This window comes from Ochotona curzoniae, unplaced genomic scaffold (assembly GCF_017591425.1).
Source record: "Ochotona curzoniae isolate NIBS_2020 unplaced genomic scaffold, NIBS_Ocur_1.0 scaffold_2476, whole genome shotgun sequence".
Lineage (NCBI taxonomy): Eukaryota > Metazoa > Chordata > Mammalia > Lagomorpha > Ochotonidae > Ochotona > Ochotona curzoniae.
In genome coordinates this window covers 13867102-14005294 of record NW_024467095.1, presented here as the reverse complement: position 1 = coordinate 14005294, position 138193 = coordinate 13867102, and the positions used below count along the sequence as shown (strand labels likewise).

Genomic DNA, 138193 nt, shown 5'->3' with positions numbered 1-138193 from the left:
TTTCTCCTAAGAAGATGATATTAGGTGCAAGAAAAGTGACTTGGCCATTGGAGAGTGTACAAATCCCAGGTGCAAAATAGCCATTATTCTGGTTCGTGTGTGTGTGTGTGTGTGTGTGTGTGTGTGTGTGTGTGTGTGTGTTTGAAAGGAACATGAAAATAACCATACTTGAGTGGCCTGAAATGTATGACCTTGGCAGCCAAGAAGAAAAGAGTATCACAAAAATTCCTACAGGCATAAATCCCATCAACAGAACTGAATAATATGTTACCAACAATTCTGAAACCAATAGCAGATAAGGAGAAAGCAGAACCCAAAGCTGAAGAAGGTAGACACACCCCAGCTCTGCCCAGAAGTGCAAAGCACCTTCATGCAGAAACTAAGAAGATATAGCAGTTACAAGTGGGGTTTTTTTTAAAGATTTATTTATTTACTGGAAACTCAGATATATAGAGAGGAGGAGAGACAGAGAGGAAGATCTTCTGTCCAATGATTCACTCCCCAAGTGAGCGCAACAGCCAATGCTATCCCGATCCTAAGCCAGGATCCAGGAATTTCTTCCGGGTATCCCACACGGGTGTAGGGGCCCAAGGCTTTGGGCTGTCCTCGACTGCTTTCCCAGGCCACAAGCAGGGAGCTGGATGGGAAGTGGAGCTGCCGGGATTTTAAATTGTATTACATTTTGCAGTAGTAGTCCTTTCTAGTTGTCCTTCATGGTAACCCCGAGTGGCATACAGCAGCTCTGCCTTCTTGAGGCTCTCTTGCAGCATATTCAAGAAACCTCACTTTGTCCTCTGCATTTTATTCCCCTAGTGGATTATTTAGCCAAACAGACACAAACCATCAAACTGATGGCTTCCACAACATATACCACATTAAAGAGTCTCAATAAAGCAAGCAGTTGTTTTCTCAGCAGAAATCCTGGGATGGCACACTGAAAATGTGAAGGAAAAAGCTTCAAGCCAAGAATACTTTGGAAGACAAAAATGTTATTCAAAAATGAGGGGAAAATAAAAACTTTCCCAGACATGCAAAAGCTAAATTCCTGCCTTACAGAAATTGCTAAAGGAAAGTTCTTTAAGCTGAAATGAAAGCTCACAAATTAAGAACATAAACATACAAAGGGCCCCACACAAGGACTCTGTGGCTAAACCCTCTCCTTTCAGGTGTCATGGTCCCATATGGGAGCCAGTTTGTATCCCAGCTTCTCCACTTCCTATTCAGCTCCCTGCTTGTGGCCTGGGAAAGCAATTGAGGACAAGCCCAAAGTCTTCAAACCCTGCGCCCGCGTGAGAGAACTGGAAGAGGCTCCTGGCTCCTGGCTTCAGATCAGCTGTTGCAGCCACTTGGGGAGTGACTCAAAAGAAGGAAGATCTTTCTCCATCTCTCTTTCTTTCTGTAAATGTGGTCTGCATTTCCAATTTAAAAATAAATATAAATACAGATTTTTTAAAAGCACATGGTTAATTTATTGATTTCTCTTAGTTTATCAATTAAATATTTGGTCCATTTAGGAATCTATCATGTGTAAGGTCCAAGATGTGGGTCCAACCACATTTTGTTAGAACTTCCCAATTGCTCCAATAATATTTATTAAATAAACCACTTTATTCAGATTTTAAAAAGCAACTTACTTAAGTATTTGCAGTGTCAATCATTTAACTCCATATTACATGATTCAAGCTCTGTTTTTTGAGGTTTCACATGCCGCTAATATCACTGGCTCATCTATGAGAGACAAGGATTTGGTTTACATTTATCATCTCTTTCTCCCCTCCTCCAATGTGTGATAATTCTGTCATGTTTAGCTCCTCTGCTGAGTTCTGTTGTCACTTTAAATAACTTGCTTACGCCGCTATTTCTTATTGCAACAACTCTAGTCAGTATCTCAGATTAAGTTAAATGAATTGGCCTGAGGGTGTCTGTGTACTTTGCCTTCCTATGAAAAGAATGAAAACTCAACCTAGCACACAAACAAACTGAAACTTAATGTAGGAGTCTCATCTTCTGAACAGTGCTGGGTCTTGGTCAATCATTAGCAGCGAATATTCAACCAATAAGAGGCAGTCAACCAATCAGACCATGTCCAAACAAGGCACACATCTGGCTCTAACCTACCAAGCTATTTCTATGCTGAAATTCCCAGTTCAGCCTATAAATACTCACTGCCCAGAAAGGAGTTCTCCAAATATTTTCCAGCCCTGAGTACTGCTTAAATAATGAATCATTCTGCATTGTGTTAAATTTAATTTGCTAAAGCTTTTCTTCAAACAGGATACCCTGTGCTGGCATCTCATATGCACCGCAGTTCAAGACATGACTGCTCCACTTTTGGCCCAATTCCCTGCTGATGCACCTGGGAAAACAGCTGAGGATGGCTCAAGTCCTTCGGTCCTTGTATACACATAAGAGAACTGGATGAAACTCCTGTCTCCCGATTCCATGCTGGTGCCAGTTCATGTGCCAGCTGCCCCAGGTCCCATCCAGCTTCCTGCTTGCATCCTGGGAAACCAGCAGAGGATGGCCCAAAGTTTTGGGACCCTACACCCATGTGGAAGATCTGGAAGGAGCTCCAGGCTCCTAGCTTCAGATCAGTTTAGCTCCAGTTGTTGTGGCCACTTGGGGAGTGAACCAGCAAAAGGAGGATCTTTTTCTATCTCTCCTTCTCTCTGTATATCTGACTTTCCAATTAAAAGAAAAAAAAAATCCTGCTGTGGATTTCTGGAAGCTGTACCTCTGTGTGTTTCCTTTTCAGTTAAATCTGGGTCTATACTTAACACCCATTACTCACTCAAATCAATACATGAGCTTTTGTTCAATGCCTCAAAACTCAATCTTTTTGTACGTTATTGTAACTATTCTATTTATTATCATTCATTGTGGTTAATCTCTTAATTTCATTTCTCATTGATAAATAACTCCATCATAGCTATGTACCCTTAGGCGAAAAATACTACGTTCTCATGTATGATTCAGTGTTCTGAGATTTCAGGCATCCCATGGGATCTTGGAAAAGAAACCCCAGGAAAAGTGGGAACAGCTGCATTTTTAAATACCAACATGTTGCAGGCATTGTGATAATCTCTTGAGAAAGAGAACCCTAGAAATACGTGGTTTGGAAGCAAATCACTCAGCTCCCACCCCAAGTAGTTCATGGAACTAAGAAGTCACGGTCACAACCAGCAACAATTATTGCAGTCTTTTTAATCTCCACAACTCCTTAAGAGGTCGGTGGACAAAATTAAAAAAAAAAAATTTTTTTAAGAGGTAGGTGGACTGTATCACTGTGTCTCCCATTTGCAGGACAGAGTCCAGGGGATGGCCAAAAGAGCACAGCTACGGAGCTGTGGGTCTAGATGCCCTCCGTGACACAGGCTCGGCTTTACAACAGGTCAGCGAGCCTGCTGATAGGTTCCCTTTTGCTCCCGCCCCAGGTGAGCGGCCGTCTACACAGCGGTGGAGAACAGGAGGTTGGCCCTGCCCTCCGCTCCTCCCCTTACGCCTCAACCCCGCCGCCGAGCTCGGCCCTGGGCAGTTTCTAGCGCTCGAGGCTGCGCAGTCCACGCCGTGGGCGGTACAACCAGGCAGGCTGGGAAGCGGGGCGGGTCTCGCCCGGCTCCCGAGAGAGAAAGGACACACGCTTGGTGTTTTGGACCTGTGTACCGTGATCTTGGCTGTGGTCTTGACCCGCCGGAAACTGCAACATGAAACCCCTGCCGCGCACCCTGGAACTCTTCTACGACGTGCTGTCCCCCTACTGCTGGCTGGGCTTCGAGGTGACAGAGGAAGCTGCTGGGGCAAGGCTTGGAGGGAGAGGGCACTGGGACAGATGACTCCCCCAATTTGAGGTGCTGCCAGCAAATTATAACCGCAGGGTGCACCCCAGCCCTGAAGATGGCTTTGCATTGTTGTGCAGTAGATTCCCTGATCTGAAGATAAGCCCTTATATAGTAATTTCACAAGCGGGTTTAAAAATAAGCTAGAGGACCCCAAGGAACTGAGGAGTCCACGACCACCTCTTGTTTTCACTGTCAACAATGGGGTGTAAGATGCAAACGGGACTGGAAAACGTCCACTGGGGCCAAGATCCTGGAGTCCCTTTCTAGCAGTGGACAGAAGGTTGCGTTTCTAGTCAGAACCCAGCTCAGCACCTAGCCACTCTGCCTCATTGGCTGCCGACAACAGCTCTTCAATTCTTGCATCTTACACACGGGCTCTTCTCGCTCCTTGCTCTGCTAGGTCCTGTGCCGGTATCAGCACATCTGGAACGTCAAGCTGCAGTTGCGGCCCAGCCTTATTGCAGGGATCATGAGAGAAAGCGGTAGGCAGGGAGAAGGCTTTGGGGCGGGGGAGGGCTGGCAGTGGGGTGAGCTCAGCTTCCCAGGGGAGCCCTTCTCAGCCAGCCTTTTGTGGACACCTGCAGTTAGGCAGTTGTCCTCTGAGACACAGATAATGTCCTCCAAGCCTGGTGCCTTTAGGTCATCTGTCACCATTGCTAATTGTCCACTGCCAGGAAACAGGCCTCCAGCTATGATTCCAAGGAAAGCGCAATACTTGAGAAGTGATGTGAAGCTCCAGGGACAGCATTTCCAGGTTCCCATCCAATTCCCAAAGGATTTCTTCGGTGTGATACTTGAAAAAGGTGAAGAGGGAGCGGGGGAAGTGGACTGGGAATCAAGTTGAGAGCAAAGAAGTCTGAAATGGAAGTATAGGAAACTTACAGTGGGATGAGAATGTAATAGGGAGGTGGAGCAGGGCAAACCAATCGTGAGAAGTCATGGGCAGCTGAGCCTGGGAGACGCCGAAACCAAGAAGAGTTGTTTGTCACCAAATTAGAGGAAGAGCCTCCACTGATTATCCCTGCCCCACAGGAAGTGTGTCTGCCATGAGATTCCTCACTGCTGTGAACATGGAATGTCCGGAGATGTTGGAGAAAGTGTCTAGAGAGCTATGGATACGCATCTGGGCACGCGTGAGGGCCGGGCTATGGGTCCACTGGGTTTGCAGGGGTCTGGATGATCTTTGTCCCTTGCCAATACACTTCCAGAAAGCACGGTCCTGCCCTTGCCTGTTATGCCAAGCCATGTGTGCTACTCCTTTCCTGAAGTCTGCTCTTCTTCCAGGATGAAGATACTGTGCAGCTCCAGAGCATCCAGGCTGTGAGTGTCTTGTCCATTCCCTTCCTGCTGTTACAGGGAGTTGATTTGGAGAAAGAAAACCCTCAAATATATTTTATTTTTCATAGCAGAGTTCAGAGATATTTGAAAAGCAAGAATATCGCTGGTTAGTAACAAATTATAGAAAAAATTAAAACTTGAAAGAACAATTCATGATTGAAAAGCAAGGTTGAAAAGGGCCAATGGATGAGTAGCGCATTTTAATACGTCAGGGGGAAACACGGTAACCAAAACCTCAGAAGGGAAGAGATGGACTTATGAATATCCTACACTCAAAAAAAAAAAAAAAACCACCACTAACACAAGCAGATAGGAAAACAGGAGACATTAAAAAAATAAAGGCGAGATTAAAATAAAAACAAGGGCCGAGCATAGTGATTCAATTACCTAATTCTTGCAAGTGCCAGAGTCCCCTATAGGCATCGATTCATAGCCCAGCGGTTCCACTTTCCATCCAGCTCCCTGCTGCTTGTTGCCTGGGAAAGCAGTGGAGGTTGGCCCAAAGTCTTGGGAATCTGCAGTCACATGGGGGACCCAGAAGGAGTTTCTAGCTCTTGACTTCGGGTCAGTTCAGCTCCAGCCACTGCAATCATTTGCGGATAGAACCAGCAAATGCAATGTCTTTCTCTTTCTCTCTCCTCTCCATAAACCTACCTTTCAAACAAAATAAATAAATCTTTTAAAACAAAACAAAAAGAGATACCTGATGCCAGAAAGATGCAGAAGATAAGAAAGAACATATGGAAGGAGCTGTGAATATTGACCTGTCCACCAGCCAAAGACAGCAGTCTAAAATCTGCCTTTTTCTTTAGGTCTAAGTCAGACAGTGTTTTGCAATATTCCTATTCCAGTTTATAGAAAATAGTTGTGGCATACTCAATTTAAGTGTAAAATATGAAATAATAGCTAAGTGTACAAAAACTATCCACCATATACTTTAGTGTCTACATTCCTGCAAACAATGTGTGTTTTTACTTACTATCTGACAATCATTGACCTTCCTACTTTTCATGCTTTGACTACAGTTCTTGTGCATGGCCTTATTATGACCTTGCATTTGTTTTTCCGACAATTCCAATAACCCATAGTTGGAACATCTGGTCTGGGATAGGATTCTCTCATTCACTCAAGTCAAGTAGCTAGGTTATTAGCATGGACAGCTTGGCTGTGTAGGACCACTCAAGGTCCACAAGCTCTGTTTGCTCTAGCTGCATGTTAGTATCATCTGGAGGATGCAGGTGCTGCCCCCACAAAAATCCTGATGTAATATTTTTAGAGGAAGAAAGCACAGTGGGATTTTTAAAAACCGCTCCAAGAGATTCTCATGGCCAGGCAAGACTGAGAACTTTTGAGCCTCAGGTTAGCAACAACTCCTAACAGTAAGAAGTCCCAGGATGTTGCCTGGAATTAGAGCAGGAGAGATCCAGAATTCTGAAAACAGGAAGCCAAATGCCCCAGACATGAATTCTAGGAGCCTGGATTCTACCATTGGCTCTGCACAAGACAGGCTCTGCTGTACCTCTGAACAAGGAATGTGTCCCCTCCCACTGTAGCCTCCTGTGTCATGAAGGGAAGACATCAGGCTAAGCTGGTCCCCAAGATGCCCCAGTAGTGTATGTAGTGACAGGGTACCCTCCCTCTGCTCTTTCCATTCCATCTTGAGATCTGGAACAAAGGAACAAACCCTCACTCGCAAGTACACAAAACGATTGCGGGCGCACATGGGTGTAGAAGATGGGAACCCTAGAGTTCTCTGGAGTTTGCAGCCCCCTCCACACTGACAGCCTTGTCCTCCTCCCACCTCCCCGCAGGCTGCAGAGAAGGCTGGTATGTCTGCAGAAGACGCCCGAGCACTGCTCGAGAAGATCTCCACACCACAGGTGAAGAACCAACTCAGGGAGACTACGGAGGCAGCCTGCAAGTATGGGGTGAGCAGCTCTTGGTGTTTCTTCCAAACCCACAGCCCAAACATGGACTGAGTGGGTTCCCTGCTGCTGTTCAAAAGCCCCCTACCCATCCTGAGTCTCCTAAGTCTCCCAGATGACCTTGTCTTCTCCCCTGGTAAGAAAGGGAAGGAGACAGATGGTGAAGGAAAGCATAAAGCACCTGAGACTTAGAAACACAAGTCATGCCTCAATGTATTATGGAATCTGTTGTCAGACACCTCTGTGTGCTTTGCTTCTGCACGCCTACCAAGTGTTCTCAGGAAGCCTTCCACCCCAGCCCTGTAACACCTGCTCCATCATCTTCCTCCCTGAACTTTAACTGCTTCCTCCAGGCCTTTGGACTGCCCATCGTCGTGGCGCACATAGATGGCAAGACACACATGCTATTTGGCTCTGACCGCATGGAGCTTCTGGCTCACTTACTGGGTATGTTAAATATTCCATAGTGAGCTACCTGTGATCCCATCCTTAGCCTTGTTATTTCATTTGATCTAAAGTGGGAAGAACAATAAAAAGGGAGCATGGCCATCCCAACAGCACAGCCTTGTACAGACAGTGCTTCTGAATGGTGAGTGGGGAGGCCACATAGCCCTCAAGCCCAGCCAAGAAAAGGAGGGTTTCTTGCCCTTTCCACCAAGCAGGGCTCTTCCTGGAAAACCCATTGTTCCCTGTGGGCCCGTGTGCTGCCCTCAACTCAGTTAAGAACCATGTGTGGACATGTGTTAATTTCTTGTTCCAGGAGAGAAGTGGATGGGCCCTGCGCCCCCAGCTCTGAGTGCCAGACTTTGAGACTGCCTGATGGACGCTCCCTTTCATTCAAAAGAGCAGACAGAGTGCTGAATTCCTCCTGCACTGCACCACTGAGATTGGGTCTTCTGTTTGACAGAGGTATCGCGCTTGGCCCTCTACACTTTTTGAATCTCTATGCACACCCAAGGGTGCCAGAGATTTTCTCTACCATTAGTCTGTTTCTGTCTCTGTGCCTCAAGTATCTTTGAAGTGCATCAAATTCTGCTTTGCCAAGGAATAAATCTAATACTGTTTGCTAAAGCATTTGCAAATCTATGTGTGCCATGTTGTTCTTTAGTGCTCTTGTTGGTGCATCGTATCCTGGTCCCTCTAAGGGCTAAGAGACAAAAAGTATTTTCTGTCCCCCTATATAGTCCAACCCCAACTGGTCTTGAAGAACCTAGGGGAGGTAGCAGGATATGCTGCCCTGATCTCTCTGTACAAAGACAAGAAACAAAGTCCAATCAATCTGTAACTGAACAGTTTGCCATTTACTGTCTCTGAGATAGAGCTCAGCGGGGGAGGTCAGTAGGAGACCCACAGTGTCATCGAGCATGTGCTCAGAGTGTTAACATGGGCCAGGCATTCAGAACACATCAGTGCAGGGCAATGCAGGGAGAGAGCTGGACCTGCTTGCCTGGAGAGATTGCTCACCCCGTCTCCTCCCATAATTCACATCCTCAGAGCAGCTCAATACTTTTTTCCTGGACCTTACACAACCGGTGTGTCTTCCAACATACCTGTGACTTCACTGTTCCCTCGTTCTTCTATCTGAGGTCCCTGCTTTTGTCTATGTGTCCTTTGTACTTTAATCAGACTCCTCAGAGTCAACACCATTTGAGCTTGGGAATACTCCTTGATAAGAAAGTGATAACACACAAGGACACCTGTTGGGAAGCAGGTGCACAGCCTCAGATGGTGCTGTGGAGCCGAGGAAGGAGCCAAGGGCCCCTTAGCCTGCGCCGTTTCTGGTCTTTCTGATCTCATGCTCCAGTTTCCCTTTTACTTCCCAACTACTCTGTCTTCATGATCTTCATCTTCATTGTCTTATTCTATGATTTCATTTTTCCATGATGCAGATACATCTTTTATTTTTTAAAAAATATTTATTTCTTTTTATTGGGAAGGTAGATTTACAGAGAAGGGGTGAGACAATGATCCTCCATCCACTGGTTCACTCCCTAAGTAGCCTCAATGGCTGGAGCTGAGTTGATCTGAAGCCAGGAGCCAGGAGCCTCCACTGGGTCTCCCGTGCAGGTACAGGGTCCCAAAGCTTTGGGCCATCCTCCACTGCCTTCACAGGCCACAAGCAGGGAGCTGGATGAAAAATGGAGCAGCCAGGACACAAGCCATTACCCACATGGGATCCCCAGCAGATGCAAGGTGAGGATTTACCTATCACACCAGATTCGATGTAGAATCATCTTTACCTGCTTAAAGTTTATCTTCTTTTATTCAAAGAAGTTTTGTGACATGCATGAAGATGATACCAAAGTTTGTGGAAAATGCAACTAAAGTGTAGTTTATTGCAGGCAGTGCTGTGGCACAGCAGGTAACACTGCCATATCAGCACTGGTTGGAGTCCCAGTCTCCACTTTCTTACTTTCAGTTCTATGCTACTATGTCTGTGAAAGCAGTGAAAGGTGCAAGGTCTTTGGGCCCCTGCAAACACTTGGGAGACCCGCATAAACTCAGCCTTGGGACCCTACACCCTTGTGGGAGACCCGGAAGAGACTTTGGGCTCCTGGGTTCAGATAGGCTCAGCTCTAGCCATTGAGGTTGTCTGGAGAGTGAATCATCAGACTGAAGATCTTCCTCTCTGTATATCTGACTTTCCAATAAAAATAAATAAATCTAAAAAAAAAAAAAGACACGTGCATTTACATACTGAAGTTTCAGCTCAAGTCCCTGCTACCCCACACCTCCTATCCACCTTCCTATTTACGTGCCTGGGAGGGTGCAAACCACGGCCCAGGTACTGAGTTCCTGCCATCCAAGTGGGAGGCCCAGCTGATACACACATTGGTGAGCTTGGTGTAAACATTCCACATCAAATATACATATCATACATCACAGCCCATAAATATATGTAATTACAATGTCAATTAAAAATTAAGAATATAGGGCCTGGCAGCACAGTAGCCTGGTGGCTGAAGTCCTCACCTTACATATGCCAGGATCCCATATGGGTGCCTGTTCTAATCCCAGTGGTCCCACTTCCCATCCAGCTCTTGTGGCCTGGGAAAGCAGATGAGGATGGCTGAAAGCCTTGGGATTCTGCACCCATGTAAGAAACCTGGAAGAGGCTCTGAGCTCCTGGCTTTGGGTCACTTAGCTCTGGACATTGCGGCCACTTGCAGAGTGAATTAATGTACAGAAGACTTTCCTCTCTGTCTCTCCCCTTCTCTATATAGCTCACTTTACAATAAAAATAAATAAATCTTTAAAGTATACATATATACATTAAAATGGTTGGATATTTCTTTATAGTACATCCTATTGTATAAGGAAACCATATTTACAGTATAAATTCTTTAAAATGCTGAGCTAAATGATGTGTGTGTCTACAAAACATACATATTGCTAAACTGCCCTCTGGAGGTTGTACAAATTTACACTCCCAATGATTATGCAAGAGAATTACCTACCATGAACCTCTGCCACGTCTGAGTCATTGAACTTTCCGATCTTTGCCACCACGACAGATCACAGAAAGAATAAAACAAAGCCACAGTGTGGTTTTAACTACCAACTTCTCTACATACAAGAACATATTTTTAAATACTTGAGAATTATCTATATGTACATTTCTGTCAATATTTAATTCATACTACTGGCATTCTTTCACTTGGATTCTGTTCTTTCAACGTTTCAATTTTTAGCTCTTTCTACATCAACCTGCCCCAACCCTGGCTGGATGTTGCCACTTGAGGAGTGAAGCAGCTAATCAAGGAGCCTCTCTCTTCTCCCTCTTCTTCTACGCCATCTCTCTTGCTCTCTGTATAACTCTGCCTTTTAAATAGATAAACAACAGTGCCTAGGCAGTCTCAGGAAACCTGGGGACTTGGGCTGGTGAACAGTGGAGCAGAACAGGCCTGGGAACTCCTGCATGCATTTGGATCCCAGGCTGGCAGGTCAGGGACAGCGGAGTGTTACAATCCCTGGCTGGCATGCTGGCATACTGTGCTGGTGGACTGGGCTTGGGGAACTCATTGACATGCTTTAGTCCCAGATGGCTGGATGCAGGATAGGGTCCCAGACTGGCACTTGCACCGGAGCACTGGATCTGGGGTTCCAGGTGCACAGGCAGGGCTTCAGGCCAGCACCTCACTCCACCAGAAGGTCGGACTAGGGAACCCATGTGTTGGCAGGTGCAGGGGTGGTAGATTGATCAGGGAAGGAGTATAGGATGTGTGGGAGACGGGACCACGGAAGGAGTACATTACAGGTGAGGAATGATGTCTGGGAGACTTCTGCCAACAAGGCCACTGTAGTAACAGGCAAGAAAGGGGTCTGAGACCCAGAGGTCTCAAGGAATGAAACTGAAGGATCATTCTGGGTCAGACCAATTTACCCACCCACATGGGATACCAGAGGTGGGATAGTGAGCATCAAACACTGCCCACCATAACACACAAAAGCTAGGGCTGTGGAGCCTACCTGGCAGGGCTGGACCACAATTTCTGCCAATGAATGTCAGAGCAGGGGATGGTCACATTAGGCTCAGCTGTGACACTAACCAGCATGCAAGAGAACCAGGTCTAGGGGCAGATTCTAAGGGGATGATGTGGGTTCAACCCTGTGAGACTGCAATATCTGCTGATTTGCTCAAGAGATGGGGATGGTGATGGACCAAACTAGGTATAACTGTGGAACTCACCAACACTCATGGGTACTGAGATTAGAAACATGCCAGGCTGGTTTACACTGCAGCACCCGTAGGTGCACCCAAGAATTAGGAGCTGGGTAGGCTGAGCTGTAACATCCACCAGGACACACAAAGGCTGAAACTGGAGGGCGGACTATGCCAGATAAAGGCCTAGCACCTGCTGGCACATGTGAGATCTGGGTTTGGGAGTGGGCAAGTGTAGAATTTGGGGAACTCCCCTGGTAAGCCATAGCTTCCATGGCGAGCATGTGAATCAGGGCTGGGTATTGATCAGGCCAGGCAGGCAAGGCTGCTCCACCTGCCAGGAAGTATGTGGATTGGCTCTGGGGCAGCAGACCAGGCAAGGCTGAGCCAAACAGTAGGACACTGGCATGCACAGGAGCTAGGATGTGATGTGGGCCATACTAGACTAGGCTATCATACCCACTGGTTTGCATGAAAGCCAGGGATGAGAACAGACTAGCCAGGAATATGCTGCAGCACCCACCAGGCTGAGTTGGGACTGGGGGCTGAGCAGGAACACCAAAATCAACAATACCTCAGAACTACTGAAACCACTTGTGCAGTCCCCTCAGAATGCACTCCACATCAGGGACCCTGGGATGACACTGAGTGTTCATCCCATAACCCCAGGTACTGATGCAGTTAGGCTGTTGGAAGCAATCCTTCCATCATTCCTTCAGATACAGGTAGAAAAGAAAAATTGTCTCATCCACTTTCCCCCATTCCTCAATCCTTCCCACCCTAAACAGTGGTCCACATAGGCATCCATCCTTTTCAACTAAATAAACACCAAAAACTAAATTTAATTTAAAAATAAGTAAGTAATAAAAAGAGTAAGTGGATTGCGTACTTTTAATATCACTTTTCCCATTGTTAACTATGGTTTAGCACCAACAAACTTCATGTGGAGGTTTGATCCCAAAGTAATTGTGTTGGGAGGCAAGGAAATCTGGAAGCACGAGGATATGGGTAAACGGGAGAGGCACTTTTCACACAACAGCTTGGATAAGTGGATGGCTTCATGGTAAAACCTGGCACCTCTCCACTCTCTGCCTCAGAATAATACCTGCCTGCCTTATAGTAATGCCTGTTCAGCACTTGCATGCACTGGAGCCAAGTAATGCCATCTACCCTACTAGGACGCAGCACAAGGCCCTCCCCAAAGGCAGTCACTGGCCTTCAGCCTCCAGGATTTTGAGCAAACTAAGCTCCCTTTGTTACACATTACCCAGTAGGAACTATTACATAATGAGAAAAGAAACACGACTCACACTGCAGCTGGAGGGCTGCTTCAGTAGCTGTGGCCTTTCCACATTCCACAGTGTGTGTTTTACTCTGTGTGGAAGTATTCTGTCTCTCTTTGCTTACTGGAGACCTGCAGTTCATTTTCTAGTGACTATAAGTAAGAAAAATGCAAAATCCTTACTAATGTATAAATTCAGTAATGTTAAAATAGAAAATTAAGGATCCACTGCAATGTTCCAGTGGCTAAATCCTTGCCTTGCATGCACCAGGACACTACGCAGGCACTACTTCACATTCTGCCTGATCCACTTCCCATTTTAGCTCTCTGCTTGTGGCCTGGGAGAGCACTGGAGGATGGCCCAAAGCTGTGGGACCCTGTACCCACCTGGGTGACCCAGAAAAAGCTCCTGGCTTCAGATCTGCTCAGCTCTAAACACTATAGCTGCTTGGGGAGTGAGCCAGTGAACAGATGTTTATTCTCTCTATAAATCAGCTTTCCAATGGAAAAAAAAAATTAACTCTTTAAAAAAAAAAGAACGAAGTCAAAGAGAAATTTTTTTAAAATGCTATTGCAAGAATGTAACCTAACAGAATACAGTATGACTTTCTTTTTTGTAAACACAAATAGGGTCTACCAATGCTTAAAACTTTCTAAAATTATTGCTGAAGTACAACCTCCCTATGCCTCCAGTGCTCTTTCTTTCACTGTCAAAGACAATCTAAGACTGACACCACGACATTTGGGGCTAAGCCTCTGCCTGCAGCACCAGCTTCTTATAAGGGCAGCAGTGAATGTCCCAGCTGTTCCACTTCCCATCCAGCTCCCTACTTGGGGCCTGGAAAGGAAGCAGAAGATGGTGCAAGTCCTCGGCCCCCTCACCCAGGTGGGCAACTTAGAGAAAACTCCTGGCTTCTGGCTTCAGATCTGCCCAGTTCCAGACATGGATGCCATTTGGGGAGTAAACCAGCAGAATGTAGAATTCTGCCTCTCTTCTCTAGGTAACTGTGTCTTTCAAATGAAAATAAAATGAATCTTTTTAAAAATGCTCCTTTGTTACATCTGTGTTAATGTCTTAAAAAACGAGAGAGCAAGTATACTGTCAAGTATATATCAGGCATTGTGCTAAACACTAAGAAAGGAAACCTAGAAGTTTTTAATTTGGGAACTTCTTATTTTGCTCCAGTCCCAGATGAACTACTAAGTCAGTTACAAAAGGTGACATTGCAGCTCTTCATGTGGTAGCTGGTATTTATCTCCCATTTGCAGCACTAGGAGAGAAACGAGGTTCACAGAGGTCCAGGGGCTTGCCAAGGGCGCACAGCTACCCTGGCTATGCTGCGAGAACAGCACACCTCCTGCAATCCAGGCTCCGCGCGTCAGGACAGGGCTGCAAGCTAGGTAACAGGCTTCCCACTGCTGCACTGTCCAGGGAAGCCTGCAGCTGGCCCCGCCCTCGCCCTCCGCCCACCCCTCTGTCCCTCCCCGCGGCCCTGCCAACCCAGCCCAGTTTTTCCTGACTGCGGCTGCGCAGCAACAATGAGGTCAGTCTCACAGGCAGGGCGGAAGCAGGGGGTGGAACCTGCTGCTCTCTTAGGGAACGTCCTGAAAACGACTCCTTCGGACCTGCTCTAGCTTCGTTTTGACTTTTGGAAAAGCCAAGGCCACTGGAAACGGCATGGGGTCCCTGCCGCGCACCCTGGAACTCTTCTACGACGTGCTGTCCCCCTACTCCTGGCTGGGCTTCGAGGTGACAGAGGAAGCTGCTGGGGCAAGGCCTGGAGGGAGAGGGCACAGGGACAGGCTTTTCCTGAAATTCCTGCCGCTGCTCCCAACTTAGAGCCAGGGAGCACACGCTGACAGTGAAAGTGCTTTACGCTGTTGCGCACGGGAAGCCCGGTTCCCGAGATTCGCCCTTATGTTGCAGCTTCACAAAGTGGTTTGTGAATAAGTCAGGGCAATTCCTAAGAATCTTGAACTCCACAACCACTTGTCTTCACTGTCAACAATGGGGTGTAAGACGTAAAAGGGGCTGGAAAACGTCCACTGGGGCCATGATCCTGGAGTCCCTTTCCAGCAGTGGACAGAAGGTTGCGTTTCTAGTCAGGACACAGCTCAGCACCTAGCCACTCTGTCTCATTGGCTGCCGACAACAGCTCTTCAATTCTTGCATCTTACACACAGGCTCTTCTTGCTCCCTGCTCTGCTAGGTCCTGTGCCGGTATCAGCACATCTGGAACGTCAAGCTGCAGTTGCGGCCCAGCCTCCTTGGAGGAATCATGAAAGACAGCGGTAAGAAGGGAGAAGCCTTTGGGGCAGACAGGCCTGGGGGAGGACCATCTCAGTGGCCCAGGAAAGCCCTCTCTTTGTACTGACACTTGCAGCTAGTCATCTGTCAAGAGCCCAAGACCGGGATAGGGTGGCCCACACCTGTCAGCATGTTGTCTAATTGTCCACTGCCAGGAAACCTGCCTCCACAAATACCCCGCAAATTGCAGTACCTTAGAAGTGACCTTCAGCTCCTGCGGCAGCACTTCCAGGTTCCCATGCAATTCCCGAAGGATTTCTCTGAGATTGTTAGAAAAGGTAAACAGGGTGGGATGCATATTGGGAATCAAATTGAGGGCAGAGAAGTCAGACAGTGAAGTGCAGAGAAAAGGGGCCTGGGAGACTACCTTAAGGGGTAGGTTTGGGAAACCTCAGGATACGGATAGTGTAGGACGAAGGGAAACCGAGGCAGGGAAGAGGACAGATTGATCAGGGAACTTTGGTGAGAGGTCCAGGGGACAGAGTCTGGGAAAATGTCAAAGTAGGGCTGGGGCATTCCTCCAGCAGAACACAGGCAGTGGGTCTTCACACCGAATGGCTTTATTGCACAGGAAGCGTATCTGCCATGCGATTCGTCACTGCCACAAACATGGAACGGCCAGAGATGCTGACAAACGTATCCAGGGAATTGTGGATGCGAGCCTGGTCACGGGTAAAGGCTTAGCCCTGGGACCCATCAGGGGAATGGGTATCTGAGCCTCGCCGGGACTGCTCACACCATGTTCCTGCTGAGTGTGCTCTTCTTCCCAGGATGAAGATATCACACAGCCGCAGAGCATCCTGGCGGTGAGTGTCCCAGCCACACACTCACTGCTGTCACTAGATTTTAGGTCTCTCAATTTTTCCCATGCCACTTTTAGGGGGAAAGAATCCCCACAAATAGACTCGAGAATGCCGCCAAGGAAATCACAGTTATCTTGAAAGAAAGCATGAATGTGTTTGAGACAAGAAAATACTGAAAAGCTGTAACTCACAGAATTCTCAAAAGAATAGTTCATGATTGAAAAGGGAGGTGAAAAACTGAACAATGCATTCGTAGGATTTATCTGATGCAAGAAGATAAGAGAGGTGACAAACAATAGAAGCTGCAGAGGGGGTGAGATGGAGAATTCATGAGTGTCCACAGTCACCAGTCAAATCTCACACCCACATGCAGACTGGAAAGCTGGAGACTTAAAAAAAGAGATAACTGAATGCTGCCAGAAGAGGGCAGAGGCTGAGCCTGAACACATGGAGAGAGCTCTGAATATATACCTGTTTACCTGCTAAGACAGGAGCTTCAAAGGTGGGTTTTCCTTTGGGTTTAAGTCAGGGAGCGCATTATTTTTTTCTCTAGTACGGAAAATTTGAGACATACTGAGTTTCCATATATAAAAGGACAGATCACACAAAAGCTAAATGAACAGAAACTGGCTAACACACCTTCTAGTATCTGTATTCCTGCAAAGTATTTATGTGATATTTTGGCCTGTTTCTTGCTTCCTATTTAACCCATCATTTCCCTGGCTACTTTTAACTTTTTGAAATAAAAGTTCTCCACATCCGTATGGCCTTTCATGCGACCATTCCCTTTGTTTCCCTATAACCATTCCACCTACTCACTGCAGAACATTTGCTCCAGCACACCATCTCTCATTTAGGCAGGCCAGGTCAGTGTCTCATTAAAATGGACAACTTGACTGTGTGGGATCACTCAAGGTCCACGAGCTCTGTTTGCTCTAGCTGTACATTAGCATCAACTGGACAATTTCATTCTCCCCACTGCCCCCTGCCACCTGCCAAGAAATACGGATATAATATTTTTAGGGGAAGACAGCACAGTGGGATTTTCAAAACCGCCACAGGAGATTTTCATGGCCAGGCAAGACTGAGAACTTTTGAGTTAGCAACAACCCCTAACCGAGGCCTCTGTCATTCTCTTGAAGCTGGGCAGGTAGCTGCAGACATGAGCCTCAGTAAGAAGTCCCAGGATGTCGCCTGGAATTAGAGCCTAGCCCTTGATTCACATCAGCAGGAGAGATCCAGAATTCTGAAAACAGGAAGCCAAATGCCCCAGACATGAATTCTAGGAGCCTGCATTCTACCATTGGCTCTGCACAAGACAGGCTCTGCTGTACCTCTGAACAAGGAATGTGTCCCCTCCCACTGTAGCCTCCTGTGTCATGAAGGGAAGACATCAGGCTAAGCTGGTCCCCAAGATGCCCCAGTAGTGTAGGTAGTGACAGGGTACCCTCCCTCTGCTCTTTCCATTCCATCTTGAGATCTGGAACAAAGGAACAAACCCTCATTCGCAAGTACACAAAATGATTGCCAGGCACTCCTGGGTGTAAAAGATGGGAACCCTAGAGTTCTCTGGAGTTTGCAGCCCCCTCCACACTGACAGCCTTGTCCTCCTCCCACCTCCCCGCAGGCTGCAGAGAAGGCTGGTATGTCTGCAGAAGACGCCCGAGCACTGCTCGAGAAGATCTCCACACCACAGGTGAAGAACCAACTCAGGGAGACCACGGAGGCAGCCTGCAAGTATGGGGTGAGCAGCTCTTGGTGTTTCTTCCAAACCCACAGCCCAAACATGGACTGAGTGTGTTCCCTGCTGCTGTTCAAAAGCCCCCTACCCATCCTGAGTCTCCTAAGTCTCCCAGATGACCTTGTCTTCTCCCTTGGTAAAGGAAGGGAAGGAGACAGACGGTGAAGGAAAGCATAAAGCACCTGAGACTTAGAAACACAAGTCATGCCTCAATGTATTATGGAATCTGTTGTCAGACACCTCTGTGTGCTTTGCTTCTGCATGCCTACCAAGTGTTCTCAGGAAGCCTTCCACGCCAGCCCTGTAACACCTGCTCCATCATCTTCCTCCCTGAACTTTAACTGCTTCCTCCAGGCCTTTGGACTGCCCATCGTCGTGGCGCACATAGATGGCAAGACACACATGCTATTTGGCTCTGACCACATGGAGCTTCTGGCTCACTTACTGGGTATGTTAAATATTCCATAGTGAGCTACCTGTGATCCCATCCTTAGCCTTGTTATTTCATTTGATCTAAAGTGGGAAGAACAATAAAAAGGGAGCATGGCCATCCCAACAGCACAGCCTTGTACAGACAGTGCTTCTGAATGTGAGTGGGGAGGCCACATAGCCCTCAAGCCCAGCCAAGAAAAGGAGGGTTTCTTGCCCTTTCCACCAAGCAGGGCTCTTCCTGGAAAACCCATTGTTCCCTGTGGGCCCCTGTGTGCTGCCCTCAACTCAGCTAAGAATCATGTGTGGACATGTGTTAATTTCTTGTTCCAGGAGAGAAATGGATGGGCCCTGCGCCCCCAGCTCTGAATGCCAGACTTTGAGACTGCCTGATGGGAGCTGTCGATCATTCAAAAGAGCAGGCCTGTGCTTAGTCCCTTTTTCACTGCGTTGCCTAGCTGAAAGAATTTAGCCCATGTCCCTGCCAAGGTGTGATCCTCTCCGCCCTCCTGAACGCCAAGAAGGGCATCATTCCAATTGCAGTCTTTATGGGAACTGCATGGTTGTTCTGCAGAGAATTAAAAATAGAGCTACTGTATGATTTACTTTTGAATACTTATGCAAGAGTTGTTAAATCCAGAAGCATGAAAAAGATCTCTGCACTCTTGTGATCATCATAAAATCATAGTTACAACAGGCGAATGGTGGAGATAGCTTAAATGTCTGCCTGTCCATGAATGGTAAAGACAAAATGCATATACTTCTGGCAAGAGTTTCACAATTTGGGGAGGATGTTATAGGTATTGTAGCATAGCAGTTAAACCTGCTTCCTGCCACACTGGTGTCCCATGTGGTCCCCAGTTCACATCTGGGATGCCCTCATCTGATCTAACTCCTACTAATGTGCATGGGTGGCCCCCGAAGATACCTGAAGTTCTTAAGCTCCCTTACCCCAAGCTCCTTCAGTCCTGGAATGAAGCTCCTAGGTCTTGGCTCCAATCTGGACCAGCCCTGACTGATGTGGCCATTTGGGGAGTGAACAAGTCAATGAAAGATATCTCTCTATCTCTCTGTGTAACTCTTCCTTTCAAGTAAATAAAATTATCCTCAAAACAAAGTGTTTTTTTCTGTACCATGATAAAATTATCTTTTAATCTATTTTCCAATTATAAGTTTAATACTCTTCAACCCAACACACTTTTTCATTTGTAACAATATGATGAATCTAGTGACATTATTTTAATTGAAAGATACTGAAATGCATATATCATAAGGTCTCATTTACATGTACCATCTAAAAAAGTAAAACTTAAGGACCAGCACCATGGAATAGTAGCATCACATATGGGTACCAGTTCACATACCAGCTATTCTACTTCTAATCCAGCTCCCTGCAAATGGCCTAGCAAAGCGGGAAGATGACTCAAGTCTTTGGGACCCTGCATCCACATAGGAGATCCAGAGGTGGCTCCTGGCTCCCTGGATAGGCTCAGCTTTGGTTACTATCGTCATGTTAAAAAAGTAGAATTTAACATAAAAAGCATAATGTGATTTAAGCACTGATTTGTGGTAGCAATAAGCAACATACTGACTAAAGCAAGTATTGTTTCTATTAGAAAGAATACATTTGAGAGCTCTGTTGCATATCATTGTGACTATAGTTAATGTCTATTTTTAAATTACCAAAAAATAGCTTTTGAATATTTGTATTATGTAAAGATGACATGTAAATGAGGTTTAGAGTGAAAGTACAAGTTCCACGTGGAAGACAAGATTTGGGAGCCCCTTATTCATCATGTCCTTTCTCCAAGGAGTCAAAGCCCTTCAATCAGCTATTCCTAGGTGCAAGTACAGGTGAGTGACAGAGACCCAAGAGGAAGGAAGGGGTAGAGCAATGCTGGAAAGCTGCTGTCTCACACTGTTAACTCTGCAGAGTCTGAGGAAACCTAAACCACTTGGCTTTGAACAGATAACTCTGCTTATAATCTCAGCCCTTGACGGGCTCTAGCTGGTACCAATCTAGAAAAGACTAGAAAAAGAATGTTTGGAGCAGGAAAAGGGAATTATGGGAGGACCAAAGAGGCATCAGGTTTTGAGTCATTAAATGAGTCTCCACGCATTACCCTTAAATGATATGATATGTATTGACTGCCTGTTCCTTGCGTAATACCGAGATATATGCAAAAGGTATATGAGCCAGCCCTATTCTTCCCTGACTCACTTCCAGTTCCCAGCCTGCCCAGCTCTCCATCTCCCTTGAACACCTGGAGCACTTTGCACCTTGGTCACCCTGTACTTTTCTTCCAAATAGTTGTGTCTGTCTTTCTTTTTGGCATGTGCTTCCTGTCTGCCCTGTTGTTACATACACCTTACAGTATCCCCATAGCAAGCAGAGGGTTAACAGCTTGTTGCATCTAAACTGGGTAACTCACTTCCTCAGAGTGTAAGGAAGCAGGCACTCCTGCAGTGTGAGATGGGGTGTGAATTTTAAGAATCTCTTTGGGCTATTTTGACAGTATCTATCAAAAAGTCACTTGGCCACTGGTTTATGTGAGTGCCGAGTGTGTGCTGGGCAGAATCAGGCTGGACTGCAACACCCATTGGTTCCAGTGGAAGACAAGGCTGGAAACAGAACCGACCCAGCAATTGCAACCACCAGCTGATTGGGGTGATGGGCTGTACCGGACCCTGTACTTGCAAGTACACACAAGAATCTGGACTGGCATCACCTCAGACAAAGTTTCTTTTGGGATCTCCCCAATCGAACTACCAGACTCAGAACCCATGGTCTGCCAAGGAGTGCAAGTGCCAGAGCTGAGCCTCCTCAGAGGCTCAGACAGGGCAGTGGAGAGCATAACCAGCTGTACATGGAGGATATGGCAGTCTATCAGAACCTGCAGAGGACACCTGGCACCACAACAGAGGACAGAACAAATCAATCAACTACCCCAGCCATATGTTGGCAGTGAAAAACTGGGCAAACGGAGACTCTAAGGTGGACTATGTCAATCAGCAATTCTGCAGCGACTTCATTGTGCTTGGAATGGTGAGACTGGCAGCAGTTCATAACTACTGAACTATCAAAACCACTTGAGCAAGACCCTCGGAGCATGCCCCACATCAGGGACCTGGGATGGGTGGGAGACTGGGTGGAGATTCTCTCTTTATCTCCCCCTTTACCCCAGAAACAGGAAAAAAAAACAATGTGGAAATAATAGTCTTACCCACTTTCCTGTAGCCCTAATTAATTATGTAAAGATTGTCAAAAATAAAGGGGAAAAAAAAGCCAACCTTAAAAAAAAAAGTCACTTGGGAGAAACTTTCTTCTTTATATATGCAAATAAGGCTACATACAGCAAAATATTAACTGCAAAATCCTGAATATAACCTACTTGGTTATCAGTTAGAAAATCATCACATGAATAATTGCCCCATAAAATGGAATAACATTAAATATAATCATATAAAGACATTTTAAAGAACATCATTAATGGAAACATATAGCAATATTTGTTTATGAGAATTGGAAGGGATGAGGGAACTTTCTGGATGATAGTAATGCTTTGTGTTCTAATTGGAGTTTGGGGCTACAGCAGTTTTTATCAAAACACACAGAAATGGTCTACTTAAAATGTATGTTTCATTGAAGGAAGCTTGTCTATCAAAAGAGAAAAGTTAACTCTAAAGTACTGAACTGTGATTACTATTCTACAGACTGAAGTATTTAAAAAGAAGTTTGATCCCTCCAGCTGTGAAATGTATCCAAAATTAAGTTATATTGATGTATATAAAGGATAAATGAAAAGGCATTTGATAAGCCAAGTAGAGTATAATATTAAATGTCAAATCTCGGTGATGTTTACATGGGTATTCACTATTAAACTGTTGCTATGCTTTTTAATAATTCATCATAAAATGATCTGTATATGTTGATCCATTCATATTCATAAGGAAGAATCTCCAACTTAACATTGTTAAGTGGCAAAAGCAAAATGTAAAGGCGTATCTATGGCATGTTCCCAAATGCATACTAGCCTACAGGTGTTCTGAATATTCATTGTCTCTCTGGGACAGGGATGAAGATTCATTTATTTTTATTTCAAAGGCAGATTTACAAATGGAAGGAGAGAGAGAGATCTTTTTTCATCCACTCACTCCAGCTGGAGTTTAGCCAATCCAAAGCCAGGATCATCCTCCAGTTCTCCCCTGTGGGTCCAGAGCCTAAGGACGTGAACCAGCCTCCATTGATGTCCAGGGAGCCAGGACATAGATTGGTGTCCATATGGGATGTCGGGGCTACAGGTGGAAGACTAGTATCAAATGACACCACACCAGCCTTCTTTAACTGTTCATTTTTATATTGTGAATGTAGATTATTTGTAAGTGACTAACATATTTTAGTAACCTATACCTTTAATTTTGGTGGGTTTTGTTGTTGTTAATTTCCACACATGGTACCATCTTTCGCAGGGGTGTTTCATCTCTCTACCCACATCCTAAAACCAAGGAAACCAATTTCAAATCTGTTACCTCTCCCAGGCAAATGCCCTAACGAGTTTCGCCTAGCATCATGTAGAAGGCACAAACCAATGCTCCTCTCTTAGTCTAGTGATAAAACACTAAAGGAACTGGCCTTGTCTGTCTTTCTCTGGTTCAAATTCACAGTATACCTCCAGCCACCATTCTGCACCTGGTAATACCTGGCTCACACCCAGCCAGAGCAGCTCCTGGATCCCCACAGGATATCATGAGGCCCACTGAAAGGATAACCTCCTTACAAAAGCATCAACTCTATTGAATGAGCACCCACTGCAGGTGCAGACCGATGTTGTTTTTGGAGATTCACGGATGATTAGTCACTCAAAGCTCAACAGGAAGGCGCTGTAGGAGTGAGTAGCTAAAGGCTGTGCAGATGTAGACAGGAATGCTGTGGTTATCTGCAGAGACAGGCTCTGAGCAACCAGCACAGGAATGGATTTTAAAGAATCAAGAGTAAACCAAGCCAAGAAGCATACCCAGCAGCAACCCTGCAGGGCCGGAGTCCATATCACTCTAGGATAGCAGAGGACAGGCACGGCTCTGCCATACTGTGGATCACTGTGTGCCTAACACTGTGTGGTCTACAGATTAGATAAGCCACAGTCTGCTTACAGTCACTGGAGAGAGTCAGATGGGAAACAACTGAGCCAAATAGGATGCAAACTGCTCAGGGCTGTGACTAACATCCCAGTGCATCCAGAAGGGAGAGGGAAAGGTTAATTCTGGTCCTAAGAACAAAGGTCACTGGGAGTTGGGGCAGTGGGGGACGGGAGGGTTGGTTCTCATTAGGGCACAGTATGGATGGGTGGAGTGAGTAAAACCTGAGGGAAAAATCTAGGTGGGGCAGCAGTACAGGACGTCAGCCTTGGGCAGGTCAGGGAGGAGAAAGACCGGGCAGGAACTGAAGGACAGGGCCAGGAGACAGGGCGGGGCCAATAGGCTCCACCTCCTCCCTTCTGCCCACTCCCCCTACAACCTGCTCTCTGCAGAGTCTGCGACACAGGTGAGTAAGGAACTCCACAGAGGGCAGAAGGGCCATGGAATTGGGGCCGGGATGTGAGTAGGGGATCTGTGACTCCTGGTCTGTGGGGTTCAGAGAAGTCCTGACAGAGGGACAACCTCTGTTTGAGGGGAGGGGCTGCCTCAGGGCTGCTATGTTTTAGAGAAATGCTTCCCTTCCTAGCCTTGTATTCATTCCTGGCAGGAAACTTGAAACCTGAGTTTTGTGAGTTAGGTTCACAGCGAGTGGGGGGAGCCCGGTGGTCCGGGGAACGGCAGAGGGCAGGAGTTACCAGGGCCTCTAGCCTTAGCCACAGACTGCTGTCTGTGAAACTCTTCCTCACACAGCTGTGTCCTGTGTGCATGATCTGTCTCCAGTGAGGGCGTGTACAATCAGAGGACCGTACAGGAAAGGAGCAGACAGACTCAGAAAGGGCCTGTGCTGCTGCGTGCCCTTCTGTCCCCGGCAGGGTCAGGCTGAGGGCCTCTGCCTGAGAGGTAGGAGCCATCATGGAGAAAAGGCAGGGCCCGCCCCATCCCCTGGATTCCAAGGATGCCGGTGTGCACTGAGGTCCCGGCAAGGGCCTTCCCGGGACTGGCTCCTGGACGGTGTCCTAGAGGAATGGAGCCAGAAGGGAAGAAAACAGGAAGAGAGCCCGAGCTGTGATACAAGAAACACACCTGACGGCTGGCAGAGAAAACACCTGGGCTGGCTTTCTGGCCATTCTACATCACTGCTATCTAGAGACAGAAAGAGCTGGCTAGACCTCTGCAGTAATGCAGGTGACTTAGGATGGAAGAACCTGAAAACCAAAGGAAGAGAGTAGTATATTTACCTTGTTAGCAGATGTAGAGGTGATGCCAACTGGTTCAGACACGACAGCTGTGTCTCTTTTTGCAGGAGCCCGGGGAGGGGCCATGGTGCCAAGCCAGTTGTGGGGGAGACTGGAGAAGCCGCTCCTCTTCCTGTGCTGCGCCTCCCTCCTCCTGGGGCTGGCTTTGCTGGGCGTTCGGCCGGACATCGCCCCAGTGGCTTATTTCTTTTTCATCCTGAGCGGCTTATTTTTGTGTGCCTGCCTCCTGTCCTGCTTTCTGGAAGGGGGGTTCCGATCAGTAGAGACAGAGAGCCCAGGGGCCTCAGGCAATGCACGGTGAGTTGAGGGACGCACATCTTGGGCTCATCCCGTGTACTCCTCTATTCCTCCAGGTCATACCATCTACTTGCTTCTGTCACTGGTATCCATGAGAGGTGGGATCAGCGGCTGATGACCTTTTGTGGGTGGCAGGCATGAAAAAGAGGGGAAAAAAAGACTCCTTTCAGGGAGACACCCATGACCTGATTTCTCCTCTCTTAGGGACAATGAAGCCTTTGAGGTGCCGACCTATGAAGAAGCCGTGGTGGGATCACAGCCCCACCCCCAAGAACAGGATCAACCACCCCCTTACAGCAGCATTGAAATCCCCCCAGGACTTGAAGGGGGACAGCCCGGCCACCAAGAGGAGAACAGCAGGGACAGACTGAGAAGGCGAGTGGGCTCGGAGGGATCCATGACGCAGAGAGCTAACCCGGGGAGAACTCCACTCAGTCTCCGGCTCCGGGGAGCACGGGTCGTGTCCACAGCCCCCGATCTGCAGAGCTTGCGGGAACTCCCCAAAACAGAGCCTCTGACTCCACCCCCTGCCTACGAGGTCTGCTTTGGTCCCCCCGAGGACGACAACGTCTTCTATGAAGACAACTGGACACTACCCTAAATGACTCTCCCGGCACCGATCATCTCTCCACAGCAGACCTGCTCACGCACGCAGTCAGCATTTCCTCATGCCTGCTGTGTGTCAGGAACTGTGCTACTGTCTGGACACCGCAAATGGGGACTTGAACCCAGAGGGGTGTGAGGCGACGGTAAGCCCTTCCCGTTTGGGATGAGGAGTTTTCTGGAAACATTCGGTGACCTACCCCTGTGTCCAGTATTTCCACAAGATGGTGAGATGGGGAGGTGATTCAGAGAGAGGAGGAAGTGACATCTGAGTGACAAAATACATTGTTTTTATTGCAGGTGTTTTAGCTCTATTAGATTCCTCGCAAGGTATTACTCTCAGCGTTCCGAAGCTGAGACGGGTTCGATTACTTGCACAAAGGTGCACTGGTAATTAATATAAAAAAAAAAAAACTTGAACTTGTGATTCTGAAGCCTGTTGTGTTTTCAGCACAAGGTAACCTGGAGGTCAGGTCAGCTCTCTCAGTCTATCTTGGGAGAAGCACTGACAGGGGCTGGGAGATTTTATATATAGATACAAGGGGCAGGGTGGGCTAACATGACTGGGAATACTCCACCAAAGTGAATCGAAGCGCTAATGGGCCCACCTTCGGAAGGGTGGTGGCTCAGGTATCACTCGAGCTCCTGCTTAGCGGCCAAAGAACAGTCCCCCATTGGGTCTGAAAGCCATGGAATGAGTGGGGTTTCCAGTTTGACAAAGGATGGAGGTGAGCGATAGAAAAATAATAATAATTTTTAGAGAAGCTCGAGGGGTTAGTATCCAAGGAAACTACTGTCTCTTGACTCATCTCGGTTAAAACTCCCGGGTCACTAATCCCGTTAGCGCATCCCTACTGTTACCTCAGGCCCCTGCCCTGCTTCTTCAGTTCCCAGTAAGGACACCAGGCTTTCCAGGCTGCGGCTGTGCTGCAGGTTTTGCTCATTGGGAGCGATTATCCTATCACTAACCCCACACTGCACGCAGGCCTTCATTGCGCGGGCGTTCTCTCCGTGTTCTCCGCCCTCCGGACTTAAACATTTCAATAAAGCGAGATCTACGACCGTCCTTGCCCGGTGAAGTCATTGCACTAGGCGGAGCAGAACAGGTGGGCGGCACCAGGGGGGAGGAGGGCCATACTTTCCGCGGGAACTTGGAGCCAATCGGACTGGCAGGTCGGACGCGGCCTCGCTCTTTCCCCGCCTCTTCCCTTTCCGCCGAGAGCCTCAATCTCGTCCCATTGGACAGCACGGTCCGACGTCCGCGGGCGCTCGGGGCCGGCTAGGGGCGTAGACGGCCTGGGGTCGGGGAGGATCTGCGCGGTTGTAGGGCGCAGGCGCGGGGTGCGTCTGCGGCCGGGGGAGGGATGCGGAGGACGCGACGGCGATCTGGGGTTTGTTTGGGTTGTGGGTGGTACGTGCACAGCGAGGTAAAAGCGGGAAATGGCGGCGCCGAGCGCGGGGTTCCGGCCCAGCCTGCAGCAAAAGGGGCTAATGGCTGCTGACAGGGGGCGCAGGTAAGTGGGGAAGGGTCTCAGGGGGCGTTGGTGGGGCCCAAGAAAGGAGATTGTGTGTGCCAGGGTGCCCCCAAGGTCGCCCGCTCCCCTCGGAGCCGCTCCAGACAGCCGTGCCTGGGGTTTGGAGGTTCAGCCAAGACACCCCAAACCTCTGCGAGCCTGACCCATTGCGGGGGGCTCGTGCCGGGCCTCCTTGGCCTTGTCATTCATGGGGAAGGATTCCCAGCCTCTTTGTCCAGCCCAGTGGGGCTCTGAGTAAGATAACTACTCCCGCTGCAGCATCTCGCTTTCTGCTTTGCTTAGATCCTCCATCCTTCCTCCCGGGAATGTACCCTCTCTTGCACAGAACCAGTGAGACTCTGCGGTGCTCACCCTCTGTTGCCTTTGGTTTGGAATCACTGCTTTCCCTTGCATGTGATGAGCGGAGAAGTTAACACTGCCCCCGGGGGTGAGGTACTTGGATACGACAAGGAGATTGCAGTGGCTTCCAGTATGACTTCCATGCCCCGAAGTCTTTGTGTCGCGGGCCAGACATCACCCGGGAGAACAAATTTGAATGCCTCCTGGTCCATCCCGGACAGAATAACACGGGACATTGATCCAAGGACCTTGAGAAGGATACAGACCCAAGAATTCAAAATTCTCTTGATGTTCATTTTCTGCATTCCCCCTCCCTCAAATTTTGGATGATTAGACGCTACTGGAAAGTTAAAATGTAAGACACTGTTCCTAGTACCAGTGGAAGGAGCAGGAGTGCAGAGAGATGATTCTTCAGCTTAAATCTAAGCAGCGTTGTTTCAAAATTCAAGTTAGCTGGGAATGAGTTCTGTGTAAGGAAGAGGTTGGGGGCTTTTTAAGGGGTGCTGTGGAAACCAGAAACGTTTTAAGGAGAGAATGCTGCTGGTAAACTGAAGTAGGAATCTGCCCCACCATTGGTGACGTGTGTCTCCGTTAGTGCTTTGATGTGTTTTAAGGTGATTTATAAGTGAGAGTTTTGTTTTTGTAGATGTTGTTGTCCTAGGTAAGTAGGGGTGTTACTTCCTCTATGTTAGGATCCCATTGGCTGTCTTCTTGGGTCTCAGTTCCTCTAAAACCTTGCTTTCCCCCTGCACATCCTTTAATTACTTCCCTAAGCCAGCCCTCCTGGGGATGCATGCTTTTCCTCCCCCATTATAATGTCTGTGAAAATAGGCTTTAACTGTACAAACTGGATCTGTTATATTCCTTTCTCATTTGCTTTAAGCATATGAATGGTTTCAAGTCATATTGGTCCTGTTTATCATTGGCATTTATCTCTTCTAATTCTGTCTTTTGTTTGTTTGTTTATCCATATGTGAAAAAATCTTTGTTATTTTTCCTACCATTTTGCCACAGAAACTTAAAGCTTTTAAGGTATTCATGTAAGTAGGTAAGAGTATGTAGCTTTTTGGTAAGCCTGGCCATTGGCTTGAGTGTCAGTTATTGGATCCAGTGTTCCTTGCTCAAGATGCTGTAAGGTTTTATACATCAATTTCAGTAACTTCTGTGAATAAAGATACTTAAGCTCCACTATGCTTGGTACACCTTTGTTTTTTTTTTTTTTAAGATTTATTTATTTTTATTGGAAAGGCAAATATACAGAGAGAAGGAGAGACAGAGAGGAAGATCTTCCATCCGATCATTCACTCCTCAAATGACTCCGAAGCCAGGAGACAGGAGCTCTTGCGGGTCTCCCACGCAGGTGCAGGATCTCAAAGCTTTGAACCATCCTCGACTGCTTTCCCAGGCCACAAGCACAGAGCTGGATGGGAAGCAGGGCTGCTGGGATTAGAACCTGCATCCATATGGGATCCTTGCACGTTTCAAGGCAAGGACTTTAACCTTCAGGCCGCCACACCAGGCCCACCACTTTGATTTTTAACCAGATTCAATAGAATATAGGTACTCTTGGTATTATTCTTGATTTTCCTACCCATGCCACTCTTGTGCCACAGCTTGTGTTTAATGGCTTTGCCTTCTACCTTCTGCCTGTAGGGTACTGCCAGTGTGTGGCATGCACCCCGACCATCAGGAAACTCTGAAGAGGAATCGAGTGGTGCTGGCCAAGCAGCTGTTGCTGAGTGAGCTGTTGGAACATCTCCTGGAGAAGGACATCATCACACTGGAAATGAGGGAGCTCATCCAGGTACCTGGAAGCAGGAGAGATGATTCAGGATGCTAACTTGATCTTCAGGGTAGGAACAGAACGTGGGGAAGGGCAGGAAGGAGGTGTTGCTTTTCTAGGGAAATGGAAATGCACTTGACAAAATGTGAAATCACTCATAGAGACTTTTGTATACAGAATCCTTTGTAAGACAAGGGTATTATTAGGCCGCTTATGTAAAGAAATAGAATTGTAGCTAGATAATAAATATGACTTCATGTATTATTCTTATATCTTAGGCAAAAGTGGGCAATTTCAGCCAAAATGTGGAACTCCTCAACTTGCTGCCCAAGAGGGGTCCGCAGGCGTTTGATGCCTTCTGTGTGGCGCTGAGGGAGACCAAGCAGGGGCACCTGGAGGATCTGTTGCTCACCACTCTGTCTGGCCTTCAGTGTGCACACCCACCGGTATGGAGCCCCAGAAATGCGTCTTGGGAAGGGTTAATGTGGCTGAGAAGACGTTTGTGAGTGCAGGAGTTGGTGGCCTGGGTTGTGTTTTGTTTGGACTGAGCCCTCTCGCTAGGGTCTGTCATGGTGAGTCCCGATTTCTTCACAGTTGAGCTGTGACTACGACTTGAGTCTTGCCTTTCCCGTGTGTGAGTCCTGCTCCCCTTGCAAACAGCTCCGCCTGTCAACAGGTGAGAATTGTGGGATAAAAGAGACCTTCCTTTTTTTTTTACTTGGTTTTGCCCTGAGATGTTTTATAAGGGGAGTAATTCAGTTAGTTTACACAGGGCCAATTTCCCTTTCGTAATTGATAACACTCTTGATGGTGACTGGCCCTTTGAGCAACTTACACAGGTAGGAAGTTCCTACTCATGACCAGCCTGTCTTCTCTATATAACTGAGGAAAGGCTATATTCAAGGCTACTGGCGTAGCTGAGAAGTTAGAACAGGTCCTTTATGAGACAGCCCAGTTAGCCATTCAGTGGATTGAGCACCCGCTACCTGTGAGCCAAGTGTCGAGGACTCAGTGGTGAGCAAAAGCTAGCAGGTCTCCACTCTCATGGAGCTCACAGATAAGGGAGTAAGACCAGTATTTTATCACAGCCCTAGTTCACAAGGGTGTCTGAAGTGACAGTGGTGTACTGTGATTAATAACTTAGGTTGTATGCTAGTGTTTTTGCTTTCTGTCTACACCACAGATACTGTGGAACACTCCCTAGACAGTAGAGATGGCTCTCCCTGTCTTCACGTGAAGCCTTGCACTCCCGACTTTTATCAGACACACTGCCAGCTGGTGCGTATTAAAAAAGTTGAAATGAGATTTCCTTCTTGGTCATAAATATTTCTTTTCTGCCTTGTTAGTCAGAAAATCTTTGCTGATGAGATGATAACCTTCATCTGTCTGCTGGGGGTTAGCAGTGTCTGTCTAATGGGGGATTCCTAGGTGATGTCACCGCAAAGCTCATGGTCTAACTGGCCTCCCTTCCCCAGGCGTATAGGTTGCAGTCCAGGCCGCGTGGCCTGGCATTGGTGCTGAGCAATGTACGCTTCACTGGAGAGAAAGATCTGGAATTTCGCTCCGGAGGAGATGTGGACCACAATACTTTAACCACCCTCTTCAAGCTTTTGGGCTACGATGTGCACGTTCTACATGATCAGACTGCACAGGTGTGTAAGGCAGGAAAGATTGACACATGCCTGAGAGGGCTGGGCTGCGATTTGGGGTCAGAAGCCTCTGCTGGAATTTACGCTCCTTGTGTCTTCACTCACTCTGTTGTGCCTCTCATCTTGCAATCTAGTAAAAAAAGATGTGGTGTCAGCCGTCTGTTCTGGTGTTGATGCAGTCTCAGGGTAGCTGTGCTTCCGTGGGCAGGAATGGTCCAGGCTTGGGTTCTCACTTTCACATGGTTAGAAACTTGATTCCCAATCCCTCAGTAAATGATGACCTGCTGAGATTTCACCCGACCAGATCAGGAAGGGTATTTATAAGCTAGGACTGCTCTGGACATAGACTTCTTGGTTGGTACTGCTGCTTAAGAGTCTAATTGTTGTTTAAAAGTCTGTTTGCTGATATAATTCTTGCAGATGTTTATCTACTAGGACTACCCCGGCAAATACTATTTTATAGTAGTAATGAACTAATCCATATGTCCCATCATCCTACATACAGGATGCCTGCAAAGACTTAAATTGAGCAATAACTGTCATCTGTATGGTAACTTTGAAATAAACTTGTTATTGAAATATGAATTAGAAACCTGACATGTAATGGATTAAGGAAGTACCATTATTCTAGAGTCAATTGTAGATTTATTGATATACATTTATAAATAGGCTGTTACCAGTTTCAAAATATGAATCCTTAACAGAGTTAGTAATATAGCTTAGTAATTGAGGTTAACAAGGACTAACCCACAGTGTTTTGCTAGAGCCTAGTCCAGAAACAATATCTTTTAAGATATAACATGCGGTTGTATACTTTCCTGTTAACTAAGCTTTCTTTTGGACTGTTAGTGGTGAAATTAAAATTTCAAAGTGGTTTTCCTTCATCTGTTTCAAGTGGCAGAGAGGTCTTTGTTTTATGTTTAGTAGTGTCTGTGATGATTGTTTCTGTTTCCTAGCTGTCCTACTTCTGTGAAAATAATTATATATGTGCTGTACTCTCATTAAGGGCAGTGTCACCCGTAGATACCTGGGTGTTACCCTTTTCATGCTCTTTTTGCCAGCCTGCCAGTAATAGCTCATGCAAAATAAATACAGCCTCGTCTCAAAGCTGTGGCTGAAACACCTGCTTCTATCACCAAGTATTCACATGAGTTACACCCTTCCCAGAGGTCTACTGCACATGTAGGGAACCGAGGGTAGGATATCCACCATGGGTCTTACAGAGGGGCTCCTGTTAGAAGGTCATCTAACAAAGTGTAATGTGTGTATGTTTTCTTAGAGGCTTTGGCCTAGCCATTCTTCACACAAGACACATGTCTTACTTTTCCAGTATGTGTAGTTAATAGGGACCTTACATGCCTGAGAGAAATAAAATACTGACTAGCCAAGTCAGTAATGTATTATCTTTTTTTTTTTTTTTCTGGAGACATTGATTTGATAGCCTGGGCCCAGTTTATGAATGCCATTCCCATTTGTGTGAAACTTTATGCAAATTCACGGGCCCATTAAATTTTAATCCTCTGGGTAGATTGTCCTGTAACCAAATTACACTAGAAATAAACTTTGACTGCTTTATAGAGGGAGACTAAGCTAGCTGCAGGGATTTCTAAAACATGGACTTTGAGTTTATGGTACTTCCAGGGATGCAAAAGTCTTGGGCCCAGCAGAAAAAAAGTGAATTTTTGTGTTTTATGCCCAAGAACCCAACAAGAGTGACAGTGTCTTCCCTAGTAGCCCAGAGGAAGAAATGCTTAGGCAGAAATGGAGCAGGTGAGGCTTGAGCCGGCTGAGGGTACAGGAGCTCCTGCAGGGGAGGGCAGTGGGACAGGCACTGCAGAGAGGGAAGGCCGCGTACAACAGAGATTCATGCGTGTCACAGTGTGGTGCACTGAGTGTCTGCCAGCCCTGTTCATGACAGGATCTCTCCAAAAACTGCTCTCTCACCATTGTTTGTTGAGCAAAGAAACAGAACCAGCAAAATTAGTATCCTTCCTCTTGCCAAACCTTTGGGACATTACAGATAAATGCTGTTTTAAAACAGGAAATAGTACGATTAGTCATAAGAGAACCCTCATCTCTTGACAGTGCTGGAGAGTGCCCTGGTTTTCTCGCTGCCGGAGTTCTGTTTTTTCATTTTCTGTTTGATTAAATTCTCTACTTCTTCATGTTATTAGTTCTGCAGTTACCATTTACCTTATATGGGGAAATGTGACAGATTTTCTTCTACCATGTGTTTTTGTTTTTCTGGCGTCCCAGATAGCTTTGCACAGTCTGGGTCATCCCTGGAAAATGCAGCTCTCCATGCAATATTGCATTAAGTTTCAGAGGGTTCACGGTTTACTCTCACACATCTCCCAACCTCCAGCCAAAACATATCCCGGAGTTAAGAACCCAGCTATTTTTAGAAGTACTGTAATTTTATCAGAAATAAGGCCACAGGTACTATTTTAAGCCACTTGTGGAAAATCCCCCTACTTATTCAGTCTTACTAGGTTCGGGTACAAAATATATGATTGGGTTTTGTTGTTCTCTTTTTACTGACCAAATCTTAGTTGAAAATAACTCATGAGTAAGTGCCCAAGTATGTAGCTTGTATTCTCTTGGAGCAAAGTTCTTTTAACTGTCATTATGATGAATTCTGTTACTGTAAGGTTCACTAGAATAATCACAGGTATTTTTTTTGAAGTTACATATTCTTGAAGCAAATGGTTTTTATCTGTTTATTACCATAAGATTTCCACTTCTATGGTTGCTTCTGTTTGTACAGCTCAATTATCTGCAAGCAGAGGTTTTGCAAGCCCATAGATTAGTAGTTCTCAAGTTTTAACAGATCAGAATCATCCGGAGGCCTTGTACAAACAGTTTGCCAGGGCTTGGGCTTTTATATTAAGTTCCTGGGTGGTTGCTGCTGTAGCTGCTTCAGGGCTCCCATTTTGAGAACCACTGCAGTGTGTTATACAGGTATGCTTTTTGTTTGGGGTTGTGCGTGGTTGATGTCAAAAATTTGTGCTGGAGCCATTCTGCTTAAGTAGGATATTTATCTCCATTATATTTCAGCAGATTCACAATGAAATTATTTTGTTTTCACCTCTATTCATGTCACTTAGGAGAAAAGATCTGGACATCAGAGCTATAGAGGGAAATAATGGGTTTAAAAATTTAGTCCAGATTACGAATTAGGCTCAGTGTACTTTGATGTTTGATAAGCCAAGTACTTAAGATCATGGTATCCTGTATGGCCATTTAGTGCAAGATCAATAACATTCTTTAATTGTACTACAAGGTTCACTAGTAATAATTTTTTTGTGAAAATGACATCATGGCTCCCTATTAGATATGTATACTATGTGCAAGAGGACAGTGTAAGTCCCTTCTATGAAATATCTCTGTCATAAACTTAGAGAATATTTGCTAATAATTGTTTTCCTATAAAAATGGAGCCACGAGGGACTCAGTAACTTGTTCTCTTTTGAACCAGGGTTCAAGCCTAGCTCAGCCTGATCCCAGAGGCCATGTGTGCAGTGATGCTGCACATGCAGCCTGCATCACAGCATGCCGGCCCTGAACAGCGCTGAGACAGACAGCGTCCCTGCCCCTCCGGTAGTGACTTTGCTACCTGCACACAAGTCTTGTGATTCTCTCCTGCCCTGAGGCCGTTGAGCCTGTGTGGCAGAAGAGTGTGTTTTCTTGCAGTGGGATAGCTGCATTGCTTACTCAGTCTTAGCTCCCCTGGTGATCCCCCTGTGCTGTTTATATACAAGAACACTTGGTATAATGAAAGATCTGATTGAGATCAGGGAATGAGTCATAGCCAGTGATTAGTTTCATTAGCTCAGTGACTTGCTTTAATCTAAGAGTTCATAGCCTGTTCTGGTACATCGGTGAACCTGTGGTTAGAACTTTGTGGCTCAGGCCAGGTGCGTTTTTCTGGTGAGCCCGTAGCTTCTCAGAGAGTCTCTGCAGTCTCTTGTCATTGACTTAAGAATATCGAGAAAGCATTTTACCTGCCGGTAGCTTACGGTTTCAGATAGGAACCAAGAGTTTCTGCTTACATTGGTGCTGACTATAACAAACAGTACTGAAAAGTGTCTTGTCTTCTATCTAGGAAATGCGAGAAAAACTTCAGAAGTTTGCACAGTTACCTGCACACCGTGTCACGGACTCCTGTATAGTGGCACTGCTATCGCATGGTGTAGAGGGCGGAATCTATGGTGTGGACGGGAAACTACTTGAGGTGTGTGTAATCCTCCGGAAGCCAGCTGTTGAAATTCACTAGGAGATTTCACCTTCTGCCTGTACCTTCCCATCATGACGGCTCTTAGACTTAGAGGGCTTCTGGAGGCCCTCCTGACTTCTCTCTCTCTTTTAAACGATTTATTTATTTTTATTGTAAAGAAATTTACAGAGAGAAGGAAAGACAGAAATACCCTTTGTCTACTGGTTCACTGCCCAAGTGGCTGCAGTAGACAGAGCTGAGTTGATCCAAAGCTAGGAGAATTTTCCATGTCTCCCACATGGCTGCAGGGTCCCCTATGGCTTTGGGCCATCCTTGACTGTTTTCCCAGGCACCTGGCAGGGAGCTGGAAGGGAAGTGGTGCAGCCGGGACACAAACCAGCACCCGTACAGAATCCTGGCTGTTGTAAGGCGAGGATTTAGCCACTGAGCCATCATGCCAGGCCCAGCCCTCCTAACTTCTTAACCCACCTCTCCGTCATTTCTTTTTGGCAGCTACAAGAGGTTTTTCGGCTCTTTGACAATGCCAACTGCCCAAGTCTGCAGAACAAGCCAAAAATGTTCTTCATCCAAGCCTGCCGTGGAGGTGAGTGTCCTGGCAGGCCAGCACTTGGGCGGTGGCTCCTGGGCAGCCTCCCACCAGCGCTCACTGTCCTGTTTGCTCCTCTCAGGTGCTATTGGACCCCTTGGGCACCTCCTTCTGTTCACTGCTGCCACCGCCTCTCTTGCTCTGTAAGTGTCTCCCGATGCATGGGGTGTGCTGGGACTTGGGCAGCCCTTGGCTCTCAGGCTGGTCAGCTCTCTGTGCACCACCATTTCTTGTTGCCAGGACTCTTGCCAGCATCTACCTTCTTTTCTGACAAACCTGGCTTTTCTGTGCCTATTAACTCTGATGTGCTTTTTTTGTTACTAAATTCCAATCTAGGATCTTCTGTCTTGTCTTCTCTCTCACTTTATCTCTTTTTCTTTTCCCACTTGCACATGCACTTCCACTCTGCTTCTTTCTTTGTCACTCGTGGACCATGCAGGGTAACAGTTCAGAACCTGTTGGCCTTGGACTCTTGCTTCTCATTCCCTTCTCTCTTTCTTGCATGCCATCTGCCCTACCCCTTCCAGAGCTGTGTGACGAGGCTAGGTAGACACACATGGCATACTTCTCACCCTGTAAGAGAAGAGTAGTTAAGAGTTAGACTTGAGAATCAAACTCTGATCTCTACTGTGTAGCAGCTATGTAAAGTTAGAAAAGTTATTGATACTTTTCTACCACAGTTTTCCTTGAGGTAAAGTGTATGTGATCACTATACTTGTTTTTTATCAACTGGCTGTAGTAGTTGACTGGAACTGTGCACTCAAGGGCTACCTTAGCACTGTACCTGGCTCATAGTTAATCCACCCAAAATGCCAGATATAACATGATCCAGATGTAACGTGGGACCTAGAGCTTAGTTTAAAGGACACTACCCTATTGTGTGGCCAGTAGCTAATGCTATTAGCCCCCTAATTTTGATACCTCCCCAGAGTGTATGTTGCTGAGGTCCTATAAGATGACTAGGACTAGAGTGAGAACTGTCAGAAAAGTGAAAGAAAACGTGGCCCCTCCAAGGAGCCTAGTAGTTACTCGGGGCAATAGAGCAGATGTGCTTGAGACTAGTTTAGACGCCTCATGTAAGCAGCGAGGGAACAAGTGGCACCCAGACTGTACCTGTGAAAGAGTACACCTAAGGATAGATTATTGAAAGCGAGGTCCATTGGAAGGGATTTACAGTTAACTTTGGACCTAGAATACTATGACTTATATAGGTGAAAATCTGGTGTCTTTCACGGGAAAGAGGCAGTGTAGCATGTTGGGCACACAAGGACTAAAAAGACACATTTCCCCTTCCCTCCCAAAATGCCCAGATCCAATAGAAGACTGATTACCTATGTAAGTTGAAGTGAAGTGTGGTTGGTCACAGGAAGCAGATCCAGCTGATGACAAGCCTTTAGTCACAGCTGAGGTTTGGGTCAATAGTACAGAGGTGGCTGAACTGTAAATAAGAAAGAATGAGATAGATGTTTCTCCAGGAAGGTCTGTATGGCAGGAAGCTGCACTAAGGGAAGAGGGTGAGGGCAACAACTTTGTTTTTGCTTCATTGCTGTAACCTCAGGCCAAGAGCACTGCCTGACCCACAGTGACACTTGTAGATATCAGATGAATAGGTGAAAGCCTGCCTATTACATCGTGTAGCGGTAAGAGAGAAAACAGATGGAGGGATATTGTGAAGAAAGAACCAGTAACATTAATTAATAGATCTGCTCTGTGAAGGCAAGAGATGAGTGTGACTGTGTGCTGAGGGACATATGTAGGGCTCTAGTCTAAATAAAGATAGCAGTGTTCATTTTCTCCCACTGTAGGGACAGTTTTAGACAGTATTAGATCCAAATGGTGGAAATTGTTGTTTTCTGTAGTAATATTCCGCTGTGTCTCTCCATCTTTTCCAAAAATGAAATCTTTCAAGGGATAACCAGTAGCCAGTTGTTTCTTTGAAGATTTGCACTCACATATTTTCCTGCTGTATTTACTTAATGCATTAACATCTGCAGAAAGCACTGTGCCTTGCCCGAGTTGATCAGCTCTGAGGACAGGAGCTCCGCCTTCAGCAGATCCCTAGGGCTTCAAGTAAAACAGCACCTGGCAGCCTGACAGTTGCCCCATACATCTTTGCTAAATGTCTTTAGACATGGCCTTTCTTGTTGAACTCTTGTGAGTGGAACAGGAATACAGTGAAAGACCATTGTCTCTTCCCTGTGGTCTGATGACCTGGGAGTCCTTCCTGTGTCCATTTTATGTGAGCAACACCCCTGCCCACCCCCGACACGAAACACAATGTCAGAAATAAGAAGCAAGAAGCTGCCCTGGGGTATATAAGGCCTGGCTCAGAATCTGGCGTGTGCTCAGGGTGTGTTTCGAAGATACTGCTAAAACTGGATAACGTACTCCCCCCAATTGATTCCCAATTTTAAGCTTTTCTCTTTTGAAAACTCTCTTAAATCTTGAATGCTTGTTATAGCTCATGAAAATAAACCTTAAATTAAATGTTAAAACATTAAATGATCTTGGAAACAGCTGGTCATGCTTGTTATATGATTTTTTTATTGATACCTAGTTTGAAGTTGTGATTTTATGGTATGTATAATAACCATATCTTTGGCTTATTCACTTTTGTTTCTTGTTTGTGGAATAAAAGTAAATGTTTAGTATTCACTATATACTGCAGTGGAAGCAAGGTGAACTCCAGGTGTATTGTTATGTGAACAAGTGAATCATGAACTCTGCTGTGTTTGATTCTGTTCACAAGATTGGTTTGATTTGGCACTTTGTCTTCCCCAGAACAGGAGGTGCTCCAGCACGTGAGCACCGTGCCTGGCCAATGGCAGGAGAGCAAGCATCCCGGACTAAAGGATGCTTGCTGCAGAGTAATGATCTTTTTTTTTTCCCCTTTTCTTCAATTCACCAAGCGTAGGTTGGGAGACCACGACTGAAAATGGTGCCTTCCAGTCAAGGAACTTATAGGGAACTTGGGCTTTCCTATGACAGACTCAAGAAAGATGGGAAGAAGTAACACCTCTCTCCATTTCTGTCTGCCTTTCTACAGATGAAACCGATCGTGGAGTTGATCAGCAAGACGGAAAGAACCAGGCGGGATCCCCCGGGTGCGAGGAGAGCGATGCTGGGAAAGAGGAACTGCTGAAGATGAGGCTGCCTACTCGCTCAGACATGATCTGTGGCTATGCCTGCCTCAAAGGTACTGTGAAGTCATTCCATTCCTACACTGCTCGACCTGGAATTCTCTGGCTGGTGCTGGGGATGTCTTACTTGGGAAATCAAGTCCAGCCGTAGGGATCCTGCAGGTCCTGTAGACCATGTCTAATGCTGTTCTGCATGCAGGGACTGCAGCCATGCGGAACACCAAGCGAGGTTCCTGGTACATCGAGGCACTTGCTCAGGTGTTCACCGAGAGAGCTTGTGACATGCACGTGGCCGACATGCTGGTTAAGGTAAGTCGGCTCGGGCTGGCTCCGTGAACATGGCCATCTCCACTCTGTTCTCCTTTTTCCTCCTTTCTGCTGTGTTTCTTGTTGACTCTTTACTCTTCCGTGTTGTGTGACTTTGCAAAAAGCACAGGACTCTCAGACTCTGAACCCCCCTGCTTCTGCCGGTGCAGGTGAATGCCCTTATCAAGGAGCGTGAAGGCTATGCCCCGGGCACGGAGTTTCACCGCTGCAAGGAGATGTCCGAGTACTGTAGCACTCTGTGCCGTCACCTCTACCTGTTCCCGGGACACCCTCCCACGTGATGCCTCCTCCCTCGTCCCTGCCAGCTGGAGGTGTGATAGAGCCTTTTGTTCTCCGGGATGCACGGTTTCTGTCTTTCCCCACTCAGGGATTTGGGAATCTCCAGACTTGTTTCCTGTGCCCGTCATCTCCGCCATTGAATATGAGACTTGAGGCCAGCTCCTTTTGTGTGACACGGTTTCCATGTAGGCACACTGACTAGATTGTTTGCCACAGGTGTTTTGGCCACAGTTGAAGAGCCTGGCCAGTGAGTTTATGAAGAGAACATGAAAGAGTTCTTCCATGTTTTTGTTCAGTTCCTGCCCCTAGGGCTTCTGTAGGGAACAGTTCGGGCATTGCTTTTATTCCCTTAGTTCAGGTGCCTCAGAGATCATCTGCTGTCTTTTGTATTTCCAGTAGGCATTTTTGTTTGGCTTTGAAGAGACGAGTGGGATTGGAGACGGCCTCTGCCGTGTGCAGAAACGGCCTGTGTGGAGGAACGGCCTTCGTGCCTCCCCATCCACCCACACACCCTCTTTGCTTCCTGGAGCTCCAGGCACCCAGGCTTTCAGCACAGCCTAGGGTCTGCATCGTCACCACTGGACATCATTGATCTTGGGCCCTACGAAGGCCCAAAGGTCTCTCGCTGATCATCTTTTTGTCTGAGTTTCCGTATTACTAAAAGCAGCCGAGCACCCTGAGCTCTCACCATGTTTTCTTGATCTTTCCTTTGAGCTGTCCAAGGACAGCTGTCAAAGTCTCCCTGTTACTGTTCCCACTTCCACGCAGTCAGCCCGCACCTCGAGTCTGGGCTCCCTCCCTGCTTACCTCCCTGCTTCCTGTCCCTCCCCTTTCCTGTGGTTTTATCCTGCTCACTGCTGCCACCAGGTGTGTCTAAAGTATTCCTTCCCTGGATCATTTGACTGCAAGGAACTGCTGTCTCATTCCTGCATTATGCTTCAGTATTGAACTCCCCTTTGGTTTTATGGAGCCTTGTCTCCCACTTCTCACTATTCCTCTTTCGGTGAGGAACCTAGCTAGAAAACTCTGCTTCTGTGAACTTGCCCGCTTTAAGGCTTTCTTTTTTTATTTCGATTCTGCCCCCTTCCGTCTATTCTCTACATAACAGGCTGGCTTCTTGGCGTTCTGATTTTTTAATTCAAAGCTGATGATGTCACCCTGCCTGCTTGACCCCTTGGCTTCCTATTACACCTCATAAAATCCAAACGACTTAGCCTGGTTTGAGATAAGTTCCTTGCCTTCCCCTTCGGCCTCATTAAACGATGATTTCTGGCTAAGCTCAGCCCCAGTGGCCTCCCCATGGGTTCTCAGCCACGCTGAGTTCCTTCCGGCCTCTGTCCCCGCTCCTGTGAGCCCCCCCCCCATGCCCACCACACTTGTCTTGAGTGGCATCTTTATTTTGTGGAAGGCTTTGCAGGTCCCTTCTCTGTAAATAGTTTTCTCCTGTATTCTTTGTTACTGAATGCTGTTTATTTCCCTCATTGCACTTACTTCATATTATAGTTAATATATTTACCTGCTTTTCTGATTCCCTTTTATCCTCCCTGCTTACGCTGTAAGCTCCTGAGCAAAGAAACTTGGTCTCTCTTTCTTTCCAGTATGTGATCAGTGCCTGGCACTTAACTAGGCCTTGAGTAAATGTTTGTTGAATGAAGAAAGGACATAACCATGCAGCCAGCCCTGCTAGAATTCTACTTTTTGACAAGATTTCCCTTTTGACAATATATACAGGTTGGTTCTTTTCCTCGGGTTATGTTTCTAGCCACTGGTTTTATCTGCAGCTCCTTGAAAACCCATCATGTGTGAGACAACCTCCCTTCTCATCTCCCATGGTGCCTGGCAAAATGCTAGGCCTGCAGCGGTCCAGGTGCTCAGTAAATGCGCCATGAGCCAGGTTACTGGAAGACTTGCTGCCAGGTCCTGCCTCTGGGTCCATAGAGCGTGGAAATATTTGAGTGATTATGACCTTTCCACTTCCCACTGCCAGGTTTTTGTATTGCCCTTGGGTGCCAAATAAATGCTTATATTTGTTACTGAAATGTCTCTTCTGTGTTTGTTTCTGTAACTATTCAATCTTGTGACACCATGTACTTTTGAGCTGAAGGCCCTTGTTTTGTGCCCTCTCTCTCTCTCTCTCTCTCTCTCTCTCTGTCTCTCTCACAGACACACACACATTGGCATGGCTCTGGGATTTCTCATGGTCTGGTGTCATGGGAGAGTTATTAGCAAGCCATGTTGGTGCTGGGTTATTTACATTTTAGTGCGGAGATTGAAATAGGAGGATGAGAGGGCTGGGGTGGAAGAGTTTGTTTTTCACATGGTCCAAAGTAGATTTAAGGTTTTTGTTTTGTTTTTGTTTCTAAGCATGGGCCTAGATTGTAAAGGATGTCAAGGACAGCATGAAGAGATGAGCCTAAGCAGTGGTCTGAGAACTGGGGAATGCCTGGAGAGGCAAGTGTGCAGGTGTATGTGGAAGAGGGAAATTTTGTAGGAATATTTATGTAGGAAACAGCTGATGACAGCAGAACCTGATGAAAGGTGCTGAGAAGTACAAGCTTAGAGGAAATAGCTGTCTAGCAAGAGGACATTTGAGTCGGCCTGAAACATCACCAATAAATAGATGGGAATTTGGTATGGGGCAAAAGGGTATGAAGAATAAACGGGTTGTTTTACAAGGAAAAGGTGGATAGCCTTAAAGAAAAAATTCAGAATCCAGGTGAGGCTGAGAAATCACTGGAGTAGGAATGCTCCTGGGAAGTGTGATGTGTCAGAAGGAGAAAGCAGCGTCTGGTCGAGCTGGATGCCATGTCCTTCCTACCCCCGCCCTTGAATGCGGATGTTGGGATCAGTTTCACAGCTCAGTTCCCTGCCCCCATCCCACATTGCTTATCTCTGCCAGGGGATTCTCTTCTAAAATTAACCCCCTCCCTGAGCTGGGGGCTGCCCTCTGCTGCCCTTCCCTATCCTGTTTGCTCACACGGAGAAAGGGAAAACAGGAAACAAAACAAATGGAAGATCCAACCAAAGCTGCTGTGCAAAGAAAGGGAGGAAGGCATTAATACTGGCTGAAACCAGAGCTGAGTAGAGCTTTCCATTTCATCTTCCTCTCAGTCCCCACAAGGGAGTCATTTGCCCTGTTTTCTCTCTGAAGCGGAAAATGAAGCTCAGACTTTGAATTATCAGAAGAGGCACAAATGCAGCTTACTTAAAGGCATGGATTCTAGAAGTGAGAAGATCCCATTGTACGTACCAGCTCTGCCTTTGTACTTAATGAGCCTCAGTTCCCCTTATCTAAGAGTGAGGAAATTGTTTTCTGCCTTTAAAGTTCCTTATGATGATAAAATATAATGTTACAAGGAAGGATTGGGAGAGGAGCAAGGACTCTGAAAGAATAGAGGGCAAGGCCCCATAAAGAATAGGAAAGACAACTAAGGTGTGCTACAAAGAGAAAGTGTTCAGAAGAAATTGCTGTTACTTTCCTGTAACAACGGGAAGCAGGGACAGCTGGGTTTCTTCTCCCTGCGTTTACAGAGGGAAGTGGTCACCAAAAACATCCTTACAGGGTGTGATAGCTGTATTGCCCAGTAGATTGGGGCGGCTGGTGTAATCCAGAAAGAAAAACCATTCCGAAATTGACTTGGGGACACCAAGGGGCTGTCTCCAACGCTGCCATCCATACTCCCATACAGGTCATTGACCTCATTGTCTTTGTGCAGGCTTATAGCAAATGGCAGTTCTGTACTTTGTGTGTGTGTGTTTGTTTGTGTTTGTTTTTTAAAGATTTGCTTATTTCTCTGAAAGGTAGAGTTACAATAAGCCAGGTAGAACTATCTTACTTCTGGTTCACTTCCCAAATTGCCACGACAGCCAGTGCTGGGCCTGTCTAAAGCCAGGAGCCAATAGTTTCTTCCTGTCACCCACAGGGGTACAGAGGCCCCAACACTTGGATCTTCCTCTGCTACTTTCCCATGCATATTAGCAGGGAAATCTTTGAGACATGAAGCAACTGGGACTCAAACTGTGCCCATATGGGATCCCAGCACTGTAGGCGGTGACTTTTCCACTGTGCCATTGTGCCTGCCCCCAGGTCTATATGTTTTTAAGGAGTAAAGAGCTATTGACTTTTTTTAATGTTTATTTTCATTGACTTGAAAAGCAAAACAGCATATAGATCTTCCATGACCTGGTTTACCCCCAAAATGCTGCAAAGGCCAGGGCAGAGCCAGGCGGAACAGGAAGCCAGGAATGACATCCAGGTCCCCCTCATGAACGACAGGGGCCTACGCGTGAGCCCTCACCTGCTTCTCCCATGATGCTCTAGTAGAAAGCAGGATCAGAAATGAAGTATCCAGGACTCCAACCAGTAGTCTGACTGTGGGGTAGACATAGCCACCTGTTTTACATTGCCTGGTCCAGAATATATTTTAACTATTTAATACCATGAATCCTGGGAAAATACAAGAAGCCTCAGAAAAATGCATGTCACGTGCACATGCATTTATTTCCCACTGTAGGAGCCTTATAGGATCCAGAAGTCCACACTTGACCTTCCAGATTAGAGCAAAAACACTAGACCCAAGGCTTGTTGTGGTGGTGGGGGGGAACATAGTTTAAGTTTTGTTTTCTAGTTGCCTGCAGGACAATAACTGAACCATGCTCTGCGAAGAGCTGAAAACTTTTCTATTCCTGAAGCCCTCCAAAAAATAAAATTTAACACAGGCATTCTACTTCCTCTACTAATAAAACATTCCTTTCATACCAATCCCTTAGTGCCTTCCCTGTTTTCTTCATGTAAGTGGCTGTCATTACAGTCATTACAGAACTTGCAATTCGTGAGTGGACAGTAAGCTTTGAGGTTTGTCAGACTCAGGGTAGAAAAGGTGCTTTGTGATGTATAATTGACAAGTAGAAATTACACATATTTTAAGATGAACAACTTGATATCTTAATATATACCTTGTGAAATGACAACCACAACCAGGCGGACTAATGAATACATCCCTCATCATTTGTGTGTGTGTGTGTGTGTGTGTGTGTTTTGGAAACCATTTGAAGTTTAATGTCTTGGGGCAAATGTCAAAGCCAGCATCTGATACTGAGCTGCTGTTTTGAGTCCTGCTAACTCTGCTTCCCAACCTGCTCCTACCGATGCACCTGAAAAGGTAGTGAAAGATGCCTGAGAGCCTGGGTCCCTGCTACTCATGTGGGAGACAGGAATGCAGTTCTTGGTCCCTGGCTTCTTCCTGGCTCAGCCCAGGCCATTGTGGCCATTAGGAGAGCAAACCAGTGTGTAGAAGAGCTTCCCCTCTCTGTCACTACCTTTGAAATAAATATTTTTTTAAAAAAAATTACCCTCTTATTAAAGATTAAGTATATAATTCAATGTTGCTAACTCTAGGCACTATGTATGTTAGGTACTTAAACTTGCTCACCATGTATAACTTAGACTCTTTAATTTTTTTTTATCAGTTTTATTTTTTATAATGATTATGTGGTAGACCAGGGTGGGAAGGATTGAGGTTTAGAGAAAATTGGGTGTACTCATTGCTTCCAAATTTGCTATTCTTGTTTCTGGAGGAAGGGGAGAAGCAAAGGGGGGAACCATGCATGACTTTTCGCACATCCCAGTACCCAGGGATGAGAAACTTCCACCACATATCCTCCCAGAGCCTCAGTGTGTGCATATTCCAAGGGTTCTCTCCAAGTGGTTTGGATAGATCTGAAATGCTGCCCGTTTCACCAATTGGAGGATGATGTCACCCTCCCAATGTCCATTGGTTCCATTCACCAATATTGCTTTGCTCTAATCGTTCGGGGTAGTCGTCCAGTTAGCTCTGTTCTGCTACAATAGCAAATGAGCTGCCATATTCTCCTTTTACAACAGACGCATCACTTAAATGTTATACCCTTAACCAATATCCCACTGATACCCTCTACCCCACCAACATCACCAGCCAGGTCCTAATAGCCAATAGCCTACTCTCCTATAAATTCAACTGTTTTATTTCCCAGATGTAAGTGAGATCATGCAATGTCTGTCTTTTCATGTCTTGTTTATTTTACTTAGAACAGTGCCCCTCCAGGTCATTCATATTATTGCAGATGGGAGAATTTTTTTTACTTGTTTTAAACAGGTTTAGTTTTACTTGAAAGAGTTACAGGGTGAGTGGAGAGAAAGAGATCTTCCATCAGGTGGATCACTCCTCAAATAGCCCCAATGGTTAAAGCAGGGCCAGTCTGAAGCTGGAAGCCAGGAACTGCTTCTGGATTTCCCATGTGGGTACAGGGACCATCTTTGTGGCTTTCCCAGGCCATTAGCAGGGAGCTGGATTGGAAATCGAGCAGCCAGGACTCGAATCAGTGCCTATTTGGGATGCTGGTGCTGCAGGCAGAGAATTGGGCTATTACGTCACTACACTGGCCCCCAGATCCTCGTAATATTCCATTGTGTCTCTGTACCACATTTTCTTCATCCGTTCATGAGTTGACAGAGGCTTGGATTGTTGTGATTAGTGCTTCTGTGATCATGAAAACAGGTACTTCTTCAACAACTGATTTTTTTCCTTATGCCCAGAAATGGGATTGCTAGGTCATACAATGGTTCTGTTTACATTTTTTAAGGACCTTCTTACCATTTCCATGCATTGCCTGAACCAATTTACATTTCCAGAAGCAGTCCACAAGGGTTCGCCTTTTCTCCACTTCCTTGCCAACACTTACCGGGTGCCTTTTTGAGGGTAGCCATCCTAGCAGGTGAAAAATGATAATCCAAATATGTGGTTTTAATTTTGCTGATTACCAATGCTGAACAGCTAGCAAGGGTGCTTTTAATGATTATAGCAGCTTTCTTCTTGCTTTGGGTAGTCCCACTCAGCCTAGATCAAAATTATACTGTGTGCCAAGAGACCACATATTTGATGTTACTACACCAGTCCCTGAATTTGGATGGTCCGAATACATGCTCCACTTGAGGAAACATCCTAAGCATCTCACCTTGTATCTCTTATTCTATAGTAGGTTTACACAGAAAGAATGTACTTGGAATAAAAAATAAATAAATAAAGATACCAGGTAGAATAGCTTGACCTTGGCCAAAACTTACTTATTGACCTGAAAAGGGAAGCATGGCTGAGAGTACTTCCCCTGTGTGCATGGTTCTCATCGGGAGAAGCACCTCTTCCCACCTCTGCCCTCCCTGTGGCGCTGGCCGACTTCCCCTTTCCTCAGACACCTAACTCACCGTGTGTACATACCCGCAGTCTATGTGGAAGCTCAGTTCTCATAAATCTAGACTGATAGTGTCACTGACACATAGGAGTCTGAGAAAAAAGAGAAATTGCAGAAGCCAAAGGCTCTCCCTGCTGCTTCCCACACCCAGAAATTGACAAGGGTGGGATCAAGGGAACAGGACCAAAGTGTTATTAGCAACCCCTGGCAGACAGAGGGACATGGAGCTGGAGGGGCAAAGTGGAAACAGTATAGAATGGGAGAGCTGGCCAGACGGAAGTCTGTGATCCAGAGGAAGCCTAAGCCTGGAGAGGATACAGAGCTAAGACCAGTCCAGGAGGGGGAGATGGCAGAGAGGCATCGCTTGCTCTCCCAGGTGAGTGACAGCTCCCTTTTTCCAGGCCTTTGATTCACTGCATCCAGCACACAAGACCCCTCGCAGTCCACACACTGAAGAAGACAGGCGGGATTCTGGGAGGACTTCAGGGTAAACAGTTCTACACACAGATTTGCCAGCGTACCAAGCAGTTTTCCATGCTGGGCATGGTGATATTTATAGAGGGCCCAGTGGGGTGGGGCTTCAAGCCTACTAGTGGCTCAGGAGGGGCAAGGCTGCTGGCTTGCAGAGGGATTCCCTGTGAGGCACTCCCTCAGGTTGTCTCTCCAACCCCCACCCTACGCTGCACTCACACCTGCTTCGACCCCAAGCAGATCAGATGTGGCCGTGGGGGGGAGAGGGGTGTCATGTGATGGAGAGGTAGCTATAAATAGCTGGAGGTGGGCATGCTGCCCCAGACGCCTTGGGGACAGGCAGGAGCAGAGGCTTAAGGAACTGCATTGGGGGAAGGACAGGGGCAAGCAGGCCAAGGCCTGGCTAGGACAGGAGGGAGGGAGCATGGAGCCATCCCAGTCACTGCGGCGTGGGGGCGAACAAAGCTGGTGGGGCAGTGCCCCCCAGTACCAGTATATGCCCTTTGAACACTGCACCAGCTACGGACTGCCCTCCGAGAATGGGAGCCTCCAGCACCGGCTCCGAAAGGACACAGGCCTCAGACACAACGTTCATCCCACGCAGGTAAAGCCTGAGGGGAGAGGGGAGTGGTAGGTTAGGTGGGCTCAGTGGTGCCAGGGATTGATAGAAATCAGGAATGAGATGAAAATGGGGAGCAGTGTTGTTGTGGTTGTTGTTTGCAAAGTTAAGGCATGTATGTTCAAAAAATGAAAGCTTTCTAAGATCTGGGGTCACTTGAGTATGCATTTGCCAAGAAACACATGAGCTTTTACATAGTCTTTGATAACAGAATAGCCAAGCCTGGGGAATGGCAGAGCCACACGCGCATGGATAGCTTGTGCTTACGTAACCTGCATGGAGTGATTTGTACAGGAACCACACCACCTGGTGCCGCGAGTGTCGTGTCTCCACACATTCACCCACATACAGATGCCACCAGATTGCTGCCATTCGACCCTTGGCAGAACACCCACACACATGAGGCCTTCTGCAGAAGGCAGGAGAAAGGAGTTGGGAAAGGAGAAAGGACTCACTAAGTTGTTCATCTGTAATCAAAGGCCCACTTGTGTATCAGAAGAGGCAGAGAAATGTAAACAGACTATTAGGTGGCCAGAACAATCAGACACAATCTACCAGGTGTGAGGCACTGGGAAGGTGTAGTGATGGGATCCAGGTGAGAGGAACATGCACACTAGGTCGAGGTGTTCAGGGATACATATGCTCCAGGGGTGGGCATTAGCAAGTTCCTGACATCTAGGAAATGGGGAATAGGGCTGGGCAGAGCTCAAGGAGAGGTGTGAAATTGCCATACAAAAGTACAGGTTATCTTGAGTAAGTGTGCCAGAGGATGGACCATATCCCAAGCGGGAGATACCCAAATGTAAAATCAATTTTGCTCACCAAAAGCCTACAGTTTTTTGGTTTTTTGTTTTGTTTTGTTTTGTTTTTTTTTTTAGGTTTAAGGGTGAGAAGAGTGACCACAGCACTGGGGACCAAGGGAAGCTATTTGTCAGTCTTTGATCTATTCGCAGGTGCAAAGAGAGCTCCAGGGAGTGGGTTGGGGAGCCAGGGAAGACACAGACATCAGTGTAGGGGGTCAATTGTGAGTTGGCAGAGGCCACTCTGAGATGATGGGGCCTGATTGAGGCCTTGGTTAGACAGAAAGACCCTCCTGGCCTGGTGCTCTTCACCAAAGTACAATGGGAAAACTGACAGAGCAAGCCAGAAGTTCATGTTGAAAAGAAGTGGAAAGTTTAGGAAGTAGTGTTGGACTAGTTTGTAGAGGGCCTTCCTTGAAAATAGAGTTTAGACTTCAGCTGCTTTTTAATTTTCTAGAAGATTTATTTATTTTTATTAGAAAGGCAGATTCATAGAGAGGAGAGATAGAAAGGTCTTCTATCTGCTGTTTCACTCCCCAAATGACCACAAAAGCTGGAACTGAGCTGATCTGAAGCCAGAAGCCAGGAGCCTCCTCCAGGTCTCCCATGTGGGTACAGAGTCACAAGGACCTGGGCCATCCCCCACTGCTTTCACAGGCTATTAGAAAGGAGCTAGATAGGAAGTAGAGCAGCTGGAATACAAAAGGCCACCCATATGGGATGCCTGCTGTTAAAGGTAGAGGAGTAATTTGTTGAGCCACCATGCTAGCCCCCCAGTTGTTTAAAAAGAGACTGGGAGAAAATCTTTCATCCACTGGTTCACTCCCCAAATAGCCACAACAACTGGAACTGGGCCAGATCCAAGTCAGCAACCCTGAGCTTTTTCTAGGTCTCATACATGGGTGCAGGTACCCAAGCACTAGGACCATCCTCCATTGCTTTCTCAGGCACATTAGCAGGAAGCTGGATCTGAAATAGAACAGCTAAGACTCAAACTAGGACTGACAAAATGCCAGCACTGCAGATGGCAGCTTTATCCCACTACCCAACTGTGCCAGCCCCTTTCTTTAATTTTTATAGTGGGAAATTCCAGATTTACACAGAAACAGAGAGCGGCATAATAAGCACCCAAGTACTCAACAGTTGTCAATATTTTGACAGAATTGCTTCATCTATCTTCCTACTCCTACCCTCACCCCTCCACACACACTGGTGTACTTTTTGAACAGATCCTAACATTGCATCACTCTTCGATGGGAGTTTTGATTTCTTCCTGGCCCACTCCAAACCCTGCCACAACACGGTGGTGGTTAGCACTGGACCAGCCAGGACAGATCCTGACTCCAATAGTGCCCTTCTGTCAGCTTGTGCCCTCAGGGAGCCAGGGCAGCCTCTGCTGACCTCCTGTGGGAGTGTCTTCTGCCTCTGGGATCTAGGGAGCATTGGAGGGAAGGTCTGTCTCCTTCAGTCACTAGCCTCATCCCAGAAGATGAAACAGCTGTATGCATGGGCCTATTCAAGACCAAGGCGTAAAACTCTGCAGCTGGAATTGTGAAATCAGATTTCTATCCAGGTTCTCCCAGAATCAGCAGTGGCCTGGGATGACCGTAGCCTCATAGGACAGAGTCAGTATAGCGGGGGTGGAACAGATTAAAAGTGGGTGGGTGGAGTTGTAGCCTGCACACACACACACACACATGCTTGCATGCTCCGCATTAGGAAAGGAAAGGGTCACCAGGTCTCAAGTTGCTACTCTGTCCTCTTCACATGTTGATGGGGGCCCAATTATCATGCTTTGGAGAAAAGCCTGCCTGGTCTTACCAGGGCTGATTCTGCTGCTGCTTGTGCATACAAGCCCTAGAGATGAGCTTGACAAAGGTTTCTCAGTACCTCAAGGAAGGCTACACACACCGGGCATCTGCCAACTAAGACATTCTTTACCATGTCCATCTTAGCTTCCCAGGGAAGGAAGCCAGTTCAGAGCAGACCAGGAAAACTGCAGAAAACATGGTGAGCCATAAAACACCTAACATATGGATTCCCAGTCTCAGCACAGTTCTCCGTGTCTCCTCTCAATCAGAACTTGGCCTCAATGAGGGCTACTACCATGGTCCAACTGGAGGAAAGGCTGCGTAGACAGGGATGGATGGGCAGGAGTGCACGGAGGGAAATGTGTGAATGAGAGTGGAGAATTGAAGGAAGTAATCCTACACACAGTGCTTCAAACCCAGGCCTCAAGAGAGCCATTTCTCTTTTCTTTTTCTGGGAGTCTGTGTGCTGCTCTCTGTCTACTCTTTTTGCGTTCTTCAACCAAACAGACCCTGGCCATTCTCTCTCCACTCAGATTTACGGCCATCACAAACAACAACTCTCAGACAAGGAGCAGGGCATGGCGATACCCAAGAAGATGGGCTCCCGTTCCACACTGGACAGCAATGATGAGGACCACTATTCTAAATGTCAAGGTGATGGGGACTGAGGAATAAAGGGATCTGGAGTAGAAGGAGGCGCAGGGATTGGGATGATGACTTGGATGCCCTGTTGCACATCCTCCTCCTTCCAAAGCCCTATAAAGCATTAAGGAGAAGCTACCGCTCCTGACCTCCTTCACACTTTGCCTTGTACTGTCAAAACCAAGACATGAAAGTTGTAGAAAGGAATTTAAGCATCTAGTAGGGAACTGGATCCTGCAGGGCAAAGAAAGAGCAGCAGTTGGCAGACAGATTAAGGGAAATTCAGTGACTATTATGCACAGACATGACCCCAAGGATTCTGTCCCTTTCCTCCACTCTTCAGTTGTGCATCCAAAGTAGTGACTGGTCAGTTGCTGTTCTTTTTGGTTTGTTACCCTTTTCTCTTCCCAGATTGTCTCCGCCGCCTGGGACGTGTGGTGAGAAGGAAGTTAGGGGAAGACTGGATCTTTCTGGTGCTTCTGGGCCTGCTGATGGCTCTGGTCAGCTGGTGTATGGACTATGTCAGCGCCAAAAGCCTTCAGGGTTCGTTCAACCCCCACCATGCTCGGCTAAAGCTGTTTGAGTTTTCATTGAAGACAAGCACAGTGTGTTTGAGGGGTGGCTGGCATGGGAAAGAGACCTTCTGGGTCTGCAACCCTAGGCAAGACTGAGTTTGGATCCTGACTCATTTTTAAAACCCCTTCCATCTAAGCTGTGGATGCCCTTCTAATGGATGACCAACTTGTCCCCATTTGTCCAAGGGCTATTCCAGATTCAGCACAGAAAATGTGAAGCCTCAAGGAACTCCCAGAGTTTTGGGCAAACCAGGAGGTTGGTCACCCCATGTATAACCATAGACCTCACAATCTGCAAGTATGCCATAAGGCTGCTTCCTACCAGTGGCAACTTGAACAGTGTCTCCCTCCCCCACCAAAAACAAACAAACAAACAAACAAACAAACACTTGTTTCCCACATGAAAAGTGAGAGAGGTAGCACTTCAGGAGGGGCAGGTGAGCCAACTGTGCCACGAGCACACTGCAGTGCGTGATCCAGTGAGGCAGTGGCATTGCCATCACTCTCTGACCCCAGGTGTGTGTCCCTGCAGCCTACAAGTGGACATATGCTCAGATGCAGCCAAGCCTCCCTCTGCAGTACCTGGCCTGGGTCACCTTCCCGCTTATTCTCATCCTCTTCAGTGCCATCTTCTGCCACCTCATCTCTCCCCAGGCAGTTGGTGAGAACTTTGTGCAGCTTTCCTCAACTGGGTGGGCTTGTACTCCATGCCCTCAGGCTTCCTCCACCCCTGCTGTCCTACAGCCCTTTCCCAGCTCTGTCATTATCATCCCCACCTCTGCCTCTTCCCTTCCCCAACCCCCGTTTCCACTTGCTGGATGTTCACCTCCCTTGGGATTTCCAGCTTGCATCTGCACGTAACCACTGTGCTATCCTTTCAGGCTCTGGAATCCCTGAAATGAAGACAATCCTTCGTGGGGTTGTCCTGAAGGAATATCTCACACTCAAGGCCTTTGTGGCCAAGGTGATTGCCTTGACTGCTGGGCTGGGCAGTGGCATCCCTGTGGGGAAAGAGGTGGGTCTGACTGCTGAGGTGTGAGCTGGGAGAAGTGCTCAGTGGGAAAGAGTGGTGCATAATCTGGAGGGTTCCCTGGAGAAGAAATGGATAGTGCTGATTGTAATTAGAGCCAGGGCCATGGAGTATGAGGAAGGGGAAGTGCTTTAGACAGTCCTTATCCGTGGGTACAATGACAAAAACGTCAACATCATGGAGTCTGGAAGTGACATTCAGTCTGGGAATCTGGCTGGGTCCTGCAGCATGTTTAGCAACATCCCTGGCCTCCAGCCCTATGCCTATAGGAGCCCCAACTTGGGACAGTGAAAGCACCTCCAGAGACTGCCAGATGCTGCCTATCAGCAAAACCTGCCCTAGCTGAGAACCAGTGTCTCAGTGGCAATCCAGACCAACTCCCTTGTTTTAACGTGCTCTTTTCTGGGTGGAACATTTGGGTGTCCTTCACTTCTGTCTTCATGAGCATTCTTGCCCCCGTCACTCCCCAGCAGCATCTTGTAAAAATGGAAGCAGGCACTTCGGACCGTTGATCAAGAGCCTCTTCATGGCTTTCCATCACACCAAAATAATCTCTTTACTCCTCACTATGGCTTGCAAAACTGTGCTCTTCTGGTTCCCTCCTGCCTGTCCGGTTTGCTCCTCCCAGGATGCCCCTAACTATATTTGATTCACAAGATTTTGTACTTGTCTCTCAACTGCCCAAGCCTGTCCCATTATCCACGCTGCTGCTCCTGCAGTGACCTCAGCCTGGAATGCTCTTCTGATTCCCTGGATCACTATATCCCAGGTCCTTCTCTGATGTCACCAGTTTGACATCCTAGTCTAAGCACATATCCCCATCCCACGTTCATCAACCCCATCTACTCTCTCTCTCTCTCTCCCTTATTTGTTGCCTGAAAGAATCAGAATCTGGGAGAAGTATAAAACAGTTTGTTCAGAGTGGGAAAGAGGATTTCAGCCTGAGAAAACTGTCAGGTGTCAGCTGAGCAGACTGCTCCACCTGTCTTGTTTGAAGGCAAGTTTATGCCCTTCTTACTGAGTGTATACATGCAGAAAACTGGGTCTATGAAGCAGATTTAGTCAAGATTTATTAGTCTTTTTCTTCCCCCTTAGGTCTATTTATTTATTTGGAAGAATTACGGGGGGCGGGGGAAGGGGGTGTCTTCCATCCACTGTTTCGACTCTGCAAATTTCCCCAGCACTGAGGTCTGAATTTTAGGCTGAAGTCAGGAGCCAGGAATTTCATCCAGGTCTTGCACGTGGGTGCAGGGTCTCAAGCACTTGGGCCATTTTCTTCTGCCTTTCCCAGGCCATTAACAGGGAGCTGAATCTGAAGCGGAGCAGTCAGAACTTAAACTAGCACCCAGATGGGATGCAGGCACCAGTTTCACATCATCTGGTTGTTCTTCAGCAAGGGATTAGCATATCTGTGGTTCATGACCAGGGAGGTCACTGATAACAAGGGGCTGCACCGTGCGGCCACCCCTGCTGTAACCCGTAGGCAGGAGGAGCCCGCACTGGGTGATCTTCCTCTGGTCCCTGCGCTGTCAGGCTGGCCCCTTGCACTCCATTTTGTGTGGCTGGAATAGACTTGCCTTAGAAAGGTGAGAAGTGGAACTGAAGTTACCACAATGCCTCTAGGCAGCACAGATCTATCCTGCTGCCTCAGGCTTCTGCAGTCTCTGGTTCATTCTGGATATTTCATTCAGTTCACACCATAAGGAGCACATTGTTTCTGACACTCCCAGTGGCTAATATGGAATGATATGATGTGAGTGATGACGCCTCCCTTCCTAGGATGTGGTGACACAAGGGCAGACTTCATGCCTGGAGCAGGATACATTATTCTGCCAACATGGCATGCCTGCCACCTCCACACCTCTCACACCTGTGCCTGACTGTCCTTTCTTCCAGGGCCCTTTTGTCCATATTGCCAGCATTTGTGCTGCCGTCCTCAGCAAGTTTATGTCCATGTTCTGTGGAGTCTATGAGGTAAGGCTGAGACAGGACAATTCCAAAATGGTCAGTTGGTGGGAGAAAGCCGGGTGTGTACAGGGCATTGGGAGGGCTGCCTCTGCTCTGGGCTGGCTGACACGCTGAAGGAGGCATCGCACTAATCCCTGTGCCCTCTTCTCTGTGCCTGTAGGCAATGCCCATCCTTATTCCTGTATGCTCATCTGTGTCCAACCTGCCCCTTGGCTTCCCGGGCAGGTCCACACCACTCCTTGTGTGTCACCTCCCCTCCACCTTTCTCTCCTGTGCTTTTCTGCCCTTTTGCTTGTCCTCATTCCCTATTCTTGTCCTGCTGCCTATTGCCTGCCTGCCCCACCCCGCCACCCTCCTGGTCCTGCGTGCTTCTCTGTTGCAGACCGTGCCTGGGCAGCTTGATCTCCTGGTGCCAGCCTGCGCAGTGGGCGTGGGATGCTGCTTTGCAGCCCCTGTTGGAGGCAAGTTTCACTTCCTCCCTACCTGGGTTGCCTGAGCCAGACCTGAAAGGGGAAGAGGGGGCTTTCAAGGCTCTGGGGTGGAAGGGGTGGTGCTCACCAAGAGACTGGTGGGTGGGCATCCAGGGAGTGACCATGGATCACAGCCCTTGGGCTCCAAGCACATGCATTTTCCTGCTCAAGGGCTGTGTTCTTTTAAGACCAGTCGCTGTATCATGCAGGCTTTTTATTAGTACTGTCCTGTCTGAAATCTTTGCCAATCTCTCATTATTGCCACTTCTCTCTCGCAATGGATTGTCCTATCTCCAGCCCCTATTTAGTGATCATTTATTGATTGATTTCTATGGCTGTTATTTATTTGCCTTTTATTGTATTTGCTGTCTTTGGACTTGTACTGTGAGGTCACTTCCTGTTTGCCAAGCTCACTGAGTTTCTCTTCGCCTGGGAGTCACAGGGTGCAGTGGAACCGTGGTGATCACCTGCGACTTTGGCCTCTCATGCCTCCTCATTCCCCCTCCCTGCTTGTTCTCTCCTCTCTTTGGTCCCCTTCCTTCCTCTTCCCATCTGTCTCTCTGTCTGTCTCTCCCCTAGTAGCAGCCATACTATTACACTGACATCCTGACGGTGGGCTGTGCAGTGGGAGTCGGCTGCTGTTTCGGGACACCACTTGGAGGCAAGTGATGTGCCCCTCCACACCAGTCAGCTTGAGTTTTACTCCGGAAGCAGTTTTTGTCAGCATTCCTAAGTGGTGGTAATGCCAGCTTCCTTGTTAAAACCAGAAGAGCTAACTCTCAGGGGCATTTACTACATGCCAGGCCACATTTTTAGCATTTGTTCTGGCTAAAATCGCTGTAAGACAGGGGTTCCAAAAGGAGAAGAAAGCTGAATTACAAAGAAGACAAGTGGTTTGAACATGGTCTCCGCATTTCCCTCGTTCATTTAAAAACATACTTAGCTTATTGAATATGTTTGCCCTACACTTACTGTATCCTGTAACAGGCTACTGGAGGTACTTCCTGTTCCAAGCAAACTTTTCACCATGCTGTCTCATTAAGGCCGTGGGCGTCTGGGTGGAGTTATTTAGATGCCAGCAGCCACCCCCTCATCTTGTGGGTGACGTTTGCTTGTTCAGAAACTTGCTTCTCAAGTGATGAGACTCTGGCATTCAACATGACCCACTCAAAAAAAGATACGTGTGCGCCAAGATTCATCTTGGTTGATGTTGCTATTTATAAGTATCTATAGCTTTTTTTTAAAAAAAACAAACTAGATTACAGTGATTTCCCCCTTTTCCACAGGGGAATGTCCCAAGACCCAAGTGGATGCCAGAAACTGCAAATAGTACCAAACTCTAAACATATGATGTTTTCTGCAATACCTACATGATAGGCACAATAAGAGAGTTACAACCATAACTAGTGATAAAATAAAACCAGCATAGCTACAGATTCCAATAAGAGTTACGTGAATATGGTCTCTCCGAAAATATCTTCACCTGTATTTACTCTTCTTCTTGTGAGGGTATGAGATGGCACAGCACCTGCATGAGAAGATGAAATTAGGTGAATGACATACGCATTGTAATAGATCATTAGGCTGCTGTCTAAGGGTTACAAACACTGCTGTACCATGCCCGTCTAGCTGACAACCACAGTGGCAAAGTGACTAACAAGAAGGAAGCGTGGATATGTTGAACAAAGGTATGATTCACATCCCGAGCAAGACACAGTGGGACACTGAGAGATTTCATCACATGGCTCAGAACAAAGTGCAATTTAAAGCTTGCTGTTTGTTGCTGGAACTTTCCATTTTTATATTTTTTTTTGTTCAGCCTTGGATTAACTAAAAGTCTGGAAAGAAAAACTATTGAGAAGGGGGAGGAAAGGCCGATTACTGTCATGGTAAGCTTTAAATAAGTATTTATGGAGAGTTTTGTTCCCTGATAGCAATTTAAAACTGAGCTGAGCCTTTTGGTGCAAGTGTAAGGTGAGCCTTCAGTTTGTTCTCTTATGAATGACTACCAAATGGATATGGTGAGAAAAAGCAGTTACATCTGCTTATTTATCCACCAAATCATTTGTAGCCAGAGTAACAGGGCAGGGATAATATTGATCATTCGCATAGATTCATTGGTGCTAAAAAGGGCACCAAGTTGGCAATTGAAGAAACAAAACTGCAGGAAAGACATATGCTGCTTTGAATGAGCCGCTGCTGGAGGCTTCTTTTCGGTAACAAAAATGTCATCAGTAGTACAGTACAGAGTAGTCCTCGTGTAGCTAAAATTACCTGGCTCAGCAATGACATATGGACAAGAGATTAAAGTGAATGAAAATGAATCATGCTACTTTGTTCTAACACTGGGTCAAAGTGCACAGCAGCAGGGGATCTGGAGAGGAAAGGCAGCAGACAGCATCCTGTTTGCACATCTGTTATCAGCACCCATCAATACAGCCGTTAGTCCCTGTCAGGAAAGCAGAGTGTGTTGGAATATCTGCACATGTTAAACATTCACATTTATTTTTAAAACATTTGTCTTTATTTGCTCTTAAGCATTCCTATTCCTGAAGGCCTAAAGAATGTTTTCAGAAGTAATTAGTTATTGTTTTGTTTCATTTTATCTTTAATCCATTATATTCTTTTAACATGAAGAGAATCTACGTTTTCTTCATAAGACTGGACTATCTGAGATGAACAAGAAAGGAAGGTTCTTCTTGATCCTGTGCAAAGTGTGGGAAAGATAAACAGTGCAGCAAACTTACAGATAGCACATTGTTCTTGACACAGGAAATTGTTCAGCACTTAAAAATTAAGGTGCAGTGCTCATGTTGTTTGTATTAAGTACTAAATTATAAATGTATTTGTAAGTGGGATTACTTGACCTTTTTAAAAAAAAATGTATTTGAAATGCAGAGTTACAAAGAGTAAGGGAGGGAGGAAGGAAAGAAGGAAGAGAAAAATAAGAGAGAGAGAGAGATCTTCCATCTGCTGGTTCACTCTCCAAAGGGCTATAAGGCCAAGGCTGGGTCAGACTGAAGCAAGGATCCATGAGTTTTTTCTGGGTGTGCCATGTGGGTTACAGGGGCCCAAGCACTCGGGCCATTTTCTGCTGCTTTTCCAGGCCATTAGCAGGGTGCTGCATTGAAAGTGGAACAACGGAGTCTTCCACATGAGATGCTAGTGTTGCAGGCAATGGCATTACCCACACTATCAATCCCTCTTTATTTCCTTTTTTAAAATCTATAAATTTAGATTAATCCTGAAAGAAAAAAACAATATTAAGACATAAGCTTAATATATTTTAAGACATTTATTTATTTTTATTCGAAAGGCAGATTTACAGAGAGAAGGGGAGACAGACAGAAAAATCTTCCATCCACTGGTTCACTTCTCAAATGGCCACAACGGCTGGAGCTGAGCTGATCTGAAGCCAGGAGCGTGTTTCAAGTCTCCCACATGGTTGCAGAGTCCCAAAGCTTTGGGCTGGCCTTGACTGCTTTCCCAGGCCTCAAGCAGGGAGTTGGATGGGAAGCAGGGCTGCCAGGATTAGAATCGGCACCCATATGGGATCCCAGCGTTTTCAAGGCGAACACTTTAGCTGCTAGGTCACCATGCTGGGCCCTATTTTATTCTTTAGACTAAGATTTGCCCAGATGTGTTTTATAGAACACAATTTTTATGGCATTTTTAGATGTAATATATAAAAATGTTTCCAAGGTCAAATCAGTTGAAAAATGCTCGCTTAAATGTGTTTTTCTCAATGGAAAAATTATCAGGACAGTGATATGTTGATTTGCATCATGCCATCCAAAATATACACCTAAGGCAGCACTTCCTATGAAACCCCATTTACAGGGATATGTCATGGGACTTATAGTATGTCATGAACCTCACTTTGGGAAATGCTGCCATAGGTCAGTAGAAACCATGGAAGAGTTTTGAAAAAAGTGGCATGGCCAACTTTGCACATCCATCCAGTCCCTTTGGCATTAGTGCACAGGATAGTAGCAGCCTGTCGATTTGCAGGAATAACTCAAGATGGACGCAAAGGTTATTATAATCCTCATGCTAGATGATGAGAGACCAAACGACAAAAGAGATAGGGAATAGAATGATAATCAATGCTACCTCCTGATTGATTTTACCAAGCACGTGAGGGACCAGCAGGAAAGGGGGTTTAAGGCTGGCAACCAGACTTCCAGTAAGGGTAACTGAATAGACAGTAGCGTTAAGAACCAAGATGGAGGTTAGGGAAGGGCAAACAGGGCATTGATTGATTTCATTTCGAGCATACTGAGTTCAAAATTCCAGTAGCTTATTCATGTGCCACCAAGTAGGCAGCAGGGATGATGAGTCTGAAGCTCAGGACCTGGGCCAAAAGAATTGATTGGCTAATGGGCAGCATATAGGTGTAGCTGACATCATGGGCATAAGCAAAATGAGAGAAAGGGTGTCTGAACAATAAACATAAGAGACCAAGGGCAAAACCCTGGCACCAACCGAGGCAAAGGAGCTGGCAGAGAAAATGGAGAAGGAATCCAGAGTGAGAGAAGAGAGCAATGTTCCAGAACCCAAGAGATGAAAGTTTCCAAAAGCTGTTTATATTTTTAATGCGTTGTTTGCTTCTAGCTGCACATTTTATGTTTGGCTCAGGCTATTATTAAAATTAGCTCTCATTCCTGTGTATGTAGTGGCAGACTGCAAGGAAAAGTGTCCCAGATTTACACTGAGGGAAAGAAAAACAACCTAGAGTTTCAAAAAAAACAATTGGCGCAAGATACTCCTAAGTTGGACAGGTGACACCCAAGCAAATCAGAGCTGACTTTGCTTTTGTTACCGGTTTAAACAGAAACAAAAAGGGGCAAGACTCCCTCCATCTGATCTCCACCATGTCAAATCTTCCGTTAAGGCCTCAGAGACAGCTGTCTTCCTTGATGTGACTTGCAGAGCAGGGCAGGAGCGGTGGTTGAAAAACTCTACCACCAGGTTACTCCTGTTTTATGAAGTTCCACCCATTCTTTTCTCCTCTATTCTGATTTTTTTTTCTTACCCTGTTCTTTCTTCTGTTGCTCATTGTGAGAATAAACATTGAGGCTTGATGATCTACCAGGCCCTGTAGTAGGCAATTAGTTTCCAAGCCTAGGGATCTTTTAGAAACGTGAATAAATCACTAGATCAAAGAGTGGTGCCCTGAAGGGTCAGAAATCTAAGTGAATATGATAAAGGAAGGATGATTTCTACCTGAGGAGTTGGGGAGAGCATGCCAGCTAAAGTGACAAGGAGCTGGCCACTAGAAACCCTTCTAAAGTACAGCGGCTGCTTCCTGAGGGAGTGACCACCAGGTGTGTGATTCAGCATGGACCATCACCTTTGGAAGAGCAAACGAAGGTGGTGAAGGATTAGAGAGGTGATACTTACAGGTCAAGGAAAAAGAAAAATTCCTGGGATCTGATATGCTGCCTGAAGACTGAGGCAGGTGGGGGGCTGAAGGCAACTGGCATCGATTTACTACTGAGATAAAGGAAACAACCCTTGCTTAGTTTATGGTTTGTCTTGAGAGCATATCATTGGCCTTCATTCAATTATGTGTTGTGTTTCCTTAGTTCTCTTTCCTCGTTTTGGATAAAGATGAGATTTAGCCAGATTTTAGGTAATTTTAATCTTTTTTTTGTTACTTTAAAGCCCAAGGATCTTATTATTACTATATTAAAGAATACTTTTCTTTGCATCACTTTAATATTGCTTCTTATGATCGCATTAGTATTTTTTTACTTTGTCCCTACCCACTGTTATATTTATGTATCTGCCTCCTCATTTTCTGTTCCAGCATCTATTCTCAGAAGCAGTACTAGCTATAACTACTAATTAGCTTTCCTTTACCTCACCCACTTTCTTAAATGTGATTTTTACTCTTCTAACTTCACATCTCCCTCTTGTTTTAGCCCTTTTAAGGTATTTTTATTAACTTCATTTTTTTTAAAAGTGGGTGACTCCCTGTCTTCTTTTCTTTTCTTAAGTATTGTTAGCTCTAACAACCTCCCTTTTATTTTCCTTCTTTTTTTTTTCTTTTTATTGGAAAGGCACATCAGATTTTATGAAAAAGAGAGATAAAGAGGAGGAGAGACAGAAAGATCTTCTGTCTTCTGGTTCACTCCCCAAATGGCCTCAACAGCTGGAGCTGAGCTATCTGAAGCTAGGAGCCAGGAGTTTCTTCCAAGTCTCCCACATGGGTGCAGACTCCCAAGGATTTGGGCCATCTTCTATTGCTTTCCCAGGCCGCAAGTAGGGAGCTGGATGGGAAGTGGAGTAGCTGAGACATGAATCGGTGTCCGTATGGGATCCTGGCACTTAACAAGTGAGGGTTTAGCCATTGAGCCCTTGTGCTAGGCCATATTGCTTTCTCCTAAAGGTCCCCCAAGGTATGCGGTAAAGGGAGACAGATGGCGTGTTGTAGGGGCTGTCAGGAGAGCTCCTGCAAACCCTGAGCTGTGTTGTTGAAGTCCTTCCCTGGAAGCTTTCTTTGTTAGCCAAGCGTGTCAAACAATTGTGAGCCCCTCACACCTACATTCCAAGGAGTTAGGAGGGCATGGGGTTCATCCTTGTGTTTTTGGTAGTTCAGCATCCATCCTAATCCTATCTTTTTTGTATCTTGTTAGACTACATCCCTCATCTCCAAAACTAAAAAACTAAACAGCTAATGGCAGGCACTCAGCGCAGTGGGTAAGATGCTGCTTGGCACACCCGTATCCTGAATCTGATATCTCAGTTTAGCTTCCAGCTCTTTAGCTGATGCCAGCTCCCTACTGATGAACACCCTGGGAGTCAGCAGGTGATGGCTCAAGTCCTTGAGTCCCTGCCACCCATGTGGGAGGGGCTTAGGTCAGTTCTGGGATCTTGGTTTGAATCTGTCCCAGATCTGGCTGTTGTGGGCGTTTGGGGACTGAACCAGCAGATGGAGGATCGATCTCTTGTCTCTCTGCCTTTCCAATAAAATGAAAGTAAATAAACAATGCTGGCATGAGTAGGTGTGTGGTTATGGTGTGGGACTCCAAGAGGTCATAACATCATACTGCTTCCCCCTCAGAATCAAGTTTCATTGCCTCAGGCCCAAGGGCGGGAAATGTGGAGGACATTGCCTTTCACTCTTGTCTGTACTTGACCCTCCTGTGCTGCCCTGCAGGAGTGCTGTTCAGCATCGAGGTCACGTCTACGTACTTTGCCGTTCGGAACTACTGGCGAGGATTCTTTGCGGCCACGTTCAGTGCCTTTGTTTTCCGTGTGCTGGCAGTGTGGAACAAGGATGCTGGTAACAGACGTCCTGGGGCAAAGGTTGTGTGGAACAAGGGTGCTGGCAATGGGGCATGCAGGGAAGCTCTGGGGAAGGTCCGGAAAAGGAATGGATTTCACTGTTTAGGAAGTGAGACCAAGGTCCCAGGGTATAGGACAGAGATGCAGGTCAAGGAATGAGGGACCCTGGAGTAGGTGTACATAGGAAAAAGGAAATGAAGGAGGAGAAATCGGGATTTATGGAACGAAGAAAGGAGTTTTTGAAACTGGTAGCCTGTGTTGTCCTGTCCGTGGGTTTCTGTGAAGCTCCCGCTGCAATATTTGCCTGTTCATCCTACAGTCACCATCACTGCTCTGTTCAGAACCAATTTCCGAATGGATTTCCCTTTCGACCTGAAAGAACTCCCAGCCTTCGCTGTCATCGGGTTAGTGGGGCCACCTGCTTTGGGTGTGGTGAGCAGGGAGTAGGGTGAGGCTGTGGATTGGGAGGGAGCCACACTGGAAAGAAAGGTGGGATGGGAATGAAACGTAAACTGTTGCGGGAGGTGAGAAGCAAGGGAAAGAGGAAGCTTGGTGTTGTTTCCCTACAGTCGCTAGGCTGCAAGAGGAAGAGTTTTGTGCCTGTAAGATTTCAACTCTGTACTTTGCACCCTCAGGCTTTGCTGTGGGTTCCTGGGAGCTGCATTTGTGTATTTGCATCGCCAAGTCATGCTTGGAGTCCGAAAACACAAGGCCCTCAGCCAGTTTCTTGCTAAGCAGTGAGTCACTGCCCTTCCTTTGCCCTACCCATTTACCTCCTGGTTTCTCTAAATGTCCTGCCTTTTTTTTTTTTTTTTATCTTTGTGGATGGCTTTCAAGGCCTTCAGGTGGCTCACATTAAAATATAAGGAAGTGCTAATACTGTGAGTAGGTGGCAAGTCACGTGGTCTCCTCTTAAAAGATTAATTTTTGGCAAAGCTCAGCTCTTTGTTTAAAGAGCCAAGACTACCATGGACTACAGGAAATCGGAGCTAGCCGGAGTCAGTGTGGGATTCATTGTGGGTTGTCTGGGTTAAAGGGAGATGGCTAACTCTGTTTCTTTTTCAGCCGCCTGCTGTATCCTGGAATTGTTACCTTTGTCATCGCCTCATTCACCTTTCCACCAGGAGTGGGTCAATTCATGGCTGGAGAGGTCAGCTCTGTGGGAGTCTGAGGGCGGAGGTCAGGTCCCTGAGCATGGGACCGGGTTTCTAAGCCAGGACAGGGGTCCCAACAGACAAGAAGAAACAGCACAAATACCCCTCAGACCTTGGAGAGTTTGCCATTTTGCCCTAGGCTGTCTCTCTTGGAGAAGGGCGAAGAAGACCCTTGGATAATGGGATTGTGACATTGGGTTTCTAAAGGAGAACCTGTTGTTTCTGCCTGTCCCCTCACAGCTGATGCCTCGTGAAGCCATCAGTACCCTGTTTGACAACAACACATGGGTCAAACACACGGGTGACCCCAAAAGCCTGGGACAGTCAGCTGTGTGGATTCACCCCAGGGTCAACGTTGTCATCATCATCTTTCTCTTCTTTGTTATGAAGGTATTGCTCCCTACACTGCTAACTTCTGAAACTTTTATTTGTTTTCAGAGTAGGAGCCCAGGGTTTGGATACTATAAGATGGCATAGGACTACACCTGGTTGTTGTCCAACCTAAAAAGACATCATTTGCAAACCACAGCCCAAGTAAATTGTCCATCTATGGATGTGAACCAGTATCTTAGCTAATTACTCCACTCATGTCAACTTAGTGGTATTTGATATAATTATAATTACCTTCATAATAGTTTCTACTTGTTACATTATTAAGACGTTACTGCTGCCAAGTAAACAAGGACAAGATAGAGTTCAGCAAGATTTAACTGTGTAAAAAGCTCAGATTAATTAACCACAAAATAGATAGTTCCTCCTACACATTAGATAATTAGGTTCTTCATTCTCCCCTTATCTGATTTTCCATTTTTAGGTGATTTGCACATTCATTTTTTTCCCAGTTTGTGGGTAATGTCTTTTTAAGAACTTAAAAACAGATTAAATATTTAAGTCAACATTATTAGTGACTCTAAATAATTTTCATTTTCCCTTGGGTAGTGAGGTTATGAAGATTTTGCCATTCTCAAGTAGTTTTCTTCTAACCTAGTTAGGAACCTAAAGTTAATGTCTTTATATAATATGTTTTTTTTTTGTATGTTCCAATCAAGGATTGTGTATTTATAGAAGTCTCAATTGCTGCCTTATACAGAGACATTTTATTTCCACCCCTGGTTGTGACAGCTGTTACAAGTGCTAATTGCTTTTCTCATTTCTAATGATTACCACTTACTTATAGTCTATCTTGTCTGAATAATCCAACATGTCTGTGTACTAGGGTTCTCACCCCTTTATCCACATGAACACTCATGTTTTAGAATATTTTGCTATTAATTTATTTGTGTTACCTTTTATGAATCAACATGTTCTCAGGATATGAGTCACTAGTGATATTTACATTGCAATCATCACAACAGGTTCATTTTTTTCAGTTATGTTATACAGTGCTGTATGCCAAGTACAAAATATTTGATCGTTAATCTTTGGATATTCTTGTGCTTACTGTTGAAAAAATATTTTTATAATTTCTTTCTTTCTTTTTTTTTTTTTTTTTGCTGCTCATTTAAAGTACATGATTAAAGTTGCTCAGTGCTTGACGTAGCAGCCTCAGCTCTGTGACACAGTCTCAGAGTCTGCTGTCAGTTTCTGGAAGCTGTATTTCTGTTAGATTCTTCCTCTGTCTCTGCTACATAGATTAATCGGGTCAAGAGTTTCCATATTTTTGCACCCCTTACTTTGGGAACATAATCCTCTTTTATTTCTTCCTTTAAAATTTTTGATATTTTTGTCATAAAGAAGTTCTCAGTGTCTTATTAGGGATTTGATGTTTGAACTTTCATTATAGAGTTCATCTATAGTTTATGAACTCTTATTTCAAATAATTCATTGTTGAGTGTGCAAGACCATCTGCAGTAATTAAGTCCAGCTTTGATGGATTCCAGAATTGATAGTCTAATGACATCAACTGTGTTTTTTCTATTATTCATGTAGACTAAGTTATATGGTAACACAGACCAATATGTTTTGTAAGGTTAACAATTAGAAAAATTTTAAACACAATTCTAATTATCAACATTTCTACTTCCATTGCTCCCCGCATCTATTCAACAACCCCAGATTCCTGAGTGTGTGTTTGTATTCCACTGATCAAAACATATTTTGAGAAAATTACTTGAGCCATACAGGAGCACTCAACTGTACGCTACTGTTAGGAGTTTCTAACTGAATTATGTGCTTGGTGTTGTATCATAAGTGTATTAGGAAACTCACACTTTCTGGGCTGTATTTTGCAGGAGTCCTGTGATATGTGTAAACATCAAAGCACTCAGTGCCTCTAGTTTGTGATGATAGCCAGTCACCACTGTCTCCTAGCATCTTTACTTCATAACCATTGGGCACTTAACTAAGCCCTTATTTTTTTCCTACAGAGTTCCTACAGATTGGGAATTGAGATACATGGTCAAATTAAAATACAAAAGTGACTGAGCTACTTTTCCACAGTCTGATTTGTATTTTAATCTGCGTGGTCTTCCAGCAGTGTCAAGACAGGCAGAAAAGATTCTCATTTCAGCTCTTTTATAATACTGAGGAAGGGAAACTTGTGCCTTTTTCAACCTTCAGACATGGGTATAAATCAAGAACTTTTACAGTAATATGAATGTAATTCCAACCTGTCAGCTCCCCCTTTCAGAAGACTAACATTATTATCCAGTGTCATTATCTTCTCAACACAATCTGGGGCTCTGGAAGATTCTTTTTGCGGTATCTTCACATCACTCCTTTGGAGAGCTGGAATATAATAAAACCTGTGCTAATGGATTTCTAGTTTCTTCCCAGTTCTCTAGAATTGGATGTTTAAACTGCTAATAGTTATGTGTGCTCCACATCGCTTCCAGATCTTCTCTTTCTTGTACCAGAGCTTAAACAAAAAAAGTGAGCTAATCTCATGCAACATCCTTTGTGATACATGAATAGCTTCAATGCCTCTGATCCTGATGCTGATACTGTTCCTACACGTATCTTGAAGGATAATCTAAAGTTCATCCTCTGAAATCAGGCCTATTGACCACCTTTTATTTGTATTACTGGAGCTTTCAGATTAACCTGAGTCCACAAAATCCCTTATTGGCTTTCAAGTACTTATTTCAAAGTGTTGGTACAAGATAGTTCAAGGAATCACTTAAGAAGCTTAAAGTGCAAGTTCCTAGCATTCTCTCTCCAGGCAGTCTGATATGGTAACGTCCCAGGGGCTGGTCCTCTGCAATTTAAATAAATGTGCCCTGAGTAAACATGCCTCATAGGTGTTTTAGCAAATATTAGCTTCAAGAAGGCCTTTTCTGCTTTACACAACTATGAAAATACTGCAGGAATCTGCTAGGAAAATTGAAACGAAAAGATAAGTTTTATTTTGGTGCCAAAAAACTTTTTTGAAATCCATACATATTTTTAGCAGTGCACAAATCCATGTTCTTTTAGGAGATCTGCATAACACTTAACCAACCCATCTTCTTTCCTTCCTTCCTATCTACCTGCCTACCTTATCCACCTACCAACCTGCATTTACTCAAAACTACTGCAAGGGCACAGAGAAGACGGAGATAACAAGATACACTCTGTGTCCCCTACAGTGTCCCAACTTTGTATAATAAAATGTTTATTTCCCCACTGTTTTAAACAGTTGTGTTCTCTCATAAAAAGACAAAATTGCCTTGTTTTAGAGCTCCTGGGGTGCATCTTTGCTCGGGATGTTTGTCACTGTCTCTTGAGATCATCCTAGGCTTAGAAGAAGTCATCCTAACATCAGAAAATCAAGACATCTATTTCAGATTGGTTTACTGTGCAATGAGTATAATTTTGAAATAGTAAATACTCTAATCTTGACAATTTATTCTGTTAGCAGCTATTATCTTACACCTAATTAGTTTAAGATGCTTTTCCAAGATTGACTTGCTTGCTTGGGAAACAATTTACCAACGAGTTGCTTAGTTTATATATTATGTCTCACACTTTTATTTTACAGTTATCTCAAAAATTCAACCGATATTTCTTTTCCCATTCTACTTCTCAATTCTGTAACATGCTTTACCTCAGAACGAACATATTTCTTTTGTTTCAATTGTCCCAATTTCTACTGGACTACCTTACAAAGTTGACCTTAGAGAGATTTTTCCATTATATTGACTGGCTTATCTAGTTTTCTCAGTTTGCCCATCCAATATAGCCTAAAGACATTAATTTTTAAAATGTGTTCAATTGATTTGATGTCAAAGCAAATGATTCAGGTATTCCCTGCATGTTGTTCTGTGAGATTTGCCATTTAACGGCTTTCTAAATGGTTCTATCAAAGCTAGATGGATTACACAGGAAATCACTAAGACAGTAAGATATTTCCACTTAGAATTAGGACTCTGTTTTCAGAAATATAACCCATCTAGGAAAAGGAATCTCTCATCTTCAGGAATTTCAAGTTACTCTGCTGAGCTGAAATTTCTAAACAAAGTAATGATGGTGAGCTGAAGTCCTTGGAGGCTTCATTCCGTTTTCTAGCTTGCCAGGAGATGAAAATAGTCATGCAAAGCAAAAGAGCCTTGGTTCAGCAACTTTATTGTAGTGTTGTGTTTGGTAAGATCTTAACAGCTGTGTTTTTTGCTTCTGGAGGATGGGTGAAAGACAAGATGGCTTTAGCAAGGATTCACTAGCCCAGGATCTCTGTGACTCTTGAAGCAGGGACGACAGTGGGAAGGGAGTTGGGCACGTGCATGTGTTCTGGGGAAAGTTGAAAGGGTATTCTGATGCTTCTTTTTACTCTAGTTCTGGATGTCCATTGTGGCCACCACTATGCCCATACCCTGTGGAGGCTTCATGCCTGTGTTTGTGTTAGGTAAGTTTTGATAGGAAGCCTGGGATCTTACTGAGGGCGTCAATCTAGAGTACGGAGAAAATAAAGAAAAGTCCCGTGATGCTGCAGGTTTGTATTTTGTCTTAGTACCCCAGGAGAGATTGGGCCTGAGATGATCGTGGACAAAAACTTGGATCTCACAGCAAACATCTTTCCTCTTTTATCTTTCCCCTAGGAGCTGCATTTGGAAGACTGGTGGGAGAGATCATGGCCATGCTGTTTCCTGATGGTATCTTATTTGATGACATTATCTACAAGATCCTACCTGGGGGCTATGCAGTAATTGGTGAGAAATATTCCTGTCCTATAATCGAGCACTGAGTTTCCAAAATGCTTGCATTCAGTTCCTCCTGTTATATCTTTATTCTGGGTACACAATTTGGGTTTTTTAAAGCTTTATTTATTTTTAAGCTTTATTTATTTTTATTGCAAAGTCAGATATATATAGAGAGGAGGAAGATCCTCTGTTCGATGACTCACTCCCCAAATGACCGCAATGGCAGGAGCTGTGCTGGTCTGAATACAGGAGATAGGAACTCTTCCGGGTCTCCCACAAGGGTGCAGGATTCAAAGGCTTTGGGCCATCCTTGATTGCTTTCCTGGGCCACAAGCAGGGAGCTGGATGGGAAGCGGAAGCTGCCGGGATCAGAACTGGTGCCCATATAGGATCCTGGTGCATTGAAGGCTAGGACCCTAGCTGCTAGGCCAACACGCTGGGCCCATGATTTTGTTTTAATCCAATGCTATTTAATTCTACTTTATTCACATAAGCAACCTTTCATCGTAAATCCCATTAGCTCTTAGTTTCATCATGTTGAAAGGTGATCATGGAAGTCAAATGAGATAATAAGGATGTGTGTGAATGTTTGATAAAGATTCTTCTTTTTTTCTCCCTAAGAATCATGGGACCAACCATGCAGGTGACTGGCTCACGTATCCTCAGCCTGAGACACAGACGGGGAGCAGGGCACTAACAGCTAAGAAACCCGAGCTCTAGATTAACAGTCGTCGTCGGTTGCTACCTAGGTGGTGGTGGATTTCTAACACAGATCATTATGCCTTCTCCCTCCCTTTCTTTTCACCAAAACCCCAAAATAGCTAAGGCCAAGCCTCCCCTGGATAATCACTAATTAGCTTTCTGGCTTATATGGCTCCCTACTCCTCTGATACAATCTCTTTATAAAAGCTGCGTTCATAAATCAACGTCATATCCTCTTTTCCCCATCTTTATGCTTTTCGGATATCTCTCCTTATCATCCCTGGCATACATTGTACATTATACATACTTTGGGATATTTTGATTTGGAAATGTGTGTGTCACCAATATGTCTTCCAGCATATTGCATTTTCTACTTTTTATTTTCATGCATATTTCACCATAGGCGTCTCCATCATATATACATAAGAAAAATAGTTAACATACAAGGAACTATTTTGATTGACAGGGAAATAAACAAAACAAGCAGGACTGTTTCTGTCCTCAGAGAAATTAGAGAATTCATAAAGTTTTTGGCCAGCAATGGTTTTAGAAATTATTTAATGACGCACCCCCTCCTTTATATTACAGAGGAGCGCATGATATTTTAAAAGAAGTTACACTCCATTCATGCAGTTGAGAAATAGTAAACTCAGGATCTGATGCAGATCTTACTGCTGCAAGTCCACAGCATGGCCCTTAGGCCTTCTCTGCGTTCATTCATCAAGTCTCATCGGCAGCACCTGGGACCCAAGAGAAACTGTTGTAACTGGGTTTTAAAATGATTATTTAAGAGTGGCCCAAACTTTAAAAGCAAGGAATGGATTGGACATCACTATCTTTACAATGTAAATGAAAATTTTGGCACAAAAATATTTTTTAGTTTGCTGAGAGTCACAGAAGGAGATCAGAATGATTATTTTTATTTGTTTATTAAAGGTTTACTATTATTATTTTTAATGTGGAAGGCAGATTTACAGAGAGAAGGAGAGGGAAGGATCTTCTGTCTACTGGTTCACTGTCTAAGTGGCCACAAAGGCCAGAGCTTTGCTGATCCAAAGCCAGGAGCCAGGAGCTTCTTCTAGATCTCCCACGCGGGTGCAGGATCCCAAGGGTTTGGGCCATCCTCGACTACTTTCCTAGGCCACAAGCAGGAGCAAGATGGGAAGTGAAGCAGCTAGGACATGACCTGGTGCCCATATGGGATACCAGCATGTGCAAAGCAAGGATTTAGCTACTAGGCTATCATTACCGGGCCCAGAAATGATGATTTTCTACCAGTTTGTAAGTTTAGCCTGTACTTTAGGCAGATAATCATCTTCCAAATGTTTGTGCTGAGTAATTTCTTCCCCATTCTTAGTCATGGCATCACATCCCCATGTGCCTTATAAGCCAAGAATGGTGTCCCTAATGCACTGGTATATTTCTGTGTCATTTTAGGAGCAGCAGCATTGACTGGCGCCGTGTCCCACACTGTGTCAACAGCCGTGATTTGCTTCGAACTAACCGGTCAGATTGCACACATCCTACCGATGATGGTGGCTGTGATCTTGGCCAACATGGTGGCTCAGAGCCTACAGCCCTCTCTCTATGACAGCATCATCCAGGTCAAGAAGCTACCTTACTTGCCTGATCTTGGTTGGAACCAGCTCAGGTCTGGGCCCTTGGCTGGGATTAGTTCATGTTTGATAAGGGGGTGGAGGAGTCTGGGGTTGAGATTGAAGTCACTGCTTGGAAACAGTTCTAATTATTTCCTTGTTCCCGTATTCTTAATAAGTATTGTTAGTGACTGCATGGGAGGAACAGGAGGGAGAGCAAAGGGACAGATGAGGTGGGGTTAACCCACCATACTTTCTCCTTCTATAGCAAATTCACAATATTTGTTGAGGACATCATGGTACGTGATGTGAAGTTTGTTTCAGCTTCTTGCACATACGGGGAATTGCAAGCTCTGCTCCAGACCACCACAGTCAAGACTTTACCCCTGGTGGACTCAAAAGGTCAGTGGGAAGGAAGGAAGCAGACTCCTAGGGTAATGGCTTTAAGTGATTTAAGTCGTTTAAGAATTTAGTAGCAACAGAGAAGACAGTGTGGTGTGGGCTTGTCGTCAGGGCCATCCAATTTTCTATGGGGAGCCCAGCATATACTCCTCAGAAAATATGGTCATGCTCAAGGAAGGAAAAATGCAGTCACAGCTCATGCACAAGAAGACATTTAAAATTCCAACTAAAAAAACATTGATTCTCATTATTCATGGTGGCTGGGCTCTACAAAGTCACTACAAGCAAACATGCCAACTGCTGTACTGAACAACTGCTTCTAAAGCAAACATAAAGATAGGTTCTTCTCGGCCTCTGGTCACATTTTTGTCATTTGTTCCTGTTTAAATACAACTTACTTAATAGATTAAGTTGGTTCTTTAACTTTGAATTCCCTGCCAATAGCACTATAATGCCTGCCTGAGTAAAGTGTATCTGAACATGGGTGTTTTTTCTTCATAATCTGCATCACAGAGTCTTTCTTGAGCATAGGAACATGATCTAAATAGCTCTTAGGAATTAGGCTTGGAGTCACTTAGGCAGCAAAATCACCAATGCTAACCACAACATGGCATTAAATAGACTGCAAAAAGAACGTGTAGGAAAGCTGAAACAAGAAGGCAGAGCGCTGTTTTGCCCTACCTGATCTGGGAACACAGGCAGGGGCAGCTCAAATGCTTGCTTGCTGTGTATATGTCTGTGAGTTACAGTAAGCATACTTCCAACACTGACTTGGCGTTGCAAAGGTAGAGAACAGGTGAATTCACAGGTGGGGAACCCATGAAAGATGCACATCAGCTGTTCATCTCACAGTCTATCACAGAGCTCCCTTTGCTGCTTGAGTGAACCACATCTGCTCTATAATGCCCGACTTAAAGAGGAGGTGAACTGCTTCTTGTGAAGGTGTGAGTGGCTTTAGGGGACCATGGTTCACATTTCTTTTCCTTCACTCATTCTTCTTGTCCACCCAGAGCACTTCATCTTGTTTTGCATTATTATTTTCTTTTTAATCTTGTCTTCCTCACTAGACTGTTTTCCTGGAAGGTAGAGGTTCTAACTTCTATATCCACAGAGTGCCTTGTTAAAGGTGTCTTTGGATATTGAATATTCAAATGCTCGGCTCGTGTTTGAATTCGTGTAACAGAAAAGTCATATAGCATTTAAGTCACAAAGACTCTTGGTTTTAAGTTCAGATGATCAGAATCTCCAGATTTCTCAATTATGATTATTAGTTCAAATATGTTCCCACATCTCAGGTCACTCCTTAAAGCAGTGAGCATCCACTGGGGCTGAGATGCTGGTTTTCACGGTAATGCCTAGGGCTTAACCACTTTTATCTCAGTAACACTGCACTTTTACGGCCTTAATGAAACTGTCAAAGAGAGCAGAGTTTCTAAAATCATGTCAAGGACCCCAGGAGAAGTAAGTACTTCCGTTATGCCCCCAGGACCCAGGTTCTTTAAGTAGTGAGAACTCAGATACCAGATAGAGTCCCCTGTTTCCCTTCTTCCCTTCTCCTTCCATTTGAATCCCCTGGAGACTGTTTTCAAAGTGCTCACTCTAAAAGCATCCAAATAGCATCTCATCTCTCTCTGTGTGGACAGGGTTGATTGGGCTCTTCATACCTAGCTCACCTAATCGTAAACAACTCGCAAAGGGGTGCATCAAATCAGAACACATTAGCAACCAAATAACGCACCTTCCTTTGGATGTGCAAGTGGTAAAAGGAACTGAGCAGGTCAGTCCTGCTCAATTTGAACCAAGGTTTTAGGAAGACACGGCAACAAATGCCGAGATAGGGCCAGGGGCTTCTGCATCTCCTGACTCGGTGGCGCTGAGAGCGTAGGGTGCAGAAAGTGGCAGGGAGACCCCTCAGACTGAATGTGCATTTTCACCAGAGTCCATGATCCTGCTGGGCTCCGTGGAGCGCTCTGAGCTGCAGGCCCTCTTGCAGCGCCACCTGTGTCCTGAGCGTAGGCTGCGGGCGGCGCAAGACATGGCACGGAAGCTGGCAGAACTGCCTTACGACGGCAAGGCGCGGTGCACCGCACAGGACCTCCCCTGCGGCGCTCCCCAAGGCCGGCCCGAGTCCTTCGCCTTTGTGGATGAGGATGAAGACGAGGACCTCTCAGAAAAGACCGAGGTGACAGCTGGGAAGGGTCAGGCGAGAGGGACAGATCCGGGGCAAATAGACAGGCGTCAGTAGGGGTCGCCAGCGACCTCTCCACCATTTGGGGATGACTGGGTTGGGTTGTCACAGGAACAGGGCAAGTAGGAAGAGGGCGGGTAGATGCTGATAGCAGAAGCAGCCAGAATTCTTCTCCAGGCACGAAAGAGCCCAGAGCCTGGGACCCGGGGACAGAAGGAGTCACAATTGCAAATGATGTGCTTGAGAGAAGGAATAAGAATTCTGAACTGATGTGTGTGTCCTGGATATGGGGATGCAGGGTAGAGTTGGATGTCCCAGGACCCATACTAGTAAAAGCAGAGAAGCACAAGGCAACCTCTTTCCTTTGGCTGAGACTTTTTACTCTTTCTTACAGCTTCCTCCTTCTCTGCCTCCTCCTCCTCAGCCCCTTCCTCCTGCTCCACCGTCCTCTGAAGAGCCCAACGGGCCCCTGCCCAGCCACAAACAGCAGCCAGAAGCCCCAGAGCCTGCAGGTGACAACCCCCTAGCACTGCCCTCACTGCTGTATGCCTTGTGGGTTTTCTGCATTGCCCCCTACTTAGGGCTACTCTAAGAGTCGGGTGGGATGGGTGAGAAGTTGCTGCCTCCAGAATGGGGCAGAGGTTGGTACAGGGCAGAAGACAGATGTCTACAGACACTTCATTTCCTCCAGAACACACAGGGTTTCTGTTTCCATCTACCCCCGTCTCTCAGGTCAAAGACCCTCCATTCTCCAATGTCTGCTACGCTGCTTGCTGGGCAGAAATCGGCCCACAAAAAAGAAAATGGCCCAGGTGAGAGAAGACAGGGAAGGATGAGCCAAAGGGAGCCTGACTTGCAGAAGCAGGCCGGAGATCCCACCTGGAGGCTACTAACTGGAAAAGGAGGCCTCGTGGCCATGCCAGGAGAGACGTGGCTGTTGGCCAGCGTGGGAAGATGAGGGAAGGGACTTGTATCTGTGTCTTTCTCCTCCAGGATCCCATGGATTTAGTGGATAACATGTCACCTGAAGAGGTAAGTAAGGGCGGTGTTAACCTGGGGCAGGTTGTTCTGTCACAGGAAGATACTGCTATTAACCTTCTTTATTGTGCTATTAGAATGAAAATCTCAGGATAGGCAGGAAAGTATTTTAAGAGGTTGGAATAAGGAATGCAAGATTATGGGGAGTACCAAGCTTGTGGAGGGACACGGTGGGATTCTCAAGACAGACTCATCATAGAAGGGGAAAGTTTTGAGTGTCCATATGTGAAGGACACCACGGTGCTAAAAGGACCTTTGGATCATTTAGACATTAGAGATGTGTTGGACCAAGGACAAGCTTTCCTAGAGGTAAAATGGCACTGAAACAAAATGATGGGGGAGATTTATCTCGAAACTATAATGGGGAAGTCTCCACTTGGACTGATGATTACCAACTGAAAATTTTCAGGCAGCAAGACTTAGGAAGAAATTGAAAGAAAAGGCAAATGAGAATAATAGTGTGTGGTCAGGATAAATGCATATTTACTAGCAGAGAGAGGATGATCCATGAGAGTCATCAAGTCCCCGAGACAGAGAAACCAGGCATGCTGAATACGGCTGGCCCTGAGACGTGGTGAATGAACAACGGGTCAGTAATAGGCACCTCCCTGGCACAGATCAGGACACACCTCAGAGTTCTGGGAGAACCAGAAAAACCCATGAGCAACTATTCTGTACAGTAAAAGAGAATACAGGTTTCCTGTCAAGACGAAAAGGAAGAGCTTTTGCGCTATGTAGCTGACAAAAACATCATGATTGATTCCATTATAAACTTCCTGTTGGACATGCAGAATAAATATGTACTGAAGTCTTAAAACACTTCAGGTTGTGAGTGACAAGGGAAGAAAAGAAACCTTTCCTTTCTCCCCCTTGCCATCCTTAGAAACATAATTCTGACAAATGCCTGTGCAAAAGTGAAATAGATGATCACAGGAGAAAGAACAAAAACTACTTCTGTCCAGAATCAAGGGCCATGGCTACAACTAAGGAGTCCTTGCTGGATGTCTGAATCCAATTATATACAGAGAAGAAAGATTTAGATAGATAGATAGATAGATAGATAGATAGATAGATAGATAGATAGATACCAGATGGAGAAAACTAGTTAGTACGCATGTTTAATGACCTCAGGAAATCAAGCGCAGCTAGGTATAAAATGGATCTCTAACATACATTTCCAGTCCATATCTTTCCCCTGGAAGACTTTAACTCTCCATCAATTCCCATATAACTCCTCCAGAGACATTGGAGGGGTAAGGTCCAATAACAATGAAGATATTTTGAACATGGTTTTCAGACAACATTAGCGTGTTGATACAGTGTGAGAACAGAAAGGAAATCAAGAAAAACTCTGTTACAACTTGCCAGAAGTCCCTAGTATGATGTGTTTAATCCTGTGTAATCTGCTTAGAATGATTTTACTTTGAGCTCTGGATTCTAATTGATGCTGTAACTTTTTCAAGATTCAATAGTTACACCTCCTCCTCTTGACAAAAGCTGGGGTGTACCTAGAATATGACGCAGGGTCAAGGTTAGAAGTTCAATGCCACCATGATCAATTGCCATCTTGAACAAACCACTTAAACACTGAGTCTCAGTTTCCTCATTTCTAAGGTGAAGAAAAAGGGAGAGGAACAACACAGAGAGGATTAAATGAGTTGGGACAGATAAAGCAACCAGAATAATGCTTGGCTCAGAAGTGCTCCACAAATACTTGCTGGAAATGTTGCTGCTGTTGTTAAGGAAAGGCCTGGATAGAACCCAAGATGGCCACAGATGATCACAAAAAGGACCTAAGGACATGATCAGTCAGACCACCCTAACTCCCTCTATACACCCATCCTGCGAAGTGGGCGTCTGTACTGCACTGTGGGGCCTGGTTAAGGCCTGTGTAGACACTTAATCAACAGGGCAAGAGTTTAGAGGAGGTGTAATGGTGGCTCAGAACTGTCAGGAAAGTAAAGACAGATGGAAAAACCACCACAGTGGTCACACACCAGACACTAGTACTGGGGACAGTCCTAGCTCATCCGCTCTCAAGTCTGAAAGGTATAAATAGGAACAAACAGGAGAATACACACAGTCCTCCTAACTGAAGAGCGATTTTAGATTCACTTATGAAAGCCAGGAACACAGTGGGTCATTTGGAATCGTGACAGTTTTGGTGTACCTTTCCAAAGTTAAGAGAACAATTGGCATTCGCACTCTGTCACAGACAATTACCCACACATGCCAACCAAAAATGGCTTTGCTCAACTCAGCTAAATGCCAGGCCATGTAGTTCAGCCTCTCTAATTCCAGGAGCATTTGTTGTGTTCTGTCTCTCTCTGTCTCACAGAATTTACAGATAGAGATGAGAGAAATGCCAATACTAACTTCTGTATGACCAATGTTGTGTCTGAAAAGCAGACAGCTACAATATACTATAGGATGTAGATGGTTGGGAGTGGGGGTGTAGCACAACTAATTGGGGGAGTTGCGAAATACTCCCAGGACAGAACTAAGGGGCAGGTAAAGGAAATCCCATGGTGAGAAAAAAAAAAGTATGGAGAGTATGTTTGGCAAATAGAAAGCAGTCTGGCTTGATGGGAGTGAACCAGCATATGGAAGCACACATTCTCTAGCTCCCTCGCTCAGGCTCTCCCCTTTAAACAAAAACAAAAGTAAAACTCCAAAAGTAGAAAGATAAGGCAGGAAATCACAAGTGTTTGAAAATGCCCTGGGCTAAGAGGTCATGGGGGGGGGGGCGGACCAGAAAAGGGTGTTTGGATCTGGATAGCTGAAGGGTAGATTTGGAGCCTCATGGAGAAAAGCGAAACTGCTGTCCCCTGGGAGGAATGGACAGCTGCTGATGGGGTGGAGCTGTGATAGTTCATACAGGCAGGCTACAGTCTGGCTAAGATTTACAATCAGAGCAGACAGCATCTGAGGCTGAAGGAGGCTCCGTGGCTTAGCTGACTTCCCCGCTCTGCTGCACAGATTGAGGCCTGGGAGCGAGAGCAGCTGAGCCAGCCTGTCTGTTTTGACTGCTGCTGTATTGACCAGTCTCCCTTCCAGCTGGTGGAGCAGACCACTCTGCACAAGGCAAGTGCCAACCGCTCTGGGCTACAGCGAGGGCAGCCGAGGCAGGGGCCGGGAGCAGTAAAGGCCCACGCTGATCTGTGCTTTCTTCACGCAGACTCACACACTGTTCTCACTCCTCGGCCTTCACCTTGCCTACGTGACCAGCATGGGGAAGCTCAGGGGCGTCCTGGCACTAGAGGAGGTAATAGTAACAGGTAGCACTTAAGCAGCAAGAGGGAGGGGTGAGCAAGAGGTAGCGTTGCCATTTTGGGATTTTTTTCCCCCAGATTTCCTTTTCTGTTTCTCAAGCAGAGACTGGAGAGGGTTAGGGGGCAGCAAGAGGAGGCAGAGACACAAAGACTTTTACAGTCTCAGTCCTGAGAGGGACCTAGTTTTCCTCCACAGTGGGACCTCCTGTGGCCTTCCCTGGATAGTGTGTGCTTAGGATGGGGTTCAAGGTCTGAGGCACAGTCTTGAGTGGGTGTGCCTTGGGGAGTGCTGGTGGTGGAGGGCAGAGTGGGTTGTAAGTGCTGGAGATCTTGCAGGAATGGAGGGTCTGAGTTGGAGGAAGTGGAGATGGCTGCTCTACACACAGCTTGTTGTGCCTTCCTCCTTGGCTTGTTCCATGGTATCTCTTCTTTCTTTCCCGCTTCTGGATGTGTTCTCTCTCTGCCTGTCCTGTCTTTCCCTTGTGAGAGCCCCATCTCTCACATTTGTTCTCTCCCACTGCGTTTCCCTTTATGCCCCAGCTGCAGAAGGCCATTGAAGGGCACACCAAGTCTGGGGTACAGCTCCGACCTCCACTTGCCAGTTTCCGGAGCACAACTTCAACTAGAAAGAATCCAGGTGGACCGCCCCCTCCTGCAGAGGGCTGGAGCCTGCCTGAAGATGGAGCTGGGGCCACCGGAGTAGGGGACGTGGTACTTGCCTCTTCAGATTCCCCTGTGCCATCGCCCTCCCCTGAGCCTCCTCCCTCCTCGGCTCCAGTCAAGTTGGAGCAAGAGCTGGAGGTAGTGGAGGAGCTGGAGCTACTGGAGAGTGCAGGGCCGAATGAGGAGCTGGCAGACATCTTGCAGGGCCCCAGTCTGAGATCCACCGATGAGGAGGATGAGGATGAGCTGATCCTTTGACCACCCCTTCTAGACTGCACAGACTGTTGAGAGGCCTGTGCCAGAGGGTGGCATCGCGAAGGAGTCAGCATTTCTGGTGTAGAGAAGCCTTGGTCAATCAAGTGGATTGTTTGCTCCATCACCAGGCAAGCAGGCAGGTGGCTTTAACCCAGCTGAAGCCTCTGATATTCCATGGGGCTTTCTGCATCCTCCTGCTGTGTGGGTGGGGAACGTCCTGCCTCCCCACCCCCACAGTGCCCTGGGTTCTTGTTCTTGTGCCTTTCTGATCTTGTCTGTCATTTAGTTTCCCAAAGGCATGGCTGAGGGGAAGCCCAGCTGACTGTGGCCCCGCAGGTAACACACTTGAGGAGATGGGACCACCTCTTGGTCTTGTGCACTGAACACTCTAGAATGTGCCTCCAAATTACCCTCAACTGTTTCTCAGCCCTGCCACATGGCCATACTCACTCCCCGCCAACTGTCCACAGACCTCACCCTGGCTTCCAATACCTGTCTCCAGGTCAGGGCCATGACAAGCCAACCACATTCCCCCTCCTTTGTCCTTTGCTTCCAGCAGGGAGACTGAAATCAAAGCCCTGTTGAGGGCAGCCTCCTATAAGACAGAAAACTGCCAACTGCCAAAGGCTCCATGTGGAAGGAGCAGGTGTCTTGTTGGCAGTCATGTTCCATGGGATTCTCTGAGTCCTTCTGACAGAAAGCTCCTCATTTCACATCACGACTTCCTTGGTCCCCTATCTCCCCAGCTAGTTCCTGGAAGATACATTTTCTACCCCGACCAGTTATTCACTGTCCTGCCCAGGGTGGGCTCTATTCTGGAACTGCTGTGGCTGGGGCTTCTCCTGCAACCAACCCAGGCTCTGAGCGGCTAAGGCTGAGGAAGTTGGCCATCAGCCACCGCGCCCCCCACCCCCACCCCCAGGCTACTTCCTGGAGTACTTCAGGGATAGAGAACTGGGAGTGCAGTGCAGTGTCAAGGCGCCAGCCCTCTCCAGGCATCCAGAAACCTGGCTGCACACCCAAGGTGGCTCCGCAACAGCCCTGTCTGCCTTGTTTTGTTCTGTAGTTGGGTCCCTTTCTAATGTTCTCCTCCTCTCCATCCCCTAGTCCAGTCTCCTTCATCACCCAAATAAGACACTCACAGCCAGAGGATGCCGCCACATTCTATTTAGTGTCACTGAACACAGCCTCTGACCCTGTGCAGCATCGCATCCCTTCCACCTCCCCAGGCCAAGAGAAATGCTGCAGCCTGAGCAGGGGGACTGGCAGTGGGCAACCACGCCCATGCCCATGTATATATGATTGTATATTTATATATATTTATATAGAATTCTCTCTGTAGTAATATATGTTATAGAACCTCTCTTGGACCTGGGATGAGAATGTCACATTAAGAAAACACACTAAGACTGGACCCAGAATTAGGTATCTCCCGGTAAGACAAAAGTATGGGATTTTTTAAGCAGGGGCAAGGAGAAGATAAAGAACTCATCCCCCAAGATTCCCTCCTCAACACAAAGATAGGAAAGTGTGTGTGGGATGGAGGGGGCAATGGAAGGGGAGGAGTGGAAGATCTGGGTTTTCCTTTAATAAAATCAATTGGAAATGAAAGTGCATAGCCCCCTCCCCTCCCAAATCATTTAGCAAGAGCGGTTTCATTCACAAGAATATCAAAACAGCCCTGCTCCAGGACTGCCATAAAACGTGCTGCACAGCCTTTAGCCCCAAATAAAAGCAACCCTTCCCCACCCGCCCCCCAACAGCCTCTTCCTGCACATGCCCCTCCCCTCCCAGTAAAATAGGCTAGAAGCAAACCCCATGCACCCTGCCCAGCACCAGGGAAGCAGTCCCTCCCTCCAAGAGCCCCCAGATGGTCCCGGGCCAGCTCCTGTGATCTACTCCCTCTTCACGATGGGGGTGGGAATGCTTCAGAAAAGCACCCCTCACCTGTTGCCTCTGGCTTGTAATGACATGCCAGCACCCTGGCCAAGCCACACCCTTGCCCACGTGTGAGCCCAAGGTCTTTAGTCATCTTTCATCAGGAAGCATTTGGAGTCTTAGGAAAGGGAGGGTGGAAAGAAAGGGTCCTGAGCAAAAGGCAACCCTAACAACGAGCTCATTCACTGGATTTGCATGGTCACTGTGGACTGGGGGAACCATGGAGCACTAAGGGAGTGAGATGAAGAAGATGGGGCAAGTCGGATGAGGTGCAGAAACAGCCCCTGGGGGGAGGGTGATGAGAACATGCAATACCCAGGGGCCTGTGGCAGGAGACTGGGGGTGTGGGCATGCATGACCACTTTCCAGAAGTCCTAGAGACAAGGTCCTGGTATGCAGAGTCAGGATACTTCTGTAAACACAACTACCTTCTCCCATTTAGGCAGCACTGCCTTAGGTGAGTGACTGCTCACCTTCCTTGATTCACCTACTCCTACATTTCCTCCAAGCACCAATTTCAAGATGACCAGTTTCCTGCTGGAAGACACAGGACTCCTGCCCATATGTGTCTAAGACTATGAACTTGATGGAAGGGCAGGGTTATGGATGGACAGAAATCCCCCAACTCCCAATCTCCATAATTCCAAAGCAATCACAGTCAGGCTTGAGGGTGAAGGATAGTTTGTGCCCAGGGGACAACTGTGCTTCCCTCTCAGCAGAGGATCAGCACATGGGCAGGATGCTGGAACCTTAGATGGGCACAAGGAAACAGGACAATGAGCCTTTCAGGCTTCTCTCCTATCCCAGATGCTGCCTATGCCAGGGACCAGGGTTACCACTCAGAGAAGGTGAGGTATTTGCCAGCTGCCTCCCCCGACCCATCCCCGCCATCATGTGCTCTCATGGCAGTGCAGACCTCCCATAATGATCAATGCTCCCCACCCCCCAAGACTGGAAACAGTGTGAGCAGGCAAGCTTGTACCTCACAGTAAACCACCCTGGAAGGAAGAATGCACTGATTCCCCTTCTGTCCTACAACAGGCAGCTTGGGGAGGGAGGAAAGACACCTTGGAGGGCATCTCAGGAGTCCTGGGAGGAGCTGGCAGAGGGGCAAAAGGAGCTAAGTGCGGACCTGGCCTTCAGCCACCAACCCGATGTAGCCTAGGGAGTGACAGCACCAGACTCCTCCCTCCACCCTGCTCAACCCTGAGTCCCAATAAGTTATAAAAATGTAAAAAAGGCAAAGAGAAAAGTGTAAACAGCTCCAGAGAATTAGGGGTGGTTGGGGGTAGACACAGCCCCCATGCTCTCCGCCACTGGCTGGACACCTGCAACCTGTGTCAGCATATCTGAGACCAGTATCCCCCTCGCTCTCCTCTGGGCCAAAGCTCCTGAGGCAGGAGACAGAAGAAGGCATAAAAGGAGCAAAACTGGAGCCGCCAGCCCCAGATGGGTCTTTTCCCAGATCCTTCAGATCCTCCTTCCAGCCACATTTGTTCTTGGTCTTGTCTGTGACCCTCTTGTCTCTGAGCAGCCCTTGACGTAGGAATCACACTTGTGCTCCCAGTGAACCCCAGGAGCTGCATCCACCTTCTCCTGAACAACTGATCTTAGAAGCACAATTAGAAGTGCCATACTCAGCAGGCATGCCAGATAGGCCTATGGCTAGCAGCCCTTGAGGTCTGCTTCTTGCAGTAGAAGTGGGTGGGGGTCACAGCCAGAGGAGACAGGAAAAGCAAGAGTGAAATGGAAAAGAGACATTCATACAGTACAGCCAAGGCTCCTGGAAGACGAAATCAAGGAGTGAAGAACTGAGATCCAGTCTCCAGCACAGCTGCTCTGTGCCCTGGTCCTTAGACTGTACACTCTGCAGGCTTTATGGGCACAGACCCGGAAGCCTCTGGCCAGGGACCCTTCTCCCATGGTCATACCAAGTCCACCTTCTAGTCACCTGGCTTCCCAGACCCGTGGTTTCCAGAGTGTAAGCCTGGATGAAACCCAATTCTGATCTTCTGTTTTCTGGGAAAGGACTGGAAGCTCCCAGGTTCCCCGCTGTCTTCTGCCCAGGTTCAGCTGTGCTGCTGGGGAAAGGGAGGGTATGGGTTGTAGCCATGCCCCTTAGGCAGGAGTGCAGTGAGAAGAAGCTAGTTGTTGGCCTCACCCTCCTCCTCATCGAAGGACTGCACACCTGAGGATGTGACATCAGACACCTTCCGACTGAGAGCAGTGGACATTTCGGGGTCTTCTCGTGGGGAAAGAGACTCCAGGTCCCGGCATCCTGCATCCTCTTCCTCCTCGGGGGCTAATGGCCTCTTCTCCTCCTCGGCAGAGCCCCTTGCCAGGTCCACCCCATCCACCCCTGGAGCCCAGTCAGTTTCTTCCCCCAACAAAGGTGGAGGCTCCTGAGCAGAGTATGCCGAAGCAGTGTGGGAAGGCCCCATGTCATGCAAGCTGGGCTGTGAGTCATCAAATGCAGGGCCAAGATAGGATCCTGTAGCTGGAGAGGCAATAAGGGACTGGTCGCTTGCTTCCCAGGCATCCGATGACCCCAAACAGTACATGCCCTGGGACACATAGGAGTGAGGCCAGCCATCCATGGGGGCTTGAGCAAGGCCATCTGCAAAGAAAATCAGGGAGGTTGGTGGGGCCAAAGGACAGCAAAGGCAGTGCCAATAGCACCAAGGAGTCAGGGTAAGGCCCAAGGGGTGCACAAAATAGGGAAGACAGTGGGAAAGCCGAGATGAGCAGGAAAGACTTGCAAGAGCAGGGATGAACGGAGGATGCTCAGAGAGCTGAAGAGGCTTCTGAGGCCACATCTCTCACCCTGACTCTCCATCAACTCCTGGTAGTTGTCACTGTAATTGCAGCCCAATGGCTCCTGGGTAGAGTTGACACTCATGTCCTCGCCATCCATGGAAGACCAGGCCATAAGTGTGGCCTCAGAGATAGCAAATTGTTCCATGACACCTGTGAGAAGAAACACTGTCACTTGGAAACATCTCTGAGAAGCCGCAAGCACACCCACCCAGGGGAAAGGACAAGCTAGTGCCACACTACTCAACAGAAACAATGCAAGCCACTGCTCTAACTTTGATTTTTCTAATAGCCACAGTAAACAAAATTAAGGATGAGATTAATTTTTAAATAATATCTTATTTAGTCAAATATATAGAAAACATTATTTCAACATATGGTCAATAGAAAATTAATGAGATACTTGTTTGTTTTGTTTCTACACAGTCTGAAAGCAGCCAACATTTTACACTTACAGCACATCTCCATTCGGACTAGCCACATGTTAAGCTCCCAATAGCCACAAAGGGCCATGGGCTAGCAATTGGACAGCACAGCCTTTGTTTTTGTCCCGTAACAAGGCAAAATCATGTGGGACTTCCCAGAAAGCCAGATTTAAAATTCCTATGGGAAAGAGTTGGGAAGGGGTCTTCTGGTGAGACATCCTAAGAGATTAGAATGAGGAATTTCCAGAAGTTTAACTTTGAAGGACTCTAGGAATCGAACTACTGGTGATCAAGGACAGAGGATTCTATCTAGCCGGAGGCAATGGATCATCAGAGAGTATGTGGGGCTTGTGGGTCCACAGTGATGCAAAGTTGAAACCTCAAGGGGTTGGAGGGAGATGGAAAGGTACAGTAGTAGGGGGTAGCTGGTCTTGTGAAAGCCACTGAGTTGAAGGTTACATTGCTAATACACTACCCCTCTTCCTTAGCTGTTCTCTGTATGTCTGTCCCCCTTCCCACCAATATTCCTTCTACCCACCCACCAACACCAACACTTCCCTTCGCTGCCAGACCTATCACTCTTCCTGGGTGTATCTGCGTGCTCCTGCATACCCATCATCATGCCTATGCCACTTTCCTGGGATAGAAGTCACCCTCCTCAGCAGATCACCATATCCCTCTGCAATCTGACCCAACTCCCTGCATCATCAAATGTTGTCACAGGGAAGCGAATTCGTGGCACAAAATGCTAATGAGCAAAGACCAGAAGACATCCTCAAGGGCTTTCCTTCTTGTCCTACTAGAAACATGAGCAGAAGTATATCATTTAAAGCCCAAGGCCACGTATTTTTCCCTCTACTAAGGGAATTCAGGTGTTGTGCAGTCCCACAACATGGGAGAGAAGCACCTAGGAAACTGAGACAAATCCCATTCATTCCTCTTATTTTCTGAGAAGGACAATGGGAAAGCCAAGTTTGAGGGCACTTACTAGAATTAACCATTCAGAATGCTCACGTTTAGAGCTGTTTGGGAAATGTAAGGCTACGGTCAACAGACCATGCCAATTCTGCCATAGGGGATCAAAAACTTGTCACAAGGGTTCAGAAAACAAGTACCTGCCAGAAAACGGGCTTCCTTCTCGCCATCACTGAGGTCAGAGTAGGCGTCGGTATCCCTGCGCACTGCCTCATGGCTGTGTTGTGGCTGAATGGCTGGTGCCTTCCCCCAGCCCTGCCACTCAATCATGTGGGCTACCCGACCTTGTCCCATGGCTGTGGGCTTTGTCACGTGGTCCTTCATGCTGCGCGAGATCCCTAAAGAGCCAGACATTCTCCACATTGTCCAAAATGACACACAACATCCTTACCAGACCCTGCCCACCAGCCCCAAACCCATCACGTGGGGTATGTATCCCCTAGAACTCCATAAATGAGGGGTAGATTGCAGGATGGCAGAGGTTTGAGGCAAAGAGGTCAGGGGTGTGGGTGACAGGCCTGGAGGACAAGGACACTGAGACCAAGAGCTTTTAGGCAGTCGCCTATCTAGAGGCAACCCCAGGTCAAGAGTCTCACCTGAGAATGATGATTTAGCCAGGGCTCCAATGCCATAGGCGTTAGAGTTTCGCTTAAGCTTCGGAAGAATAGAAGTGGTGTCCTCCATGGAGAGCTGTGATAAGAAATGTGGGAGGAGAGGCAAAGTGAAGAAAGTATGGGGAAGCTTTCAGTATGAAGGCATATACCGTAAAACGGGAGGGCAGGTACAGAATGTGAGGACTCTTGGTGCCTGCAAGTCAGGGTGTCCCACGTTCCCTGGGAGGTGTATGGGAGATTATAAGAAAGGGAGTTAGGGTAGGTTGAGGAAGACTAGTGGCAGGTGCACTCACATTGATGCCATCCCAGGAGAAATCAGTTCGAGTTTGCTGTGAGGAGACAGGAAAAGGGATGAATTATCTCAGGCACTTCCAGGAATACAACCAACCCACCTTCCTTTAGAGACTCCAGAAGCCTGGGGAGTAAGAAGGGCTCTCCTGAGGGAAACACAGAGAACCAGGATCCCAATGGGCAATGTTTGGCATGCATTTTGAGGAAAGCAAAAGCGTTTTTAGAAAAGTGTCAGCATCTGGGATGTTGCTGTGGGATTTCCAAAGAGAACTGAAGGACCAGGCAAGCTGGAGAGGCAGGGGAGAGTGAGTGGGGAATATTCTTGGTTCATGACCGTTCTTGGAGTCTCCTAGAGGTCTTCTAACGAGAAGGCTGAGCAGCGAGGATCTCACCTCTGTAGATGGCCGATGGAGGCTGCTTCCATGCAGAGAGCTGGTACTGTCCATGTTGATTTGGTCAACATCCTTGAGGCCCTTCCAATCCACTGCGATCACCTCGTTTCCTGCAGGGGCCAGAAAATTGGCTGCCTTCTCCTCCCTCTCCTCCCTGGAATCCTGCTTGTGTCTCCTCACAGAAGGTGAGACCGCACATGGAAATCAACCCTCTGCACTCCTTCAGACTGCAGTTCCCTTTTACATCCCTTGCTGTTCCCTAATTTTGCTGGAGGGAAGTAATAGTGCTAAACCAACCTATTCTGGTTTTGCTCAACCAAAATTAGCACATTCAGAAAAAGTAGTCTTTGTTGTTTAAAAACGTATTTGTTTTTTATACATAGGAACAGAAGTCATCTTCAGGGGGTTACTGCTAGGAGCTGGGATTTCCACCTAGACCACAAACACAAGCACTCATCTCCTTGGGAAGCTTCTGTGTGGAGAAGGGGGAGTGTGGCTCCCAGGAAGTCAGGCAGAGGCAGGAGTTGGAGAATGAAACACTGGGTGTGTTACCAGGAAGACATGGGACTGTGAGATGGGGCCGCCACACTTGACTGCTCTGAGACAGGGGATGGATTAAAAAGCAGAGAAAAGAGGCAGTGGAGAGAGAGAGAGAGAAGAGGGCTTTTTAAAAATAGGAATGAAAGTCTGGGAAGGCAGAAGATCGTGGGAGGAAGTGGCAGGGTCTGAAGGCTGACTGGGAAGGTGCAAAGCCAAGCAGGGCACAATTGTGCCCATTGGGACCACCGCTTGGGTAATTACATTAAGCATCACACACCAGCCAGCCAACCCCACAGAGCCTGCAGACACATGAAGTTTTGCGACTCTGAGAGCTCCATGATTGGGAAGAGGTAGACTGAAAGAGGTCTCAGGCATGGGGGGGATGAGCATAGCAGGCACACTCACACACCTGGAAGGGAGCTTGCGGTGGGAAGGTTAGATCATGCCAGGAACGGGGCAGGCTGAGAACCTTTTCTGAGGCGAGGAGGGCCCCAGGAGGGCAGAGTGGGAGAGGAGAGTGAGGGGAGGTGGCCTTTGTGGGAGAGCTGAGTCAGAGCGGGGCAGGGAGTAGAGGTGAAGGCAGGGGAGGAGGGAGTATCCATGGAAATGAACCTGGTCTCAGAGAACTCAGGCTTCCTGGGAGTGAGTTTGTTTGTAATAATAATACGAATTATTCTCTCAGCCTGCGGTCACTGAGTTCGTAGGTGGCAGAAACTGGGAATTGGAAAGGGGAAAACTGGGGGTTTGGAGAGAAGGTTGGATTAATTTGTTGAGCTGTTCAGAGTGGAGTGGGAGCACAGATTGGGGGTAAGAGGGCGGTTGCAAGGCTAAGGCAGGAGGCAAAGGGTGGATCAGGAGGAGCCTCTCCACCCTCCCCCAGTCAAAGGTAAATAAAGGGCCGGCCCCGCCCCGCCGGGCCGGGGTGACAGGTGCAGTCGGGTCTCAGAGCTAGCCCCACCCTTCTGGGAAGCGGGCTCCCTACCCTTCTCGGTCCCTCCACATCCCGGCCTCCTCCCCGCGTCCACCGGCTCTTCCTCTCCAGCCCAGCCCAGCCCTGCCCGATCCCCTCCGGGCGTGGAACCCGTTCTCCTCCAGGAGGCACCGAGCTCATCCCGCCCCCGCCCCAGAGGGGAAAAATGCACGTGAACAAAGCAATTCGGGGGAGGCAGCAACGACAGGAAAAAAGGCAACCGAGAGGGAAAGACAGGGGGCAAAGCAAAGCATCCAAGGGAGATGGAGGGCGGCTGGGGGTGGGGGCAGGGGCGTGTGAAGGGCCGGTGTGGGGGGGGGGGACGGAGAACGAGACCAGGGGACTGTTCTACAAGCGGCGACTGGAGGAAACGCTGGGGACAGCGGAGTACGGCTAGGGATCCGGGGGTGGGAGGTGGGGGCGAGGGGGACGCAGGGCTGGTCCGAGAGGCGGAGAGGCGGAGGGCGGCGGTGGAGAGATGCCGGGGAAGGGAGCGCGCCTTGCGGGAGGACTACGAGGATGGCCAGCAGCTGGGATGCACGCGAGCTCCGGAGGCGCAGGCAGAGATCCGGGAGGACGCGGGGATGCAGGGACAGCGAGCAGGAGGAGGGAAAGTGAAGGCGCGAGGGCAGGGCCAGGCGGGTGCCTAGCGAGGGTCCCCGAGGGGTTAGGATGGGTGGGGGAGGGGCCGGGGGACTGACCCAGGGGCCAACGCTGTCCCCGCGCACCCGCGCCCGGTCGCGGTACCCACCCACAGTCCGCGAGCCGATGCAGCCCATGGCTCCGGGGGCCTCCGGGCCGGGCCCTCACCGACTCGGGGCGCGCGCCGGGGGGAGCACCGGGAGCCGCGCCGCCGCCCCAGCCGCTCTGCAGCGCCGCGGCTGTCTCCACTCAGCTCCGCTCCCCCCTCCCCTCTCCATCCCTCCCCACGGCAGCCTTCGCCGCTGCCGCCGCCGCTGCCGCCGGGCTCCCCCGCCCCGGCTGGGCTCGTTCGCTGCGTCCGGGGAGGGGGCGGCCCCGGGATTGGCTGTGCGCGGCACCTCCCCGCCCTTGCCCCCGCATCCCCGCACTACGCTCCAGGCGCCCCTCCAGGCTATCCTTTAGCGCGAACTGGCGAACTGAGGGACTGGTACCCTAGCTACCCTCATCTCCACTAACCCAATCCTAGCACCCAGGGATGCTGGCTGAGTCTCTGCTCGTCTTTCGCCTGGGTTCCCCGCGGAGACGTGGAGGAGGTCAGGCTTCGGGTCCGCTTGGAGAGGTCGGGAACCTAGAGCCCACCCTGGGGCTCTGATGTATGGACTTTAAGGGCCAGGGTTGGGGTGGGGGTACCCTGAGAAAAAGTAGGATAAAAAGGAAAGAGCAGAGTTGTGGATACCAAATTCCGCAAACATTTGTTTTCTTCCTAGGCTGCATCTGCGTGACTGGATAGAGCTCGGGTGGCTCTGCGTTTGGGTGCGCTATTTCGTCCACCCAAAAAACAGATAGTGAAGTCTTTGCAAGTGGATCCTGTGTTGTGCTGCCACTCGCTTATCACTCGCTGGACCCGCAAGGAGGTGCGGGCTGTGTGAGGGTCAGGATGAAAGCATGTGATGAGGATAATTCAACCATAGTTATAGTGAAATAATATGATCAGCGTGGAGACACGCTTGGAAACCGACTCAACTTTTCCGAACCTCGGTCGGCTGGGGTGTTTTGAAACTGGGAAGGGGGCTCTGCCTGGGCTGCACGGGACTCCTCAGCCGCGGGAGGGAGTTTGAAGGATAACAGCAGGAAGTCAAATGAGCGAGAAAGCGCGAGGGGACCCTTCAGCCTAGGTAGTACTCCGCAAGCCCCAGGTGGGAAAGAGCAGGCCACCTAGAGAGGGAAGCATATGCCAGTCCAGGGCCATCTGGCTTCCCTTTGGCTCCGACCTCATTTCTGGGAAAAGAGAGGGAGCTGGGAGGTAGTAAGATGGATGGAGGGCAACTCTCCCAGGCACAACTGTTTAGCTTATGAATGGAGAGCTGCCTGTTGTGGAATCTCAGGTGAGAAAGCGGGAAAAGCAGACACCTAATCTGTTTTCTGTTGCTGTCATACAATACCTAAAACCAGGTAGTTTTATATAAAGAATCCAGATGTGTTTGGCCCACTGTTCTGGAAACTGGGAAATCACAGAGAGCACACAGCCCCAGCCTCTGCCTGGCATCTGGTGAGGACTTTCTTGCTGCAGCAAACAGAGCAGAACTATCACATGGCGAGACAGCAGGTGTCCCAACTTCGGCCAAGGCCCCACTTCACAAATGCCATTAATGCATACTTCCGGGAATGTGTTTTCCAGCATTGGAATTTTCCAGGGACACATTCAAACCATAGCCAATAATGTTAACCTAATTGTAAGTCTGTGAGGTGAAATTATAGAGAGAAAACCCATCGCTGGTTTTTGTGAGGAAACAAACCAACCAAAATTTACATCTACAAAGCCAAAGGAGTGGGGCTGGTGTGTGCCAGTGGATTAAGTCCCTGTATACAATGACAGCATTCCATATGAGTATGGGTTTGAGTCCAGCCTGCTCTGCTTCCAATCCAGCTCCCTGCCAATGTGCCTGGGGAAGCAGCAGACGATAATCCAGGTGCTTGAACACTGTCACTCACCGTGTGAGAAGCCCAGATGGAATTCCAGGTTCCTGGCTTTGTTGTGACATAGCCCTGGTCATTTTGGCCATTTGAGGCATCAACTAGAAGACAGAACCCTTCTTTCTTTTCTCTGTCTCTCCCTCTTTTCCTGTAACTATGCCTTCCAAATAAATGAAATCATTTAATAAGTGAAGTCGAGGAAAGAATTGGCTTCTCAGATTTTACTAATTATACTAGTTTGTGGTAGGTTCTGATTCTTTCTTTTTGCAGTAGAAAGAACTAATAAACAGTTTCTTTGTTCATATCTATTGTATCCAATGGTTTCTGCTTCAAAAGACAGCTGTGTAGTCATCATTTGATGACCTCAGGAGGTTGGTTCCAGGACTCCTGTGGCAGAGAAAATCCAATGACACCCTAGTGTTTTGCATAAGAATCATGAATTATTTGCGTATTTTCCTATATACTTTAAATCGACTCCACATTCGTAATACTACCTAATACAATGTGGATGCTATGTAAATAATAAACTGCATTGTTTAGGGAAGGGTTAACTACATATTGCCTAGGCACAAAGGAAAAAAAATAAAGATAGCAAGATGGACAAAATGTGAAAAAGAAGCAGTCTCACTGTTCCTGCGACAGCACTCAAACCTCTAACTGTGAGCACTGATGGGGAAGGGACACAGAGGCAGGTCATTGGCCAAGAAGCCATTGCTGCTCAGCCTAAACTGCTGTCTGCTTACGGTGCTCCCTGATGTATGCCTATGTATTACTATGTATCTGGTACTGTGGGACACCCCATTAGCATAGCTACTGGAGGCTGGATCTATCCAAATGATTTAAGTCAAGTTAGCAGGAAGGATCCCAGGCCTTAGAGACTCAGTCCAAACCCTCATCCTTTCTTGAAGGTACTTCCAGCATCTAAGAAAAGTCGAATATTATAGAGACACAAATCTGGCTGGCTTCCCTCCTCTTCTCTGTGGGGTTTCTCATACAGGCATCCTGTTACATTTTAGCATTGAGGAGCAGTCTCCCATCCTCCCTACCATCTTCTAAGCTAAGCCCAAAGATTTCAGTTCTGGTAGGAACTGGAACAACCTTCCTGGAGCATAGTTTGACAACACTGATCAAAAAAAGTCTTTAGGTATGCATCGCTGTTCTGGTTGTTACTAAATTAAGACACAACTATTCCATTTATAGAGTTACCATAAGGACATAAAAATAGAATGTGGACAAAGATTTAACTTACAGCGTTCATCAGAATGCTGTTTAGCTTCATTACCAGTTAATGAAGATTGTACATAACACACATACTCAACCTGGGGAGTAGTTAATAAGTTATGTTATATGTCTATACTAGACACTTTGCAGCCATTACTGATAGTTTGCCACTGTATTTGTTGACCTGGAAAATGTTTCCTGATCTATTTTGACAAAAAAAAAAGGCTTTAAAAGTTACAGTGCATCAATTTTTGCTTAAAAAGCACACACGCGCAAGCACACACACACACACACATTATTCCTCTCAAGTAATTGACGGCATTCCCTGAGGAAATCCCGTGTTTTACACATTTCCAGGCCTACTCATAGATTACAGTTGGATCATCACTGAGATCACAATGCTGACCACTTCATTTGCAAAGGCTAAAATTATCCGACCTTGGCAGAATGCTCCAGTATGGCTCTGGTATTTCCAGATTGCTCCCCCTTGGGACACAGTCCCAAAGTGAATTTATGCCTTCCGTTCTCTGTTGTGCTGGTTCATGCTGGATCTCGGAAAAAAAGAAGCAACCTGGTTCAGAGTACCATCTAAGACAGGAATTTTTTAAATAATTTTTTTATTGGAAAGGCAGATATACAGAGAGGAGAGACAGAGAGGAAGATCTTCTGTCCAATGATTCACTCCCAAAGTGAGTGCAACGGCCAATGCTATGCCGGTCCGAAGCCAGGAGCCTCTTCCAGGTCTCCCACGCGGGTGCAGGGTCCCAAAGCTTTGGGCCGTCCTCGACTGCTTTCCCGGGCTACAGGCAGGGAGCTGGAAGGGAAGTGGGGCTGCTGGGATAGAACCAGCGCCCATATGGGATCCCGGGCATGCAAGGCGAGGACCTTAACCACTTGCGCCACCGCGCTGGGCCCTAAGACAGGAATTTTTATCCCAGCATTAACGTCTATTCAAAGTCTATGACACTGGATGGGATTCACTATCTTGTCGCTGAAACTCTTCATTTGCTTCAATCACACAGATAGGCACCAAACCACAGTAGTATTAGAACTATTGCTTTGTGTCTATATCACCAATAAAAATAGCAGATGTTCACATCACATAGCAGTGTTTCTTTAAATACTTATTTATTTTTTTTTTAAGATTCATTTATTTGTATTGGAAAGTCAAATATTCAGAGAGGAGCAAAGACAGAAATGAAGATCTTCCGTCTGTTGGCAGAAATGAGGATCTTCCATCCCCGAGTGACTGCAACAGCTGGAGCTGAGCTGATCTGAAGCCAGGAGTCAGGAACTTCTTCCAGGTCTCCCATGCGGGTACAGGGGCCCAAGGCTTTAGGCCATCCTCTACTACTTTCCCAGACCATAAGCAGGGAGCTGGATGGGAAGTGGGGCTACCAGAATTAGAATTGTTGCTCATATGGGATCCCGGCTCATGCAAGGCGAGGACATTGACCACTAAGCTATCACACTGGGCCCAAGATTGTTTTTAATTGGAAAGGCAAATTTATAGAAAAAAGGAGAGGCAGAGAGTAAGATATTTCATCCTTTGGTTTACTCCCGAATTGGCCTCAATGGTCAGAACTGAGCTGATCTGAAGCCAGGAGCTTCTTCCAGGTTCACCCACGTGGGTGCAGGATCCCAAGGCTTTGGGTTATGCCCAGACCACAAATATGGAGCTGGAAGGGAAGTGGAGCAGCCAGGACACGAACCAATGCCTCATATGAGATGCCTGGCACTTGATAGGAAGGATCAACCAATTGAGCCACTGCACTGGGCTCAACATGAGAATTGTTATAGGTTATGTTATAGAATACTGTATGTTCATTGCAACTTTGAAAGTATGGTAGCATTGAACCTGACTCTGCCTTCTTTTAATGCCTTTATAAACAAACAGATATATTACTATATTACAGTTTCACAATAATGATATTTTGGTGTGATTGATTTCCTTTGCAATCATATATGTGTTATTTTATACATCTTATATTATTTTCAGGGAACACCATGAACTATTTAATCACCACTGAGATTGTGGCATTTTATATTGAAAAAGATTTGTGAAAATTGGAATTTAAAGATAAGCTGATTTGGGTGCACAAGTTCTTTGAAACCTGAGATAAAAGGTGTGTTAGCTTTTCATTACAAGTCCTGAAATGAAAGACAAGCTGCTTTAAAAGTCAAGGTTTTGTGTCAGCTTGTGGTTTTGGAGGTTCACAGTCTAGGATTGGGCGGACCCCTCGGCTTCACCATCTGGTGAGATCAAAGGATGGCAGCTATGGCGTGCATGTGATGAAATGATCACTTGACTAGTCACAAAAGCCCAACTTGACTTTCATAACCAACCTCTCCTGAGAGCATGTCCCCATCGAAGGCCTCCCACCAGGCCTACCTCCAAAACATCATTTTTGGGTTAAATCTCTACCATCTCAGCATCAGCAACATGACTTGGAGCTTTTAATCTGAATTCATGTCTGCATGCAGGAGTCACACGCTGTTCAAAGCACAGCAGTCTGCTGCTGGCTCACCAACACTCATGTTTTTCTTTTCTTTTTTCCTTGTTTTTAAAGACATATTTATTTTATTGGAAAGTCAGATATTCAAAGAGGAAACATATATAGAGAAAATTCTTCCTTCTGCTGGTTCATTCTCCAAGCGACTACAATGGCTGGAGCTGAGCTGATCCAAAGTCAGGAGCCAGGAGATTCTTCTGGGTGTCCCACACATGTGCAGGGTCCCAAGACTTTGGGCCATCCTCTGCTGATTTCCCAGACTACAGGTGTGGAGCTGGATAGGAAGTGGAGCAGCCAGGACAGGAACAGGAGCTCATATGGGGTTCCAGCGCATGCAAGGGGAGGACTTTAGTTGCTAGGCTACTGCGCCAGGCCCAACACTCATGTTTTTCTAAGCTAAACACAGCCATTCCAGCACCAATAGCTCCAAACTCAGTCCAACATTCGTTTGAAGGCCCAACATACAAAGTTGTATTTCAGACTCAAGGTAAACTTGCTTATCTGAGATCCTCTGGATAATCAAAAAAGAAACAAACAAACAAAAATCAAGTTGCATATGTCAAAAATACAATGGTGGAACAATTGTGGGGTACACATTTCAACTCCAAAGGCGGGGTGAGGGTAAGAATAATCAACCCTGAAGGAATAACAAAGCCCAGGAGGGCAGACTTTAAATTGTAAAGCTTCTTGTGCACCATCCTGGTCACAGATTGATGGGATAGGTCCCGGTGTGCTTGAGCTCCCACACTCCACAGCTCCTGTTCAAGTGCTTATGAGTGTAGCCTTGGACTGCCTTTCCACCAGGCGTTATCCTGATGGGGACATTCTGCAGCAGGTCTGGTCCCAGCCTTTGCTTGGCATTGTCTTTGCAGACTCTCTGCAGTGGTTTCATCCTTGAGACAAGTGCCGCACACCTGGGTCTCAGCTTGTCTGGGACATCCTATAAAATCTAGCTTATGCCTCCATAATTTTGTTGGTTTCTGCTCACATGGCTACTCTTTGAGACCACATACAGCCTATTTGTACGTTGCCAAGATGCATGTTTCATGTTGTTGGTCATATTACCACCCAGGCATCTCCACTTGATCTTGTCTTTTGCAGCTTCACTGTATATCACCCCAGAGGGGGCTCCACATAGGATCTCCAACCCTGCAGCAAACTCTGCCTGGTCTCCCAGGCTTTCTTTTGACATCTGGTTGGAAGCCACCCTAACCTCTTAAGTCCCCCATGTTGAGCATCTACAAAACCAACACTATGCGGATGACACCAAAGTCTCTTGCCAACATGAGCTGCCTTGCACCTGCTTGAGCAAGAGTTGGACCTCAGAGTGTTTCCTAACTGATTGCAATGAAGCAAATTCCAAGGCAGTCTTGGGCAAGTTCTCTGAAAATGTTTCACAAAAATAATTTTGTTCTTCCAAACCTCTAGGTCTGTTGCGGGAAATGGCCTTGATGATATCTGGAATACCTGTGAGGTCTTTCCTGTTTTGCCTATTAGTAACTTCCACTTCCTTGAACTAATCACTTTAGCCAGCAGTGTTTTCACTTTGTCTCCTGTCCTGAACATGCTGCTTTTTTGCTTTTCTGGTGAAGATGTGAGTTTTCCAAATCTTCTTGCTCTTCTATTCTCTTTCTTTCTTTCTTTCTTTCTTTCTTTCTTTCTTTCTTTCTTTCTTTCTTTCTTTCTTTCTTTCTTTCTTTCTTTCTTTCTTTCTTTCTTTCTTTCTTTCTTTCTTTCTTTCTTTCTTTCCTTCTCTCCTCCCAATTCTCACTAACATTGTCCAACAGTGGTCAGCTTACCCATTTGAACACTTTATTTTGAATTACCTTCCACTAAATGAGCCAGCCCACTATCCACATTTGGCTTACAGAATCTCAGGACATGGACACAAAAAGGCCAAGTTCTTTGCTATGGTGTAGCAAGGATGGCTGCTCCAATTCCCAAGAAAATCTTCATTTCCATCAGAAGCCTTGTCAGCGCAGCCTTTATCATCCACTTTTTTTTTTAACCAAGCATTCTGGTATTTTTAGCCTTAATCAGAAATGTCTGTAACTCTCAGCTTGCAGCATTCTAGAAGTTTTGTTTTTGTTTTCTAGTTGGCTCTCTAAACTGTCCCATATTTTTCCGGTAAACCAATTCAGATCCCTCTGTGTTTTCAGGTACAGTAATATTAATCCCACTCCTCAGAATACATTTTTTTAATATGAGTTGACTTTTTGTTACTATCACTAAATTCCTAAAACAATCTACTGATAGAGGAAAGAGGTTTGTTTTCACTCATGATTCTGGGGATTCACAGTTCAAGGTCTGACAGCTCTATTGATATGTTCATCTAGTGAGGCCACAGGACAGCAAGCCACAGAATGTAGGGTATAGATGATCACACAGCAAGCTAGCAAACAGTGGCTAGGCCCAATTAGGCTTTTTGAACCAAAGACCCAGGATTAAATTTCCATTTTTCTCAGTACAACCGCAGGAGGCCCTGGGGTTTAAATTTTAAATGCCTGCCTGCTTTCAAGAACCACATCCCATTCATACCAGAGCACGAGCCATCTTCAAAAAGTTCGCCGAAGATGAATAGTATGAAAAGTGTTCACACCAAAATAACTTATATTTTAATTTCAGTTATCTGTGAATCTTTTGAAGTACCTTGTATTTGGTAGAAGCGCTCTAATTCTGCAGAAGTTGAATCTTATTAACAGTCCCAAGTGAAATGACCAAGCCGGACACGGACATCCCAATTTGAAGTTAGAATCACCAAGAACACGACAGGAATGTCTCTTATCTGCAGAACTGAAAAAGAGCACCAAAGTCTCAGCAAACGTAGAGATAATATCAAAACTACATCCACTTAATAGAGCATTTCTTTCAGTTTAATGGGACCATTAAATCATAGTTAAAGATTCAGGGAAAAAATTCAACAGAGAGGGGTAGGTTCCAAGTACGAGAAAGACGAGAATGAGCAGACACTGAGCATAAATTCCTAAAGCAGTCACAGAGGATGGGAAGGAAGTCCTGAGAAAGCTACGAGGCTGACTAGCACAAGCCAGTTCTCCTATTCTGGCCGAAGGAATCATGGGCAGATGCCGGTGAGATGCACATTTGGTGCTGGAAAGATGAGGAATTCCCATCTGATAGCATCTGTTTACTCTGAGAAGTAGATGTGTGATCATCTAATGACAGTCGGGAACCAAGAGATTTTGAGAAAGCAATAAGAATAGATAACATGTGGATATTATTTGGTAGTTGACAAAGAGTTTTTAGGCTTTTCTTTCAATAATTCCATACACAAGGCATTCTCTTTGCACTGCTCTTGGGAAAATTGGAATGTTGAAATAATTTTTTAAAAAGATTCATTTTTGTTTGAAAGACAGATTTAGAAAGAGAAGGAGAGACATACAGAGGGATCTTCCATCTACTGGTTTGTTCCACAAATAGCTATGATGGTTTGAACTGAGCTGATCCAAAGCCAGGAGCCTGGAGCTTCTCCCCAGGATTCTTATGTGGGTGTAGGGCCTCAAGGACTTGGGCCACCCGCTGCTGCTTTCCCAGATCTTAAACAAGGAGCTGGATCCGAAGTAACACAGCCAGAACACAAAGCATGACCATATGGGATGCTGACACTGCCGGCTGTGCCAACATGATGGCTCCAAAAATCATTTTTTTTTTTTAAAGTTTTGTCTGTTTGCTTAAAAGGTAGAGTCACATAAAGGGAGAGAGAACAAAAGAGAGAGAAAGAAACTTTCATCCTCTGGTTTACTCCCTAAATGGCTGCAATAGCCAGGGCTAGACCCGGTTGAAGCTTGGAGGGAGTCCAAGCACTTCCACTGCTTTCCGGGACTCATTGGCAAGGAACTGGATCAGAAGTGGAGCAGGAGGTTTTCAGGAGACCTATTTGCTCAAGGCATCAGGCACTCAAACTGACACACATAAGGAATGGCTGCATTGATGTGCTACAGGTTAACTTTCATGTCCTAGAATATTCCAGCTGAATGCCGTGGCATAGTAAGTGAAGCCTCTGCTTGTGATCCCCACCATTCCATACAGGTGCTGGTTCGTGTTTCAACTGCTCCATTTCTGGTCCAGCTCCCTGCTTATGGCCAGAAACCAGTGGAGAATGGCTAAAAGTCCTGGGCCTCTGCACCCATGTGGGAAATCAGGAAAAAGCTCCTGGCTCCTGGCTGAGAATCAGCGCACTTCCAGCCGCTGCAGACGTTTGGGGACTGAAGAGTGGATTAAAAATCTCTCTGTCTCTTTTTTCTAAAACTCTACTTTTCAAATAAAAAACTTAAAGAGAAAATGGTTTTAAAAACATACAAATATTCAGCTGGAAAGAGAAGCAGCTAGAGCTTATACTCAATTCTTCAGATGTCAAATCCATCCTGAATATTGTAGGAAACAGCTTTGTTTATTGTTTTTTTTTTCCATTTTTTTAGAAAACTAATTTTGGGCCCAGTTCAGTAGCCTAGTAGCTGGAGCTGTTGCCTTGCATGTGCCAGGATCCCACGTGGCTGCTGGTTTTAATCCTGGCTGCTCCACTCTCTGTTCAGCTCCCTGCCTGTGGTCTGGGAAAGCTCTCAAGGATGGCCCAGGGCCTTGTGACCCTGAACCTGTGAGGGAGACCTGGAGGAGGCTCCTGGCTCCTGGCTTTGGATGGGTTCAGCTCTGGCCGTCGTGGTTGCTTGGGGAATGAATCAATGTGCAGAAGTTCTTCCTCTCTGCCTCGTCTCTCTGTAAATCTGACTTCCATTAAAAATTGCTAAGTCTTTTAAAAAATTTTTTTTAAATAATTGAAGTCACCCAGTTTAGCACATTTTAATTGTAACACACTCATTCATGACTTTCTTTAATTAAGGTGGACCTTAATTAGCTGAGAAGAATGAAATTACACATCTAGTTGAATTCCTGAAATGAACACACAATGATCTTTCCTTGGAGTGACGTATAACAATTTGTCTTGCTTAAGTTCTTGGTGGTGGGAGTGCCTCAGCTGCTGCTTTATCCACATCTGTGGCTGGTGTCAGAGCCTACCTCTCGGACAAGCAAAAGGCTCTTCAGGCAGCCCCCACATTCACTCAACTTACAAGCAGCTTTTAGTGGTTCCCAGGAGACCCTACTTCTTAAGGCATCAGAAATGCGGGTGTTGATGCTGGACAATCCTGGTAACAAACAGCTTTAGAGCCTGGGTGGAAATCAATGGAGAACAAGCAATGTTAGAGATCTGCATTGACTGAAGGATTTTTTTTTTTTAATTCGAAAGGCAGATTTATAGAGAAGGAGAGCAAGATGTTCCATCTGCTGGTTGACTCCCCAAGTGGCCACAACAGCTGAAATTGAGCTGATGTGAAGCCAGGAGCTTCTTGCAGGTCTCCTAGGTGGGTCTGAGGTCTTGGGCCATCCTTCTCTGCTTTCCCAGGCGATAAACAGGGAGCCGGTTCAGAAATGGTACAGCTGGGACATGAAGCGGCACCCATATGGAATGCTGCACTTGGAGGCAGAGGACTAGCCAGTTGAACCAACATGCTGGCCAAATACCTTTTTCTTATTTGACTTTGACAAGGTTTAAAACCTTTGCAAAGCTGAGGAGATTGAAGGTGAGCTCCTTTCTACAATATGCATTGGCTGTCAGAGTCCAAGAAAACAGTCTGCCTGCTGCTTGTGTTTCAGCCCTGCCTCTTAAATTTGGCACTTCAGGGACAAGTAGAGCACTGAACAGAAGATTTGAGGACATGTTTGCCAAGAAGGAAGGACAGTGGGATTGCAGTTCATGATCAGTGCAAAATGAAGCAAATGCTACTGTCAAATATGTTGTTTGTCAGCACCCAGGTAAATCAGATCCATCTGCCTCTGCTGCAGCTCCCGCCTCCTTCAAACATGACTCCTAAGAATGGACCAGATGAAATGTTCACCAAGAAGAAAGGACACTGGGATTACAGTTTCTACTGAGTGTGTGAAATGAAGAAAGTGTTACCCACTGTATTGCTTGTCAGAATCCAAATAAAAAGGAAGAGAAAAAAAAGGAGAGCTTGTTTCAACATGTAGTTAGATGGGGACGTTTACTAGCATGGGCCATGGCAAGAGCTGTGTCTTTGGTGCAGTCACCAAGGATACACCTCTATGAGTCAAAGCCGCTTCACAGTCGTATCAGTGCCACTGACCCCACCTTCCACAGGATCCTGGGAACCCTTCAGCACAGGGGAGTGCCCAAAAGAAATGTTTCCCTGCTCAGAGGGTCGTAGCTTCAGGATATTGACAAAATGGACCTGCCCTGACTTGCTTGGAAAAGAGTTCTATGGGAAAGGCTGGAAGAGAATTACTTTAGATTTAGGAATTCTACCCAAACATTCTAATGAGAAAGACCAGCCCAGGTCATCCGGATGAGGGCCGCGGCAAGGCTGGCAGAGGGTCTGAAAGTATGTCAGTGCTTTCTTGCTGTTTCCTGCTCATTCAGGACTTTAGGGTGCCATCTTTGCAAGCAGTATGCAAGTGGCAGCAGATAAGGCAGGATGCCAGGATCAAGTAAGCAGAGCCTAGAGTTGGAGCAACCAGTCAGAGGCTGCTTAGTCAGAGGCTAATGAACCAATAAAACCAGAGTTCCTAAGTCTGAGGGAGAGGAACCAGATGGGAGCTTCAGAGGCTAAACAAATACTCAGCATTCAAAAATGCCACAACATTGATAGAGAGAGGCAAAGATCAAATATGTAACACAGGACAACTGTTTATTGCAGCTTTGGTGGCCCTATCTGTCAGTTCAGCATCATCTCTATTGAGAACTAATGGGAACTTTAAACTGGCAGGCTCCTTCCTGTAGCTGACTGATTGGCTTTCAGTTACAAACTCAGGGGGAGAGAAACAGCAGGTATTGGATCATACCTGGAGCCCTACTGCCCCTGCTGATCCTTCTTTACTCTCATCTTTACAAGACTCTTCCAGGAGAGATATCCTGGTTTGCCCTTACAAGTCTTGTGGTTGGAGCTTCATTGCTGCCTGTCAAACTTCTCTGTTGCCAGGTGACAGCTCACGAATCACTTCTCCAATTCCTGAGCATACTTGCCTTTCGGCTTCCCCAACTCTGCACCTTTCTTAGTTTTGGAAGTGTCTTGCAACCTGCACCTGGATTCCTCTTGGAAATGCTTACTCTGTTGAAGATCCACTTTTGCTGCAAAGCCTAACTGCCTAAACAACACCTTTTCTCCTTTCCTGCAAATGGTCCTGGGCCTACATAGTATGCCCATTTGGTAGATGTGTCTCCAGTTTGCTGTCTCCTTGGAGCAAGCTCACCAAAGTTCAGAGACAGGGTAGCAAAGTCACTTCCTGACAGCTAAAGGGAAGTGGGTGGTCAGGGCATTAATTGCAGATCATTAAAGGTTAGAACTGGATGAAATTCCTATACTTTTGAAAAATACAACTATCAATTTTTCAGTCACACAGCCATTAAATTGCTGAACTATGACAAAAATTCAGGCCCTCTAATTCTTACCCTAATATTTCTTTTCCTTTTCTAATGATGATTCCCTAAGCCTTTGTTACATAATTTTTATGACTTTTCCTACGATATTAAGTGCAATTGAAATTAGTCTTCATCCTTCGTCTGTTGAGACTGATTAGCTGCTTGTAGATTAAATGAGTTAAAAGAACAATGTATTAAGCGAGTAGATCTCAAGTGTTGTTAGCACAATAAAGTTTTTTTTTTTTTTAAAGTTGTTCTTTCTAACTTAGAGATTACAGAACTAACTATTGGCTTGTTCTGGGTGTTCAGGAATGGGTGTGTAATTGTAGTGTGTATGTTGGCATCATTATTTGGTTACGGTTTTGTCACAGTGATAAGTTACTAAGGACAGAATGTTGCTTTCCTGGGTGGGAGTCTATTTGAGGGCTGTTCCCTCACTGATTCTATCACTACTGTCCTGCTTGCCAGTGGATCCACCCAGATGTGAAAGTCCAAAGGAGAACCAGAAACTGAACTCCACGTGACGTGTGTGTGCTTCTCTTTTGAACTAAAAGGAAAACTGCATAAGTAATAGGTACTCATTTTAGAAAAAAAAATACATATATACAGGCAAGTAAAGAAGAAATTGAAAGTCCTCACTCTGTTGCATTATTGACATTGTGGTGTATTTTCTTTCAGACTGCCCCACATACCTCTAAGCGGTAGGTGGCAGGTGGCAATGGAGTTGGATTTTGTTACTGCCAGTGGAGAGCTCGGTGGCAAGGGAATGTCAGGTGCAGGCGATTTCCTCATTCTCAAGTGGGAGCTGGAATTTGCCACTTGATCTTTCTGTCCTTGTATCTTTCTAGTTTCCTTGCAACTATACTTCCTGAAAGAGCTAGTCACACTCATGTTCCCCATTTCCTTATCTGTACGCACACTCAACCCCCAGGCAGGCATCTCCACTCTACTGAAACAGCTCCCACAGAACCTCCCATATTGTACAAGTCAGTAAATTGTGTTCATCTCAAATCTTATGCAGGACATCCAGGATCGTTTCCATATCGTGACCACTCCCCGCATTCCCTTTCCATCTTCCCTGCTGGTTGGTGGATCGCTGTGTCAATTCATGCACGTTTTACATGTTAGAAGTATTAACAGCATTCATAACGAGTAAGTATCACTCTAGTTGGTAGGGTCCAAAACCCAAGCTGTCAGGAAGCTTACAATCCAGTAAAAAGTGATGAGTAGGGGAATGTAAAATATAAATTAGATGCTATTTTTTTTTTGGTGTCCAAGCCTGAAACTGAATGATATTCAATAGACTTCTCTTATTCATAGTTTTGCTCTTGTGACCCAAAACTAGATGAGTACCAGTACAATAAAATATTGAGAGAATATTTACCCCTTTTATTACTTATAACTATTTTGTTATTAATTACTCTTGTTAATCTTATTTTACCTAACTTGCATATTAAACTTTACCATGGGTATGTATGTATAGGAAGAAAACATATACAGATAGGGTTCAGTACTATTGCCAGTTTCAGGAACAAATTCCTGGAACACACTCCCCACAAACACGGAGGGATACTTTAGTGAAAACGCTATTAAAAACATGGAAGGAGAAGTGAATAGAAGGACCATACAGGCCAGTTCAGACACGGTAGTCATGCATGGCCCCACTGAGCCATTTGAGGAGAGAAGCAGGAGGCAATGCATGATTCTTAGAGATGTCATTGAAGAGCATGACAAGCATAGGGAAGAACAGATCCAAGGCTTATGAGGTGGGAATGTGCCTTGCCCGTTGGAAGAACAGGAAGGAAGCTAACGTGGCTAGAGCACAATGAGTAGCAGGAGATGAGGTGAGACAGTATGTGGGTCTAATTCAGGTAGGCGTGAGTGGAGGCCAGGCACAGTGTCCAATGTGTCCAATTTCTCAGTGCAGCAGGAAGCAAGGTCATCGGCTATGCATGAGGACGGGAAAGACAGGAGAGGAGAAGCTCTAGAAATCTTGCCTGGCCCATTTATCAGGAAAATAGAATTGCCAGATGGCAACTGCAACTCATTGTTACCAAATTTCAAATGAGAATGGTCAAAAGAGCTTCCAAGTTTTCTTCAGCACCAATGAGCTGCCGAGTTGCAGGTGTGGAGTTGGTAGAGTAGAACTTAACCAGGCTTGAGTTTTGTCAAGGGAGCACCACAAAATGAGAGAGAGACAAGGGAGTTGAGGACAGATGCAAACAGGTGCTTCTAATGCTTGTCCAAGAAATTTAAAGTGCAGTGGGGAGCATGGCTGGGCAAAGTGGAGAGGAAATCAAGAGGTTTTCAGCTAAGGGAAAAGAAAATGATCTGAAAAACCTGAGAGCTGACAGTAGGGAAAAAATGAGCTGTGTTATCTTTTAATTTTTTGTGAATTCTTGAAAGCCTTCACATATTTCTATCAGTCAGCGCTGGCTTAAGATACCATCACTGGCAGAATAGTTAAGGTGGCCTGAAGTCATGAGGGGAAAGGAGTTTGAAGCAAGTGAATGGAAGGCTCATCATCTATGTCGATGTCAAAGGGGCTAAGAATTAATATAGCACAGTCATTTTGGAGTTGAGTGATAGTGAAGTGGAATCCATCAATATTTGAGATATAAGGATGTATGAGATTGGGCAATAGGATACTGTCTGATAACACCGTATTGGAATCAGGAGAATTTTAGAGGGGAGGGAAAATTGGACATGGCAATTGGTTCATTCCACTTTCAGAGAAAGTGCTAAGAAGGCTGTGAGGAAAAGCCATTGACTGCCACTTGAAAGAGCTTCCAGGGAGGTATGTTTTTTTTGTTGTTGTTTGTTTGTTTTGCTTTTTTTTTAGACTTATTTTATTTTATTGGAAAGTCAGATTTACAGAGAAAAGGAGAGACAGAAAGGTCTTACATTTGCTAGTTTACGCCCCACATGATTGCAATGGCCAGAGCTGAGCTGAGCGGATCTGAAGCCAGTAGCTTCTTCTGAGTCTTCTATAGGCTTTGGGCTACCCTTTACTGGTTTCCCAGGCCTTAGGCAGGGATGAGGCATGGGACAGCTGGGACACAAACGAGCACCCATATAGGATCCTGGTGCTTGTAGGGGGAGGATTAGCTAACTGAATCACTGCACCAGGCTCCTGAGGAATGTCTTCAGATGACATCCAGGAAGACAAACGGGGAATAAATGAGAACATTTGCTGAGAATGGTCTGTGGCCTTCCAAGGACTGGTTTAAATGCCTTGCAAGGCTTGGTGTGTTGACATTCAGCCATCGTTGTGAGGCATTACAAGGGTAGAAACTTAACCCAAGTATGATGGTTAGAGAGGAAGCATTTGGCAGAGTCCAAGTGTGGGCGGTTTTATAAGGAGAAAGATCTCTCTCTCTCTCTCTCTCTCTCTCTCTCTCTCTCTCACACACACACACACACACACACACACACACACACACACACACACACACACACATCCAGACTCCTGCCCCTTGCTGTGTGACGCCCTGGGCCTTCTTAGGACTCTGCCAGCAGTAATGTCATTACTAGATACAGTCCCTTAACATTGCATCTCTGGAACCATGAGGCACAATAAACCTCCTTTCTTCATAAAATAATTTGCCTTAGGCATTTCTTTATAACAGAAAGTTGACTAGTACATTCCTTCTTCTGCTCAACCTTCAAATGCAGAGATCCATCAAAACATGTCATTCCAAACCCTCTGGACTTGTGATGCAACCATGATAGGTAATTATTATTTTTTTTAAGTGAGTAACAGCTCCAAATCATTACTGGAGGCTGGTGACTCATCAGTGTGGATCTTCAGTATGATCTCTTCTCTGCCCCGGAAAGATCCCACTGCCCACTGTACCCTGTCTTATTCACACTGAAACCTACCATCTTACTTTCAGATCTGTCCCTCTGGGTGGGACACACCCCACAATCAGAAACTGGGACCATGGAGCCCCTTTCTTGCTGCCTCCCCATTGCAACCTATCACTGAGGTTTGCAGATGAAAGATATCAGATCCTGAAAAGCATTGTAATCTGTCTAGCCACTTTTGCCCCTCTACACAAACTTTTCCTTTGCACCACAAGCCCTACCAAAGTCTCTCTTAATTGGATTGTATACATCTGAACTGCCCTTCCTGCTATTGTCCACACAATCCCTGACGTGTTAACTTTCATCGTTCCAGCTCTTTTTTGCTGTTTTTATTAACCAGAAAGATCAGCCGTGGCCCCTTGTTATTCTCAGGCTAAACTCAAAACTCCTTCCTGTGCTGTGCAGTGCCTCCACACACCCATCTGGCTTTTTTCTCATTCCATTGTACCTCACTCTCAGACATTTCTGTCATGCCTGCCCTCCCTGGGGTTCTTGCATGGACTGTGTCCACAGCTGTCACAGGCATGCCTTCCCTCCCATTTTGCCTAGTTGCTCACACTTGTCTTTCAGATCTTAACTTGGAAGGAAAACCCCTCTCTGAGCTCCCCTGCTAGGTCACTGTGACATGCATCATGTACGCTTCTCCTGGGAGCCTTGTAACAAACTATAGTTTTTGCATTTGCAATGACTGATGGCTGTTTATCTCCTCTAGTTGGTCTTTCAAGGGAATGGACACTTGTGGAGGGTTGGGGTCATATCTGTTGATACCGTATTCCCAACACCAACCAAAGTGTTCTGCACATAGTAGGTGCTTAGTTACTCAGTAAACAAACCATTTGACATTCTGTAAGTCCATACATTTTACCAAATATAGTTCCTACCTGAATCAGGCATGAAATTTTAATGGTAACGAGAAATGTAACAAGAGCCAGCAAAAATATATGAATCTCTGGCCCTACTTACGCTAGGCATGGTGTTAAATCTACTCTGTTCCTGCTAAGTGGACTGGAGCGGTGTTGGAGTACATTAGGCACACATGTCCTCTGACAGCAATTCATGCTTGGGTACCAAGGCTGGTCTACTGGCTTACTCCACCTATTGAGAAGTTGAAGTTTCTGCTACTCTTGGTAGCATCCTCCTCTTTGTGAGACAGTGCCCATTCACCACAATGGTCACATTTCTAGTGGCAGCCTAAGCAGTTTAAGTGAACTCCAAGGGATTGCTCAGGGGCACCACTTCCTGAGTCAGATCACATCCGCTTCAAGGGTTTCTTCACATGAAGTCCAGTTTTTAGAGGGAGTGGAGGCAGGGAGCCACTGTGGAGGCATTATGTATGTCTCATGTAAAGCAGGATAGGAGATGACTCTCTATTCAACCTCACTCCCCTAAATATTTACTTCCTCTAAGTGAATGAGCCAGGGATTTTTGCAGCAAACCTTTCAGCTTCTAGCCAGGCTCTCTGATTTTGGCTTCCTCCTGGCATAGGGTGAAGCAAGCAGCAGATGCTCCTCTCTCGACTGCCATGGTGCCAGCAACCTGCCTGTGCTGCTGTGGGAGCCCTGGGTCTCTTTTCCGGTCTGCCCTTCTCGGTTCCCTCGGTTGCTGACTCTTCGCCAGCTGACCATCTGCCTCATTCTGCCCCCACAACCACCACACATTTCTGGCTTACTGATGCTTGCAGTGCCTTTGGGTGCCCATCTGGCCCAGTCCTTGGGATTGACAGATCTCTGCCCCTTAGATGCTCTATGCACATTTAGCTCAAACTCACCCTGGAATTCTCAACACTGCTTTAGATCTGGTCCTTTAATAACAAGGATGATATTGTTGAAAGATTGCTCAGATGATGTAATTACCGTAACTACATCGAAAAAGCATTACTGTGGACTATTACAAAAATAACTTTTTAAATAGTGATACTTTTTTAATAGTGATACTTATTTTATGTTACTAAAAAATGTCTGCCTAAATGCCTTTTATTTTCCATACATCGAAAGCTACTGAAGGAAGGTGAAAGCTGCGTTTGTTTATCATCATTTCCAGGCTGCAGAGAATATACCAATTATCTGGTAAATACTGCTGGAACTGTGGTTGAGAAATGGAAGGAAAAATGTATCAGCAATGATGCTCTGGAATCTGTTCCTGGGTGGATCCTGGAAGAAAGAACAGCAAGATATCAGTTCTGCTTTTTCTTGGGGGAGTGACCTCCTGACAGAGCAGGAAGTTACTCCTTGGTCTTTGTCGCCAAGATCTTTGGAATTTGCTGGGTGCTTCAGCCCCATCTCATCACCAGTCTCATCCAACACCTCCACTGTGTCTGCTGTTCTACCTGGTAGGCACTATTCAGTACCAACAAGCAAATGCCAGTGGGATTAGGAGGGTAGTGAATTCAGAAGCAAGTAGGAACTGCAAGACACATGCACACAGTACTCAGGACAAGTAAAACACTCTGAACCAAGGCAAATGACATGATGGTTCCCCAGTTCTTCTCATCTACTTTCTTGTTTTACGTAGATAATAAAAGTAACACATACTCAGAGGGAAACTACAGCAGTCCAAAAGCCACCCTCCTCCCCATTGTATTCCATAACTCTAACTGTTGTTAAGGACAGGTGTTTGTCCCTGCATTATGGCAGAGAAAGTTAATCATTTGGTCACAATGCCTGCAGGTGGCATGTCAGGAAGATGGCCCAAGATGCCACTCATGTGGGAAATGTGTATGGCTCCCAGATTTAGCCGGTCCAGACCTGGCCACTGGAATTACCAGAGAAAGGAATCTCGTGTGTGTGTGTGTGTGTGTGTGTGTGTGTGTGTGTGTGTGTGTGTGCTTCTCTACTTGCCATTCTGTCTTTCAAATAAATAAAATAAATATTTTAAGAACTGATGCGACTTGGGGACACTCAGGTAATAAACCCAAGTGCCTCAGCTTGTGTTTGGCTTGGTTTTACTCTTGATCCCAGCTTCTAGCTAATGTCAACCCTGGGAGCCAGTGGTTCAACTAGTTGGATTCCGAGCACTCACATGGGAGACCTGGATCATATTCCCAGATCCCTGCTCTCTGCTGTGGAGGCATTTTGTGGTGGTGGTGGTGGGGGGGAATCAGTGCATGGGAACTCTGTCTCTGCCTCTTTGCTTCTTAAAAACATTTAAAAAAAATAGTACAGAGAAATACTTTGAAATGCATGATTACATGAATACATGCAATAGTCATGTGCTTCACCAGAGCATTTTGGTCATCAACAGATGGCATATATGGCTGGATGCACCATATAGCCAAAGTGCATAGTAGGCTGTGTCATCTAGGTTTTAAGTACATGCTATGATGTTTATACAACTACCACAATGTCTAGAATTAGTTCTAAGAACACATCCTTACAATGCTTAGCTGTACAGTATACAATACACATATAACGTGTATATTTATATGCATGCAGAAAGGTAGAATTTGACTGTGTCAATGGGATGCAATGATGAGAAGAAAAAATGAAAATGGTTGCTCAAGGATGTACAGCAGGGAGTTGAGTTGGAAGGAGACTTTGGGCTCTTAAAGGGTCAGGCTTTCGTAACTGAAGGAAAGAAGTAATGGAATACAAGGATGTATGAAGAAAGCAGTAAGGTCTGAAAACAATAAGGTATTTGTGTTACAAAACATTTTTGCAATATAGGAGGTGGAAGACCCAACATCTAGCTGGCCATGACTTCCCTCACTGAACTATAGGACTATATTATATGTTTCTTGCAAGTTTATTACAAAGAGTAATTGTGAATTAGCATACTTAAACTGCTGAGTGCTGTGCCTGAAACACCTTACAGAACTCCATGGAAGTGTGTGCTAGTCTTCTGGTGGTTGTCACCGTTGGGGGCTGGTCTTCTGGTGTCGTCACTGTTGAGGGGATGCTGTTTTTGCTTTTGTTAGAGCGTGTAGCCCAGTGCCTGCACATACCGAACATCTGCAACCCACTTCCAGAAGGAGCCCCCTGATAGCATTCCAGTTTCCATTTTAGAATTCATTTTTTGGCCACTCCCCATGTTTCTTCTGCTTCCTTATTTAAGGGTTAGACATTTCTTACTTTAGATTGTGTACCCTTGAAAAAAGCTTTCTTGTACCTCATAGACACATACAAATCCCAGGAGATACACAGAGGTGCTTTGGGTAGCAAAGGCCAGCGTTCACTTTTTTAACTCCTCTCCGGACACAGCCCAAGCTGTTGTTTCAGCAGAGGCGTCTATTATTTGCTGCACTTCACTACCTGAAGATATGTTAGATCTGCTTGCTTAACAAAGACACCTAAGCAATTCAAAGGCTACTTGTGTAGCTCTCTGCATTTTAGCAACATTGACTCAGCAGCTGCATTTGAGATAGCCTGGGCCAGTCAGGCTGGCCCCTGAGATACTGTTTCCTCTTTTACTTAGGATGGCAGGCTTAGCAAGCATACTTAGCTTTAACACTCTGCATCTCCAAATGCTCTTGGTTGTCAGTAAAGCTAACCCTGCCTACGTACTCCTCCATTTTTGATGTATAAATAGGCTCTGCTGCCTGATAATTACACACCCTCTATTTGCACAAGCGCATTCCTTCAGGAGCCCTGGCGAGGACAGACAACTTTGACTTCTGTGAAGTTACCTGGAAAGTATCTTCTGAACTGTTTGTCCCCCGGTTGGACCTATTTTGAAGGACTGATGATATTTCTTCTGCTCTACAAAAAGCCAACACTCAATTTCCAACCTACACAGGAAATCCAGCATCTAATTTCTAACAGCTCATCAAAGGGACAGGCCCAGGATGGGCTGGAGCGTGTCAGACAGGTGTGTGCTGTGCAGTTACAATCATACATGGCCACACATGCTTGTAGCTGTGAAAAGCTGGTGACACAATAAGAAATGAGAGCAAAGAAAAATCACGAAGGCAAGCAAAGCATGGTCTTAGATGTAATTAAGGACTTAGGCTGAGGGAAGAAGAAGGGATTGCGGGCACCCAGAAGCAGACACAGGAGGGAAAACACCTTGATTAACCGCGGTGGAATTTCCTTCCTGGGCAGAACCGAGAACTTGAACACTAATCCTGAGTATTCTATAGCACTTCCAGATGTGGCATTTTGCTCATTTCTCTGTAAAACGTGGTGAAAGAGGTAGATGAAGCATCCTGGCTTTTACAGACGTGTTGAAGGGAAGCGAGAAGAGGCCTGTGGACTTGGTGGTCACGCTGGGTCTCTGTTCTGCGTCCCCAGCAAGGCTTCTCCACCTGACATCTGGGGCTGCAGGAAGCTGACTGCTCCGTGGGTGTGATGGGGGCCCACTTCTTCAGCTGGCAGCCTCCGCTTTCCCATCTTAACATCAAAGGTTAGTTTGGATGTCCTCAAAAGCCCTGCCCAGCTGCATTGGGGGTGGGGGGGAAGGGCAGTCCGTTTGGAGGGCCAGGGAGGGGACAGTGAGTCCGGGGTGAGCAAGAGGCTTGTTTCAGGTGTTACTCAAGGCTGACAAATCAGAAAATGGAGAGCCTGGGTGTATACTGGACCAGAGGGCAAAGGCCATGGCTTCATAACTTCCAGGTAACACGCGTGGAGCCACTGGGTACATTTCCGCGTGCAACTGAAAAAAAAAAAGTGGCATTCAGGTCTCTCAGCTCTCTGGCTGGATGGGCTCAGGGTCAGACCAGTAGGGGTTCCACAGAGTGCTGGCTGAGTCGCTCAGAAGGCTCCTGGAGGTGAGGGGGGTCAAAGTGGAGACACAACTTTGGCAGGCTTGAGCCGGCATCCACGACCGTCCTCCTGGGTCCTCTGGTGGCCCTGGCCGGGGCTAGTCCTCCCTCTGGGCCGCTGGGCCGGAATCTCCCTCGCGCAGCTGACCCGCAGGCGGGGTAAGGGGGCGTGAGGGGTGGGAAGCGGGTGAGGCGAATTCCTAGAAACTCTAAGAGGCCGCCTGGGGTTGGAACTTAATGATACTGCAAGAACGCTAGAGGTTGGGGTTTACACCGCCCTCGGTCACTAAAAGGCCTAGGAGGAGGGCGCAGGAAAGGAAAACGCCCCCTTAGAGCCTCAGACTAGCCGGGAGCCCAGCGGCGATTCAGTCCCCAGCGCCTGCCGGAGGGGATTTGGGGGCGCGGTGCTGCGGACAGCAAAGAGCAGAGCAGCCGAAAAGAGTGGCGGGGCCGCAGGTAACTGGACGCCAGAGAGGAGGAGGGCTGGGCCGGGGCGGAGGCGCAAGGGGGCAGCTTGCTTCGGTGCCCCGGGCACTCGCCCGATCTCCTCGGCTTTAGCCTCGAGTGGGGACGGTGAGTCAGATCTCCGGCACCCGCGGGTCCGGCGCGGAGGGGGTGGGGGTGGCAGGTCAGGAAATGACATCAGAGGCCTGTGCTAAGGGGAGGGGTGGTCTGCGACCGGTCAGGGCGGCGGGGACGGGCGGACCTTCGAGGAGCCTCGGGCCCGGGGCAGGATCGGGGCCCCTTCCTGGGGGAGCTTCCTCCCTCGCCCGCCCTCCCCGGCTCTCCCCGCCCCCCTCTCCGGGCCGCTCCTTGTATGGTCGCGGCGCCGCTCTCTCCCCGCCCCCTGCCGCCCTCCCTCCGCTCGCCCTGCGTCCCTCCCCGCCTGGCTGGAGGCTTGCTCCGGACCGGGACGCACAGTCTGCAGACCCGGCGCCCAGGCGGCCACTGGAGAGCCGGCGCGCACGCTCCGGCCCGCGGTGAGGCGCGGGGCGCAGGGCGCAGGGCGCAGGGATCCGGGAGCTGGCGGGCGGGGGTCGTCGGGAGGTGTTGAGGCCGCCTACCGAATCTCTAGCCCAGCCCAGCTCGGCGCTGCCTAACCTGGCGACCCACCCCCCTGCAGCCCGGCCTGGCCATGGCGGCCCCCCGCCCGCCTCCCGCGATCTCCGTCTCCGTCTCGGCTCCGGCATTTTACGCCCCGCAGAAGAAGTTCGGCCCGGTGGTGGCCCCGAAGCCCAAAGTGAATCCTTTTCGGCCCGGGGACAGCGAGCCTTCCTCAGCGACCGGAGCCCAACGTGCACAGCTGGGCCGGGTGGGCGAGATCCCCCCGCCGCCCCCGGAAGGTATGCAGCCAGGCGTCGGCGTGGGGACTGTGAGTTGGGGCGTTTTGGGGGGCGGCTGCAAAGGTGGCTGTGGAGGGGGCTGGGCGCAGCCACCCTGTCCCGAGCAGATGTTCTTACCTCATCGTGGAGCTCGTGGCTGGGAGCCAGGGCTCCTGGGATCGTTCCAAGTCCCCGCCTGGGGGGTGGGAGGCGGGAATGTGGGCCACGAATCTTCCCCTATGGGTCCGTTTTCCCAAGTGTAACGGGAGCTGCACCACTCCTGGGCCGTGCCCCCACCCCCCCTACCTCCTGTGATCCCTGCGTGCTCTGCGGCCCCCTCCTCCTTTCCTTTAACACGCTTTACCAGCACCGAGGAGAGTTGTTAGGTTAGGGTTAGCGTCGTCACCCCTGTAGACCGAGGGGCCAGGGGTGGTGGGGCCCCTACCGACGGCAGCCTCTCTCTTTCTACCCTAGACTTTCCCTTACCCCCACCCCCGCCAATTGGGGATGGTGACGACGCGGAGGGTGCCCTGGGAGGTGCCTTCCCACCTCCTCCTCCCCCGATCGAGGAACCGTTCCCCCCAGCACCTTTGGAGGAGGACATCTTTCCTTCCCCACCGCCTCCGATGGAGGAAGAGGGGGTGCCTGATGCCCCCATGCCGCCCCCGCCACAGGTATGCAGGCCTGGGGGAGGGTCAGTGCACTGGGACACCCACCCCAGAGAAGGAGAGGAAGGTGTTTCCTGTCAGCCCCCCTGCACCTCTGCCCTGTTGGGTGGGTTGTTGGTGGTGCTCTGACCCCTGGTCCTGTAGCCCAGGGAGAAGGTGAGCAGCATCGACCTGGAGATTGACTCTCTGTCCTCACTGCTGGATGACATGACCAAGAACGATCCTTTCAAAGCCCGGGTAAGGGCCTGGAGAGTAGGGAACCGGGACCCAAGGGATGAGAGGCTGGGATGGGAAACCAGGAGGCCAACACCCTTCTCCAACGGTACTTCTCTCCCCTCTGCCGCCCTTGTAGGTGTCATCTGGATATGTACCCCCACCGGTCGCCACTCCGTTCATTCCCGAGGCCAGTCCTAAGCCTGTATCGAGTGGCACAGCACCCCTGCCTCCCTGGAAGACCCCTCCTAGCTCCCAGCCTCAGGCTCAGCCTCCGAGCCAGGGGCTTTTCCATGTCCAGCCCCAGGCCAAGCCTCAGGTCCAGGTGCACGTGCAGTCTCAGCCGCAGGCTCCTGCCCAGCCTGTGTCTTCCGCTAACACACAGTCCCGAGGTCCTCCAGTTCCGTCTCCAGCTCCAGCCCCGAAGTTTTCTCCAGTGGCTCCGAAGTTTGCTCCTGTGGCATCTAAGTTCAGCCCTGGAGCCCCAAGTGGAGCTGGGTCACAGCCCAGTCAAAAACTGGGGCCTCCGGAGGCTCCTGCTTCCACTGGCACAGGTTCCCCTCAACCCCCCAGCTTCACCTATGCTCAGCAGAAGGAGAAGCCCAGAGTGCAGGAGAAGCAGGCTCCTGTGCCCCCACCTGCTCCAAAGCAGAACCAGGTGAGGGATGGAGTGGGCCAAAGCTGAGATCAGGCAGTGGGGGAGGGGGCTCAGCCGAGAGCTTGGGTGAGGTGAGGGTGGGCGTGGTGTTGCTGGGGGCAGGAGTGGTCATCCTGTGTGGTTAGATTAGTGAGACAATGAGAAGGGAAAGCCTGGGCTGGGTGGGGTTTGACTCCAGGTTCTGAGTTAGAAGAAGAATTGGTGCACATTCACTTTTGCCTTGTGTGCTGGGAGGTTAAAGGGGAAGATGAGCTCACCAATCCATCATGGTTTTTCCCCATTCTTGGGCCTTCAGTTAATCTGTACTGCTCTGGTCCTTTCACTGCCCGAGGGCCCATCTGGAGATAAGAGTCAGCAGTCCCAGTAAACACTGACAGAGCCAGCAGCAGCTGGGTGCCAGGCTCTGTGTTCTGTGCTCAAGAGTCTGGGACACTGGAGGGAAGTGATCTCCTGTGGCTGTCCGTCCGATGGGGCTGTGATAGGCTATGTGCACGGCTCATACACTCTTAGGTGAATCCCAGGTCTCACTTTCCTTATTTGAAAATGAATACTGCCCCATACGGTGACTGTGAAGAGTAAAGGAGCTGGGCTCTGATAAATGTCCCAAAGGGGAAAACACAGGAACAGTGCCTGCCCTGTAGTTCAGATGGGAACTGCTGAGTTGAAGGGACCCTGATGGACTATTAGTGCAACCCATCACAGTCCTCCTTCCCCAAGTAGCATCAGGAAGAAAGGCCTAGTGCCAGTGAGATGTGCAGAATTGCATGAGTTCTAAGGAAGCCAGCAATGGGGGCTGGCAAATTGGGAAGGGCTTCCTGGGGCTGGCGTGCCTTGAAGGGCCAGCAGTCCTTAAGAATCCAAGAGGAAAGGGAATGGCCTTTGGATGGGAACGGCATGAGCAGAATGCAAGGCACAAAAATATGGGGTGTTTGGAAAGCAAAAGGTTCCTGTGGGAAAGTTAGTGAGCTATACTTAGAGAGTAGGTGGGGGCTCCAGGGAGTAGGACGTGAAGTGGGCATGCCGGGGGAGTGGATGGGTGAACACTGGGCAAGCAGTGCTTTGTGGTAGGTGTGTGGCTGAGTCATCAGAGCTGGTAAAGCCAGCACTTTGGGGAGCGTTGTGGAGCGCTGCTAGCAGAGATGTGTGTGAGGGGCAGGGAGGTCATGATGTGAGTTTACTTCTAGGCAACAGCGGCACCTCATGAAGTGAAGACCTGTGTTCAGTGCCGCCAAAGAGAAAAAGAACCCATGGGATACAGCAGTGGAGAAGCAGTTGTTGGGGGTGGCGAACGGGGAAGAGGTTCGGAGTGTGGGTGTGTCAGGAATGACAAAATAGAGAAGTCAGAAGGGGAAATGGTTTGGACGGGAGCAAGGGGGTCCAGCTGTCAACATGTTGAGCAACCAGTTCAGGAGGCCTGCCTTCCAGCTGCTGCTGTCATTCTGTTAGCAGCGTAAGCCCAGGGTTCAGGAGAAGGCCCACAGCCGGGTGCGCTGTGTGCACGGCAGTGGTGTACAGTGCCATTGAAGCAGGGGGAGCAGACCAGGGGAACTGAAAGCCTGGGTTGGGACAAGTGGAAGCAGGGAAGGTGGGAGAAGAGCTTACGGAGGAGCGTCTCAGGTCAGGGTAGAGTCCCGGAGAAGACAGTGTGATGACCTGGGAGCCCTGGCAGCCAGGGTCTCAAGGAGTAGGGCCACCATTGGTCTGGTGAGGCCTTGTAGATGGTCTTGGGGAGGCCTGTGTGTGCTCTGTGGAGGGAATAGGCTGTAAGAAAGTGGTAGTGCAGCTTGGTCTCAATGAATGATGTAGAAAGTGACTCAGTGATTGTGAGTGTATATGTGTGTGTGCGGTTTTTTCATTGGGGAGAAGGGATCAGATAAGTGTGTAAGCCAGGAGAAGGGACAGCGAGGAAGAATCAGTGATGACTTTTGAGATGGAGTCGTGGAGTAGAGCTTAGTCACTGCTATGCCCAGACCTTGCCAGAGAGAGCAAGGGCATGGTCCCTTCAGTGTTTCTATGGAAAGGAAGGTTGAAGAAGGAGCTTAAAATTGGCTGGCTTCCAGCTTCTTGGTGATGTGGGAGATGAAGTCATTGGTGGGCTTGAGGGCATGAGGCTGTGATGGGATTGGAAGAGATGGGAGTTTTGGCACTGTAGCAGTGGGGACAGCACTTGGAAATGTGAGAGGGCCACACAGGCAGGCTGAGGCTACAGGGTGTGCTTGCAGGATGCTGCGGTGTTCTTGGTCTCCCCACCTACTTTCTGCAGCTTGGAGGCAGAAACAGGAAGTGGGCAGTGGTGTGACCTGGGGTTGGGGATTGGCCAGATCACTGAGGGTGGTGTGGGGAGAGTGGCAGAGACAGAACCAAGTACAGATAGCTGGTGAAGGCACATGAGGTGTATGGGGACTTTGAGGAACTAAAGCCTTGTGCTTGGGTTCAGTTAGCATGAATGGTGGAGGGGAGAGGCAGGCAATGGTGACAGGTGGCCTTGGAAAACAGACTCCATCTTTGCTCTCAGCAGCTGATGAAAGTTTCCAGCCCTTGGAGTTGGGGAGCTGGAGGTCTAAGGCAGTGACATTGATGCTGGCAGGAAGAGAGGATGAAGGCACCTGGGGGGATGGGATGCAGGAGAGCAGTTTATCCATTTGAAGATTGCAGCCTGTATTTACACTACAAAGCAAGGACTGGCACACTACCTTAGCTCTGTCCCCAAGATAGTAGGAAGGGGAGATTGGAACAGGAGCAAAGCAAAGCTTGCATTTCAAGGACATGTGTCAGTTGGGAGTGGACAGGAACCTTGGGGAAAAAACAGCTGAGATCTGGGGGAGTGGGGTGTCTGGCACTCATGCAGATAGGGCTGTGGGCAGAAGGGCTATGGGCAGAGGTGGCTGGGAGGCTTGCCCGGGTAGGGGTGGGTGTTGTAGGAATGAACGCATCAGCAGATGGAACCCTTGGTGATAGGGGCCATGTGTCCTCTTGTTTTCAAGGTACCAGCAGTACTTGTTGTCCTCGGCATTCTCCCCACCCCTATTCTCCAGGGCTGGCTTATGGAGTGGCTTTTAGGTTTTCTCTGAGGCCTATTGAGGGAGGGACTGGGGTCGGTGGTGTGTGTGGGGAGCTGGGGCTGAGGACTAGGCTCCTGCAGACAGCTGTTGGGGGATTAACCTGTGCTTCCCGCCTGTGTTGCATCCTCATGCTGACAGGGGCTGCTCAGCAGGCAGGCCGGGTAGGTGTGTGTGCGAGCGCACACATGTGTGCACGCCTTTGCGTGGCCCTCCTCTTGGTGGGGGAGCCTGTCTGAGCATGCTCTGTGGAGTTGGTGCGTGGCTCTGGCGTGTCCGGTGCTTCAGTGACCCGAGCTGCTGTGTGTGTGGCCTCCGTCCGCTCAGTTGTCCTGGCCTGTCTGTGACTGCTCTGGGTGGGAGTTGAGCTGAGCGGGAGGAGATGTGACATCGTAGGAGAGCCAGGCTAAGGCCACTCTATCTATCCCTCCCGCTACCTGCGTGATGCTGGGGTTGGGGCTGGCAGGGAGGGGAAGGAGGAACTTCAAGGGTTGAACCTAGGCATCTGGGAAACAAACTGGGCTCTAGGTCATCACTGGAAAAAGTGGCCTAGGAGGGTCCCTGGAGGGAGTGACCTTACTGGGTGTAAAGCAAGTGCTGGGGTTTCAGGTACGCTCCCCTGGGGCTCCAGGACCCCTGACTCTGAAGGAGGTGGAGGAGCTGGAGCAGCTGACCCAGCAGCTGATGCAGGACATGGAGCACCCTCAGAGGCAGAACGTAGCTGCCAGCGGTGAGCCTTGCTCCCTGCTGGGGTTGGGGGGGGGGGGGATGGTGTACTTCCCTCTCCATTTCTGAACTGTTTCCACTCCCTGACTGAGCCATCTGAAGTCGTGCAAGCCCTTCTTCCTTCTGCTCATCGCTGTCTTCTCTGGCCCTTAGAGACGTGTGGCCGCTGCCATCAGCCCCTGGCCCGTGCGCAGCCCGCGGTCCGTGCACTGGGCCACCTGTTTCACATCACCTGCTTTACCTGCCACGAGTGTGAGCAGCAACTCCAGGGACAGCAGTTCTACAGCCTGGAGGGGGCGCCTTACTGTGAGGGCTGCTACACTGTGAGTTGGGGTTTGGGGGCTGAGGCTGGTCCCTCAGGTGCGGGCTCCCTGCCAACCTGCCCCTGCCATCTCCTCAGAACACCCTGGAGAAGTGCAACACGTGCGGCCAGCCCATCACCGACCGCATGCTGAGGGCCACCGGCAAAGCCTACCACCCGCAGTGCTTCACCTGTGTGGTCTGTGCCTGCCCTCTGGAGGGCACCTCCTTCATCGTGGATCAGGCCAATCGGCCCCACTGCGTCCCCGACTACCACAAGTGAGCACCAACTAGGCTGTTCTCTGGGCTCTAGCCGGGCTGTGAGCCTCAACATGCATTCTGACCCTAGGTGCTGTCAGTAATTGGCAGGGAGCAGTTCATCTACATTTAGATGCTGTGATGCCAGGCCCAAGGGCAAGTTCTGGGACTGGCTGGTAGCACCCAGCCCCGCGACTCACCAAGGCCTGTATAGGTGTGTGCCTGGTGCTCTGCAGTGTGGGTACTGGAGTGACTGTCATACACACTGGCTGGGAAGTCAGATTTGGGTTGGAGATTGGCTTTCGCAGTGCTGGTTTCTCCCCTAGAGTTTACAATGTAGCTACTTCTCAGGCTTGCCAGCAAAATCCTATTGTGTAGCTTCATGAAGGGTAGAAAATGTGGGCTGTTAAGCTAGAACCATGCATCTGGGGTGGAGGGTGGGGGCACAGTTTCAGGCGTCTACCCAGTTGGCAAGGATCCCACATTCCTCTACATTGCACATTTGTTGGGGTTAAGGTGTAGGGCGTTGGAATATCCTGGGGGTGTGGGAGTACCTCCCGAATGCTTCCTACTGGATCTGTAGTGTACCTTGGATAATGGGGGCTTGGGACCCCGTTGGAGAAGTGTGTGGAGATGAGGCTTTGAGGAAAGCACCACAGGGCATCTCCTGCCCCTTCGTGGGAGCTGGTTATGGCTGTTGTGGGCCTTTATGAGCTGAGCCCACCTGGAGATGTGTAGCAAGGAGGGCTGCCTTGTTCCACAGCTGTCCTCATGGAGTGGGGAGCATGGGATGGGGGGAGACCTTGCTGTCACTGACTCTGCCTGCTGGGGTTGTGCTTTCCACCCTCCCAGGCAGTACGCCCCGAGGTGCTCCGTCTGCGGGGAGCCCATCATGCCTGAGCCTGGCCGTGATGAGACGGTGCGCGTGGTCGCCCTGGACAAGAACTTCCACATGAAGTGTTATAAGTGTGAGGTCAGCTCCTCCGTGTGGCGTGGACCAAGCAGAGGGGGAGGTGTCCTGTGCTCCTGTAGCAGGGGGACAGTGCCTTCTCATCCTTCCTTCTTTGCAGGACTGTGGGAAGCCCCTGTCCATTGAGGCAGATGACAACGGCTGCTTCCCCTTGGATGGCCACGTGCTTTGCCGCAAGTGCCACACTGCTAGAGCCCAGACCTGAGTGGGGCCTCCTTCCAGACCGCATGTCTATTCCCGTCATGGACCACCCACACTGAGATGAGACCAGCCTGCCTCGCCCACCTGTTACTGTTTTGATGCCCTGCCCTCTTCCATTCCAAACCCTGCCCCAGTATTCCAAGTGCCCTGTCCCAGGGCCCTAGCACAGCTTAGGGATGGCCAGCCCAGCCCTGGGTTCCAAGCCCTCACCCGCCCTGGCCGGGGTCACCTTGGGGAGGGAGTTAGGGAGGGAGGCGGGGCACCAGTTTATTGCTGCTGCTTTCACTGCTGCACCAACACCCCTTGGCTGGCCCCGAACAGCCTCTGTACTCTGCTTGCTGAGGCCGGGAGATGCTCTCACCCTCCAGGAGTCTGGGCATTCCTACCACCCCCTGTGCTGCCAGGTTGTGGCTGCAGCTGCAAATAAAACCCCTTATTTTCCAGAATTTTCTGGAGTCGACTTTTTGAGGGAAGGGAGGGGGTAAAGTGAAAACTCAATTTCTGTTTATTTACAAAAATATATATATGTATGTGTATATATATATATATATTAAACCCTCCCCCAGAGCCTGCCCACAACCACCTTTTTACTGCTATCCCCACCTCCCTTTTTAAAACAAAGGCTCCTGGGTTCCTCTGGAAGCGTGGGCAGGAGCAGCACCAATAGCCTACTTGTGTGTAGGTTGAGGGAAGGGGCTGGGGAGTGACCACGCCCCTGTCCTTCCTCCCTGAGGGGAGGGATGTGGGGGAAGGCTTGAGGTGCCCCCCCCCCCCCCCCCCGTAGCTCTCAGTCCTTGAATCCCTGAATACTGCAAAGAATGCGCTTCTGGTGCCCCGGCAGTGTGATTCCCATCTGTGTCAGGTCCCTGTGGACAGGGGAGGGCCTGTGAGTCTTGAGGTTCCAACCCCAGCTGCCCTCCCCGACCCCAGGCCACTCCAGCATCCTTACTCAGCTGTCAGCTCCAGTACACATTCCATGGTGTCCAGTCCGGCTGAGCGGAAGTGCAGGATGTAGCGTTTCATGCGGATGGACTCGAGCCACTCGGACACACTCCTGTAAGGGATCCCATCTGATCCGCTCAGGCTGGGCAGACGGAGAGTCATCCTGTGGGATATGGATTCCGTTGTCACAGCAGGCTGCAGCGGCTCTGCAGCCTGGGCGCAGCTAAGATTTGGTGGATTAGTCTGGCTATTGTCTGCATCTGCTTCTTGCCTCTGCAGCATGTCTCACTGCAGCAGGAGTCTGTCTCCAGTTGCAGTGCCTAGTTCTGGGCACCTGTCTGGGAGCATCCTGGCTGAGAGGCACTTGAATTAGAATGGAGCGCCAGCAGCCGGGTGTGGTTCTGCCATTTCCCAGGGTGGCCGCCTGGGTCCTGGGAGCAGCCCTTGCCTGGTACCCTCAACCTCCGCTGTTATTCTTGCACTCTGACACCCACAATACAATGAGTGTTCCTGTACTCAAGCCTGCCAGAGCCAAAAACCATTAGCAAAGTAAATCTGCTGGGGGAAAAAATATGCGGCATTCCAGAAAGATTAGCACACACGGTCTCCAGCGGACGAGGGAGTTGTGCTCCAAAAGATAGTTGCAAGTATTGGAACTCTGAGCACATTTTCTCCCAGAAACAAAGTTATATATGGTGGTTTGATACACAGGCTAATATGTCAGGCTAGTTTACCCAATAAAGCAGCCTGGCCTGTTTTCCCCATTTTCCCCACCTCCTACCAGTTAAGTCCTTGAATTCTGGCCATGCTTTGGTTAGTTTCCATTGTGCTCACATCCCTCCCAAGAATAGCCTTCAACAGTTGGGTGATGGCTCTCTATTCTCAGGACAAAGTCCTCCCTTCTCAGCTAGGCTGGTCTTCTTTGCACTGATCCTTGCTGCCCCCCAACTTCTTTGGCTTCCCTCCGCAAACCAGATGTTCCCATCCTGCATTTCTATACTGTCAGCTCCCAGCCCTCCTGTTGCCCCCAGACTAGCCATGTCCAGGCAGCTTTCCCAAAACACCAAGGTTTCCCCTCCCTTCCCCATTCCAACCTAATTGTCCAAGCTCCCTGGAACAGGCGGCAGATTGTAAGCACTACAGAACCTTCAAATTTAGTAAAGAGCTTGTATCCGAAGGTACTGCAAACTTTGTTGACTGAATGAGCTGTTTCTTAACATGTAGAAATGTTTCTATGGGGTGGGAGATGCATTCTGAAGTCCTGGACTGGGCCACAGAAATTCTTCAGAGAAGATATAGTGTAGTGCAAAAGGCAGAAGAATTCCAGGAAAGATCCCAGGCTAGGTAGCTGAGATGGGAGATGATGGGATGGAGACTAACCCAGATGGAGTGAGGGAATTTGGTGCCTGGTTGTGACTGCTTTCCTGCAAACATGGTATCCTAAAGATTCTCTATAAGCAGCAGCTTTCAAGACTCCAGGAGTGCTTGCCTCAGTTAGCTTCCTAGCCTCTCTCAGTCTGGAGCTCTGGATGGAGGGACTGCATTGCCACCATTGGGGTGGACTCTCCTTAGGACCCCATCATGCTCCTGCCTCAGTGCTGGGCTCAAGCCCAACACTTTGAATGCCCGTTTTCATTCTCCCAGATCTGCCCTCCAAATTCCCTTGTCGTTCTTCAGTGTGGTTACCTGGGATCAAAGTTAGCAATAGTGCGAAGGGAGTGAGGGTTGGCAAGTAGTTGCTCCAGGTGTGCCTGCAGCTGATGAAAGTGGGGCCGACGTGCACTGTCATACGCCCAGCAGTTTTTCATGAGTTCATACAGAAGAGCAGGGCAGTCCACGGGAGGTGGCAGTCGGTACCCATCCTCGATGCTCTTCATCACCTGCAGGGGAGAGAGGAAGAGCTTCCCAGGGTAGGGGGCTTGCTCACGGGCACAGGAGAAACCTGAGAGCCCACAAAGCACTACAGAGGTACATGTGGGCACCAGGGTTGGAACAGAACAGAGAATAGAGCACGTGGCAAAGGGAGGAGAAAAGACAGGAATGTAGACAGATTAAGGGTCAAGAAGAAGTAAAGATATTTGCAGGAAAAGGCCATGGCAGACTTTGGGAAATGAGAGGTCTAAGTTTGGATGATCCAGGGAAGACGGTCAGGCTCACCTCCTGGTTGCTCATCTCCCCGTACGGCTTGTCCCCGAAGCTCAGCACCTCCCACATCACAATCCCAAAGCTCCACACGTCACTGGCTGTGGTGAAGATTCGATGGGCAATGGCTTCAGGAGCTGTCCAACGAATAGGGATCTTCCCTCCCTAAGCAGGTACATGAGACAGAGCAGTGATGCTGTGGGGCATGGGTGAGCATTTGAAGGAGATGTGAGGTTGTGCCCCCCAGGAGCACAGAGCTGTGTATGCGTGCATGCACAACTGTATGAACAGCAGGCCACGGTGCGTGTGGCTATGTACACACTTCATACAGGGCTCTAACCTGGGTTTCGTAGATGCCATCAAAGTTGTCCAGGAGACGGGACAGGCCAAAGTCAGACACCTTGCAACACAGGTTCTGGCTCACCAAGATGTTCCTGGCAGCCAGGTCTCGGTGGACGTAATTGTGCTCACTGAGGTACTTCATGCCGGATGCTATGCCCAGCAGCATGTTCACCAGCGGCCCAGGAGCCAGCTGGCCCTCTCGCTCCTGCAGCAGAATCAGCAGGTGAGTCAGAAATGGGAGGGTGGGTCTCCATGACCCCCTCCCTGCTGGTCCTCTGTTCACTCACCCTCAGAAAGGCATCCAGGGCTCCATGCTCCATAAACTCCGTGATGATCATGATGGGTTTTCCTGAGACACAAAGCACACCCCGTCATGCACAGCACGCCCTCTCTCTGCTGCTGCTAGCCCCACCTCTGCCTTCCCACCCGGTTGCCCCCAGCTGGTGGGGAGATCATACTCTTTGTGACAACGCCTTCCAGATGCAGAACGTGAGGGTGGTTGAATTGGCCCATGATGGTTGCCTCTCGAAAGAAGTTCCACCAGTGGCCATCAGGAGAGGTTTCTTTCAGGATCTTAATGGCCACTGTCTTGCAGTCCTGGCTGGGGAGCCGCAGGGTCCCTCGATACACTTCAGCAAATTCTCCTGGGAAGAAAGAAAATAGGTACAGGGCCTAATGCACCACACAATGATTCCTGTTGGTCCTGTAGCCCCCTTTTGTTCTCTGGAGACCCAGAGTGTGGGCTAGCCTCCTGGGATAGGGCTTGGGAGAAGGGATGGCATAGTGAACCTGCAGTGAAACTGTAATTTGGTCATTCCCACTTGGCATAGTCCATGATTAACTTATTTTTATTGGAAAGACAGATTTATAGAGAGAAGGGGAGGCATAAAGATCTTCCATCCGCTGGTTCACTTCTCAAATGACTGCAGTGGCCAGAGTTGAGCTGATCTGAAGCCAAAGACCCCTCCAGGTCTCCCATGTGAATGCAGGGTCCCAGGCTTTAGGCCAATAGTCTCCCCCTGTTCTCCCAGGCCATAAACAGGGAGCTGGATGGGAAGTGGAGCAGCTGGACATGAACCAGCACCCACATGGGATGCTGGAGTCATTGTGCTGGCCCCTACCATCCAAAATTTATAGTTGGGTGTGTGGTAGTGCTTTGTGGTTTGTCCCTAAGCACTGTGGCTGAGCTGTCTATGAAGGGCAGCAGACCAGCACTAGTGCCTAAGTGAACAGGAGGCAAGGCTGACTCTCACTGCCTCCCTTCCGGGAGCTCCTCCAGCCACAGCTCAGCTGGCTTAGCCCACAACCGGCAAAGACACTGCTGAGCTTTGTTCTCTGCTCAGATTCACTTCCTCCGGTGACCCAAGGGATCAGGGCAGCCCAAGGACACTGGGCCCCTAATGGGATAGAATGCTGGGCAAGGGACACCAGGGCGGGTCTCTCCCACATTGGGGAGCCATCTAAAAGGAATTGGAAGCCTAGTGTGGCAACAGCTCTGTGAACAAGGACAATCAACTGAATGTTCTGTCAGAAGCCAAGTACGCGGAAGGCAGGGGCTGTTCTGGGGGGGTTGATGAGAGGGTTTAACACGAACACAGCAGTTCCAAGGCATACAGGGCAGAGTCCAGGGAACTCTGGGCTATCCAGGAGGGGCCGTGGTAGCTCAGTGCTGACACACAGAGGGGACCAGCTATGGTGCACAGCAAGACTCACCTTCCCCTATGACAGTTTCCACAATCAGCCAGGATGGGTCCAGCTCCTGGGTGAAATCCAGGGCCCCTTGGGCAGGATCCTCGTAGGCCTGCAGGTCCACATAGGGCTTCAGCCACAGCTTGTCCTCTGGGGGGGGGGCGGCAAGGAGGGCTCAGGGGCAGAGGCCCAACTTCAGGTTTTAGAAGTACTGAGTCTGGGGGTGGGGTATGTGGCAGGGGGCCAGTGGCAGAGGAGTCCCCTGAGGTGACTCCTGTTTGCCTGAAACAGCAAGTCTCTATCCTCAGCTCCTAGGCCTCCCAGCCTGGACCTTTCCTCTTCTGATCTGTGCTCCAAGCTGCCTGTCCTCATTCCCCAAGGGCCAGAGCAGGTCAGAGCCCAAATCCAAAGGGCATATCCACTGTCTCGAGTTACCCAATCTTCCCGCACTCACAGCCCTGCTTCCAGCCCCTCGTCTCCCTCCTCCCTGGTCCCCGTGCTTCTCCAGTCACTCACACCTCATTTCCTTGGAGGGACCACTGAATTCCCCTTTTGGCAAGACACCTAATGAGGTGACAAGTAGGAAGCCCACATGCCTGGTGGACTTCAAATCCCTGCTGACCAACCTCAGGGTGCCCATGCGGTGGGCAGCAGTGACAGCTCCTAACAGGTAGCTGCAGCAGAGTCACTGCTATCAGTAGAGTTAATTAACCAAAGTTAATTAGGTGGCAAAACACAAAGACCCCCGGGACAAAAACCCTGTACAGGTCCACACAATTAGCCTAGCAAACAGGAGCCACTTCTCAGTGGCACCTTCCGATACTCCCACATGTCCCCAAATGGACACATGTACATCCACACACAGAGTGGCTCACCTCGATCCACATCCGTGACACGGTCACGCTGTCGCTGTTGCCGCTGCCGCTGAGCCCTCCTGGGAAAGTTGGAAGCCAATTTCATCAGGGTCCCAAGACCACTACAGGGGCCCAACAGGCTCTGGTAGAATTTCCCCCAGAAATAAGGGCTGGCTATGAGCTTCAGCACCAGGGGATGGGAGGGTTGTCAGAGCTACCATCAGGGCTTCTGATGGGGCAGAGACCTGGGACAGGCGTAAGGGGAAGGGGCGAGCATCAGTACCTTGAACGGAATGCGAGAATTCCAAGCAACAGAGCCACACCAAGCAGCAGCCCAAAGATAATGGCTACAATCTCTCCTCCAGTCAGGCCCCTGGAAACTGTCAGAAAATGGAATGAGAAAGTATGGGGAGCTCACAGCCCCCAGGGATGATGGGGGTCTTAAGAGCTGTGTCCTTGGCCTCTCATCAGGTGCTGGGTTTGGCCCTGCCCCCAAATCTGACAAGGGGGCGCGTGAGTTTGTGTGCAAAGAGGCAGGATCAGTAATTCTACTGGAAGCCAAAAGGACAGGTGTGAAAGTATATGGGACAGAACATGAGGTACCCCACCTGGAGGGCTGGTCCGAAACTCATGGTCAGGTGAGAAAGGGCCGGGGCCCAGCGGGGTCAGCATCCGGACCCTGACGATGTATGTGGTGTCCGGCTGCAGTTCTGTCAGCAGGACCCTGGGTTCCAGAACCATCTGGTGCCGTTCTTCATCCTGTGGGTAGAACTTGGATTTACTTGGTTGTGCCCAGCCTGGACCTGGGTAGAGGTGATAGACATTTGTGTGTGCACGTGGGAAGGGTTTGTCCAGGAGAATGCTAAGGACAGGACTTTTGACCTGGAAAAGCCACAGAGTAGGCTAGGGCTCTGGTCCCCCGCCCAGATGGCACCCCATGCTGGGAATTCTGGGAAGCGCTTTGGGGGCTCTGGGCAGCATCTGACCTGGTTCAGCACATGCAGCTCGTAGGTCAGGTTTCCTCCGGGATGACGAGGCCGGGATCCCGCCCAGGTCAGCTCCAGCTGCCGGGGTTCTTTCTTCACCAGCCTCAAAGACAGGCCTGAAAGCGACTCTGGGAGTCCCATGGGGAGACAGTTGAATTTGGAAGGAAAAAGGAAATCAGTCCTTCATATACTTCCTGCCCAGCAGCTGGGGCCCACGATCCTGGCTCCCCTGTTTCTCTGTTTCAGGTTCCTTACCTGCATGTCCCATGCTGATGCTCAGAGAGCTGCTGGCATGACCCGAGCTCCCCAGCCCTGACACTCCGTTCTGGGCTTCAACGCTAAAGGTGTAGTTAGCGTAGGGTTCAAGACCTTCGACATGCACGCCAAGCACAGCGAGCTCCCTGCTCCCTGGGGAGAAGCGTACGCTGGCCCCACAGGGCTGGCAGGGCCCCTCATCCTGCACTGAGCCCTGACATTGAGAGCACCGTACGCTGTATCTGACATCTTGGCGTCCCCCTGTATCCTCAGGGGGTTCCCATCGCAGGGAGAGCTGGCTCCCCGATGCAGAGAAGCTCAGGTTTTGGGGTGCTGAGGGTGGACCTGTGGAGGAAGGGGAGGCATGACGGTTGTAGCTCCTTTCTCACCCTAGCTGAGGAGCCCTGCTTTTGCCTACCACCCCAACTTTTTAAAAAATAAGATTTGTATGTTTTTACTGGAAAGTCAGATATACAAAGAGAAGGAGAGACAGAAATGAAGATTTTCCATCTGCTGATTCACTCCCTAAGTGGCCACAATGGCTAGAACTGAGCTAATCCGAAGCCAGGAGCCAGGAGCTTCTTCTGGGTCTCCCACGTCGATGCTGGGTGCCAAGACTTTGAGCTGTCCTCTACTGCTTTACCAGGCCACAAGCAGGGAGCTGGATGGGAAAGTGGGACCACTGGGACAGGAACCAGTGCCCATATGGAATCCCAGCGTGTACAAGAGGAGGACTTTAGCCACCAGGCTATCACTCTGAGCCCGACTCCAATTTTCAAAGCCCTTGTGGGGAGACCTGGCTCCTACTGAGCATAAAGGAACATAGACACACCACGTTCTCCCAGGGGCAGCAGGGGACCAGGCAAGGGTCTACAAGTGCCTGACCACTCTGAATAATCCCCAATATCTGATAAGCTCTGGAAAAACCTGATCCTAATACAGACTCAGCAGTGGCCCAGCATCTCCTGGGTAGCCCAGCCCTGTGCCCACTCACGTGTGCACGCCTCCTGGGGGCCCTCCCCAGGGGCTCTGTAATGGCCACTGTCACAGGTGCAGATGGTGGCTCCCTCAGAGGCGGCTGTGCTATGCTGGGGACACTGGAGACAATAGGGTGTGCTCATGTCCACCCGGTAGGAGTCACTAGGACAGGCTGAGAGAGAAGGTAGCAGGGTCAGGATTGTCTGTTTTCACAGGCAGCACCCGGAAACACCACCACCAGGGGGTCCCCCTTCTTCCCCACTATTCTGCACTCTCAGGTGCTCAGGGGAAACTGAGATGGAGTCTGGGCTTCCTTCCACCCCAGGTGGTCCCCCAGAGCTCCTGCCAGCTTGTTTCTTACCAGTGCATGTGGTGCCTCCACCGCCTTCCACGTATCCAGGCTCGCAGTGGCACCGACCGACAGGTACCAACCACTCACCATCCGGGCTGCAGTGCATACGGGGTGCGCCCAAGGGCCCGGGGCTGGCCTGCGCATGGGGCAAGCAGGTCCCTGACACTTCCACCAAGCCGACAGGTCCTGGGAGAGTGTCAGGGAATTGGGCTAAGTTGTACACAGCCTCAGGACAGCGCTGGTAGAACACACGTACAGACACCAGGGCCACACAGGCTCCTGGGTTGTGGAAGGCAAGATAGAGGCCACGCTGAGTCAGGTGGCCCAGGGAGCAGCGCTCCACATTCAGCTTCATGGAGCCAGATGCAAGGTCACGGATGGTGAAACTCTGATCTGCAGCCACTGTGGTTACCTGGCAAGAGGGAAGGGTGACAGTGAGTGGAGGGGAGGGAGAGCAGAGTCCTGCTTCAATTCTGCCTGACAACAGCTTTCGTAATAAAGGCCGAGCATCTCTAATCTGAAAATCCCAAATCTGAAATGTTCCCTAATTCACAACTTCTTAAGTGCTGCTGGGACATGTCACATCTGACCTCATGTGACAGGCTGCAGACAGAATTTAGGCACACCAAAAGGAATGTAGGCATTTATCACCTTCATGAATTTCTTGATTGACCTTGGGTTCTATTCCCAAGATATGCCATTCTGAATATGAAGATATTAAAAATATCTCTGAAATTCAAATGCACACATGGTCCCGAGCATTTCAGATAAAACATACTGAACCTGTGCATTACGGCTTGATTGTGTGAGGTACCAGGCTTGACATTTTAGATGCAGCACAGCCTGTACTCCATGCAATACCTCTACTAGGTGGATGACTTAGCTGAAGCGCTTGAACCCTTGTATGAGACCACAGAGCTCCTCCGTGACGGGACTAGGATTGGAACCCAAGCAATGGGACTCCACACTCCGTAACATTTCCACAATTTCGAGGGCACCAGTCATCGTAACTAGTGATGTTATCAGCTGCAGGCTGTCATCATTAATTACTAGTAACAAATCTTACAACATTTTCTTATTGGAAAGAAAGGAGAGCATGTCTTATACAATTTTGCATTCTTGCATGCTTTTCTCAGTAGCAAAGAAAGGGACAGTATTAGAGAGACATTGCTTACAGAATGGTCTTACTTCATAACTCCCTGCTGTGCTCATAGGCATGGGTGCTGAGTGATAAGTCTGACTACCTCTGCATGGCACATCCTTCTTCCATCACCTCTACCATGGCATCTTGTTATCTCAATGGGTGCCTGTAGAAGGCTCCAGAATAGAAAAGGTTGGCTCAAGTGTCACTATTTTATAGCAAGGACACCAGAACTTAGAGAGAGATTAACTTCCAAAGTCAGGGTATAGAGGAAAAGGGATTCAATTCCAGGGCACAGTTCTGGGGACAAGCTCCACGGTACTCTCTCCCTGTCTCTGCCAGTTCCCTTTATTTTCTTGGCTGAGAGCTGTCCCAGTAAGGAACCAGTCAAGGATCGGTATCTGGACTGAGGTGGCAATGGCGCAGTAGCAACACCTTTCGGAACATGGCCCGTCGGAGTTGGATGCCCACGTCCTGGTCACTCTCCATGAACAGGAGGTTGAAGGTCTCCTTGCAGCCCAGAGGGGCAGCACCCCTGGGGAAGCTCTTGCAGTCCCGCACGGTGAACTGCAGCTCCACATGGACCCGCGAAGCCTCCTCTCCTCGGTAGATCCAATTGGAGCGAAGCCAGTGGTCAGTGTCCCCGCCTTCCTGCACTGGACAGTCCTGGTACATGTACAGGGGTGTCCCGTTCAACATCTGCTGCACCTCACTCCACTGTGGGAAGAGAACTGAGAGTCAGCCATCAGGTCTACACCTGTTTCCCCAACCCGGGCATATTAGATTCAAAGGAAGCAAACTGGTGTTAGAGCTCCAAGTTCATGCTACTTGTTCTGCCTCTCCCCGCGCTTTGATCCCAGGATAGTGAGTAAGTGTTTATGGTTAGGGATTTATTTTGCTATAGGATGAACAAGACAATAGCCCCTTAATACCACTAGCCAATCCTGGGCCCTTCAGTTAGCTATGCACCAACTTTTACCTATTTCATCTGCAGAGCTGTCAGGTACCCAAAGGCAAAGCTCATTCACAAAACCTTTCTGCCTATTCCTCCAAAGAAGAGAAAACTTATCTTGAAATATTACAATCTGTAAGCTTCTGAAGGGTAAAAGCAAACACAGAAAACTCTTTGTATAGAGGAATCCCATCCTCCCCAATACGCCTTCCAGTTATGGCTTTTAAAAAAATCAACTGACAGCTGGCATTGTGGTGCAGTAGGTTAAACTGGTTTCCACATCAGTATCCTAGTTTGGAGTGTGAGTTCAAGCTCCAGCTGCTTTACTTCCCCTGTTCTTCCTGTTAATGAGCCTGTGAAGGCAGCAGAGAATTGCCCAAGAACTTGAAGCGCTTGCCATCCATGTGGAAGACTAGGACGGAGTTGGAGTTCCTGGATCCTGGCTTTGGCCTGGTCCAGACCTGGCTATTGTTGTCATTTGGGAAATGAACCTGTGTGTGGAAGATTCTATCCTTGCCTAAATAAATTAATACATTGGTGGAGTGGTTGGGTGGCTAGACACTAGTCTGGTCCTTTTTTTATCTTCTTTTGTATTAGAAGAATTCTTACACGTGGTATTAACAGTGGCTAACACTTACCCTGGCCAGTCTTCGTTCTAAGCACTTTCCATGGGGGAAACCAAGGCACAGTGCCATATAGCGACTTGTCAACAGACAGCTCTGAAGTGGCAGAGCTGTGAGACTGAAGCCCAGGTATTGCAGGCTCTGGAGTTGGGGTTCTTTAACAATACAGAGCTCAAGATACAGACTTAACATTTAAGTTTCTCCAACCTTCCGACCTCATTCCCAGAGGCAATCACATTTAACAAATTGGAGTAAAACTTCCCAGAACATTTTTAACGCCTCCAGAAAAATGCCTGAAAATGTTCTATTTTGTTTTTAATATAAATGAGATCACACAAGTGCTATTGTGTAACTCACTTTCTGTTATAACAAACAAATAAGTCTTTGAAGCTATCCACTAGGGTGCATTATACATCTGTCTCTCTTTTAGCAATTTATAAATGGCTTCCATTCCTTAGACATAGTCAATTTAATTTCCACCTGTTTTTGGACATTTAGTAGGGTTTTTTTTTTAATAAAGCATGTACAGTTTAATGAAAGACATCTAGATTTCTAGAATTGTTGTATTAAAAGCAGACATGCTACAAATTTTATGACACTAGTAAATTGTCCTCTGAGCAGTTTATACTTTCACTTACAATGCAAGAGTGCTCATTTTCTCCAGATCAGATCAATATCAGATGTTAGTGTATTTTTTCCAGTTCTATATTTTCTCCTAATATTTCTGTAACTTTGGTTTTTAAACTTTGGTTTCCCTAGAATTTGTTGTCTTGTGTACAATGGGAAGTGTGGAAATGTTTTAACCTTCTTTTTTCCCTTAAGTTCCTAGACTGCCAACGGTCAGTTTACTGACTGGTTAATTCTGTTGGAGATTGGGACGCAGCATCCCTCAGATACCTGGCCTATTTCAAGTTGGCTATTCTAAAAAACTACAGACCCCTGATGGCTTGACAAAGTCCTTTGTGTAAGAGATTTACCTCTCCAATGGAGATCTAAGTCAGTAAATTGTGTGTATGAGGGGAAAGGCTGCTTCCAGAAACACCGATGCCCTGAGACCTTTCATCAGATTCGCCGGCGCTCACACGGCACAAGGTGGTTTACACTGGGAGCCCCAGGTCCAGGCCCCTGCTTCTCTCAGCATGCGATACAAGCTCAATCCATTGATCCTTCTTTAACTACCATTTTTGCGGGACTCCCGTGTTTGTTGTTAAATAAAATAATTTTTTCTTTTTCCCTTAGGGCTGGCCTCTTGGTTAAGATGGCACCAGCTGCCACACGGGCATCCCACATGAGCACCAGTTAGAGTTCTGGTGTTGATTATTCCTAACTGGCTCTCTGATAATGTGCCCGGGGAAGCAAGGTACTTTGGCCTCTACCGTGCATATGGGAGACCTGATGGAGTCCCAGGCTCTTGGCTTCAGTGCTTACTGGGGAGTAAGCCAGTGGATAAAAAGTCTCTCAGTTTCTCTCCCTCTTGCCATAACTCTGCCTTTCAAATGAATATGCTTTCTCTATTAATTTGCAATTCCAATGTCATTCATATATGTGTGTTAGGGTTTTAGACTTTCTGTACTTTTCCATTAACCTGAGAATTCTTGTGCAATGCTACATGTATTAATTATAGTTGCTACTCTCCTCTCTGTGGTAGGACAAGTTTCTCATTTCATTGTTCCAAAAGCATTCTCAACTATCTTCTTTGCCTGGTGAACTTAAGAAAGATGCTCTCAAATTCCATACACATTCCATTTTGGTTGCAACCTATAATTGAATAGAGAATGAGGCTCCTGGCAAGTTCACTTGCCTAGAGTTTTTACTTCAATAGAATGAATGGGCTCTCGACCCTACTCTTAGATCTGGGAAAAGTAAGAGAAAAGCACCATTAACTAAGACGTTTGGATGGGATGGGATAGAAACAGATGCTGCAGTGAAGCAGAGATTTCTGCATTTGGCAGGGAGGTTTCAACATCAGGCAGTGTCTGAAAGGCAATGAAAAGGCACTGGGAGGAAGCTGTGTTGTGAAGCCCAGTGGACGGCCAGGTGGACAGGGTAGTGGGTGGTTAATGTGCAGTACATTTACCCCAGTGCCACAGCTGAAGCTGGAGCCTGGAGAAGCAGATTTTACCCAGCTCTAGCAGTTGTAGCAGCTCCAGGAGTGACAGACTGGAGAACTAGCTGCCCAGGATCAGCACTTGGGCTCCTTCCACCTCCCAGACCCATTGGCTTCTACTGGGGTGCAATCTGGGCGGGAGGGGCGCTTGGCCCAGAATGCCTGATGTGTGTGCTTTGAAATGATGGGATTGAGAGGGGCTCCTGGAGAGGGTGGGAGCATGTGGTTGCTGGGTGTTCTTGCTACCGTCCCAGCACAAGGCTCTTTCATCTTGGCCGAAAAGAGGGACTTACTTAGCCCAATCAGGGCTGGGGTGACAGTCCATGGAGCCAGCAGATGGACCTGCAGCCATCGCGGTAGGGTGATTAGCTGGTTTATGAGACGAAGAGCCTATTAGGACTGTTCTAATCCAGGATTCTCCAAACAGCCCCTCCTGGAGGACACATTATGGTTTAGTCTATTAACTCTGTAATTATAGGCCACTCTGTGGGAAAGTGCAGCCAGGAACCTAGGACCCAAAAGGGAAAGAAGCAGTAATTCCCACCCCAGAGCCAGGGGCTGAAGTGAATAAGGACTGGATTGTGGAAGCAACACCCAGAGAACAGAGTCCAGGACCCTGGCCTCCAAGGCTGCCTCCTGCGACTGAGCCAGTGCTGCTGGGTGGCAGCAGGTGCCCTCTGGACTTCCCACAAGTGACCTAGGCTCCCTGGGTCTTGGGAATACTCAAAGCATCAGATAGGACACGGAGCACGCTCCTCCAGTTCCTCCGCCACCTGGCATGCATGGTGCGCCATGGAGCCTGCCTGGGCTGGACTGGAGAAGCCGCCAAGGGCTGAGGCCGCAGTATTTTAACTGTGGGGAGGGAAAGACCCTTTGGGATTGGACAGGCAGTTTTGCTCTCCTCTCTGAAAGTAACACACTTTTCCTGACCCTGGGAAAACCTGACTGTGCAGCTCCATCATGAAGCGTTGGTACCTCTGTCCCTCTGTAAATGCCTTCAATTTGTTTCAACCTCAACCATCCCCAGCTTGGGGCCTTCTTACCCAGGGCTGTAGGCTCACCCCTCAGCCTGCTCCGGCTCCGGGGTCCTCACATGTATTTCCTCTCTGAGGAGTAGGGCTATTGAGACGTTCCCTGTGGGGTGAAGTCTGACCACCCCCTTCCCTCCCTCCCTGCCGCCCCCCCCCAAGTCCCATTCAGGAGCCTCTGAGTCAGCCTCCCGCCCCCCTCCTAGAGAGACACTTCCAGTTTTTCCTGCTCTTTTCTCATTTCCTCCACCCACCTCTCCGCCCCATTTCCCACTGGCCTGCAGCCTCAAGCCCTGCCAAGATCTTTCCCTCCTGACACTTACCCCGTCCTCTGGGGGATCCAGCAGCCAGCCCAGTTCTCCCTGTGCCTTGCTTGTGTCCATCAGAGTGACTGAAGGTGGTGAGAAAAGGAGCCTGTCACCTCTGTAGGGGAGGTGCTCCGCACAACCCCGCAGTCCTCTGGCCTCAACGGCCTCTTTCTAACAGTTGTGACTTGAGGCTCCGGGAAGGGAGAGGGCCCAGGGACAAGGGAGTGGAGAGCCCAGGGGGATTACAGGGTCTCCCTTCAGAGGGAGGAGGGGCAAAGACAGGGTGGGACAAGTTGGAGTGCCCTCGATCTCTCTGGCAAAAGTGGATGGCATCCCCTGTCACCTGGCTGGTGCAGCCAGGGGCGCCCATATGCCGCAGAACTGAATAGGTGGATGGGAGCCGGGTGCTCAGCTTATGAGAAGGGAAGGGGGTGCCTGTACGGCCACTACCACAGGCCTGCTGGGGCCTGTAGCTGGAGGTATGAAGAAGGGGTGCAAGGCACAGCTCTAGGGAAGTAGAGGGGCAGGGAAGGAGACGCTACACCCAGGAACCCCTGCAGCTCGGGCCGACCCTTCACCCCAAGGCAGGTGGATTGCACGCCGGGCCTAGGTTGGCCTAAGGCGACTTTTCAGGGTGGCATGAGGGATGGGATGCCAGGCTTGGGTACCCAAGTCTGGGACTGTCGGGAATGAAGGGTCCCGGGAGGGCTGCGGTTGGCTTAGGGGACACGGCTTCCACTCCCCACCCCCTAGACACCGGCTGCTGGCCCACAGGCGTGGGGTGACTGACCCGGGACTACAGAGGTTTAGGGTAAAAGACCAAAGTTTGGCCAGATCGGTCGATAGCCGTGCGTCCGGGGCAAATCACGGGGCTGGAGAGGGACGCGGAGTGGAGGCCCTCTTCAGGAACGCAGGTTCCTTCGGTGGGGAGCGGGCCGGGCCTAGGGGCAGGTGGGAGCGGCGAGGGCAGGGGTCAGTACCTTCCTTGGCGCGCGCCCCCGGGGGCAGCGGCGCGCAGAGCAGCAGCAGCAGCAGCGCCGGCGGCAGCCCGAGCCCCAGGGACCAGCGCCGCTCCATGGCGCCGGGCCGGGACCTGGGACCGCGGCCCGGACGGCAGTGCCAGGTCCCAAGGGACTGGGGTGAGCCGGGCAGGCCGGGCGGAGGCGGGGTCCGTGCCCGGGGCGGAGTCCCGGCCTCACCTGGCTCACCTTCTTAAAGGAACAGTGAGGCAGGAAGGAAACTTGTTAGACAGGTAATAAACTTCAAAAACTGGAGGCGTCTTGACCGGAACGAGGCCGCGGGCGCCGCCTCGTGGGTGGGACTAAGAACTGACTTACCCTTCCCTCATCTAAACCTAACCCTGTCTTGATCTAGTTACCTAATTCTGTTTTTTATTTGAACCACACTCGGCGAATCTTTCCTTGCCCCCTCCCTTTGTCCGCGTCTCAGACCTGTAATAGAGACTAGGGGAGGCGGGGTGAGAGACACGTCTTTATTCTGTACTACCTGTGGCTTCCGTAGCCACAAGGCAAGCCAGGTGCACAGCTCCTAGTGAAGCAGCTGGGAAGTTAGGAACAAGCTAGCCAGTCAAGCATGTTAGGTGTCCTCGGGGAGAAAATGGAATGACCCGGGCTTTCGGCTACCGAGATTGAGAAAGGCTTGGAGGAGCGCCGGAGGACAAGGAGCCTCAAGGTGCGCTCAGGGAGTGGCCCGGGGACCAGTTTGACAGCTGGGCTCAGGGCTTGTCTTGGGAGCCAGGGCAGAAAGACAGGTGTGTGCCGGCTGGAGCAGGGAAGGTCTTGGTAAACAAGTGAGGGAGTGTGAACCTTGCGGTGCACTGGCAGAGCAGGCCTGCGGAGCTGGTGGCAGCCCTGGGTACTGGTGGCAGAGAAGGAGAGTGGGGCCTCCAGGGCCAGCCCAGGGCTGGCTGGCCTTTGGGAGACTGTCTTACATTCTATTGCATGAGTGTGTTCACTTTCTACTGAGCGTGCATTCAACTCTGACAGTGCCAGGAACACAAGGGCAGCCCAGCCCTAAGCAAGCTGCGGATCTGTGGAGGGCAGAGAACCAGGGCACAGCCCAGGAACACTCGGGGAGGGCTAAAATGGCAGATAGGGGTAGACTCCGTTGGGAGAAGGACTCGGGACCTGGGTGGTTGAAAGGCGAACCATGCTGCCAAAGCCCAGGTTCAAGGCCCCACTTCTGGGCCCCTCCTTCCTGGGCCCCTCCCTGGCTCCATCTCATTTGAGTGACTCACTCATAGTTTTTCTAACATTTAAATTGCTGCATGTTTTGGTCATTGTGAAGGAAGGGAGGCGGTGAATTATAGGTGCTTATTTCATTTTCAAATATGAATGCATCTTGGGTTTTTTTCCTGGTACAGATAAGACTAATATGGCTCATAATGTCTTGGCCCAGACTATTGTTAGTGGCATAAATACAGGAATACAATGCATGTGGATTGGTGGGAAACTTCATGGTGAACAGGAATATGAAAGGTTAAAATCTTCCACTCTTGCCATCCTCCACCATCTGTCCCCTAGCTCAGCCACTGTCAACTCTTTCTTGTGATTCTTCCCCAGCAAGTGCACACTGTCGCATATTCCCCCAACCCCTACCCTCCCTCTACTCCCACACATGTGTTTTTACATTGTGGATGCAGAGGCGGCCAAGGAATGTACACTGCTCCGCACCAGAGCCTGTAAATCTAATTCCAAGGCCACTGGTGGAGAGGTAGGGGTGTGTGGGGGGTTCTGTAGGGCCAGGGCTTTGTGATTTCAGCAGGGACGAAGGGGAAAAGGGTGCAAAGCCAGCAGAAGGGGGGAGATGGAGTAAGCTTTGGACAATTGTTGCTAGGAAATAAACCAGCCGTGGTGAGGTCATGCATGTGCTGGTTGCTGTAGTTTGTTATAAGACCCTTGAGACACAAGGGGATTGGGGCGGAGAATTGCTCCACACAGTGAGAAGTGGAGACTGGAGGCCTGGAAGGGAGCCTGCTTTTGTTTTAGGAGAGATTCTCTAGCCTTGGAAGGCTTGCACACAGGGAGTGCATGCCCTCCCACCCCCGCTCCGAGTGATGGAGATCGCACGTTTTTCTGTTCTGCTTCCCGAGAGAGGGCTCGTGTTTTCAGCTCTGGGCTGTGTTCCTTACCGGCTGCACAACTTTTGTCTCGTGATTTCTACTCTCTGGACTTCAGTCTCCACAGCTCATCTGGGCTGAGGGAAAGAGCGCAAGTTCTGAAATAGATTTTTAGTCCCTCAGCTGTTTGTGCCTTGTTTTGTTTTGTTTACCTGTAAGTGGGATTCATCATGCCTGCGTCCTGGAGTGGGCACAATGCCCAAAAGAAGAGAAAGTGCCTCATTAACTGCCCAAACTGAGCAAACATGAATTTTCTAGAAGGATGGTGGAGCGTAGATGTGCTGAAGTTCTTCTGTGAGTCTTTTTAACTTGCTCCAGAGGACAACAGCCTCTCTGGCCAAGACTTATTTTTTCCCCCTTTTAGCAATAACTTTATTGAGGGCTAACATACATAAAACAAATTGTACCTGTTCCAAGTGTTCAGTTCAGTGGACTCTGAAGAATGCAAACGCCCTAGTAACTGCCACCTCAGTCAGGCACGGAACGCTTTCATCAATGAGAATATTCCCTTGTGCCCTTTTGACTCAATCCCAGACCTTCCGTCAGCATTTGTAAGTGCCCTTTGTAGCGTTGCATGTAGACTCTGGGATCGACTTCCCACCTCAGCGTGATGCTCTCAGAATCGGTGTGTATTGCTGCACGCATCAGCAGTGTGCTGCTTCTCCCTGCTGAGTGGTATTCCCTGAGTGTAGGTCCCACGGAAAAGATTACTTAGTCATGCAACATCCAAACTGAAGATTTCTCTCCAGTCTGCTAGGAATCAAAGCCCTCTTAACAGATGTAGCCGCCAGGACGGAGACTTCTCCTTTCTCTTATTTGGAGAAAAGTTACTGACTCCATTTTGCATTGGCAACTTCCTGAACCTGTGCCTGGTC

General features: G+C 48.0%; 8 protein-coding genes across 18 annotated transcripts; 6 read left to right on the top strand and 2 right to left on the bottom strand.

Annotated features, from left to right (window-relative positions):
* Positions 1 to 3584: 3584 nt before the first annotated feature.
* LOC121170762 (glutathione S-transferase kappa 1-like) lies at positions 3585 to 8173 on the top strand. 3 transcript variants are annotated; one of them, XM_041002034.1, is made up of 8 exons: positions 3585 to 3776; positions 4240 to 4321; positions 4514 to 4642; positions 4872 to 4972; positions 5124 to 5159; positions 6989 to 7105; positions 7456 to 7549; positions 7863 to 8173. In XM_041002034.1, exons 1-8 carry the CDS (start codon positions 3705 to 3707, stop codon positions 7910 to 7912), a joined length of 681 nt encoding a protein of 226 aa, XP_040857968.1. In that variant the 5' UTR covers positions 3585 to 3704; the 3' UTR covers positions 7913 to 8173. The 3 variants fall into 3 exon arrangements, with proteins under 3 accessions (XP_040857968.1, XP_040857971.1, XP_040857970.1); XM_041002037.1 differs by lacking the exon at positions 4514 to 4642; XM_041002036.1 differs by lacking the exon at positions 5124 to 5159.
* A 6414-nt stretch (positions 8174 to 14587) lies between these two features.
* Positions 14588 to 18929, top strand: LOC121170926 (glutathione S-transferase kappa 1-like). 4 transcript variants are annotated; one of them, XM_041002389.1, is made up of 8 exons: positions 14588 to 14797; positions 15258 to 15339; positions 15511 to 15633; positions 15927 to 16027; positions 16126 to 16161; positions 17786 to 17902; positions 18254 to 18347; positions 18662 to 18929. In XM_041002389.1, exons 1-8 carry the CDS (start codon positions 14726 to 14728, stop codon positions 18709 to 18711), a joined length of 675 nt encoding a protein of 224 aa, XP_040858323.1. In that variant the 5' UTR covers positions 14588 to 14725; the 3' UTR covers positions 18712 to 18929. The 4 variants fall into 4 exon arrangements, with proteins under 4 accessions (XP_040858323.1, XP_040858326.1, XP_040858324.1 ...); XM_041002392.1 differs by lacking the exon at positions 15511 to 15633; XM_041002390.1 differs by lacking the exon at positions 16126 to 16161.
* Positions 18930 to 24784: 5855 nt separating this feature from the next.
* TMEM139 (transmembrane protein 139) lies at positions 24785 to 26040 on the top strand. Its single transcript, XM_041002413.1, has 2 exons — positions 24785 to 25017; positions 25222 to 26040. The coding sequence occupies exons 1-2, from the start codon at positions 24785 to 24787 to the stop codon at positions 25616 to 25618; spliced, it is 630 nt and encodes a 209-aa protein (XP_040858347.1). The 3' UTR covers positions 25619 to 26040.
* Positions 26041 to 26999: 959 nt separating this feature from the next.
* CASP2 (caspase 2) lies at positions 27000 to 41530 on the top strand. Of its 2 annotated transcripts, XM_041002091.1 has the most exons (11): positions 27001 to 27134; positions 29148 to 29298; positions 29556 to 29723; positions 29872 to 29953; positions 30461 to 30555; positions 30753 to 30929; positions 35032 to 35160; positions 35656 to 35746; positions 38796 to 38945; positions 39089 to 39198; positions 39366 to 41530. In XM_041002091.1, the coding sequence occupies exons 1-11, from the start codon at positions 27061 to 27063 to the stop codon at positions 39495 to 39497; spliced, it is 1359 nt and encodes a 452-aa protein (XP_040858025.1). In that variant the 5' UTR covers positions 27001 to 27060; the 3' UTR covers positions 39498 to 41530. The 2 variants fall into 2 exon arrangements, with proteins under 2 accessions (XP_040858026.1, XP_040858025.1); XM_041002092.1 differs by lacking the exons at positions 39089 to 39198; positions 39366 to 41530 and adding an exon at positions 35832 to 35892 and having other exon boundaries at positions 27000 to 27134; positions 38796 to 38873.
* Positions 41531 to 47336: 5806 nt separating this feature from the next.
* Positions 47337 to 78837, top strand: CLCN1 (chloride voltage-gated channel 1). 2 transcript variants are annotated; one of them, XM_041002053.1, is made up of 23 exons: positions 47337 to 47797; positions 50957 to 51077; positions 51477 to 51608; positions 52173 to 52301; positions 52522 to 52655; positions 54567 to 54644; positions 55691 to 55769; positions 62274 to 62399; positions 62721 to 62805; positions 63037 to 63138; positions 63467 to 63551; positions 63796 to 63945; positions 68305 to 68374; positions 68568 to 68678; positions 70809 to 71022; positions 71235 to 71368; positions 73306 to 73550; positions 73951 to 74068; positions 74289 to 74368; positions 74550 to 74588; positions 77574 to 77678; positions 77773 to 77859; positions 78407 to 78837. In XM_041002053.1, the coding sequence occupies exons 1-23, from the start codon at positions 47618 to 47620 to the stop codon at positions 78785 to 78787; spliced, it is 2985 nt and encodes a 994-aa protein (XP_040857987.1). In that variant the 5' UTR covers positions 47337 to 47617; the 3' UTR covers positions 78788 to 78837. The 2 variants fall into 2 exon arrangements, with proteins under 2 accessions (XP_040857987.1, XP_040857986.1); XM_041002052.1 differs by having other exon boundaries at positions 47618 to 47797; positions 73306 to 73571; positions 78407 to 78787.
* Positions 78838 to 82345: 3508 nt separating this feature from the next.
* FAM131B (family with sequence similarity 131 member B) lies at positions 82346 to 88692 on the bottom strand. Of its 3 annotated transcripts, none has more exons than XM_041002247.1 (7): positions 88495 to 88692; positions 86234 to 86343; positions 85844 to 85879; positions 85533 to 85626; positions 85077 to 85274; positions 83546 to 83689; positions 82346 to 83339 (listed from the first exon to the last, which is right to left on the bottom strand). In XM_041002247.1, exons 1-7 carry the CDS (start codon positions 88520 to 88522, stop codon positions 82867 to 82869), a joined length of 1083 nt encoding a protein of 360 aa, XP_040858181.1. In that variant the 5' UTR covers positions 88523 to 88692; the 3' UTR covers positions 82346 to 82866. The 3 variants fall into 3 exon arrangements, with proteins under 3 accessions (XP_040858181.1, XP_040858182.1, XP_040858183.1); XM_041002249.1 differs by lacking the exon at positions 88495 to 88692 and adding an exon at positions 87916 to 87945 and having other exon boundaries at positions 82768 to 83339; XM_041002248.1 differs by lacking the exon at positions 85844 to 85879 and having other exon boundaries at positions 88495 to 88632.
* Positions 88693 to 112054: 23362 nt separating this feature from the next.
* ZYX (zyxin) lies at positions 112055 to 119926 on the top strand. 2 transcript variants are annotated; one of them, XM_041002060.1, is made up of 10 exons: positions 112055 to 112085; positions 112229 to 112448; positions 112902 to 113101; positions 113240 to 113332; positions 113448 to 113966; positions 117635 to 117755; positions 117905 to 118074; positions 118152 to 118330; positions 119162 to 119282; positions 119380 to 119926. In XM_041002060.1, exons 2-10 carry the CDS (start codon positions 112241 to 112243, stop codon positions 119482 to 119484), a joined length of 1716 nt encoding a protein of 571 aa, XP_040857994.1. In that variant the 5' UTR covers positions 112055 to 112085; positions 112229 to 112240; the 3' UTR covers positions 119485 to 119926. The 2 variants fall into 2 exon arrangements, with proteins under 2 accessions (XP_040857994.1, XP_040857996.1); XM_041002062.1 differs by lacking the exons at positions 112055 to 112085; positions 113240 to 113332 and having other exon boundaries at positions 112150 to 112448.
* A 297-nt stretch (positions 119927 to 120223) lies between these two features.
* On the bottom strand, positions 120224 to 135309 carry EPHA1 (EPH receptor A1). The gene is made up of 18 exons (XM_041002334.1): positions 135160 to 135309; positions 134195 to 134262; positions 129597 to 129878; positions 128030 to 128432; positions 127685 to 127840; positions 126691 to 127035; positions 126436 to 126563; positions 126058 to 126208; positions 125733 to 125829; positions 125471 to 125529; positions 124620 to 124745; positions 123365 to 123550; positions 123194 to 123255; positions 122905 to 123111; positions 122580 to 122729; positions 122109 to 122302; positions 120430 to 120585; positions 120224 to 120346 (listed from the first exon to the last, which is right to left on the bottom strand). Exons 1-18 carry the CDS (start codon positions 135254 to 135256, stop codon positions 120268 to 120270), a joined length of 2946 nt encoding a protein of 981 aa, XP_040858268.1. The 5' UTR covers positions 135257 to 135309; the 3' UTR covers positions 120224 to 120267.
* Between the last annotated feature and the right edge of the window lie 2884 nt (positions 135310 to 138193).

Bases quoted from the DNA above. Each gene is read 5' to 3' on its own strand.
- LOC121170762 (XM_041002034.1), top strand. From the start codon at position 3,705: ATGAAACCCCTGCCGCGCACCCTGGAACTCTTCTACGACGTGCTGTCC. The intron at 4,643-4,871 runs GTGAAGAGGGAG...CCTGCCCCACAG, and splicing joins CGGTGTGATACTTGAAAAAG to GAAGTGTGTCTGCCATGAGA. The intron at 4,973-5,123 runs GTGAGGGCCGGG...CTCTTCTTCCAG, and splicing joins GGATACGCATCTGGGCACGC to GATGAAGATACTGTGCAGCT.
- LOC121170926 (XM_041002389.1), top strand. From the start codon at position 14,726: ATGGGGTCCCTGCCGCGCACCCTGGAACTCTTCTACGACGTGCTGTCC. The intron at 14,798-15,257 runs GTGACAGAGGAA...CTGCTCTGCTAG, and splicing joins ACTCCTGGCTGGGCTTCGAG to GTCCTGTGCCGGTATCAGCA. The intron at 17,903-18,253 runs GTGAGCAGCTCT...TGCTTCCTCCAG, and splicing joins AGGCAGCCTGCAAGTATGGG to GCCTTTGGACTGCCCATCGT.
- TMEM139 (XM_041002413.1), top strand. From the start codon at position 24,785: ATGGTGCCAAGCCAGTTGTGGGGGAGACTGGAGAAGCCGCTCCTCTTC. The intron at 25,018-25,221 runs GTGAGTTGAGGG...CTCCTCTCTTAG, and splicing joins GGGGCCTCAGGCAATGCACG to GGACAATGAAGCCTTTGAGG.
- CASP2 (XM_041002091.1), top strand. From the start codon at position 27,061: ATGGCGGCGCCGAGCGCGGGGTTCCGGCCCAGCCTGCAGCAAAAGGGG. The intron at 27,135-29,147 runs GTAAGTGGGGAA...TTCTGCCTGTAG, and splicing joins GCTGCTGACAGGGGGCGCAG to GGTACTGCCAGTGTGTGGCA. The intron at 29,724-29,871 runs GTATGGAGCCCC...ATTTCTTCACAG, and splicing joins TTCAGTGTGCACACCCACCG to TTGAGCTGTGACTACGACTT.
- CLCN1 (XM_041002052.1), top strand. From the start codon at position 47,618: ATGGAGCCATCCCAGTCACTGCGGCGTGGGGGCGAACAAAGCTGGTGG. The intron at 68,679-70,808 runs GTGAGAAATATT...GTGTCATTTTAG, and splicing joins TGGGGGCTATGCAGTAATTG to GAGCAGCAGCATTGACTGGC. The intron at 71,023-71,234 runs GTCTGGGCCCTT...CTCCTTCTATAG, and splicing joins CTTGGTTGGAACCAGCTCAG to CAAATTCACAATATTTGTTG.
- FAM131B (XM_041002247.1), bottom strand. From the start codon at position 88,522: ATGGGCTGCATCGGCTCGCGGACTGTGG. The intron at 85,880-86,233 runs GTGAGATCCTCG...GTCTCCTCACAG, and splicing joins TCCATCGGCCATCTACAGAG to CAAACTCGAACTGATTTCTC. The intron at 83,340-83,545 runs GTGAGAGATGTG...TTTTCTTTGCAG, and splicing joins GGAGTTGATGGAGAGTCAGG to ATGGCCTTGCTCAAGCCCCC.
- ZYX (XM_041002060.1), top strand. From the start codon at position 112,241: ATGGCGGCCCCCCGCCCGCCTCCCGCGATCTCCGTCTCCGTCTCGGCT. The intron at 113,102-113,239 runs GTATGCAGGCCT...CTGGTCCTGTAG, and splicing joins CCATGCCGCCCCCGCCACAG to CCCAGGGAGAAGGTGAGCAG. The intron at 119,283-119,379 runs GTCAGCTCCTCC...CCTTCTTTGCAG, and splicing joins TGAAGTGTTATAAGTGTGAG to GACTGTGGGAAGCCCCTGTC.
- EPHA1 (XM_041002334.1), bottom strand. From the start codon at position 135,256: ATGGAGCGGCGCTGGTCCCTGGGGCTCGGGCTGCCGCCGGCGCTGCTG. The intron at 125,830-126,057 runs GTGGGGTACCTC...ATTTTCTGACAG, and splicing joins GTTTCGGACCAGCCCTCCAG to TTTCCAGGGGCCTGACTGGA. The intron at 120,586-122,108 runs GTAACCACACTG...CATATCCCACAG, and splicing joins ATTGCTAACTTTGATCCCAG to GATGACTCTCCGTCTGCCCA.